Here is a 136800-nt window from a genome sequence, read left to right on the forward strand (position 1 = left end):
ATCAGATGGGCGTCAGTCTTTGATTTGATCTCCTCCTTGTTGATATCGGAAATTTGATATCGACAGTTGTCAAAGTATGCAAATCAGAAATTCAAGCGTCGCCACGACAACAGTGGGGATGAAAGAACACAAAATTGTCGGCAATGAAAGAAAATATAGAAAACAAAGGAGGAGACGGAAGAGTCAGTGCAAAGTATTTTCACACGCCTGGCTGCCACACACACACACGCACGCACGCACGCACACACACACACACACTTGTCCTCCCTCCCCCCACTCAGGGCGCGTGGACGGCAGGCAGCCGCGGCGGCCCTTTGTTTGACATAGCAGCACACAAAGGCATCTGGATTGAAATAGCTTTGGAGAGCAGAGGCAAACACACACACACACACCACACAGACACACACACACACACCACACACACACACACACACACACATTCCATCCCTCTCATCAGGACCACTTCTGATTGGCTTAAGGCAGGCAGATGCTGGAAAATGACCATTAAACACTGTGTTTGATTTAAAAAAAAGCGGATTTATGACTCGTGATGCTGTTGCACTGTCTCACCTTCATCATCGTCATCGTCTCCGGTGCAAACACCGCGCGGCACCTTCGTTTGTCTCAGACAAAAGGCGTGCAAGCCAAACCGGAGGGTTTATGACTGGCCCGACCGCCATTGTTGCAGGAGTGACAGGAATGACACGAGGTCGTAGGCGAGTGGTGATGCGTTCAGGAGCAGGAATGTTTAAAATTCCCATCTCATCTCCAGAGCAGAGCGCCAAAGCAGACAACCAGACCAGAGAAATAACCTGCAGCCAGGGCAGCTCATCCAAGTAGGTCGGAGGCTAAAATGCCACCGCGGCGCCGCTGCAGCAACGGGCGGAGCTCTACTTCCTGCCCGGGATGCTCTGAAGTCTCCCGACACCTTTCGTGGCGAGATTAACCCCACAAGCCGACGGTGCCGCCATCTTTGTTTTCTTCACAGGAAATTGAGCAAGAGACAAAGAAAGCGGCTGGTAGACAAAGGGGGGGGGCACCTACAGTCAAGGTTCCTCATATTTCAGGGGGATCTTTTCAATGAGATGACAAGCTTTCTGCAGGAATCTGTGGAAAATGGATTTCACACTACACTCCTCGCAACAGGGGATTTAGGGCGCCGGCGGGCACGAGAGCAATATGTGATCCCAGAATGTCAGCAGTTCCCAATCTGCCATTTGAACCCCAAACACACACACACACACACACACGGAGCGAGACGGTTCCCGGCATTTGCCCCGCAACTCAAAACCTGCAAAGCGAAATAAAAACAGCCGACTGGCGCTTTAACGCGGATGAAAGTGGCGCTCCGACAGACGAGTGTGAAGAATCTCTTTTCTCTGTAAGTCTTTGTGAACACGCAGAAACCCAATCTGGCACTTCTCAGTGTAGGAGTTATCGCCGCTGAGGCCACGAGTCTGCTTAGCTACTTATAAAGAAGGGGGTGGTGTGTGTGTGTGTGTGTGTGTGGGGGGGGGGGTGTTAATTCCAGCTGATGGAGGCAGGTGTGTAAAAAGCAGATAAAACCAGACGTTAATTGAGTGACAGAATAAGGCGATGAGATATTTTGTGCAGTGTGGGAGGATTTGGGCTCCTTTGCTTCCTCTCCGCCTCAGCTGAGGCTCATCTTTCAGACTGGGGGGGGCAACCCGGGTGGAGGAGAGCGTCAGCAGAAATGTGCAAATCAGACGGCTCCAAGGACCAGAGAGGCTCCGGGTTCTCGCCGTCAGTTCAGACTGTTCAGGTCAAAGGTTACGCTTACGTTTTAGTGAGCGTTTGCTAAATTATACAGTCAAAGATGTTAATTTACTTCATTTTCAACACCAGAATTTTAGTGCTTGATGACGTTTTGAGGCCTGACTGACCATGTTAGCCATGTTAGCCAACAAGGATTAGGCACATATTTTGCTATATTTTAGCAAGTCAACTTTTGCACTGAGCTAAAGTGGAATCTGTCTTGAATAAATGTAGTACAGCAACTGTACCACTGTGTATGTGTGTGTGTATGTGTGTGTGTGTGTGTGTGTGTGTGTGTGTGTGACCCAAGAGCCTCATTTTTCTATTCCAGTCCCTCTTTTTTAAACTGTCCTAATTTCATATCCTGGTTTCTTGTGAGGAGACGCCCCCCCATCCAACTGAGTCGCCGCTGCGTCTCCACGGATACTCGATATCTTCGTACACACACACACAAGGACTCAGATTATTCAGATTATGGCTGACTGTTCTGGTTTTCATGGGTGGAGTTGAAGTATGAGCCATCGTGAAAGATTCCCTCATTCAGGTGTTAATGGAATACTGAAGGTCGCATTTAAAACGTAAACGAAAAGACGACGCTAACAGATTATTGCTGTGATTCCAGCATTTAAATGTAAATAGTCTGGAGCTCATTAGGCCCTGACTCGCATTTGCTGCCGCTCTTTTACACTCTCGGCTGTTTAATTAAACTGCCATTATAAACGATGGTTCTATTATAGAACCTGTGGTTTTAGAATGTTGGAAAATGAACCCTGAGGCATGATTTAAGGACTGTGTGTGTGTGTGTGTGTGTGTGTGTGTGTGTGTGCGTGTGTGCGTGCGTGCGTGCGTGCGTGCGTGCGTGCACTTGTAAATGTTACATAGTCAGGACTAGTCATAGTCAGGTATGCAATTTACTAGCATAGTGGGGACATTTGGCAAAGTCTCTGTGAGCGTTTGGGTTCAGTATTAATGAGTGTAATAATCGTTATTAGCTGTCACATCAGTAGTGTGAGGTGTAGCAGTAGCATGTACAGGAACAACAGTGGTACTGGAAGGAACAGTATCATCTAAGTATCAGCAGAAGTATCAGTGGTACCGGTACTGCAGCAGCATCCAGGGTAGTTGTATGAGTAGCAGCAATATTATTAGTAATGGTACTAGCATTAGTAGTAGTAGTAGTAGTAGGTAGTAATAGTAGCGGTAGAAGTCGTGGTAGCAACAGTAGTAGTAGTAGTAATAGTAGCGGTAGTAGTCGTGGTAGCAACAGTAGTAGTAGGTAGTAATAGTAAGCGGTAGTAGTCGTGGTAGCAACAGTAGTAGTAGGTAGAAATAGTAGCGGTAGTAGTCTTGGTAGCAACAGTAGTAGTAGTAGAAATAGTAGCGGTAGTAGTCTTGGTAGCAACAGTAGTAGTAGTAGGTAGAAATAGTAGCGGTAGTAGTCTTGGTAGCAACAGTAGTAAGTAGGTAGAAATAGTAGCGGTAGTAGTCGTGGTAGCAACAGTAGTAGTAGTTGGTAGAATAGTAGCGGTAGTAGTCGTGGTAGCAACAGTAGTAGTAGTGATAGTATTAGTTATTTAGTATTAGTATAGTATAGATAGTATTAGTCATCTTGGTAATAGTAGCAGTAGTAGTAGAAGAGATAATAGTAGTAGTAGAGTAGTTGTAATAGTAGTGGTAGCAGTAGAATTAGTGGTAGTACTAGTAGTAGTCGTAGTAGTAGTGGTAGTAATGGTAGTAATAGTAGTTGGGGTAGCAGCAGTAGTAGTAGTGGTACTAGTAACAGTGGTAGTGGTAGTAGTAGTAGTAGTAGTAGTAGTAGTAGTAGTAGTGGTCCTAGTAACAGCGGTAGTGGTAGTGGTAGTAGTCGTAGTGGTAGTAGTAGTAGTAGTAGTGGTCCTAGTAACAGTAGTAGTGGTAGTGGTAGTAGTAGTGGTAATAGTAGTTGCGGTAGTGGTAGTAGTAGCAGTCGTGGCTGCAACAGCAAGGCTAACAGCAGCAGGAGTAGCCATAGGAAGAGGAAGAGGAGGATGAGGGGAGGAATAGAATGAAGAAAATGAGGAAGAAGAGGAGGAGGACTGAGGAGGAGAAGGAGCAAGAAGAGGAAGATGAGGAGGTAGATGAGGAGTACCTGTGCTGCATCGCTCAGCAGCCTGGTTCCGTTTGGTCTCTTCTCTGACGTCAGTCCCATCATGCTAACACCTGCAGTGATCTCATTGGTCGGGAGGTGGCGCCTGTTGCGTCCTCAGCCAATCAATGCTGATAATCACAGCCGTGGATGCAGGCGGCAGCTGTTGGCTGTGTCTGGAAGATTAATGAGCTTATTACAGACGCAGAGTGGACCTCATCACAGCACGATCGATGGAGATATGGGAGCAGCACGCACGCACGCACACACACACACCTACTTATCTGTAGCTTTTTAAACTGTGCATAAGGAATCACTTATAGTTGTCATTGAATAAATGGCGTGTGTGTGTGTATAAGCTATCCTGTCAAATGCCGTTGGCTGTCTCTCTCGTAAATTTGTTTGTTCTTCGCTTCCTCCTTAATTAAATCACACTGTGACGCACGGTTGCACGTGACGGTCCCGAGGTTCTACATCCCCCCAACACAAGTGCTGGAGGATCTTCTACATTTATTAGTCCCCAGATGTTGAAGTTCAGAAGAACCGGAGTTACGCGCCCGCCTGCTCGAGTGCCCAGATCCTTGTCAGCATAGTCTGGGCTCATCTTCCCGGGGTCCCGCCGACACCTCCAGCCAGGCCAGCGACGCGTTCTCACCCGACGGCCCCCGAAATCCAACAATGATGTCACTGTTCTCTCTCTCTCGTGCCGGAAAGTTCTTATCTCTCGTGACCAATATCGTGAGATAAAGCTCCGTGATCTGATAATCCTGCACCTCCAGTCGCTCTATTCAATTTTCCTCCATCCCGAGTGTTCAGCCAATTACGTAATTGCACAAATGGACCGATGCGACTTGAGCGCCGGATGCACGATGGCAGCTTCTTATGGGATTAGCGGTTTAATCACCGACTTCATTTTCCGTCCATCATTTTCACATTAAGGTGTGATGTCTCTCCTTCACCTGAGCCGCGGCTCGGTCTTATTTCAGATAGCATCGTTTAATGCGTCCCCACCACTTCTGTTAACATTCCATTTAAATGATTCTGCAGGGAGGATTATGGGAGCGACATCAGCTTTAGGACGCCAGGCCTCCGAGTTCGCAGCAAGTTAATTAGGAGCGGTGATGATTTAATAGTTGCCTGTGATTGGGCACCGGCGGCTCCGCAGGTGACAGCTCAATTTGCACAGCGAAATGGAACGCAGCTCTGCAGAGAACGGTTTCTCCCTGCCAGTCAGGGAAGGAGCGGGCTTCTCTCTTTCCATTTCAGGTCTTCAACGCTCCGACCTGTTCTCGTGACGTTTGATGAATTATTGAAAGTGAGTCGAATAAATTGAACTCTGGAAATAGTTTCAATCTGTGGCGGCAGTGGGACCATTTCAAGGTTCTTCCTCCTCCACCGGCGGTCTTGGTGGCCCCGCCCGCACTGCATTGTGGGACGCTCAAAGATTAGATGACCTCTAACTGGGTTTGCCTTTAACAAAGTCACAGGATTACGCGGAACATTAAATGTGGAGTTTAGTTCTTGGGAAAACATCCACCTGTGTGTGACAGAAATCTGGTTACATCGATATATCAGTGAATCAACTTTAATCAGAAATTATTTGTTCCTTTTTGTTGTCCTTTAAAACCTTTAACAAATTAGTTTAGTCTTTTTTTCTGCCACAGAACCCTTCACAAAGCCCGCTGGCCGGAGGGCTGCGCTGTGTTCCGACTGGTTGTCCTCTCCAGACGTCGGTCTGGGGACGGTCATTCTGCAGTGAATTGGACAGTATCAGCAGGTCCATCAGAACAGGAGCAGAACAAGAATCATCTCTAGAAAACAGACCAAATGGGAATGAGCCTCAGAAGCAGCCTCCATCTATCTGTAAAATTAAATAGGGGGGTGGGACAATGCCATTGCCCTCTCTCCAGAAGTTTCCTTTCAGCTCTGCATAAATCTCCACTTTCTTCTGGAGGAAGCTTTAGAGTTTAATTACTCCCTAAAAATTTTAGACAGCTCTGAAGCGGGGGGACGGGGGGTCCCCACGGTGGGCCAACAACAGTCTGCTCATTAGAAGGAGCCACTGGTCTGTGTCCTGTCGCTCTGCATGGCTGCTGGGAAACTCTCTGTGCACCTCCTGCACGAGCACAAATGTTCTGTTTCTCTGTAGGAAAAGAGCGTTTCCAAAAATACGTGTCATACTCTTTTACAGTTTACAGATTCCACTTGCAAGCCCGGGAGGTAAAGCTCCAGCTTTAGCTAAGGGGAAAAGACGGGTGGATCACACACATTAAAGGGACATCCAACCCTTCTAAGGTCTCCTAACCTGAAAGGACACCATCTGCTCATGTGTCTGATTCGTGGGCTAATGTTGGTGCTAACAATGGGATCATTAGTTTATTGGGCTTGTTCTGCGGCTATGCTAGCCAGCACGTAGCGTCTTCTGCCTGTCCAATGTCGTGCCGTCAGAGACATATCTGATAGGACGACTGGCGGTGCCACCATGTCAGGGGTGTCATTAAATTAGCTGCGTCTGCAGACCCACTGTCCGTTTCGTCTCTTCTTATTTATTAGAAATGGACCCGTCCATCCAGTCCTTGATTGGCTATTTTAGAAAGCGCTGCACCCTTGGGACACCTCATGTGTGCTGCCTGTTCTCTCTCCAAACTACAAACTGTTCCCTCACTTCGTAGTTTGATGTTATTCAGGAGCAAAAGTCCCTCCATTGATCATTTTTCTCAGATTTTACTCTGTAAAGCTGCAGAATCCGCCCGTGACTTTAGTTTGTCCGCTGCAGCCATCAGTGGACCCCCCCCCACCATATTAGACTGGCAGGCCGGGCTGCTGTCAGCGTCGTCTCTGTCACCTGTCCTGCTCGCCAGCCAGCTGCTCCTCCGGTGATAAGGCTCAGGTTTATTTTGGGGCTTAAAAAGAGCCAGGCTGGATCTGGCTGTCGGCCGATCACAGAGACTCTGCAGCACATCTGCAGCACATCTGCAGCCTCGGCCATATCAGCCAGAGACGGAGCGGCCGTCCCTCACCCACAGGCTGTGAGACACTTTCAGATATCAGTCAAGCCCCATGCAGTTAACGGACGGGAGAATTAAGTCACCAGGACAACGAAGAGACATTTCTACCATCTCCTGTCTGACAGTGAGAGAGGAGAGGCAGCTTCTGAAGCAGGCGGGGGGGCGAGTGGGGTCAGACTGCTGTTTAGCCACAAGAAGTTTGAAGGTTTCTGTTGTTTAATAATTGATTAAATCCATTTGTGTGGGCTCCCAGGAAACATCCCATCATCCTCCATCCAGTGGATCTATGTGCTCAAAGTCAAATCATTAACTTGCTTTTGGAAAGTAATGAACTGAACCCCCCAAAAACATGGAAAATACTGGTTCACCCTGACTGTGCTCCACCCGTATGCTCCGCCCTCTGCTGCTCATTTCATCACCTCTTGGGTTTAAACCTTTGAACTCAAAACCAAACCAGTTTCTGGAGCATTTATGAGCTCTTTCACACCAAATTTCCTCTATTTATCTGCCTTTTTGCTGATCGGGTTAGGAATAAATACGCTTGTGTAATATTGCAAGAGAATAAGAGAATTCTGGATTGTCGCCTGAAGAAAAGAACAAACTGCACAATAAAACAAAAGAAGATGAATATTAAAAATAAAGACAATAAGATCACAAGCCATGAAATGAGCCATTACCAAAGCTTTCAACTCCTAAGATGCTGTGAAGTACTGCTTTTAGGCAACTTATTCTATTTGCAAGCACAAACACACACACACACACACACACACACACACACACTTTGCAGTCCCTCGGACCTCTTTTAAGTCTTTGTGCTCCAATAAAAATTACTTCCAAACTTTTGTCCAAGTTTGGCTAAATGGAGCCCAGGCGGCGCTCCTCTTCCCTTAAGTGTTCCAATCGTTCTCAGCTTAAGAGGAGCTTCCTGAATCCATAAAATAACTTTCGTTTAGCACAAAGGCTCTTTCGTGGGCTTTATCACTAATGGACCTTTTACCGTTTCCTCGGTAAAAAGCAAAATCAGACTTATGGACTAGCAACAACAAAATATATATACATCTGAGAGTGTTCTTAGCATAAAATGGAGGAAAAATTTTGTAAGAGTCTAAAATAATGTGAAAGTAAACCAAGGGAAGCGTAGCGTGTCTCGGTTTTTGCTCACACAGCAGGGGGCTTCAAGGTGGATTAAAGCCTCCTGCTGTGTTCTTAGCTGAGTCACGGTTCTGAAACACTTCAAAACTGAGCAACCAAACATGGACGGTCATTTGAGGGCTGGCTGGTGTTTGGTCTCACACACTTCCTGTTAGGGGCTCAACGCAGATACAGGAGTGATGTCAGATTCTTTGCTGCTCAAATGTCGTTAAATAGTTTTAAAAACAATTTAAAGACAAATTGTTGTATTTTCTATATTTTTAGATTTAATATCCTGCCTCTGCCCATTCTTTTTGCAGATTAAGATGAAGACATGTGACCAGAGCAGCAGTATATCAGCCTGCTGGAAGAGCGTCCATGCACGACGCCCTCTAGCGGGGATAATAGTAACTACACGCCGTCAGTTTCGTGTGTGTGTGTGTGTGTGTGTGTGTGTGTGTGTGTGTGTGTGTGTGTGTGTGTGTGAAGGTGGGGAGGGTCAGCTGGTGTTGTGAATCAGGCCGCTGACACTACCAGACACGGCTTCTTCACAACACCAGGGTTCCTCCCAACCACTTCCTGCTGGGAGCCATCAGACAGACTACGATCATCAGGGGGTCACATCTGGAGGCCTCTGTCATCTTACGCATTTATTCAAAACTGCACTCAGGTTCTGTAGGAGTAAAGCCCTACTGCAGTATTGTCATTTTCTATACATTTGCTTTAAAATAGTTATTTAAAATTGTATTCTATTTTTCTATCCTAATTGTTTAAATATAATTTAGAGATTTTTTTATTTTTAATTTGTATTCTGAATTATTTGTTGAAAAACCACAACAAAATATATTATGCATTTTAACACATTATCTAATATACATTCACTTTGACATTAATTTGAATTTTATTGGTATTCAGATGTCTTTATTCTTACACCAGGCATACATTTAATGTTGTGTTTCTGAATTTACTTAAATAGGTTTGCATTGAATTGCATTGTGAGATGTCAAACAACACCCTTAACTATGTGAATTTCAGTTTTACAACCATGTTTTTTCTATTCAGAATTTGTTGTCATTGTGTTGTGATTATGAGTTTGTAGTTCCAAATGAAAAAAGACTTGTTGTTTTAGGAACGTTACCGTTCAGCATCCTGAATTGTTTCCCATTATTTCAAATGAGATAAAAGTTTAATATCTAAGGAAATGACATGTGTGTGAGTTTGTCTTCTTAAAATATGTTTTTATGGAAACAATAAATTCACAATGTTTGCTTTTTGCACTTTTACTAGATAGATAGATAGATAGATAGATAGATAGATAGATAGATAGATAGATAGATAGATAGATAGATAGATAGATAGATAGATAGATAGATAGATAGATCAAACTTGTATTGTAATCTGGGACACCTCGTTCAGGTAGGCGATGAATAACTTTGTCCCTTCGATGTAGTTGTACCTGCAAACAGGAAGTTGGAGAGACAAAAGGGTTAAAAAGATGTGTGGAACCAGAAAGATCTTTTTTTTAAAATCTTTTTCTGAGCTCCAACCTGCTGATTTTCTCATTCTGGGAGTGAAGACCGTCATCGAAGCCCCCGATGGGCATCATGATGATGCTTTTTCCCGTCACATCCTGGAAGGTTCTGGCAACAGGGATGGTTCCGCCCTCACGAATCAGGTCGGGATCCATCTGGAAAACTGATGATAGAAAGTCTTTTAGCCTCAATGTTAGTCGCTTCTAATCAACTTTATCCTTAAATATTTTGGTAAAAATAAATTAGGTTGAAGGATAATCCACTTTTCCGAATATTGGCCGTAATCTGCAGAGGAGGATTAAGGGCGCTTGCGAAGATGATTCAGTCGGTGTGATTTACAGAGATTACGCCCACATGTGGCGAGTGTTGGCTGAAGAATTTTAATACCTTACGAAGAAATTACTGACAGTTTGTACCTCGCTTCACAGCTGCCTTCCCGGCCTCATAGAGGGCGTGCTGGGTGTCAGCAAGCCATGGTTTTGCCCCGATCACCATGGTAACCTTCAGCTTGTTGGGACTCTTCCTCTTGGCGAACACCGAGTGAAGGTAGTCTGTTACCTGAAACATCAAAGCGGCACAGAAACATCAAAGTGTCTGCTAAAAGGAATTGATAGGCCGGGGTGGGCATGAACGTCCTGTTGTACCTGTTTTTTGACCGCAGCAGGATCCATGTTGGGAACTTGTCTGATGGAGAACTTAGCAGTGACCTTAGCAGGGATGACCGTCTTTGTTCCGGGGTCTGAAAAAGCCCCCTCAATGCCATGGATGGAGACGGTGGGGTATCGCCACAGGTGAGCTAACAGATCCACCTAAAGGATGTTTGGAAGGTTCCTGTCAGTGCCTGGCCTCCTCCCAAACTGTGTTTACGAGAAATAGCTCCTAAAATTGTCCAGATTACGTCCTCACCTTGTTGTTGTACATCAGCTGGCTGACTCCGACCTTGTTCCTGTAGTTGTCCATGTCAAACTGAATGTCCTGGTACATTTTCCACTCCTCGTCAGAGAGGGGCGCCACGGCCTCCCTGATCCCTGGGATCAGGATCTTCCCACTGGGACTGATGAGTGTGTCTGAGGCAAACCTCCAGCAGGTAAATGTCTGAGACCCACCCATAAATCTGCGCCGCCCCGGTGAAGCCAGAACTCACCGAGAATCCCGATCAGGTCAATCATCGGTTCAATCACGGCCCCTCCGTACACACCAGAGTGCAGATCTTGTTTTGGGCCTTCAACCTGCAAAACCCACCTGACCGTGAACCTTGATCGGCGTTTGTCAATCCAACATTAATGCTTCCGAAACTCAACCTCAGCGTAGAAGTAGCAGTTGCCTCTGGTTCCATAGGTGAGCGCGGGCCGTCTGCTGAGCCAGCCGCAGTCTGAGATGATGATGTAATCCACGTCAGAGAAGAAGGTGTCCCTCTGGGCCAGGATCATGGCGTCCAGACCGTTGGAGCCTGTCTCCTCCATCCCCTCAATGAGAAACTTCACGTTCACCGGCAGCTCCTGGTGGAAACGAATTAATTGCATTCATTTAAATGGAACAGTGATCAAACAGAGGAATAATCTGAATGTTCTCACCATACTGAGGGCCTGGTACGCCGCCACTGCATGGATCCAAGCTAAAACTGGGGCTTTGTTGTCTGATGCTCCCCTCCCATAAAGGTTACCTGCAAAAACCCAGTTTACCGGCTCTGGTTCTACTGGAGATTACACAGACTCATTCTCTCTTGTTAGCTACTGTTACCGTTGATGTCTGTCAAGTTGTAGGGCTCCGTCGCCCATCCGTCCTCCAGCTTGGCTGGCTGCACGTCCACGTGACCGTACACGCACACGGTGCGTTTGTTTGGGTCGCTGCCAAACTGAGCAGTCGCCACTTTAGGCAGTGCCAAGGTGCTTCCATCGGGAAGCTGCGGAGACCCCCAAAAGAAAATTCAGCAACGTCAACAGCGCAGCTGCACAATCGCCACAGTTTTGCTTTTGAAACATCAAAAGAATGCTATTATTGAGGATGTGCATTAATGTAAAACACAGGAGGACAGAGGTCAGAGTGCGTTGGGACGCCACGTCAGCTCTTGTTTTCCCATTCTTCATTAAATAATATCATGTGGTGACATTTGAATCTACAGCGATGCTAACCGCCGGGGCGGTCGACCCTGCGGCTGACCTCTAGGTGCTTAATGAGCCCAGGCTTTGATGTATCTCAGTTGGTAATGAGGATCCAGATGAGGCTCTGTATTTTTTGCGCCTTATTGAAGTTAGTAGTGTGTCTGTGAAGCTAACCTCTGGGTGAAGTCTGAGCGTATTGTAGTAACGAGCATGTGGAAAGACCTTGTATCTCACTACTACAGTGTTTGTGAAAGGCGGCAAGATGCGGCATTGCACTGACTTCCTGTTCCCCAACGTCCACCAGCTCCACGGTTCCACCCATCTGCCTCAGCTTCTGGGCCACCATTTCCATCATGCGGTTCAGCTCCGACCTCTTCAGCACGTTGCTGGAGTCGCTTTCCACCGCAACCCAGTCACGTAGAGCCTAAAGCCAAACCCAGGGGGAAAGTCTGTTTGGAAGAGCTCTAACACGTCACTGGTGTCTTCTCAAAGAAAGTGTCATTTTTTGAATGCCGTTAATTAGATTCACCTCCACATATTCTTCTTGGTGGCTGTCGACATACTGGGCCAGTTCTGTGTATTGGAAGGCTCGGACGGCAGAGGCGACCAACAGGATGTAGGACGCAGCGAAAGGACCCATCTGTTGAGGAAATGGACAGCTGAAACCCTAAACCCTGACCTCAAACCCAGTCCTAACCTGCAACATTGGTGGGTGTCCTCGGTGATACTCTCCTCTTCAGCTTGAATTACGCCAACAGGACTTTTCTGTGGTTCCTCATAGATGTTTCTCCTCTCATCTCAGAAGTGGTGGGAAACCCTGATGTTTATGCTGGTGTGGGTTCACTGACTGCTAATGTTGTGGGCCTTTGCATCATGACAGGGGTGTGGACCTTCCAGCTCATTATCTACTGTCGAGTCTTAACAACTGTGAAAGTCTCAGGGGTCCCAGGAGGGGTCCCAGGAGTGGTCCCAGGAGGGGTCCCAGGAGGGGTCCCAGGAGGGGTCCCAAGAGGGGTCCTGGACAGCCCTGTAAGTGGCTAACCACTGGTTCTTCAAGAACAAGGAAGTCCAGTCGACCTCTATCAAACTGAGGAGGAGAATTAAACTTAAAGCCAAGTCTCGTCCCTTAAACAGCCACTTCAGTTCACACTCGTTATGTCCCCTAGTGTTTTTCCTCTCCTCCTGCCCTTCTGTTTCTTGTCCATTTTTCTCTTGTATGTCTGTTTCCAGGTTGGGCAGGGCTGCTGTCCAGTTCACTCAACTCTAAATCTGCACACCTGAACACCCCCTACACGAGACTGTGGGGGCCTTAAGCAGCTCCTTCAGCAGCAGACTGTTACACCCACGGTGCAAAAGGGAGCGTTACCGCAGGTCATTTATCCCAACTGCCGACAGATTGTTCAACATGCACAACACTTAATGTAGCACCAATAACACAGGGTTGGCATATTTGCACTAACTAATCATCCTGCCTCTGGAAGGTCTTATTTGCACATCTTATTTGCACCTTAATTTTTCTTCACACTGTCCGACACTCCTTCTGTACATAATTTTAATTTCTGTGTATACTGTACCATGTACGTAGCAATGTACATAATAGAAGAGTCTTTTTATTTTATTTTTTCTTTTAGTACTTTTCTGTATTCTACACCACGGGCTACCGCTGTAACGTGCAATTTCCCCGATGTGGGATCAATAAAGTCTTTTATCCTTATCCTGAACCAACCCACCTGCATTCAGTCTTTAAGCCGGGCTCACTCTACCCTCCGTGGTACAGCCAGACTCAGACGCCTGTTCATGCCACCGAGCCTGCTCTGGCTATGTGTGTGTGTGTGTGTGTGTGTGTGTGCGTGCGTGTGTGTGTGTGTGTGTGTGGTGTGTGTGTGTGTGTGTGTGTGTGTGTGTGTGTGTGTGTCTGCATTTGGGGGTTCAGTTCGTGCTTGCAGCCTGTGACAAGTTATTATGCCGAATGGCATCAAGATTGTGTTATGAATGATTATTTCATGTCTTTTTCATTAGTTGTTACAAGTTGTATGATCTGTTAACTCTGTTTTCTGTTAAATCATGGCAGTTTACACAAGTCACGAGCACGTATTTACAGATCAATACTGTTAACGGATTGTAACTGTTAATTGTGAAATGTGCAAAATGTAATTGGCAAAATGAGCTTCACTCTTGAAGTGATGGGGTTAAAGAGTAGTTTATATCACACATATAACATGTGTGGTTGTATGCAATGAGGATGAAAATTTAACAGCTTGAATTACAGTATTTTGTTCGAAACCGCCAAAATAAACAAGTTCTATAGTAAATACCAACAAAAGATCAACTATTGGACATAAAGAAAAGCGTATTTTTGATCGGTACCTTATTTTCAGGTCGTTGGGCTTCTCTTGCCTCTGCTGGAGGTGTGTGTTCCTGGGCAGACAGGCTACAGATTGGCCTGGATATTTATACACACTCCTTCCCTCTCATCAACCCCCCACTGTTAAAACATTTTGAAAAACAGCTGATTAGCTCATGTTTTTGTCACCTGGAGGAACAAGAATTAAGTTCAGTCTGTTGATTCTGTTCCAGAAATACAGGCTGGAACAAAAAGCAGCACGGTAACTTCAACAAACTCCTCTTGTTAAGGTTTTGGAATCTCCACGGGAGCCGAGAGAGCGGCTTTTCTTTTTCCATATTAGACTGGCGTCCCATTGTGCTGAACCCAGCGGTGAGTTCAGCTGACATGTGGATTTACCAGTTTGCCTGAAAGCACTTACTTAATCCAATCATTTCTTCAGTGTTCATTGGATAAATTGTCCAGAATAAAGAACTTCCCGTTGTTGTCAGTCCCCAGTGTGAGATCGGACATGAGCCTGAATTGACACATGAAAATAAAGCTCGACCTTCAGTCAGCTGATGGGAGCTGCACAGTATCTGCTTCTTATTCCATTTGTGATTAGATATGAGAGACAGCAAAAGCTGCAATGGTCAAAATAACTGCATTGAAATGCAGCTGGAGATCAATAAATGGTTCAGCATGATCTGCTGACACCTGTAATCTAATCAGAGCACAGAAAGGCCACAAGAAGCTTATGTGTCCCAGGATGGAAATTCTAGCACAGCACCATTGCTGCAAATGCATTTTATTTATTTGGTTACAAGAAATCAACATCTACAGATTAAAATGGTTCTAAAGTTGTGGTTGCCTGAACCAGTGCAGTTATCACACCAAAGTCAGCTGACAGTCCTTTGAAAACCATGAGGAATAGATCTGCATGGAAGAATCATTTAGAACTGCACACAGGACGAAACCTTGCGTAGATGTCAGCTACTCACGGTGCTGTGTCTAACAACAGCTGTGATTCAGTCATTCCCGTTCTTCTCTAAGGAACGGGAATGACTGAATCACAGCCAGTTCAGTGAAACAAATATTCCTCCAGGAAAAAAAGTCAACACAGAAAAGATGCAATAACAACATTGCTGCAATGGAGTGTAGGTAAAGCAGTGATCTAATCAGATAGTTGAGCACTAGCATAGAATGAAATCTTCAATAAAGAGGATATTTTAGCTATTAAGATCTGAAGTGGGAGATATTCAAGTCCCCTTAGGCAGAACTGAAGGAAAAGCTCTCAAAGTATTGTTTAATTTAATAAAGCAGGAGCAGAAGTGAAGGAAAGTTTTTGCTTTTTCTTTCTTTTGCTTGATTTTAAAACGTATTAATCACAAAAAAAATAACCGCGGAAGCGCACATAATGGCGCATGCGCGGCAGTGATGCGGTTCCGCTCCGGTTCCGGGTTCAGATCAGACACGCGCTTCCGTTTTTGTTTTCGCGGGAGGTCAAAGGTTACAGTAAAAATGGTTGAACACGACGGTGTTGTAGGTGCTTTCAAGTAAACAGCCGCTCACGTCGGCGTTCATTCCAAACATTTTGGCTTTGCGAATTCTTTAATTGTTGCAGGAATATTGTGTTTTCTGTGCGACAGCTTCTGTTTATCGTATCTGGATTACTTGTTTTCAGTGTCATCAGTATGCAGGTAGGCGCCAAAGAAACTCAACTAAACGGCAAATAAGTCATTAATCGTAGTATACAGATGAATGTATATCTTTAACACAGTGCCGTGTCTAACAATTCTTGCCTCTTTTCCATTTTTGCAGTCTGACAGAGCTGCAGGGCTCCGTCCTTAGCAAGTAGCCGAACAGTGTTGTATGTTGAAACTTGCATCAAGTCACAATAAAACCATACAATCATGAACAAGAAGAAGGATAAAGGATTCGAGAGTCCACGCCCCTTTAAATTATAAGTATTCTTTATATAATTTTATTGCCTTTGAAGGGAAAGAGATCGCCTTATATCCAGTAAGCTAACGTTAGCTTAAGCATTAGCACGACTCGGCTGGTGCACAAACGTCACATTTAGGATAAAGATTGAAATATAGTGTCTTCCCCTGTTTGTGGAGCGACAACTGCTATTTTATGATTGGTTCAGATTTGCATCGCCTAGTGATACTGTTGTTGTGGTGTTGCCTTTACGACCCACCAGGTGGTGTGCATCAGCAACATCAACTTCCAGAGGAAATCTGTCATCGTGAGTACACGCAAGAATATTTACCACAATTCAATGTTGCTTAATGTGCTTCAAGGTCTCAAGACTTACAAAAGTAACACATAAAGTAGCAGATTTAAATCTCATGAAACATTTGCCTGTTTTCAATTTAATCTTTCGGATTATAACTATACCTACATTTAATGTTGTATTGCTACATGCTCATTCTAAACATAATCTGATGACTTTTCATATTTCAACCTGCATATATGCATTAATTAACATTTTATGTGCTGTGCAAATATATAGGGCAAGTATACTGCAGTAAAGTTCATCTCTTACATTCATCGCATGCATAAGTGAACGTCGTAACCTTTTTTCAATGTAAGCTAGGTTGCTCATTATGTATCTTTTAACGCTTCTATCAACCTCTCTTCATCTCTCAGGGTTTTGTGGAGCTGACTATTTTCCCTACAGTGGTCAACCTCAACAGGATCAAACTCAACAGTAAGCAGTGCCGCATCTACAGAGTCCGAGTGAATGAACTTGAAGCTCCGTTCCTTTATAATGACCCCACGCTGGAGGTGTGCCACAATGAGTCCAAACAGTGAGTACATCAGAGCTGGAGTTTATTACTTATTTTTCTAATTTCCTCTGTTATATTCTGAACTAAGAAAATACTCAGAATCAGCACGTGCACTAATTAAAGAGTTATAATTACAACAGCATAAATAATGCAAACACACCGAATGTTGGTACAAAGATGGAAAAACTTTAAAGACGTAGTACACTGAAAATTTCGGATTTCTCTCTTCACTCTCTATTTGTGCGTACAGGAGGAACCTCAACTACTTCTCCAGTGCCTACACGGCAGCCGTGGGTGCTGTGGACCCTGATGCAGGACACGGGGAGCTGGTCATCAAAATTCCTTCTGAAATCTGGAAACAAGGAGACGGTAACATGCTATTATGGTTTGGGATAAACATATAAGGAAAACATGTAATTAATGTTAATATATGTGTGTAGAGTTTGTTTTGTTGAAGATGAGGGTGGTGTAAATTTGTGGTATATGTTATATTATTCGCCAGCAGGGGGCGGTTTGACAGGCTGGACAAACAAACCAATCACTTCTGTCTGGTTGAAACTAAGATTATTGGAGCTCTTACATTCTTTGTATGTTTTTGTATAATAAGGAGATTAAATGCTGTTCTTCCCAATTCCCAATGTCATAGTTTAATGCTCTATTTCCTATGTTGTGACTGCAGGACTGACACAAATGACTGATATGCATTGTTTTCTTTGTTTTCTTGTCTGTAGATATGAAGGTTTTAAAGGTTTATATAGAATTTTCTCTGGACCAACCAAAAGGTGGTCTCCACTTTGTTGTCCCTGATGTTGAAGGCAGTATGGCAGAGCGAGGAGCTCACGTCTTCTCGTTTGGATTTCAGAATTCCACCAGGTGCAAATGAAGCTCTTAAGACTCTTATAGACATTTGGGTTTTTAGTTTATCCGTTTAGGGTCATTTGCTCAAAGCTGAATGTCTTGGCCAGGTTTTGGTTCCCCTGTGTGGACTCCTACTCCGAGCTCTGTACGTGGAAACTGGAGTTCACCGTGGATGCCTCCATGGTGGCGGTTTCCTGCGGCGACCTGGTGGAGACGGTTTATACCCATGACATGAGGAAAAAGGCCTTCCATTACGTCCTCACCATCCCGACCGCAGCGCCAAACATCTCACTGGCTGTGGGGCCCTTTGAGATCATGGTGGACCCGTACATGCATGAGGTGAGGTCAGGTCTATTTATACTGCAACTTTACCTCTGCTTCAGGCTAAGATATCGAGAGCTTAATAGTTGTGGTCAAACATTAAATCACTTTAAAGTGTGCTTAATAACATGGAGCAGAAAATGAAGGCTCGTGTAGACATGATTTTAAAAGCGACCTATTCATTCATTCGCCATACACAAAAGCCTTTGTTTTAATATTTTTATTTAGTCACGATTACATCGGTGGCAGTCTTTGCTGAAGTGTGAAAGTGCTGCAATTTGCACTTCTATTTTCATTTAACTGTAGAAACTCTGTGACTCAAGAAAAGCTTTTATTGGGCTATTACCATTGTTGGCTGATACCAGCGGACTACAAGAAGTTTTCTACAGGTTTCTGCATAAAAAAAACAGAACAACACTCCATAAATCTAACTTAACACCACAAATATGTGACCTAGTTGCGTACATAACCTTACTAGTATGTTTAATGTCCAGTGTCTCTGTTATAGACACACCGTGCTGAATTTTCTCCAGGTCTCTAACACAAATACGTCCTACAAATACTCGTGGTGTCTTCAACAATTAGGACTATATTCATTTATATCAGACATAGAAAGAAACTTTAAAAATAGTAAAATGAGTGAGAGGAGTTCATATAGGCGCTTTAACGGGGAGCCCATCCCTGCATGGGGCCTGTAATAATGGCTTCTTACCTGTGTGGATCCCACTCAGGTGACGCACTTCTGCCTGCCGCAGCTGCTGCCGCTGCTCAAACACTCCATGTCATACCTGCACGAGATCTTTGAGTTCTACGAGGAGATCCTGACGTGCCGTTACCCTTACTCCTGCTTCAAGACCGTGTTTGTGGATGAAGCCTACATGCAAGTGTCTGCTTATGCTTCCATGAGCATTTTCAGGTGAGGGGGAGGTCGTGCGTGACTTGGTTCAGGTAAAACCTTCCTGGATTCTGTCTGACTTTCAGCTCTTTCTGTGTCTGTCAGCACAAACCTGCTGCACAGCGCTATGATTATCGACCAGACTCCACTGACCCGCCGCTGTCTCGCTCAGGCTTTGGCTCAGCAGTTTTTTGGCTGTTTCATCTCCAGGATGTCATGGTAGGTGGGAAAAACTAATCTCACGACACGGCCTGTCCTCTTTCCTGAGTGGTGGAGGCACTAGCAGACACACCAGTGCTTTGATTATGAGCTTATTCTCGTGTAACAATTCATTTCTTACCCAGATAATTTTGTCTTTGCCGATCTTCTGAGTATCGTCCTCTCCAAGTCTGATCTTTGTCATTAATGGGTCAGAAAACTGGTGCCGCGTTTGCTGGGAACTGTCTTTATCCAGATCTGGGTCAGCTGCGGATGCTTAACCGCAGCTTCAGACGAGTCATAAATGAATAAATGCGATAAATTAACATGTCATCGCATGCGTTTGTACCCAACACTTGCGGACGCAGCCGCCCGTCATGCTGACGGCGTGGGTCAGCTTGTGGTCGTCGCTGCAGCTGCAACACTGCACGAACCCAGAAGGAACGCGACTGCGTTGCTTTTTATTGCGCAACCTCTGATCACCCCGCCGAGGTCGGATTTGCATGTAATGGAAAAGTGCGGTCATTAGAGTTTTGGAGCGGCGCTCGCATAATGCACAAACTGCTTTTGATGGAGCCCAGCAGCTTTCTCTCGTGCCTCCCGGCCTCGCTGAGATGTGTGGTAACATTTAGTCTTCAGACCTTTTTAAATAAGGCCGGCGATGAGAGATTAACAACAGAGCTGAGCTGTTTTGTCAGTGCAGGGAATCAGAAGTGGGGCCAGCAGTTGCATTTGTCGGAGTGATGGATGGCCGTGTTGCTGTTGGCAGCTCGGCCTGTGTGGTCAGAGATGGCGGGAACAGTCCAGGGGGCCTTGCTTGTGCTAAAGGGACAATCGGAACAACTCCAGCTCTGCTGAGTGCCTGAGCCTCTCCTCTGTCCGCTCTGACCTCTAAACTCTCGTCAGATGTGGGGCCTTGTGTTCCCGATGTCGTGGAGCCGGGGAAAGACTTGAGGAGAGTCAGATCCCTTTGATTTTAACAAGAGCTGGCTCTGTCTGAGGGTAATTAATCAGCGTTAACCGTGGCCTGTAATTTAAAACAGGCTCCGCTAAATAGCCTGATGTGTAAAACCTGTGGGAGCAGAAGAGAAAGAGAAACTACCCCCTGCTACTAAATCTCAATGTAGATCTTGAGCTGTCAACTGTGGATTATTGAATTAACTCGTGTATCTCCTGACATACTGTTTTAGATTTTGGAGGGTTTAGACGTGCCTTAGCTTGTGGGTGAGGACTATGATGACATTCAGCAAATATATCTGCTTCTTAATCAATTGTCGAAGATTGAGGAGTGAAACTGGACCCTTAAAACTTTTCTCAAACATCTGGATCCTCCTGGATTGAGTTGCATTTGCTGTTAGCATTGGGAGAAACATCCGACATTCTTCAATGATTTGCAGCCAACAAGTGCTCTTAATACTAAAATGTTTAAAGTTGTGTTGACGGACCAATAAATGAGCTTCACTTTGCTTGTTGCTGGGGGCTCAGGTTTGGTACAGGACAGAGTGGACGTCACCCCACATGGATTCAGGTGATCTGTGTTCTCAAAGCTCTCCGTACAGCTACAAACGTGTCATTTCCTCTTCAGGGGCGATGAATGGGTGTTGAAAGGAATCTCAGGTTACATTTATGGCCTTTACCTGAAGAAGACCTTTGGGGTCAATGAGTATCGACACTGGATCAAAGAGGTGAAGGTTTTTATTTGCATTTATTCGTCTTGTGTTTGCATGAATTTAATTAAATTTGCTTTTAGGAGTTGGACAAGATTGTGGACTATGAACTAAAGATGGGAGGAGTCCTGCTGCACCCGACCTTCAGCGGGGGCAAAGAGAAGGACAAGTAACACACTTTGATTTCCTGGCTAGAATGGTTCATCTTTGTTCTAATGTTGTGATGGCAGCACATGTCGTGTCTCCTCAGCCCCACCCCTCACCTCCACTTCTCCATCAAGCACCCCCACACGCTGTCCTGGGAGTACTACAAGATGTTCCAGTGTAAAGCTCACCTGGTGATGAGACTGATAGAAAACAGAATCAGCATGGAGTTCATGCTGCAGGTCAGTTTCTCTCCTCTTCCTCCTCTGGCCAGAATCAACAGATTTGAAATGGGCTCTTTTCTCCACTGACCAGGTTTTTAACAAGCTCCTGAGTCTGGCCAGCACCGCCTCGTCCCAGAAATACCAGAGTCAGATGTGGAGCCAGATGCTGGTGTCCACTCACGGCTTCCTCAAGTCCATCTCCAACGTCTCTGGCAAAGACATCGGTCCCCTGATCAAGCAGTGGGTGTATCCTTCACCCTCGCGCGTTTCTCATGTTCAAATCACCTGCAGAATGAAATGACAGCGGCCCGCTTGATTTCACCTCAGGGAAATCCAGGTTGGCCCCAAAACCAAGAACCTGACACCATAGAAGGTCCCCTGTGTCCCCTCACCTGTTGCCATTAGTTTCATCAGCATGTCCCTCACACTTATCAACCAGTCAGATGACACCAGTTTCCATCTTTACTGTCCTGCTCCTGGCGCCCTAACAAAAGATCTTTGTTCTTATGGAACATGGCCCAACCTGACACGGATCAATTCTCCCAGTTTATTAACTTCCCGATAGTTCTGGTTACTGAGGTGGAATCCTGACCCTCAGCCGAGGCTGTCTGCATCTGTTTTCAGTCTTTAACTCCCCGCTCAGAGACCAGAGCGCCGTGGTGAAATTCTTTGGCAGTTTTGCCTTCAACAGGAAGAGGAATGTGCTGGAGTTGGAGATCCGTCAGGACTACACGTCGCCTGGTACTCAGAAATATGTGGTGAGTATTGAGATGCAGCGTGTTGAATGAGAGTATACCAAACCAGCAGGTACCAAATACAGCCAAGACATCAAACTGAGCCGGTAAACTGACACATTAATCTGGTGTAAAAACCTGTTTCTGTTTGGCCTGTTCAAGAGCAACAACAGAGCAACTCCCCGTCAGAGGACGAGTGGTGTGAACGGATCAGCTGTCAGGACACGGCCCAGCTGTCTTTCTCCTTTCAAAGTCATTGCCTTGTTATTAAGAGGCTTCTGATGTGTGCAGGGTCCCATTAAGGTGACAGTGCAGGAGCTGGATGGATCCTTTAACCACATGCTGCAGATAGAGGAGAACAGCCTTAAACATGACATCCCCTGTCACTCCAAGAGCAGGCGGTGTGTACGAGACCAGAGGCCCTTTGATACCGTCCTCATGTCATAGTATATTTCAGTTTTAATCTGGTTCACTTTTCATCAGTGACGGTTTCTTTCCCCAGAAATAAGAAAAAGAAGATCCCCCTGATGAACGGAGAGGAGGTTGACATGGATCTATCAGCCATGGAGTGAGACCTCACGCATCAGTTCATGTGGTGTTTGGTCTGGCCAGGTTTTGCCTCCCCTCACCGTCTCCTGTCCCCTCTGCAGTGCTGACTCTCCTCTGCTGTGGATCCGGATCGACCCAGACATGTCCATCCTGAGGAAGGTGGAGTTTGAGCAGGCGGACTTCATGTGGCAGTATCAGCTGCGCTATGAGAGGGACGTGGTTGCACAGGTGGGCCGATGCCAAGACTTGTTAGCCGGCTGGGCCCGCTGCTATTTGTTGCCTTTCTCCATTTATTGCTGAACACAGTTGTTTAAAGGAGGAGTTTCATGTTTATTAGATGCATCCTGCTGGATGAGGGATGGAAACGTGCCCAGCTTGGTGCAGTTTACATGCACTTCCTGATGTTGTGTTTTACCAGGAGGAGGCCATCTCAGCTTTGGAAAAATTCCCCACTCCTGCCTCCAGACTGGCTCTGACAGACATCCTGGAACAAGATCAGTGTTTCTACAAAGTCCGCATGCAGGCCTGTTTCTGCCTGTCAAAGGTAGGAGAGAGAGAACACTGACACACCACCCACACATTCCGTGTCAGCAGCATCTTTCATGCTGGATGTTTGTGCATTTGTGCACATCTGGCTGCGTCCTTGACTGAGCTGCTGCAGAAGCTCCAACAGCATCCCGAGTGTCCAACAGAGGGCGACACCCTCTTTCACACAATGTTCATTCAAATGCGTCATGAGGGAAATAGCTAGATGTTCAAGACTGAAGTCCCTGAGGTGTTGAGATGCTTGTGCTGTTCTTCATGCTTCTCCATCTATTTATCGTCCACATGTGACGGTGAAGGAGACCACCCACGGGTCTAACCTGTGCTTTACTGCTTTATTGAATAATCCAAATCAGTGGCTTTAGGAATTCCTCCCCTCCGGAATTATAAGGTTAACCTCAGTGGATTTCCTCCATTCAGCTTCCACCTGAACCAATATTTACCCAACACCATCAACTAAGTGGAGGTTGAAACGGCCGCACGTCACCTCAGTCATGAATGTGCCGTTTTTGGTAACCAAACCCCCAGCAGGCACGATTGTAATGGTCCTTTTGTACAAACTCATCCACAGAATCTGACGCACAAACGCGCGAGCGCCAGCAGAAACGGGATGATCAGTCAGTCTGTCGGTGCGATTGTGTCAAATCTTACAGCAACCAAAGCGCTCAATGTATTTAAAATGGTGTAAAACAAGCAGAGAGCCAAAATAGTGACCTTACTGCACCAACCACGAACACACACACACACACACAGTGAAAACATTGCGGATACCTTTTTTTGTTTATCTTACCAAATGACAACATCCTGTTCCAATGACCTTTGCTCCCTCTTTTGCCGCATTAACATAAACTCCCCAATATCCTGTTGGAACCGAAAACATAACTGGCACCTCTGTGAAATCCTCGCGCTCACGATGCCTAACGGCACCTCTGAGGGGGGGTCAGCCGCAAAAACCCAGGCTGAGCAGCTCAGAGACGAGCAGAACTCAGTGAGTTCCAGTGAGTCCATGATATTGGTGAGGACCTCAGACAGAGCTTGAGCCTCAAAGAGGATGAACGGTGACTGTTGTCCAAGGACAAGACGCACAGTTCAGACCATAATGCTGCCTGCGGCTGCCTCTGGATGTGTCTCTGACCTCAGTTTTATGTAGGCACTATGTGTGTTACAGCCAGGTGAGACTGTGGAGATACAGCTTATTCTGGGGTTCTTCTGGAGGGTCCTGGTGGATGAGACTAAAATGTTTGCATGTTAACCTTGCAGATAGCCAATGCAATGGTCAGCACCTGGCAGGGCCCCCCAGCCATGAAGTCCCTGTTTACTCGGATGTTCTGCTGCAAGAGCTGCCCCAATATTGTCAAGACCAACAACTTCATCAACTTCCAGAGCTACTTCCTGCAGAAGGTGCCCCTCATTCCATATAATCCCCACTGGGGCCGACGGTGGCTCCAGCCCTCACGTGAGCGTCGGCCTCTGCTTGACTCGTCTGCGTTTCCCACCACAGACGATGCCTGTTGCCATGGCGTTGCTCAGAGACGTCCAGAACCTCTGTCCTAAAGACGTCCTCAACTTCATTCTCGACCTCATCAAGTACAACGACAACCGGAAAAACAAGGTAGAAGCTTGAAGACGGATCATTTTCAGTTGATCCTGATGGTGGGCAGAGAAGAACTGCTCCTCTCTGAGCACCTCCCCCCCCCCCCCCGTCTCCTCCTCCTCGTCCCCTCTTGTCTTCTCAGTTTTCAGATAATTACTACCGTGCCGAACTGATCCGGGCGCTGACCAACTCCCTGACTCCGGCCATCAGCATCAGCAACGAGGTGCGGACCGTGGACAACTTGAACTCCGACGTGCGTCTGATCCTGGAGGAGATCACGCGCTACCTCAACATGGAGAAGCTGCTGCCGAGCTACCGGAACACCATCACCGTCAGGTGAAGTCCTGTCGCCTCTGCCTTCTCTTTTCCTACTTTTCCACGTCCCCGAAGGCAACATCGCTGAGCCGAAGTGCCTCTTTGCCCCCAGTTGTCTCAGAGCGATCCGCGAGCTGCAGAAGAACGGGCACATTCCCAGCGACGCTTCTCTCTTCAAGTCTTACGCTGAATACGGACACTTTGTCGACGTCCGCGTCGCAGCGCTGGAGGCTTTGGTCGACTACACTCGAGGTACCGCCAGCACGCCGCGTTTATGTGCCTCAGAAGGTCACTGATTCATCTGTGGTTAAACTGAAGAAAGAACAAAGAAAACCTCAGTCTAAACTGATGTTGGCTAATGTGCTGTTTTTTTGGGTTGTGTGTTTGTTTTTGCAGTTGAAAGAAGTTCTGCAGAGATGCAGTGGCTGCTCAGCATGGTCCAAACGGACCCGTCTCATTACGTCAGGTTGGTCAACGGCTCACGTGCCTCAACATCTGTGCTACAATAAACCCCTGCTGCTAGAATTGCTATTAGCTAACCAATATCAAGGCATAAGGTCAGAAATATTAGCATGAATGCTAGCAGTGTTGAGGGCGCTTAAGGGTCACGCGGAGGGTCAACGGTGCTGCTGCTAAATTCGAGGTTTTTCTGTCCAATCAGGCACAAGGTTCTGAGCATGCTCTGTAAGAATCCACCCTTCACCAAGGCGTCGGACTCAGCGCTGTGTAATGAAGCTCTGGTGGATCAGCTCTGGAAGCTGATGAACTCTGGTGAGACACACACACACACACACAGGATTCTCCCTTTTCCTACACAAATCCTCCAATTTTTAGTGTGTTGGGACTAAGTGATCAGAATGTTCTGCTCAGCCCGGTGACCCATTTTTAATTGAATTCCCAACATTTCTGTTGCATCAAAGGCTGTAATTTTCCGAAACAATGACTTTCCTCAGGTTCAACATGTGGTCTCCAGCTCTCATATGTGGTTGTGGGGTTTTTTCAATCTTCTCTGTTTACATTTGACTCAATGTCGCCACGTCGGTGTAAAAGAGGCCTCGGAGCCAAAGAAAGAACTTTAAAATTGAGTTTTTTTGGTGAAAGAACCTGTCAAATATTCCGAATAGTTGCGACCCACACTCGGAGAGGTTCATAAAATGTCAGCTGAGACATTTTTGATGGGGCTTTGTCACCTTTTTTGCGATGTTGAAGCGTTTCACCACCAGTTTGGGGACATCTTTTAGCTGAATGCTGGATCCATAATCGGATGATCGGTGGGTTTTGGCCGGCTGCTCTTTGGTTTCTTCACTCAAGAACAAATTACAGCTCGGTTTCTCCTCTTCTCCCCCCTGAAAACTCCGACCACGGCAAACTGACCTGACCACAAGTCTCAGGGAAACGCTGCTGAGGGTTCATTTATGGCACGTTGGAGCAGCGCTGGACAGAGCGTCCATTACTAAAGAAAGCACAGCATGTTTTTCCTTCGGCTCAGGTTTGAAAGTTTATTCCTGTGGAGCAGAAACATGAATGCGACTGTAGGCAGAGCTGGAACATGGTCCCCCCCCCCACATGCCGTGTGTAGGGTTTATTGCTGTGCTAACGTGTCTCATCTGGTTTTATCTGGTCTCAATGTGACACAAACTCGAAGCCAAACGCTTCCCCGTCAGGAAGCACTCGGGGTGTTTTCCACATACAGGGAAGCTCAACACATCATTTTGTTAGCATCGTTAGCTTGTTTTAGCCTGGAACGGCCGTGCGGTTCTGCTCGGGGTTCCTCCGAGGTGAGTTTCTACCATGGCGTGGAGGCAGGACGCAGCGTTCCGCCGGTTTGTCGCCATTCCTCCGGCGTTGCTGCACATCCCTCATTGATTTGAACATGTGAGGAACTGCGGCGGCGTGCGTTCGGGCCCATTCGTCTCTGTCCTGTGATCAATCGAACAGATGTCTGCTTAAGCTCCGTCTTTAAGCAGAAATGAGTTCCTGCCCCCACATGTGTTTGCTTGGACAGACTTCTGTCAGGCCCGGGTTGTTACTGACTGGTTCTAATCCTCCGTTCGGGGCTTTTGGACTTTAAAGGAGCAACGGTCAGACTTTGTTCTGCGAGCGTGTTTTCAGATGAGTGATGCTGCGCTTGTGTGGCGCCGGCGGCTTCTTTCTCAGTCCTGGATTCTCATCTCGTGTTGGTTCTGATGGGCGGTGAAGACCCCCCCCCCTCGGTGTTTCTGTGGGTTCAGATGAAATGTTCTCTTTTTCTGCCTGGTTTTTGCACAAGGCCGGTTCTTCCTGTCACCAGTGGCCGAAGGTGAAGGTTTTTGGTCTTCTGCCTCCACTAATATTGTCTCCTACACGTTCTATAATTCTCCTCTGGGGGGGGTCTCGGATGGCTTGCAGCCGACGCGCCAACTCAAATACGTCCTGAATTCAGGCTATACTGTTTCCACACCAGTTCATATTCCAGTTTGACTTTGGGGGCCACAGATTTTATTTATTGTGTGTCTGTGTCTGTGTGTGTGTGTGTGTGTGTGTGTGTGTGGGGGGGGGGGGTCAGTTTAAGTGCTGACCGTCCAACGCAGGCTAACCCTAAACACTGCGTTGTTTCCCCCCCCTTCCCCTGTAACCCGCAGCCCTCCCACATGTTTGACACACACGGAGGTGGGATGATGTTTCCCAGGCTGAAGGTCGCTGCTCAGGGTCGTAACGACGCCGTACTCGCCGCGTTTGTTTGCTTTTCTCACCGTCTCACGTTACGTCTCCGCGGGGGGCGTCTGCTCGCCGCGGCTCAGCATTAACGGCCGGCGTTTGAAACGCAGCCTGACCACAAACTGGAGGCAAATGTGTGTATCAATATTCCAAATGGCCGTTCGACGCGAGGCCCCAGCCAGTCGAGATGATTCTAAATTAGTTACATCTGCTCTGATTATTGGTCAATTACGTCTCCTTAAGAGCAGCGTTGGTGAAATTGGGCCCATTTAAGGACCAAATTCACTGTTTTTGTTTGACAATTTGGAAACAGTAAAAATGTGTAATAGTGAGCAGTTCTGTAACGAGACGGTCCATATGTGTGTCCCGTTTCCTCGTCCTCCTCTGTCCCTTTCTTAGGTACGTCGCACGACTGGCGGCTGCGGTGCGACGCCGTGAACCTCTACTACGTGATGTTCGGCCTGACCCGGCCTTCCTGTCTGCCCCTGCCAGAACTGGGCCTGGTCCTCAACCTGAAGGAGAAGAAAGCTGTGCTAAATCCCACCATCAAGCCCGAGATGGGAGCGGGCGCCCTCGTGGACACCCCCGCCAGTATCGGCATCCACGGCGTCGGGATGAGCTACTCGGCCGTGCGTGCTCTGATGTCATTTGGCGAAGTTGGGGGGGGGGGGGGGCTTTGATTTCCCTTTGAACTTCTTCTCACGTAACTCCGCTCTGTCACATGACTTTTTAGCCAGTAAAGAGGGGGAGGGGCTAAAGCAACAACAGATTCACCTGTGACCCTGCCTGGATCTCAGAGGTCCAGACCTGGGTGTGAAGTCCACTAACTGGTCCCACTGGGAACATAACTGAGGAAACTGCTTGTATTCTCCAGGTGGACGAAGAGCCAGACCCTGTTTCCTTGGGGGTGTGCGGGGTGGGCCAGCCCCCCCAGGGGCTGAAGAGGAAGGCAGAGACCCCGCTGGGTTCACCCCCAGAGCCAGGACAAGTCCTGCAGCAGCAAGATGACGACGCAAGAACGGGGCGCTTCAAGATTCGGGTGCGGGGGAGCTTGTTGCCAGGCAACCACCGTTTGATTGAACTGATGCTTAACTAGCCACTTTGTTTTTGCGTCCGTCGTAGTTCAACGCGATGGAGGATGAAGACATCGACATGGACACTGTTCACGACAGCCAGGCCTTCATCCACCATCACCTCAACCTGCTGGAGAGGCCCTCCACGCCAGGTGAAGCTCCGCCCACCTCTATGGTAACAAAACGCACGCGCTTTGCTTTGAACACGCTCTCCCACCTCCCTCTCGGCAGGCAAAGAGCCTCCGTCTGTGGAACAGACCATGCTGTCCATGCCCGCCACGCCGGTCCCGGCCTTTTCCAAAGAGAGCGCCTCCTTGTCGTCCAAGCACGGCGGCGAGCACGGCCACCACCACCATCACCACCACCACGAGCACAAGAAGAAGAAGAAGAAACACAAACACAAGCACAAACACAAGCACAAGCACGAAAGCAAGGACAAGGAGAAGGACCGGGACAGGGACAACTCTCACGCCTTCAGCAACAGCCCAGCCAGCGGCAGGTCGCTGCGCTCGCCATCTCTGTCTGACTGATGTCAGAGACGCCAGTCTTCCAGGTGTTTCCACTGTACTCCCGGGTCAATCGCCCCCTGGCGGCCAACTGCAACCATGACCATCAATATCTTCAGACAACGTGGCGGCGAAATCAAGAAGCACAAACTCTGTTTTCTGTTGCTGTGGAAAAACTTTATACGCCATTTGTTTGTTTTTGTCTGTTGCATTTTTGTCTGTTTTTGACTAAAAACGGGGTGAATCCATGATGGTTAGCATTTGTGCTAACAACCCTCACTCTCCTCAGGCCATAAATGGGTCGTGGTCTGTGGAGCTCTGTTTTGATTGTGGTATCAGCAATAATATTGAATATTGATTTCATTATCCGATGTGGAAATTAGAAACTGGGTTGTCTGAGCTGTCCTGGGGCACAGCTAAATACGCTGTCTCTGCGAGAACCAGCAATTAGTCTGGGCCGACCTCAGACCACTGGGGATACTGAGATACTGGACGTTTAGGATTCAACCATTCCGTCTGGACTGAGACGCCGTCGTTATTGCGACGCCTCCCAGAGGAATTCCACAGTTTTATAGACGGAAACTGGAGGAAAACTTTTTTTTACTGCTTCTGCTCTTGTCAACATTGATTAAAGATGTTTTTGTATTCAGAGAGATTTTCTTTTTTATTCACACTGGATCTACACTGATCACTCAGGCTGAATTTACTCTGGAGCCTCGACTGAAATTGATGTTTTCAGTTAGAGGAAAAGAAAGAATTCGTGATATTTCATCTGAAAGTTTTAAATCAATCGAGAAAACACTGGTTACACTGGAACGGAGGGGGTAAACCGATAGTGGTGGCAGTGGTAAATGGTTTCACAGGTTTTCATTCTGTTTAGTTTGAAGAGTGAGAATTTGGTGCTTGTCTGTAGATGAATCATAGATTTTAGTTTCAGGTATTGAACCAGGAACGTTCATCACTTCACTCGCGTCAGAAAATTCTTAAATCCACCAATCAGAAAACGGTCCGCGGCTGCAGTCACCTCCCCCTCCTCTCCGGTGGTCCCTCTGTTTCGGAGTCAGCATCACGCACTTTCTCTCACCCACCGTGCACAGCGTCGCCCAGTCCGGAGAGGAACATGCTGCTGCACAAACTGGTAAGAGTCTGCGGCGTTTATTTTGCGCTTCTTTCCGCTGCGTAATTACGCACGAAATTACGCACGAACCGCCTTTTGTTTGGGTAACTTTTTTTAAGTTGTTTCATGGCGTTTCGCTCCTTCCATCCTGCTGAACATTTGCAGAACAGTATGCGTGCTCGTTTGCATTTTGCATGTGCGGGAACTTCGGAGGACCAAATGGTTTGGAAAGGTTGGAGGCGGAGAAACGATTGTCTTGCGAACGCGTGTGCTCGTCATTCAGGTTAAAGTGAACACGACATCTGGGTTGGCAGGGGAGAAAATGTAGACGTCGGGAAAATTCTGCTGGAAAAAATGCTCCCAAAAGTAGATTTAATCCCTGTGGAAATGTTAAAAACACAGCTTGTTTGTTTGTTTGAAAAACAAACAAACAGCTAAAACCGATGGGTGAGTTCATATTTGGGTCGTGTTTTGGACCTGAATCCAGATGGTAGTTCCGGAGCAGTTTGTTATCACGTTAGCCATCTCGGCTATGATTGGCAAATTTGGGTCAGAGGTCCACTGTGAATGATTTGGCGACATCTGGTGGTAATAACACTAATTGCAAGAATCAAATTGCGTCCTCACAGTGTCGGGGAACTACGATGGCTCCCATAGAAGTAATTGGCCTTTTCTAGAACTTGATCTTAAATACTAACTTTGCTATATGAAGGTGAAGATGAGCCACCAGGATTTATATATTGAACAGCTTCTCTGACATGTTCTCATCCCAGCTTGTGTGGATCCTATCTGTCCTGTGCGGCGCTGAGGTGACCTCTGGATTCGTTTACGACCGCGCCAGACGGGCAGGGGAGGACGGAACGTCGGCCAGGACAGACTGTGAGTGCACCTGTCTGATGTAGCCCGTCTGATGATGACTTTTGACCTTCTCCTGCAAGAAAAGTGTGATGACACAAGATTCCACCAAGTCAACTTAATGTATGGGTCCCCCTCACCATCAGTGATGCTAGCAACTATCAGCAAATCCTCACTTTCCTCTTTTAGCTCCTCATCCTTTGAGCCGTTTGCCATTTTTCCTCCAACCTCTTGAAACATGTGAGCAATGGGTGCTAAATGAGGGCGTAATGTTCCTATTTGGACAGTTAATTTGTTGCTTTTTGGAGTTGTAAACGGGCCGCAGGGTGACATCACCACACTGCTCAGGTTATGTGGTTCTGTGCCGTAAAAACAACGGTGTATTTTAGCCGATGCCAAGGATCCTCAGACCCGTCTGTGCTCAGCACACAAAGAACACACACATTCAAGTGCAGGACGGTGTTTGCTGGGGTCCACGTGGAGCATGTTTTGGAGCCGTGTCAACAGATCCCTGCCAAGCGTGGGTGGGCCCGGCCTACAGCTGTGCACCATGGTCCAAACTCCTCCCGGGGACACAGTTGTCCCCCCCTTCATTGTTCAGGTTTAGATCTCCAGGTCCGGGTCTTTAGTGATGGTTGGGTGGACCAAGGTGGAGGAGTGAGAGCGCGTTTCTGTCTCTGCTTTGAGGACTCTGTGGGGAACTTAGGTCAAGGTTTGTTCTAAACTCCAAAACCCTGCACTGCACTTGTTTGGTCAGGCATGGTGGGAAACCCGTCTGCTCGCTGGGAGGTGGCTCGTGGACAGCGGACATTGAGGTCTGCAGGTCACGATTCACCTGGAAGATCTGCTGCACTCTGCAATCTATTTTTTTGAGCAGCTGAATAAACTGAATTTGCACCTGAAAATGCAGGAAGTTGGACAGAAGAGATGGAAAAAAGAAACAGTTTTGTCACCAGATGGAGAACAGGCGACGCGTTGTTGGTAACGTTCCCTGTCACATGTCCAGGAGCTCTTCAGCTGGGCTGCAGCTTCTCAAACAGCCCTGCGACCCAAACCGAGCCACCGTCCTTCGGCTCCTCGCTGAACAAGAGCGTCATTGTGCTGCAGGAACTCGAGGGTCCCCACAGTGAGGTAGAATTACAGCAGGGGGGGTTTAGAGTCCTCTCCAATGGGTCTAAAAATCTGCCAACCTGAAGTATGCGGCGTGGCGTATTTGTATAGTATTAATGACAGCGGCTCAGTCCAGGTTGATACTTTTAATTTCCTTTTACAGACTCACGAATGACGAGTCAGCCTTTTGGGGGTTTTTCTGGACATTGTGTATTTACTGGATTATTCCGCCCACATGTAATCCCTGCTAATCCCAAAAGTTTTCTGTGTTGTGAGAAGCTTTAGGGCAGCAGCTATTCACATCACACACAGGATCATGTATCGCCAACGGCAACAGCGTTATCTGTGCTGGGTAAATTGGATTATCTGACACCGAATATTCTGTTGTGTTGTGTTTTTCAAGCGTGTGTAGTTCCCCTCCCATCCTGTAGGGAGCAGTGTTTTAGTCATAGTTTGTAAATAAAGATCATTTTACAGGAGTACGGTGGCAATAGCAGTGCTGCCCTCTTGGTTAGCAGCAAACAGGAAGTGAGGATGCAAAATTGACTTCCAGGTCACATGACGTGTCTCAGCTGTCAATCATCACTTGTAACTTTGCTGTTGTAGTGGAAAAACAATAATTAACTGTAAACCAGCTGACCCTGGAGAGATAATCCTAGTTTTTTTGACCAGTTTTTATTGAACCCTCAGATCGCTCTGCATCCCAGTACTCTCCGACCTCGGGGTCCTGCAGGAACCGATGTTTCGAGCTGGTGGAGCTGGAACCTCCGAACTGTCGCTGCGACAACCTGTGCAAGACCTACAACAGCTGCTGCTCCGACTTTGACCAGCTCTGCCTCCGAACAGGTACTGGCTCACTCCCGGGCAGCAGAACACAACGGCGCCGAGGGGCCAGAACCACAGCAACAGGAGTTTACCTGTTTGTCTTCTCTTTCTCCTTCGGCTTGACAACATCTTCTCCTGCTGTTTCCAGTGTTGGTGGTCCAGCTTTTATGTTCTCTCTTTTAGTCTGGTGGTTCTGGCCTACCGCCGCCTTACTGGTACCCTCCCTTCCCCCCTCCACCCCAACACACACACACACACACACACACACACACACACACACACCCACAATGAGTCTGAAACTGATGATAAAATCCAGTTTCTTGCCTCCACTGTCATGAAAAGTTGTGGATGTTTGTTACGTGAACTTTAATGAACCAGCTGCCAAAGATCCGGGTGGTTCCGCTGGAGATCCTTCTTTTCTGTTCTGAGCTGAATCTCCTTGTGTGTTCGCAGAGGGGGGGTATGAGTGCAGTAAAGATCGCTGCGGGGAGACGAGGAACGAGCACAACGCCTGCTCCTGCTCTGAAGACTGCCTGGCCCGAGGAGACTGCTGTACCAACTACAGGACTCTGTGTAAAGGTCTGTCCCCTCAAATGTTGGACAGTCAGATTATGGGACACATCGGGGCTACGCTGTGGTTGGCCAGTAACATAGCAACAACCAGAAAGGATGGAACAGTCATAAATGTTGCCCTTAGCTTAGATGCTAAATAGTAGCATCGTACAGTAATTGAATTCTAGTTGGATCATGGTTGTGTCTGCCCCCTGGTGGCTGACTGCAGAGAATAAGCCCCCCCCCGATTGTTTTTTTGTTAACCTTTCAGCTGATCTAGGCGCCATTCTTACGCGATTCTGCCATCTTCGTCTTTTCAGGAGACTCCTCGTGGCTGCAGGACGAGTGCGCAGATATCAAGATGGCCGAATGTCCTGCCGGGTCAGCCGAACATTACAAACGTAAAGTCAGTTTTTAATAGGCCGGTAAAGTAGCTCCTCCGTCCCGTGTTTTCACAGGTTCGTGCGCCCCCCACTCATCATCCTGTCAGTGGACGGATTTAGAGCCTCTTACGTGAAAAGAGGGAACACGGTCATCCCCAACATTGAGAAACTGAGTAAGGTGTCAGTGGCAGGTCCGTGTAGATGTTTGTTGACATTGTTCTGACCTTCTTGGCTTTTTCCTTCCTCTTCCAGGAACTTGTGGAACTCACTCTCCCTACATGAGACCTGTGTACCCCACAAAAACGTTCCCCAACCTTTACTCACTGGCTACGGTAAGGAGCCCTCATCTTCTCCACACCCGCAGACCTTCAGAGATCATGCTGGTGTCCACATGCTGATGTTTGTTAGCATCAAACCTGCCCTGCTAATTCAGTATAAAAGCTCAGAGAGGAGGGAAGATGTTTGTCAATATAAACGCAAGGCTTCGTTCTTGAATCTCTCATAGGGTCTCTATCCCGAGTCTCACGGAATTGTGGGAAATTCCATGTACGACCCAGTGTTTGATGCCACTTTCACCTTGAGAAGCCGCGAGAAGCTCAACCACCGCTGGTGGGGGGGGCAGCCAGTAAGTGGACTCATAAGCTTCACTGATGACGACGCGGATGAATTAACCACATCCAACCGTTTGTGTCGCAGATCTGGATCACGGCACAGAAGCAGGGAGTGAAAGCCGCCACCTTCTTCTGGCCTGTGTAAGATCAAAACCTTCACTACTTGTGTTGCACATATTAAAACTGGATTATATAAGTCATAAATCGCCACAGCAGGCGCCACTCCGACCTGTTGGAATTCACATGGTTTCTGTTCCACATCCACCGACTAATCTGTCCCAGAATCCATAAGCAGCCTCGCTGGTGATGGTCCTTAATGACCCCTGCAGACGCATTGTCCTTATCTTTTTGGGGGGGCTAAACTATTTAGCGTTGGAAGTTGCTGGACCTTGGCCGCCGCCAAGGACACAGAGACGCCCACATCTATGGGCACAGAGCGGGCTTTGACGGGCCTGCGGAGGGACTGAGTTTGGCTGTTTTTACAGCAATTTGTGCAAATGGGCTTGTTTACCCTATGTAGGATTCCTCCGTGGCCCCGGGATGCAATGGTACCACTCAGGAGAACCACAGGGGCCAGAGTTTGGGTTCCAGTGCCCTTATTGGTCTTGGCAGTCAGACAGATGTGTGAGATGGGAATGTGTGCATGATGGTTTGGCGATGATTCTGAGAGGGATTTTATTTGGGGTTAGAATCTCTCTCCGGAAGCCCCGCCCCCCCAACCAACCGCAAGCAGAGAACAAGGTAGTAGAACGTTTGCTCAGAGCGTCATGCAGAGAGGAGCCTGTTGAGCATTAGCGCAGTATAGCCACACCTCCCTCCTACCCCGAAGCCCCGTTCCAGGCTCTGTTCCTGGGCTTGATGTCTGACAGCTGTGGGCTGTCTGACAACCAGCATGGTTGGTGGCCTCATCGCTGCACACGCAGCTTTTTTTCAGCATTCATAGGCTTGAACCAGTCAAAGTGCTTTCCACTCAGTCTCCGATCAGTTCCACAGGGCTCTGTCCTCGGCCCACTATGTTTTCTTCCTCGTTCTACCACTGATTGCAAAGCTAATCACCTCCAGTTGAAGGAACCACCTTTCTTCTCACACCTGTGTGTTTTAGCGCCATCCCACTGGAGCGGCGGATCCTCACCATGCTGCAGTGGCTCCACCTCCCCGATGGAGAGAGGTCAGACAATTAATGAGTCAAATCGCAATCGTTTCCTCGATCGTGGTAATCAGCTAAAGTGCCAACGTCTTCTTCTCTCAGGCCGTATGTTTATGCCATGCACTCCGAACAGCCGGACACGTACGGACACAAAATGGGCCCCATGAGCACAGACGTGAGTGCCCGACCCTCCTGTGTGCGTGTGCACACTTGCTGTGCACGTCATTGACCTTCGTGTCGCGTGTGTTTCAGCTGAACAACCCTCTGAGGCTGATCGACCGAGTCGTCGGTCAGCTGATGGATGGACTTAAACAGATGAAGCTGCACCGTTGTGTCAACATCATCCTGGTGGGGGATCACGGTAGGGTGCGCGTGCACACACATGCATGCACACATACACGTGGCCAAATTCACCGTCTTAGTTTGATGTTCCCTTTTGAAGGAATGGAGGAGGCGCAGTGTGAGCGCACCGAGTTCCTCAGCAACTACATGAACGTCGACGACATCATCCTCGTCCCGGGGGCCATGGGGAGGATACGCTCCAGATACCCCAACAACCTGAAATGTGAGAGAGCAATAGTGTCGCCGGCCCGCTGCTGCTACAACATGCTAGCACCAACAGAGGGGGACCCACGTCAATGTTGACATAAATAATGTATCTAACAACAAGACTAAGATTAGCATGTTAGGCTCATTATAGGCTATACAATCCACGGTTATTTGATTTCATACTATAATTTCCGTCATCTCTGTACATCGTTAACAATATTTATGATCTCACCTTGGTTTTCAGATGATCCGAAGGCCGTAATTGCAAATCTGACCGTAAGTATTGAGCAACAGCTAGAGTTCTGTTAATGGTCTGTAAGATAAACCCCCCATGAGCTTTGTTCTTTGTTCCAGTGTAAGAAGTCAGACCAGCACTTTAAGCCTTACTTGAAGCAGCATCTTCCCAAAAGACTGCATTACGCTAACAATAGACGGATAGAGGATATCCACCTGCTGGTGGAGAGGAAGTGGCACATTGCAAGGTATGGACCATGTTTATTGTTGTTCCCATTATCAGTAGTATTAGTCGTATCTTAATACTCGTTACTTATAGTACATTTATATTAAACTACATGCTACAATGTTTCTACTTCCTATTTTCTTTTGGGTTGTTTGGGGGAATTTTGAATTATAATTCACCTTATTATATTTGATTTCTGACAGTGATATGACTTTTTAACGGTTGTTTTAGTGATTTTTGATGTTTTGATTGAATTTTGAGTCTGGGAGAAGAATTCTGTTTACTTTTCCTAGTTGGGAAAACATTTGGACCTTTTCTCTCTCTGAGTATATGAACATGTGATCCATATGAACTCATGCGAAGAAATTAAAGCCAAGTGCAAGAATGTGAAGAGGCTAAAATTATTTATGTGGTTTTTGTTATGGCTGCTGCCTCCAGGGTCTGCCTGGCGTCGGGGGCCACACAACAACGTGGCTCTTTTGCACATCTTGCTTTGCTTAAAACCACATTTCACGTTAACATGTGCTCCTGTCAACACATTAACACATGCAGCGCCGCTCTGAGCCACACAGGCGTGGAAGAAACGACCACGACGCGCTGGTGACCACGGCTGATGAGCCTTTTATGTGCTAGTCACTATAATTTAAACGTGTACAAATATTTTACATTTTTCAGCAGAAGTTAGTAAAAATTGTGTAGCCTATGTAACTGTAGCTCCGCCCATCTAAACCTGACCAGAATGGGAGGAGCCCTCGACAATAGAGGGAGGAGCCTCGTAGCTAACAAACACCTGCACAGAGAGGACTTTGAAGTTTCTATCGAACAGGAAGCAGGAACATTGCTAAGCTAGTCGCTAACTCTAGCTAAACACACGCTTCCCCATTTGTTTGTGGAATGGACACACGTGTAACCTCCCACTCTGTGCCAAAGGCCTTCAGAAGAGGAGATGGACACAGAGCTGCGACATGGGGTTGTGTGAGTTAGCGGAGGTGACGCCTCTTATGTCTGTCTAATGTGCAATTTTCAATTCTTTCGATTGCAGGAAAGTTCCAGAGGGGAAGAGACACTGTGGCTTCTCCGGCGACCATGGATACGACAATAAAATCACCAGCATGCAGGTAGTCATGGTTACCAGCATACCCAAGAGAACATCCTCACGTGGCTGAACAGCAGTGACGACGACGACGACGATGATTATGTTGAACTTATTCTATATTTCCAGACTATTTTTTTGGGCTACGGACCCGCATTTAAATTCAAGACCAAAGTCCCAGCTTTTGAAAACATCGAGCTGTATAACATCATGTGCGGTAAGGAATGTTTTTATTTTGAGAACTTTTAATCATCTGTCACGCTGGATTCCACCAATGTTCCCTTGTCCTCTCAGACCTTCTGGGCCTTAAACCTGCACCTAATAATGGAACCCACGGCAGCCTGAACCACCTGCTGAGAGCGCCGTCCTACAGGCCCGCCATGCCAGAAGAGGTGTCCAGACCTCTGCCCTCGGGTCTTGGTCTTTCAGGACCCGAAGACCTGGGCTGTCTCTGCGAGGACAAGGTTAGCCATGCTGACCAAACGTGGACTCTGTGTGTCTGTGTGTGGCAACAATCATCGGCATGAGCCAAATCATCGCTGATGATTTGATGCTTTGAGAGTATGTGTGTGTGCGTGTGTGTGTGTGTGTGTGTGCGTGTGTGTGTGTGTGCACGTTTGTGTCGACTGTTTTCATAATCTGATGATCTTGTTGCATCTTTTTCTGAGCAGAAGTGCCGGACTCAACACACCTCTGAGACACATGCAACTGTGTGTGTGTGTGTGTGTGTGTGTGTGTGTGTTGGCTCTCCTCTGCTGTGTCACCTCATCCATGCTGTGTTTGTCATCCTCATGTCCATCTCTGGCAAGAGATTGTTTCAATCTCCCATCTTTTTGCAGTTTGGTGTAAAAAGTAGGGGCCAGAGAAGTTTGAAAGTGACCCTTGTACGCGGCTATAACCTGGAGTCACTCTGGCTCTGTCTCTTACAGAACAAAGTGGAGGACCTAAACCAGCGACTGAGGCAAGCCATTGATGGTCAGTGTTTCGCCATGTTGCGAAATGAGACTTTCCAATTAGTTTATTTGGACTTGAGGGTGAAGAAACTTTAAAGCGTTAAACCATTACGCACGTGATTCAGGAATATAGCGTTCGTCCTAATTTGGCTTTTCCAGTTTCCAGACCTTCAGCTCAGCCAGTCGGCTGACATCTTATTGACCTTCGTTAAAGCGGCTGTGATAGCGCAAATGTCAGTGTGGCAACAAGACTGAGGGTTTACAATGGGATCAACCAAAGGCTGCTTTGAATTGGAGGGTTAAAAAGTGAAAATAATCACCTTCAAGTACAGGTGGATAAAGTGTTACACACTGAAGCCTCCACCCCAAAGACCCTGAACCTTTGTTAAGTACTCCATCCCAAGGAGGGAATTATCTACCCAGGGACTGACTGTAGCCCAGAGTTGCCCAAAGCCGGTCCTCAAGGGCCGTAACCCAGCCAGGTTTTGTGTCCCACCGGGAAAAAAATTGCTTTCACCAAGGAAAATGAGATCCCAGGTAAATCCAGTGGGACAGAAAACCCAGCTGGATTACCGAGTGTGAGGAATGGGTGTCGACACCCCTGAAAGTTTACAGGCGTCAAACGCTCTCACTTGTCTTTTATCGTCCTTCCATGCCTGGACCCCGCCTCCACTTCCTGTTACGCATCTGTCTCCTCCTCTGTCTCTTCCTTAACCAGACAGTAGAAACCTGCCCCACGGCCGCCCTGCCGTGCTCTTCCGCACCAAGTACCTCATCCTCCATCACAGCGACTTCATCAGCGGCTACAGCGAGGCTTTGACCATGCCTCTGTGGACGTCCTACACCGTCAGCAGACAGGTGCGCCGCTCACCTTCAGCATTCTCACCTTCTGGCTGTTGTGATGTGTCAATCACACACGCGGTGGCGCCCTCTGTCCTCAGGTGGAAGTGTCTCCTCTGCCCGAATCACTGTCCAACTGCGTTCGCCCCGACACCAGAGTCCCTCCATCCTACAGCCAGTCTTGCACCAACTACAGGGCCGATAAGCAGATCACCCACGCCTTCCTCTATCCTCCACGTGCGTTAAACGCCGCCGCCGAAGCTAGTTTTTCTCAGTCGCTTTGGCTAACTCGGTTGCATCTCTGACAGAATTGTCCTCTAACGGAGAGAAGAAGTACGACGCTGTTGTCATCAGCAACACTGTTCCCATGTATCCTGCATTCAAAAGTGAGTATTTGGCTGAAGTCAGTGGTGAAACCTTATTAGCATTTAGAGTGGTCTATCTTGAGCTGACGTAAAGGGCTCGTCCGGGATTTGAACCCGGGACCTCTCGCACCCGAAGCGAGAATCATACCCCTAGACCAACGAGCCACGTTATGGGGCGAAGTCGTTCCTGGAGACGTCGGTGTGGTTACAGGAAGGTCTTTGATAGTCTCCTGTTTTCTGCAGAGATCTGGAGTTACTTCCAGAGGTCACTGGTGAAGCGGTACGCCACCGAGAGGAACGGGCTCAACGTGCTCGTAGGACCCATATTTGACTATGACTACGACGGCGTCAGAGACTCAACAGAGAAGATTAAAGAGTAAGAAGTTTGCATTTTAGCTGTTTGCACCAGCACTGTGGCAGTGGAAGCGCAAGTCTTTGTTTTTTGTCGTTTTCACTGGCATCTTGTTGAAATACAGCAGGAAAATAAAAGGAAACGTGTTCAGATCCAGTCAAAGTGCTGACTCGGCTGTGACTGTGTTTGGCTTGCAGCTACAGCAGCGGGACGATTCCCGTCCCCACACACTACTTTGTGGTACTGACCAGCTGTTTGGACTTCACGCAGCCTGCGGACTCGTGCAGTGGCCCGCTGAGCAGCGCCGCCTTCGTCCTGCCACACAGACCCAGCAATGACGAGACCTGCAAAGTAACAAACGCCAACACCTCCGAGTGCATGTTCTCCAATATGGCGCACACTCAAAACTGCTTCAGACGCTAGTTTTAACTTGTTGATATTTAAAGCGTCCTCATGCCCCTGCAGAACTCAGAGGAGGAGTCACGCTGGGTGGAGAACCTGATGAAGATGCACACAGCCCGAGTCAGAGACGTGGAGATCCTGACAGGCTTGGACCTCTACCGCAGGACCAGCCGCAGCTACGCCGAAATCCTCTCGCTCAAGACCTACATGCACACCTACGAGAGTGAAATCTGATCGCTGCCGGCGGCGTGAACACTGCCGCTGTCGAACCCGTGGTGGACAAATGTGGTACCAAAGAGGAGATGTGGTCGTCTCCACCACACTGACCTACACCTGATTTAGCTCTTGCTGGATGCTCCTCAGTGTCAAAACTGTGGTCCTTTCACAGAACAATTGGTTTATTTGCACGTGTAGGAGATAAAGTTTTAACACCACTGTTGTTTTTCTGTAACTCTTCAGTCGGTTCCACTGATCCCAGTTCAGTAAAAGTAGGGGGAAAAACCCAGAAGAGATTTTAACACTACCCACCTGAAACGTTAGCCTCACTTTACCGGCACGTTCTGAAATATGTGTGAGAGTTGCTGCCGTTTAGTGGTGAGAATCCAGATTTGAGTTGACCTGTGCTAACCCGACAAAAACTTTCTTGAATTGCACTACAAAGTTGTCAACGTTTTTTAAACAACCTTTGAAGAAAAAAAACACCACTTTAGTGACCAGGCACACTGAGTTTCTCTGTTCAGTGAAGAGTTAAAATTGAGTTTGTTTTCTGTGAAAGAATAATGCAACAGTCTGTGTGTAAAGAGTGTTTGTGTATGTGTGCAGGTGTGTGTTGAACATGTTTGATTCTTTTGTGCACAATAACAACAATGTCGATGAATTAATGTTTGCTCTGAAAGCATTTACCACCCGTGAAGCTGATTTATTTATACTCTTCATCACAATAAACCATTTTTAAATACATGATTCAGGAGGCAATTATTTATAATCGCTTTATTTTCTCTTTTCCTTAACCAAGAGGTAAAAGATGAATCGACTTCTTCGTGAGATTCATGAATGTAACCTGAAGCTAAAGAGTAAAACACAATATTTGAAAGCAATTTAAAGTAGAGAAACTTGTGGATAAAGTGGTCAATCTGGTCGGATCTTCCATGTTGTAGGCATGGTAATTTTCACTTCTGTGATATCTTAGATAAATTTGTTCAGTGCCAAGTTAATAAAATGGTGTAGATCAAGCCTGGCCAACCCGCGGCTCTTTGCCTGGTTTCATGCGGCTCGAACGTTCATATCGAAGTTTGGGTTTTTTTAATGTGCGTGTTCGCTTCGCTTGAGTTCAATACGGTACTTTCGCCAAAAGCGCATGCGCGTTAGATGAAAGTACCGCAAAGTTTCTCAGTAGGGACACGATCTTTTGAGAAATCAATTAGTGTCAAGTTCGCCTGTTCACGGAAGCTTCGTGACTCGGTTCCGTGATCTACAACTGAAAAGGCCACAGATCGCATTCCTCGCTTTAATGTGGAGCCTGCATTTAATGAGGCTGCAGCTGATGATCGATCTTTGTGAGGAGCACCAACTGAAACCTGCATCGATCTGCTCTGACTGCCTGGCAACAACTGAAGACAAGCCAGATTTGAAGAGGATTGTTCAAAGCAAGGAGTGCTAGAAGTCCCACTAAGCAACATACATAGTAAGAGAAAAAAAATATTTTAATTATTATATTTTTGTTTGTGGACTTAGTTGAATTGAGAGTTTGTGTGTGTGAGACACAATGTTCATTGTTGAAAATGACTGGCCCGTGGTCTGTAGAAGGCAAATTCTGTCATTATCATGTTGGTGTTTGACATTTATAAATAAATCTGGCTAAGCAGAGGTGTGTGTGTGAGGAAGGGATGAGGAGATGTTCACGTGTGCCCACGTGTATGATGTGGCCCTTAGGCTCTGACTGGTTGGCCACCCCTGGTGTAGAGATATATTTTTAGGATTATTACCCATTTTCACAGAAGAAAATAGTGTATGAATCTAAATTCGATGAAAATAATACATTTATGACACGTAAGCCCGGGGGTGAAAAATAATTGTCCTACATTATCGATGAGGCATGAACGCGGCGGGACATCCTTGTTTACTTTCACTTCCGCCTTCAGAAAGTTTCTTCCGCGTTTCAATGAAGCGACTTGACTTTTTTCTAGGATTTTTGCTAAAATTTTCGGCTTTAATGAGTCACGAATCACAAGATGTAGCGTGGAACAACCGTCGGATTATGTTGATTTTTCGTAATTTTGCCTGAAGGTAACGGTCCGCCTCATGACAGCGACACTATGGTGAGATCTGTGCTATTATACGTAACTGCTGAGTGGTTTCTCTGATTTTACTTTGCTTACCGATTTATTTATTTTTCCCTTTGGAATTCAATTGTTTGAGATCTACTGTACAATATTTATAACAGGATCTGAATAAGAATCCAAGACCTTTTATCACAGTGTAATGTGGAAACTACAATATTTTTGCCCGTGTATCTTAAAAGTTCATTTCTGTTAACTGACCTTTTCCTCTACCTGTAGCTGCTGCTGTGTGTGATTGGTCCCAGATGTGTTTTACCTAATCTGACTTTACTTGTCAAGCCCAGAAAGTGAAAACATCTGGTAATATTTGGTTCTGTGTCGCTCACAGAGGTGATGCAGCAAATATGAGTCAGACAGGAGAAGCCAAGATGTCCTATGTGGACCTCCTCACCGTCCACAGAGAGCTGCTGGTGTCCACACTGAAGAGCGTCCAGTGTCTCCTGGACAACCTGTCAGCCTGTGGTTTCTTCTGTGAGGAAGATGTTGATATTGTGCAGCAGACCGTCACCAGGACGGAAAAGGTTGGAGAACCAAAACATCTCAGGTTTTGGATGGTTTTACAGATCGATTTGATTTTCTCAAGAAATGTTTAGCTTTTAGTTTAACTCCTGTATTCTGTACTGCCACCCCAAGATGGCGCCAGCTATCAATCAAAGGAACTTTTAAAGTTTACCATGATGAAATTAGAAAAAATGATCAGAATGTTTTTATGATAATGTAATTAGTAATACACATTTTCCAATTTACAATTAAAGGAAAAGTTCTCCTGACGGTAAGATCATAAAGGAGAACAATTTAGAACTCGTGATTATGATTTAGGTACGGAAAATCTTGGAGGTCGTCCAGTGCAAGGGGGAGCAAGCCTGTGAGTACTTCCTTAAAATCATCTTCACGGTCCGTGACGCCTACATAGACCTCCAGCCATGGCTGAAAGACATCAACTACGTCCCGAGCTGCGAGGTAACACCGATGCCAGTGGTTAACACGGATCCCAGTAAGTAGCAACCGGACTAATCCGGCTCCACGTTGACGTTCAGTTGGTTGAGAGATCGTCATGTAACTGAGCGTCTTCCTGGACAAGTCAGCAGATACTGTGAGAAGCTGAGGGACGATATGATCCGAGACACCAGCTTCATCATGTCCTACGGTCAGAGAGAGGAGGCCCATCTGGAGGAGCTCTACACCGACACACTGATGGAGCTCCTGAATGACTCTAACGAACGTCTCGGGTTCTTGGAGAGCCTGGACCATCTCCTCGGAGACCACGGAGTCTTTAATCCCCATGGTGAAACCATCTACGTTATGGGAGACGCCGGTGTGGGAAAGTCCCTCCTGCTACAGAAACTCCAGAATCTCTGGTCCAAGAAAGAGCTGCAGACGGACGCCATCTTCTTCTTCAAGTTCCGCTGCAGGATGTTCAACTGTTTCAAGGACAAAGAACAGATCTCCCTCAGAGAACTTTTGTTCAAATACAACTGCTACCCGGACCACGACCCAGACAACGAGGTGTTTGATTACATCCTACGTTTCCCTGAGAAGGTGATTTTTACATTTGATGGCTATGATGAGGTTCAGGAGGACGCAGACCAGATGAACGCACCTGAAGTGGCGTCCCCAGAAGACAAGGCCTACCCCCTCCAGCTGCTCATGGGTTTGCTTTGTGGGAAACTGCTGAAGGGCTCTCAGAAGGTGGTGACGGCCCGCACCGGCATCGACTTCCGTCAGCGTGTGGTCAGAAAGAAGGTGGCTCTGCGGGGGTTCTCCCCTGCTCATCTGAAGACCTACATCAGCTTACACTTCAAGGAGCAGGAACACAGGGAGCTGGTGTCGGTCCAGCTGGACGCGAGCCCTCACCTGTGGAGCCTCTGCTCCACCCCGCTCTTCTGCTGGATCACATTCAAGAGCTTCCGTCACCTGCACAACGTGCACGACAGTTTTCACCTCCCTGACACCTGCGTCACGCTCACTGGCATGTTCCTCATGCTCTCCGAGGTGTTCCTCAGCCACGCGGCCTCGTCCACACCATCCCTGCTGAAAAATAACGCCCGCTGCACTTCGGAGACGTTTCGATGTGGCCTCAGGACGCTAACGGCTTTTGCTAAACTGGCCATTCAAGGAGTCGAGAGAGACGGCTTCATTTTTAGCCAGGAGGAGGTCAGTGGGTGTGGCCTGACGGAGGAGGAACTTTCCCTGGGGTTTCTCAGAGCTGCCGGCAGCTGCGACGGCAGTCCTATGTTTGAATTTCTGCACGCCACTCTCCAGTCCTTTCTGGCGGCGTTTGCGCTGGTGTTGAATGAAGAGGCTCCTCCCAGTTCCATCCTGAGGTTCTTTACAGAGAGCAGGAGGAGAGCCTCCTCCTGTCAGCCTTTTCGCTGCTGCATTCAGGACTCCTCAAAGGTCATAACGAAGGCGTCCTCATCAGCCAACGAGCACCTTCAGTTCACTAACCTGTTCCTGTGTGGGCTCCTGGCCAAAGCTAACATGGGTCTCATAGACCTTCTCGCATCTCCCAATATACTGAAAAAGAAACGTAGCATGCTGAAGTCCTACCTGTCGGCCAGCGTGAGGTCCCACCTCCAGGATGTGCCTCAGTACAAGAGCAGCGAGGGCAGTAAAATCCACGGCCTGTCCCGCCTCCTGTGGCTGCTCAGGTGCATCTTTGAGACGGGGAGCAAAGAGATCGCTCAGAGGACGGCGAGGGGCATCCCCGCTGGATTACTCAAGCTGGCCTACCTGAACATGTTCTCCAGCGACTGCACGGCCGTCAGCTTTGTGCTGCAGCACCAACCGAAGCTCTACGGGCTGGACATGGACAACAACAACATCGGCGACTATGGCGTGAAGCAGCTGAGGCCGATGTTCTCCAAACTAACCATCCTGAGGTAAAAGACTTTGTTGATTCTGAAGCATGTTTTTTAATGTTCCACCACTGAAGAACGTTTGCTCCTCAACAGGTTGTCTGTCAATAATCTGTACGACGGCAGCGTCGAGGTTCTTGCTGAGGAGATATGTAAATACAAAGTTATCCAGACTTTGGGGTGAGTGAACACGTCATAGACCCCCCCCAAAATTACAAGATGATACATTGTTTCACAGTGGTGTTGTCACGGTAACGGGATTTCTGCTCTCCACATACGTGTGACAACACGGCTGCGGAGCGTCTGAGTGTCTGTCCCAGTTCAGGAGAATTAGATGTTGCTTGGTGTTTCCACCTGCAGGCTTTACAGCAATCACCTCACAGACGTCGGAGCCGAACTGGTCGCTCGGGTCATCGAAGAGTGCCCCAAACTGCAGGTTGTCAAGTGAGTCCGAACAATCCAAACTTAGAATAAGTGCAGCGCCGAAGGAGGACTCACTGGTGTGGAACTTGTCCTCAGGATCGGCAAAAATAATATCACTCATGTTGGCGGGAGACGTTTGGCCGCCGCCATTCAGAAGAGCACGTCCATATTTGATGTGGGGTGAGATTTCTTTTCTTTAAAACTGTGAATGCCGCTAGTTTAAAAATGAACCCTGCACCCTACCTCAGTGGCCCAGGCCTGTCAGACACACCCCTTCAATCATTAGGAAAGCATGAAGGCACTCTACCTTCGAATTTTGAGGACAAAATTGCCACATCCTGACACTCTTGTGGTGGGTTTTCCTGCAGGATGTGGGGGAACTGCATCGGCGACGAGGGAGCTGAAGCCTTTTCAGAAGCTTTGAAGAACCACCCGAGTCTAACGAACCTCAGGTATCTGAGAGCCTTTCGTCTTCTTCACCCTTGTTATATTTTGGGATGAGATGTTCTTCGGCAGCTCTGACCAACAGTCGTCTCTCTCTGCTGCAGCCTCTCGGTCAATGGGATCACGTCTCGAGGTGGCAGATGTCTGGCTGAAGCTCTGCAACACAACAGTGTGCTCAGGATATTCTGGTTGGTCATCTCGGGTCAGACAGGGTCCGATAATGATGATCCCATCAGAGTAATAGACAATAAACTTCTGTGTGCGTGTGTGTGTGTGTGTGGGGGGGGGCAGGTTAGTCCAGAATGAGTTTACTGATGAAGTCGCTCCACACTTGGCGGAACTGATCCGAGCTAACACGGGTTTAAGCCACCTCTGGTAAGTAAACCCCGCACACACCCCTTCTTCTAATCTTCCTCTGGATGTGCAACACTCGGTTCCTCTGGTTTTGTCTGCAGGTTGATCAGCAACCGTTTAACTGTTGAGGGCATCGGGCAGCTCGCCGAAGCACTGGGACACAACACGACGCTTAAAGAGATTTGGTGAGAGCCCCGAACGTGTTCAACGCTTCCCTTCATTTGGTTTCACGTCTGTCAGATCAAAGCTGCAGCAGAATTGTTCTGTTTTATGGTCCCTCACTGCTTCATTCACATATCTGTTCGTCTTCCCACAGTGTGAAGGGAAACCAAGTCTCTGGAGAGGAGGAGAAACTGTTCGCTACAGAGAAAAGGTTGTTTTTCCACTAACCCTTGAAGACAGAGAGTGTGTGTGTGTGTGTGTGTGTGTGTGTGTGTGTGTGTGTGTGTGTTACCTTTCTCAAACCAGCATCTTCTGTATCACTTTGTGTTGTATTTATTGCCAAGGCTGCTGTGCTGCTTGTGTATTACTGAGTCGGATATTTCACACACACAGAACCTGTCTACAGTCCTGATGCACGCAAAGTAAATTAAACTCAAATACCTGAACAAAGTGTGACTAAAAAGTATTTTTCTACTCACTTTCGCAGCACTGCAGAAACGACAAAAAACATTTGGTTGCAAAATCTTTAATTTGCACTGAAACGTACCAGAACCAACCACCGGGAGGCGGTGCAGATAAATGCTCATGTCCATCTATATTTCACACTATGACAGTATGTTATAGTGATTTTAATAACCACTTTTGGCCCAAAACACATAAATACAACAGAAGGATCAGTGTCTCGAAGACCTGAACGTTTGTGCTGAAAACAAAACCACCACCAGTTTTTACTGGTTTATTTAGTCAGTTGTGTGTTCACATTCCTGTGAATGTTCTCGGAACTAATGGGTCGAGCTTAAATCTAAATTACTGTATTATCGTATCAGTATTTTCTATATTGTACTACTTTTACTGTGTAAATCTGGTGAGGCTGGATCCTGAAACAAGTGGCTACACGGTGGATACAGCTGACCTTGGAGATGGTCTGTGTAAATGTTGTCCGTTCTGAGGGGAGAAAATGGTTTCCAGTCAAAGGTGGGTCTGCACCCCCCCCCCCCACACACACACACACACACACACACACACAGCAGACTGCACTGATCATACTTACATTAGTTCCACAGTGTCTTCAATGGCCACTTCCTCCACCACCTCCAGTCCAATCAGCAGGTTCCTCCTCACTGTAAGCGCCAGTGTTGGTGTTAGAAGGTTACACAATGTCGACACACGACTGTCAGCTTCCTGATTAATCACCTCCGCTGTAGGCGTACGTGCATCCAGGCCAGGAGGGGCCCAGACGCTCTGGCTCCCTCTGCTGGCAGACGCACTCCTGGGTCTCCGGTTCTTCTGGACCCTCCCACCAGCACCCACTAACAGAATGTTGGGAAACTGCTTTGTCTTCGGCATCACCCTCGAGCACCACTTTTGACTGATGAGGAGCTTCAGGCCTCTGCTGAGCCAGGCCGGAGCCCCAGGGGGCCTGGTAGGGGATCCACTGACAGATGATGTCATGACCTGCAAGGAAGGAGTTGTTATATATAATGAATAAAATCAGGGTTAACTCACAAGATCACAAACATGAGTCAGTAATTGTGAGCGAGCCTTACTGCACCCAACCATCAGGGGTCAACCTAGTAGATGGAGCCGACCTTTTATTTCTGAATCAGCAGTCATATTAATTCATTAATGTCTACAAATTGTGGGAATGCAAGAACTGTAGTGAAGATATTCTTGCCGATTAGTTCCAGTTAGTCGTTCTGCGTGACAATTACAAACATACACATCACCAAACACATAGGCGAGGTGGTTTAATGCTCTTGACCAGCAGGGGGCAGCAGGGTTTACTAACCCAGACCTCCTGCATCCTGTCTGGCTCCACATCAGAACCACGTGTCTGATCCATCTGCTCACCTCTGCTGCTGATCCCACCTGCTGAGTTTGGGACAAGGAAATTTGCTGCAGCGTGTTGGAGGATTGTGGTGAGCAACGGCCAGAAGAGAGGAACAAAAATAAGCAAATGCGGGATTGTTGTCATACTCCAGACACTAAAGAGTTTAGTTAGCAGCAACAGGCTAACGATGCAGGCAGTCGTCACACCTTTATGACTTCATCTCACACAGCAGCTTCCATGTCCCAAATAACACAGCATTTCCACACCTACCAGAATGGTAAATATTGTATTTTACACATTAAACTGCATTTTTGACATTTTTTGATAGAAGACTGTTCAGATTACAAGAAGCACAATGAAGTTTTTCAGTTACACATTTACAAACGATCCAAACTTGCCTGAAGTGTAACAGCAAACATCAGGACCCCCACCGGCCTCCTCCTCCGGTTCCTCCTCCTCTTCCTCACAGTGCATCAACACTGATGAAGAAACCCTCCCTGAATGCTGTGGGGATGCAGGAGACCAGACCCACTTGCCCACCTTGTTTCTGTCCATCCCGGTCCAAAGCTGATCCTGGATGTGTGTGAGGAGCCTCTCCTGCACGATCTGGTCCCAGCAGGACTGTTGGAGTCTCTGTCTGATTGGACGGCTTGTTTTTGCGCATGATGTCATCCTTTCAGATGAACAATCCTGCTTGGTTTGCAATTTATGAAATATTTTATATCCATTTGTTTGAATTTTCATTAATTTAACTAGTGTTTTTGATTACTGTAGTTCATACTGAACCCTTTTTCATGTTTGTGGAGGTGTATAAAACGAGGAAGGCTCTTTTGCAACACTGCATGATCTGAAAAGGCTGCTCTCAGTCAACAATGAAATTAATCTTAATATTGGTGTGTGTCTCAAATGAGTTTATGGCACCACTACGGTTAAAAAAAGGTCAAATTTTATACGTTATTTAATACGTTACGCGAAAAATGATCGTAGACTCTAAAATGCTTCTTCAGTTGTAACTAATAATGACTCCAGAAAGAATAAACGAGGACCATTTCTCATGAGAAATAAACATACCTTAACTAGGAAGGGCGTGGTCTCCGCGAACCCACGTGACCCACATCCCGGAAGTAGCTCAGGTCTGCGGTGGGTTCGTTGCGGGACGTTTAACATTAATCCAGAAAAACTGCATTATTGGCCGTCAAACTGTGGCCGGTTCACCTATAGATCCACCTTTGTGCTTCGCGCGAATCTGGAACCTTTTTAATCCACTTCTAAACTCACCGTCCGGAGTATAAACCGAACCGTGAAATTCGAGCAGAAGTCCTCATTTTTATTAATCTATCGGATTAAAATGGCTAACATGGGCGCGGTAAGGGAATATACCATTACAGGAATATATATATGTATATGTATAGCATTACAGATACCGGTACTTAGTCGTTTAAACTCATTTCACATCAGCTAAAGTTGATTGTCTACAGCACATAATACGAGTACGGATGAGTTAAAGTTATGCATTTAATGTCTAAACATCTGATCCGACGGGTTGGACGCTTATTGTTCAACATTTGTGATGGTATTCTGAGTTTAATGTTAATATAACGTACATGAAAATCACTGATCGAGTGTAATATAAGGTACTTGTGCTGCGTTATTTAGATATATGCAGTTTCAAAGTCCAACTAAAATATTCAGGTTATAAAGGCCAAAGGTTAAACTCTAAACGAGTAGTAATAAACGAATAAAATATTGGTAAAATAATTATTCATAAATTACGGGATGTATTATGAAAAAAGCACCTGCTTCTATTTTCTTGACAAAATTAACTTAAATTGAATTTGGCTGAGCTTAAACATATTGAGTTTAATCTCATATTTATCTGGGAAATAGCAAATGAATAAAGCAGGAAGGCTCAAGTTTCATGGTCTCACATTAATCTGAGGGGAACCTGAAGCAGCTGAACTCTCTCCTACAGGAACTTGTGTTGGTTTCAGGTTGATCTGGTTGTTTAAGTAACTGAGTGCTTGTTAGTCCTGGGCCAACATCTGCAGCGTCCTTTCAACATCTCTCTCTCTCTCTCTCTGCAGCAGGATCCTCTGTATGGGTATTTTTCGGCTGTAGCTGGACAGGTAACGTAAATCCACCCTACACCTCACGTCAGATTTGACATCATGAACTCATGAGACTTACAGATTGTTGTGGAAGTCTTTAAACATTTCATTACAGTGTTTTGCTTTATATCATGAGAACCAGAGCCAATCCTCATCCCTTTTGTTTATCCATGATCTGAACGGAATGTTCCTCCTGGGAGTCTGTAGGACTCACGAGCCGTTGCTGTTGTGTTTATCTCTGTCTTCCCTCTGACAGGATGGACAGATCTCTGCGGATGAGCTGCAGCGTTCCCTCACGCAGTCGGGCATCTCTGGCGGATACAAACGTTAGAAGCTCTCTTCTCTCATCTGTTCGTGTTGAAGGAATCATTTGATGTTCTAGTTGGTTGGCAGAGAAGCTTCTGTGTTTACTTGCTCCTAATTAATGCCAGCTCTTCTTTCTTAAAGTACTGTAATTTTTGTACAGTAGATTAAAACACCACACCTGTTATATTTCAAGAGAAATAGGCACCTGAATGTGGATTTGATGAGGTTCTTCATGTCGTACTCTGACTTTCTTCTATTTTTCTCCTATTCCAGCCTTCAGCATGGAGGCCTGCAGACTGATGATCTGCATGCTGGATGTATCCTTCCCATCAGCCAATCACACAGTTCTAACTGACCCACAGGTGAAACACATCCACGGCTGACGTCAACACTCCTGACTGAACCACAGCCGTGAAAACTGCTGACTTTTCTGAAAAGGTTTTAGGGAGATTTAGGCTCTGATAATACAGCTCAAGCATAAAGGCATCCACGGTGGTTCCTCTCTTCCACTCTTTCTTCACTCTTATAGCACGAACAATTTGTCTCTTCAGGTTTTGGTTCTTGTAAGAATGATAAATGTCATTAAAGTAACTTTAACTTCAAAAAACCTGCATCGTACAAGAAAAGCCTGAGATGCTGTTAGCTTCTTACCATACAAATTCTAGTGGCTATTTCTATTATTATTATTTTAAACGAAGGTGGACCTTAACTGAGGGTGATTTCAGAAGGACATGTCAGGCACGATGGGCTTTCATGAGTTCAGAGAACTTTGCCAGGTTCTGAATGCCTGGAAGTCAACGTTCGCCACATACGACCAGGACCGCAGCGGGACGGTGGAGGGCCACGAGCTCCAGAAAGCCATCAGCTCTCTGGGTACAGCAACCAAACCCTGTTCCTAATCACCTGATATGAAACTGCCCTTATCCAAAGATGTTTATGTGCAGGTTATAATCTGAGCCCTCAGGCCATGAATGTCATCATGAAACGCTTCAGCACAGGCGGAAGGATCACCTTTGATGACTTCATCACTTGTTGTGTGAAACTCCGAGCCCTGACCGGTGAGCCAGCTGGAGGAAAGTGTTGACCTTTCAAATGCCGTCTGTCCAGCACGGTTACCAGCACTTTTGTCCTCCCTAGATCACTTCAGAAGGAGAGACGCTGCTCAAAACGGCAACGCCTCCTTTCACTACGATGACGTAAGTTTTGAATCAACATAATATTTAGAACTTTTCCTCCTGTTAAAGCACCTTGAAACTCACCAATTGCTTCAACACAGGGAGGCTCATTTAGCAACATGCTAGCACTAATCACTGGGTGCTGCTTTTGGCTTTTATCACATCCTTCACACCCCCACCACAGAGTTGTCATCAGCCAGGACAGTCCTTTGAATTATTAGATCAGACGGGGGGCCTCCAGCATGTGAGGCTTATCAAAGATCCAGCAGATAGTAGATCTGGAGCAGCTTCTCATTCAGCAGGAGTGGTTGAGATTGTTTTTTATGGCCCCCACAGAGCTTCACTTCCTTGTAGTCCCTCTGGAATTAGCCTCCCCTGGTTGAAACTCCCCTTGAATAAACTACAGCTGGAGTTTTTCCTAACAACCAGGGTGTTTAAAGTTCAACAATCATAATAGTAATGAATCTTGGTAAATGACTAATTAAAACAGATCCCATAAAACATTTAAAACACACCAGCCTGATAATACTTGTTAATGCCGTTGGGTCATTTTAAAGTTTAACGCTGCCCTTCTGTCTGTCTCCAGTTTGTCCAGGTGAACATGAGCTTGTGAAGAGGATACCAGGGGGCACACACCAGCTCTGTTAACTCACATCTAATCTCAATGTTTATGTTAATCACCGTTGTACAAGATACACTCACATTCCATTTCACTGTAACTTTTTTTTTTTTTACAATAACGCATAAGAATGTAACTAAAAAAGAACTATATTTAGACTTTTTTAACTTCTGGGTGGACCCACTATATTCAATATACACTGTAAAAACATGCATGGCGCAATAAACGCACGTTTAAAACAAAAACAAAACCCGTAGAGCAGGGTTTAAAATGTGCAGAAATGGGGTTTTTTTTATCTTCAGAAAACAGTTCTCTTTTTGTATTTATCTATTTGAAAACGGTTCTCTTTCCTCGATCTGGGGAATAATAATGATAATAATAATAATGTCGTCGTGACTAAAAAGGGGCCTGTACGCAGACTTCCGGTTTTCTCTTAAAGGCGCAGAGCCGCAGGTGGCTGCATATAAGCCTGCCTCCAGCCCTCCGCCCCAGCTCACTTTCCTGCCGTTATCACCATGCTCCGTACCGTGCTCCTCCGGGCCCTTCCCAGGTTCGGCTGCCCAGCGGTCTGCCGCTACTCTGCGGCGGCCATCCCGGTGCCGAACACCCAGCCGGAGGTCCACTTCAACAAGGTGAGCGGAGCCGCAGTTAGCTTACGGCGCCATCAGCAAGTGCGTGATTTCAGCCTCGTCCTTCATTTATAACTCCTAAAAATAGTGCAGAAGTTTTTCATTTGCAGTAGCTTTCTGGCTTTTTTAAACCTCTGGACGCCGTCCAGGAAGTTCTACGTTTTTAGCCTTTAAGGAAGTGCTTGACCTCCGAGCGCCCGCAGAAAGTTCTGATTTTATCTGCAGCAGAAGTGAAAAACATGTTGTGAACCGAGTGTATTCGGCTGGAAATCTGCATTCGGTGTTTTTTACCCTTTCGCCTGAATAAAGATCCGATTCTGCGTTATGTAACCAAAGGTTTGCTCCGCTCAGCGATGTTATGGTGACGAGTCAATATTTAACAAAAGTGTTGGATAATATAACGAAAGTCATGTAAACGGTGTCATTTTAAGGTTAATAATCGACCATAATGACACTTCATGAGGGGGGAAAGACCTTTAGTATTACGAATTAACTAAAAATTACAGTTACAATTAATTGGGAATAACTATCGTAGAATTTAGTAATATTTAATAGTATAAAATATTAATATAGTATCATTTTGAGCCCATCACAATAATTCTTTTTTTTTTTTTAAATGTTTTCATCAGCAAAGTAAAACCTTGTAATGCGTTTCCAAGCTGCAACAGCAGCAGATCAGTCAGTTCAGTGCCGACGTCTCCAGGAGAACTGATATTAAAACAGATCCAGAGTCCAAACGCGGACTGTTTGTCACTAATGATCATCATAATTAGGTCTGAGCCGGTCTTTAAATCCTGATGTTTCTTTTCTTTTCAAACTCGAGTTTCGACTTGTGGTTTTGAAGTTGCTTCATAGGTTTTGCTTGCAAAAAATGTAGCGAACAAACCTGCCAAATTGCAAATGAAGCCCTGATAAGGTGGTTGTTTTGATGTTTTTATCGAAGTGACTTGGATGGTCTTTGGTTATGAAGAGATTTTCTGTTTTTTGCATTTGTTTCTGTTTATTTTAGAGTTAGTTTAGATGTTAGGGATAATATAATGATTAGGAAGTGTAATAAAGTTAAGCAGTCAATTGACCCTTCCATGACATGACTGTTGTTTGGATAACTGGTCAGTGGAGACGGTCAGGCTGGAAGTGTTAAACACCCATCGGAAAACTGGACAGCATAGTTTAGTGGTGTTGATAGTTCGTCTGTAAGAAGAATGTGAACTTTGACCTGGCTATCTGGGAAACATTTGGCTCTCGTCTTCTAAAATACTTTCTTCCTGGGTTGGAGTTAAAAAAAACAAAACAACGGAGAACTGTCATCCAATGGGACTGGAGGGAGAAGACGAGGTCATCCAACCAGAGGACATCGGACTGGATTAGCAGCAATAATTTGCCTATATGTTTCTATAAAAGACTGGGTCAAGGCATAGTTAGACTGTCAGACCTCATGCCCTGACAACTCTCTTTGTTATTGTAGGGTTATGAAACTGGCCTGGAGCTCCTTAATATTTGTATCTTGAATTGGTTCTATTTACTAAATACATTTTGAAATTGGCATTTTTCTCCTTAGAGTCTTTATTCAGAGAACACACGGATCAGCAGTGACTCCAGAATATTGGGATCCAACAGTTACCTGGGTGACCTTTTTCCATGTTTCTCTAGCCTTTAACAAACTCGGATGTTTCTGGGTGGCTCATGACCTGAAGAGATAACAAAATGGAAATTTTAAAATAATACCTGTAGCATTAGGTAGATGCATTTCAAAGCTCACTGTACAAGTACTAACATTTGATTTTTAAAAAGGTAACAGCTTATAAACAACCATTAAATAAAGGTAACTAACCTGGACACCAGGGGTCAATTCCTCCAGGTGTGGGGCGAGGAATCCAGTGAGCTTTTGGAAGGGGTGCTTCCTCCGAACCCACACGTGCACATCTGAGGCTCTGTAATAACGCGCGTGATTCTTCCTTTGTTCAGCTCTTCATCAATAATGAATGGCATGACGCCGTCAACGGGAAAACGTTCCCCACCATCAACCCGTCCACCGGGGAGGTCATCTGTCAGGTCGCCGAGGCGGATGAGGTAAACCCGACCAGTAAACACTGACCTGTATCATAGAAAATGCACAGAAAGTTATTTTTACACATAGTGTAACCTACAGAAGTCAATAAAGTTGTTTTGTCCTTTAATAACCTCTCAGCTGTGGGAACGTTTCTTTCTCGGGAAGGTGATGAATTGCGATTAAAACGGTTGAAGAAAAATTTAGAAAACACAGAATCAACCAGCTCTTGGGGCAAGATTTAGTTTGTTAAGGACTCAGATGTGTGCACATGTCTCTTGTATTGGAAAAAGGCAGTGAGTGGAACACAGAGCTGTGGGGAACGCCGCAGACTTGATGAGGAAAACAAGTTAACTGGAGCAAAGACGGAACAAACCGATGTTTGTTTTGGACTGAAGCCGTATAGAAAAAATGTCTCAGACACATCTAACCTGTTTAGTGTGGATGAATCATCTTATATTTAATTTGCTTTTGTGTCCCTCTGATTTGGCATTATATTAAGGTTATTACTCATTTATTAAATCAGTAATTAATTAATTATATATATATATATATATATATATATATATACCCCTTCCAAAAGCTGTATATAGCTGTGCTATTTCTGGTGTATGGTATCGTTTCCAGGCAGATGTAAACAAGGCTGTGAAAGCCGCACGTGATGCCTTCAGGTTGGGGTCACCATGGCGACGGACGGATGCCTCACACCGCGGCCTGCTGCTGAACCGTCTGGCGGACGCCATCGAGAGGGATTCTGCTTATCTGGCTGTGAGTCCGGCCTAAACAACGCTCGTATAATTACAATAATTACTCGTTAGGCACATTTCAACACCCAAAACAAGTTAGTCTCCTTATTTGTTCATTAAACATTATCACACATGTGGTCACATTAACCTTTTCATTTAGTGGATCAATTTTTATAGCTGTAATGCCATCTTTCACACACTCACACACACATGCTCACATGCTCACACATGCTGTTTGAAAACACTTGTGGCAGGTTGTTACACTCAGATTATGCTGTTGCCATAGGAACTGGAGACTCTAGATAATGGAAAGCCATATGCAGTTGCGTACTCTGTGGACTTGCCCAATGTGGTGAAGTGTTTGAGGTACCACCGCATGTTATCTGCTGAGCCCAGCGTCTTGCGGAGCCCCCTGGCCTGACCATGTCACTGAACCTCTGGTGGTGTGTTCAGGTACTACGCAGGCTGGGCCGACAAATGGGAGGGAAAGACCATTCCCATTGACGGAGACTTCTTCTGCTACACCCGACATGAGCCCATCGGGGTCTGTGGACAGATAATTCCGGTGAGGGTGGGGGGGGCTTTTTATTTATGAGTGCATGTAAATGAATGGGATAAAAGCAGTTGGTGAGAATAAAGCCAGGAAGTAAACAAAGATAAAAGCCCCCATGAATGGGTGAAAATGGCTTTATTGACCACTGGAAATAGAAAAGATTAAAATGGTAATAAATCGTACAAAAAATCTTCTCCTCAAGTTGCAGTATATATTTTGTAACTGTCCATCTTTTATCTTCACCAGCAAACAAGGTTGAATGTGACCAAACTCTTCATATTTTTATCTAAACATGAAATTGTTGCTGGAGTAAAGGGAAACAGGAAATACTGAAGGATGTTGTCTTCATGGTGAGCTGATGGTAGTGTCTGTGTCGCCCCCTCTGTCTCTGCAGTGGAACTTCCCTCTGTTGATGCAGGCCTGGAAACTTGGCCCTGCCTTGGCAACCGGCAACACCGTGGTGATGAAAGTCGCAGAGCAGACGCCGTTAACTGCTCTGTATGTGGCCAGCCTGGTCAAAGAGGTACCGTCTCTCCTGCAGCACCAACACTTTTAGCTTGAATGCTTTCCACTCCCACCAAAGTAGTCGTGTCTAAAGAAGCCAAACTTCTTCTGGTTTCTTTCCTCAGGCTGTTGACCTTCTTTAGACCTTAATGGCAATAATTGAACACTTGTAAAATGCTGTTGGCTCAGTCAAGCAGCTTTCACCTATTATTTGTACTGCTTTAGATTCTTAAGTGTGCTGAGAGCTGTAAAGAGGTCAATATTGACTTTTACGACCAATAAACACAAATTGGAAAGAGGCTCCATTTAAAAAAAAAAAAAAAAAGAAAAAAAAAAGAAGAATAAAGTTTTTAGAAATCATTGAATTTGCGACAACGTATCAAATGCCACCAACAGGTTGAAGTACACACGCCGAGCCTGTAGATGGCGGTAATTTTCAAAGTTTTCCAGCAGACCAATGACAAGGTGGTGGTGTTCTACGAGCAGCCCTGAACTATAAAATTAAAATAAACAAACTTGTGGAGACCGTGGATTAGCAGTTGTACCGGTCTTCTACTCTCAATATTCTTCTACGTCTACGTATGGTCCCGTCTGCGCAGCTGGAAATGTTAACTCAGATATGTTGTATCTCCCTGAAGATCTCCCCGCTTTCTCTTTCAGGTGGGTTTCCCAGAAGGGGTTGTGAATATCTTGGCTGGAATGGGACCCACGGCTGGGGCTGCAATCGTCAGGCACATGGATGTCGATAAAGTGGCGTTCACCGGATCCACAGAGGTGGGACACTTGTGTTCTTTGTTCTGGAGGTTGTGTGTTTGTGCCCACTAAGCTGGAACATTTGTTTTTAAATCTGAACTATCTGCAGAAAGTCCTGTTTTCAAGTGCTGGCTGAGAGATATCAGCATTGTGACTGATGCTTCTTCATCTACTGCCATGTCTCCAGGTGGGTCACCTGATTCAGCAGGCATCAGGTAGCAGTAACCTGAAGAAAGTCACCCTGGAGCTGGGAGGAAAGAGCCCTAACATCATCCTGTCTGACGCCAACAGTATGTGGTTCTGTTGTTGTTGTTGTTGGACTGAGCAAACGTGCATCACAGCCTCACCCTCATGTCCGGTTTTGTCTGGTTTCCTGCTCCCAGTGGAGGACGCGGTGGAGCAGTCCCACTTTGCCCTGTTCTTCAACCAAGGCCAGTGCTGCTGCGCTGGCTCACGCACCTACGTGCAAGAAGACGTCTATGAGGAGTTTTTGGAGCGGAGCGCGGAGCGAGCCAAGCGGCGACTGGTTGGGGACCCCTTCGACTTGAAGACGGAGCAGGGGCCTCAAGTAACGCTCGCCCTGGGTTCTAATAGCATGCTCGTAGAGCTGTTCCTCATTTCCTCTGTCTTGACCTCCAGGTGGACCTGGAGCAGTTCAACAAGATCCTGGGCTACATCAGCACGGGGAAGAGGGAGGGAGCCAAGCTGATGTGTGGAGGAGGAGTAGCTGCAAACAAGGGATACTTCATCCAGCCCACTGTGTTTGGAGATGTACAGGACAACATGACCATTGCCAGGGAGGAGGTAGGAAAGAGTGGACGCTGTCACTCACAGGGGGGGCGGGTGGACATTACCCACTGCCACTGTGTTTTGAGACTTTGTGGTGCAGAATGTTCAGTAAACTCTTTTCCAGCCATAACGTACGGAGGTCAACACTCCTGGTGGAGGGTCACATGACTTGAGTCCACTCCTTCCGAAACACCAGTTCAGTTCATTACAGAAATATCGATTATTTGGTTGCTGTTGAATTTCAACAATCTCTGAACCCATTAAAACACAGGAGCACACTTGGATTTTGCCACTTCTATTAACTGATCTTTGTTTTCCCTCCATTTTCTGCTGCAGATTTTTGGCCCAGTGATGCAGATCTTGAAGTTCAAGTCGCTGGAGGAGGTGGTGGAACGGGCCAATGACACCAAATACGGTCTGGCAGCAGCTGTGTTCACGAAGGACATCGATAAGGCGCACTATATATCCAACGGTCTGCGCGCAGGCACTGTGTGGTATGCATTACATCACATGATTCTATCAGGAACAGATTTAAAATGATAAAGCTGTCTCTGCTACTTCTGAGCCATTTTGGTTATGTGTTCGCTAGAGGGCGCTGTCACCCCAGCAGAGGCTCTCGAATACGAGAACTAAAGTTTCTAATCAAAGTTTTAAGACGTTCTTGACCATAGAAACAGATGTGTAAATGCTTTTGTATCTGAAATGTGCGTTATTACAGATTTAGAGTTCATGTTCTGCTCCGCAGGATTAACTGCTATGACGTGTTTGGGGCCCAGGCTCCATTTGGGGGCTACAAGGCATCAGGAATCGGACGAGAGCTGGGAGAATACGGTCTGACCAACTATACGGAGGTCAAGACGGTAAGTGGGGGGTGCATTAGTGCAGCTTAAACATCAGATCAAGCTCTCAAAATCAGCCAGTAAAATACTAACTAAAATAAAAATGTTGCTAAAATGTTGTTAAATCTGTTTACCTAATCCATGATGTTTGTTGTAGCTGCTTAACTAGCTCCATACATTTGAAACAAATACACTAAAGTTGTGAAATGTTGTGCTTTGTGCCGGTAGGTGACAATAAGAGTTCCACAGAAGAACTCGTAGAGGTCAGTGACCGACCTCCGAGAAACCCTGAACTTTTTTTACGCCATGGTTTCCAACATGTGAGGAGGATTTCATTGGACTCATCTGGCTTCAAACTGTGAAAATATATCTTTGGTTTAAAAAATAAAGTTGAAAACTGAGACTGTGTGTTTTTTATCACTGGAACACACTAAGACACATTTTACATTTTGTTAAATGTAGTTATATTTTAAGAACCACAGCTGTGCAGTTAATGTCATATATGCTACATTTCCAAACAGAACAACAGAATAAGATCTTCTGTGGAAAAACTGCAACAGCAACAATGTCACAAAACTACAACAGCCATAAAGCACGAGGATGCAGGTCCAGAATTCTTCAGGGGTTTTACACTTTTTGGTGGATTTGAAGTTTACTGACTACTGATTTAAATTCAAAATGAACTTTGAATGTTTGTACTATTGTCTGAACAAGAGTTTAATTAAATGTTGGTATAAAGTGACCATATGTGATAAATTACAGAAATAACTTTAATTAAGGAAAAAGAATAAATCTGTAGGGTAATGTGTTGCAAAAGCATCTAATTATTCCTGATATTTCAATTATTTTGTTTTTCAATGAAAATCCTTATTTAAAATTTGAAACGGGTTAGGAGTAAAGGAAAAAAAATATACATCTAATTTGAAATATGAATAAAATAAGTAAGGAATCCCCTTATTAGGCTAATTGGAAACTCTAAAAATTGCCCGTGCGTGTGAGAGAGAATGGTTGTTTGTCTATATGTGTTAGCCCTGCGATTGACTGGCGTCCAGTCCAGGGTGTACCCTGCCTCCGCCCATTGTGCTGGGATAGGCTCCAGTCCCCCCGCGACCCTCAGTGGAGGAACAAGCGGTAGAAAGTGAGTGAGTGAGTTAGTGAGTGAGGAATCCCCTTTTTGTGTTTGACACCAACGCAAAAGTGGTCATGCAACAACTTTTTTTCGCGAAGAGGTTAAAGTCGGTTCGAGACTTCCTCTTGTTTTGAAATTCAAACACAAACAGAATTATCTCCTAATGTTATCGCTTACTACCAACTGTACCGACGGAACGCATCCATTGGCCCAAACGTACCAAGGGTCGGTAATTCCCTTTCCGGTAGAAAATCTTATTTGTAAAATTGTTTCTGCCGCTTGTTATAGTGTTTCGTCACTTGTAAATTGTTTCAGCCGCTTGTAAAAGTGTTTCGTTACTTGTAAATTTGTTTCAGCCGCTTGTAAAAGTGTTTTGTCATTTGTAAATTTGTTTCATCCGTAAATTTGTTTCATCCGATTGTTAAAGTGTTTTGCACCTCTCGGCCACCGTAGGAATGACGTCACTTCCGCCTCAGCTCAACGGACATTGGTTGGATTTTTAGTTTAGTTTGAATCTCATGGCGGTCAAGACGTGTGAGTGTCAGGTAATGTACATAATCTGTTGACATTAATGTTTTTGTAGTTAATGTTACCGTTGAGCGTTATTGATTTTCAGCAGTTTTCAGCAGACTTTGCGCCTCACGATGGAAGCCAAATGGCGCCATTATTAGAATGAAAATGTATTAACAGAAAGTGTTATTGATTTTTCGGAATAGAGCTGCATTACTTGACTAATAAAGTAAAAATAAGAAAATCATCCAAACTGCATTTACAGCTCCAAACTGCTCATTGTGTGACTTAATTGAATGGAAAATAAAACAGCATTCAAGATTCAATTAAAAGAAAACAAACCAAACCAAACAAATCCACAGCAAATTCTCCATCTTGTGTTGACCAGCGTATAAACTGGGGTTATAGTATAGTGTATTATTATAGCAGTCAGGCTAGAAAATATTATAAAACAGTATAAAGCACAAGTGGAGCTGGCAGTCAGAAAAGTTTCATTCTTACAGGCGTCACATGAAGCCCAACTCATTTATGACTATACCAATACATTACTTTTGCATTGACCTGCACTATTTCTTACAATTTATATATATATACTGCATATATGTCTTATTTTATTTATCTTATTCTAATGTTGTCTTTTATGTTGAATGTCGCAGCGTCTCACCAAGACAAATTCCTAGCTTGTGTAATACTGTGTATTACATGAACAATGGCAATAAACCTGATTCTGATTCTGATTCTGACTAAAGTTCAGATAATCTGGAACCACCAGAACGTGGTGAGACTCATGTATTTAAAATGTTACCTGTTTACAAGGTGGACGACTCCAGCCGAACAGTCTTGAGCCCAGCTGGAATCATCGCTGGCATCATGAAGAGGTGAGAGCATCCACCTCCTCGATGAAGATGAAGACGAGGATGAACCACTCTGGTAGAATGAAAATGGAGATGTTTCATTTCACCTTTGCTCCTCTCAGGTCAGTGACGGAACCGGCAGGTTTTCCTGGACGGAGTCACGTCTTCAACATTAGTAACAGGTCGATGGATTCTCCCGTGACCTTTGGAGCTTCATCAGACTTAAATTCTACATTTTTGGTTCGTATTGTACGAGATCACCTGAGAAACATCAAATGAAACTCACATGATTTTTTTTATCCTGTTGCAGCGTCTCAAGAAGGACGTTGCTGAATTTATGAAGAAAAAACTGATCAGACTCAAGAAGACTCTGGATCGACTCAGCTCTGGGGGGTCACACATCAAACTGGAGATGAGTCTGGAAACGAGCTGAGGCGGAAGGAAAACTTTCCAAATCTGATGCCAAAAAAAAACAAAATCGTGAAAACTTAAATTTATCAACATCTAAATCAGTGGTCTCATGCTCACGGGCCAACTGCGGCCCCCAGGGTCGATAGTTTGTGGCCCCCACCTATATATGAAAGTTTAATGTTAGTGCGGCCCGCGAGTTTGATATGATTGGCACTTTACAGTGTTGTGTGCGGAGCTGAACGAACCCACCAATCACGTGGGGTATATGGCTCTCGGGGGCGGGACATCGGCCGGAGGTGTGGCGAACTGTGGCGTTACGCCTCCTCTCTTCGAGGACCAATCACAGCCCTCATGGCGTCCGAGACACGGGTTGGTTCTCGAGGAGGCGATCCAAGGTGGAGAGGACCTTTGCATGTAGAGAGGAGGCGCTTTGCAGAGTTCTGCCGCTTTTTCTAAACACGGAACTTTGTCTTGTATAAAAGTCCCTTCTCAGCAAATTTTTCAAATCAGTCGCTTGTGCAACTGTGATTTTCGCTATATTAAAATAAAATGGTAAATATTGGTAGGGACTAATTTGTATTCCCCAAACATTGATTGTGATATATCCCTACCGAGGCCAATAATCTAAATACATGTTTAAATATTCCGTGGGGTGGGTTGCCCATGTTTACATATTGTAAAATAGAATATTGTACAGGTTTTGTATTATTTTTTTACACAATGTGAAAAATTAATTTGCTTTAAATCCCAAACTCGTTACTTCCTGTCCAATAGTGGACGCTGCTACTCCAGACAGCTGCAACAGCCCTGAAAGTCAACAATTACAGTTTCTTTGGCCTCTTGACTTAAACTAAATCAGAGACTGATGTGTGGAGAAACTACCGTTTTCCGTACAAAGCAGCTTGTTTCAACGTTTGTGCCCCCACCAGTCTGACATTTCCCATGTTTGTGAGCTGGTGTAGCCCATCAGCAGACCTGCAGGGGTGCAGCTTCATCTTGGAGAGGCTCCAGATGGCACCAAGCAAGGAGAAATGGATAAAGTGTGACATCAATAGCACAAATCCCAAACTATAAGATTCCACTATGAACTCGCTGTTATGTTCCAGTTTAAAAATAGCCTTCCTCTCTTCCTTTCTATGCACTACTTTTTTACATTCTCGAATAAAGAAGTCCAAATAAATAAAGACAACAAACATTACAGTTATCTAACTTTTGTAATCCTGCTGTGCCAGCGGCACGACTAAATTCCCCGCACTGTAGCAGCCAACGCGTCATCAAGCGTTTAAGTTAAGGCGGGACGTCGAAAGATTGAATCGTATATGATTGGCTGTTGAAAGATAGAATCGCGCAGATGATTGGCTGTTGAAAGATTGAAAAGCGCGTATGATTGGCTGGGCTGCGCCACAGTTGCCCAAGGTGCCCCCTTTTTGCTTTCTACCTCTATTTCTGCTGCTTCTTCACGCGTCAGGCGTGTCTGGGAGCTGTATTCCTGTATCATCACCAGAACTCCGCTTTTGTCGTATTTGACAGGTCTTCACACCGATAACCGTCTGCGGTGCAGCAGGTAGAGGAGTTTTTACAGACTTTGACGTCGATGTTTGCATTGTTTAATGTTCCTGTCGCGGCTCATAGAGAGAACTTATCAGTTATTCGTTAAAGTTCTGACGACTCTTCCACATTGGACTTTATGCTACTCCATCTATTAACTGTGAGTCTCTGAGATGATTAATATCAAACTAGACGGTGTAATTTACCACTTATGAACCGTGGTTATGTTAAATCTGTATTAATTAGTTGCTTTGATGGTTTGGATTCCATCTCAAAGGAGGGATGTCCGTCATTTTTTACTCAGAATTTTGAAAACATAAAAGATGTGTTTTATTTTGATTCACTTCGTGGTTGTGTATTTAGTATCTATCTTTGATACCATTACAACATGACTATTTGGTGAGTCAATATCACTATAAAGTGTCTTTGGGGTCGGTTTTCTTGTCACAAGTTAATTGATAAAACAAGTCATTTTGTTCATTTAAATTCCATTTTCATAATAATATTGAACTTGCAGAGTATTTGCACCTATGTTTCGTAATTGTCATCATATTAGGTGTGTAGTTAGATGTTGCCAAACTTAACTTGTCCATTCTGTCACAGTGAAATATCAGTTGGTATAAAAACCTCTCAGAAATTACAGGGACATTTGATGACACAGGACTGTGATGATGGTGATGAATCTAGACCTCTTGGGCTACAAAAGCCGGGGCTCTCTGGAGTTTCTCTGGTCTTCCTGAGCTGCACATGTCTTCATAACAAGTATAGTTGTAGCTCCATTCTGGCACCAGCTACACCAGCTACCCCTATTTCTACTTTCATATTGGAACGGTCCTAGTCGGCCCGCCCATATGAGCGGTCACGTGGTGCACACAGTAAATAAAAGTCCGCCCCTGAATCCAGACCTCTCATTTTTAACTTTGGTGTTTCTAGTTAGATGGGGCTACGAAAACAAAACACATCTCCACCACATCCTCACTTCCTCTACATCCGTTTAGTTGATCACGGACGCAATAGGCAGACTGGGGGGGGGGGGGGGCTTATGGTGATATTGACTCTGGTATCTTTGCCCATCCCTGGTGGTAAATAACAAAGAAATGATGTGCAGGTATTTCTAAAAAAAACAAGGTCAACTGACTCCAGTGATGCCTGTGGAGCCCAACTGGAACCACCAACATGAGGTGAGACCAACCAGAGTCAGATTAAAGTGTGTTTTTACTCTCTGATCTGTATGTTATATTGAAGAAACAGGTCTGTTTGTTGTGTTGGGAATTTACTGCACATTACATAATCTTGTTTCGACCAACCTCAGTTTTCTCTCCCATCCATCCATCCATCACCATCCATCCATCCATCCATCACCATCCATCCATCCATCCATCCATCCATTATATACACTGATCTATTGAATAGAGAGGGTGGAAAGTTCTGTTTATTTGTTTTGCACATGGTCCTTATTTGGAAAATGTTCTCTTCAAGTCTGAGCAGAAACCAGCAGGTTCCTCTGTGTCCATCATGAGGAGCAGCTCCATGAGCATATACGCTGACTTCAACCAACCAGAGTCCAGGTAGGTAAACCATGTTTGACTACTTCGTGTGTTTTACTAACTGGCTCAATCAACAGGGACCTGGAAATGATATCACACTGTCACACCACCAAATATAATCAACTCTAAATCACCAGTTGGAAGCTGATCCAGAATTGGATTAGACGATGCATTTTTGCTTTGTAATTCTACACTTTTGGTTTGTATTGTACGAGAGCACCTGAGAAACAACAGTGAATACAAACACGTTTGAATTCCACAGAGAGGTTAGAACAATCAGTTGTGTTAGACTGATTCAACCTGACTGAGCTAAGAAAAGAAAAGGGAAGTCTTAATGGAAGAAAGTGTTGAAGCCTGAGACATTCATGTCAACATTAAATCACGTCCAAACTGGACCAGTGGGAACTCTCAAATGGCAAATGAAACTCACAAGATTTTTTTATCCTGTTGCAGCTTCTCAGTGACATTCGCGACTTCAAAAAGAAAGAAATGATTCGACTCAAGATCTGCTCGGTTCTTGGAGGTCACACAGCAAATTCTGGAGATGAGCCTGGAAACCTCAAGATGTAGATGCTAAAGCCTGAAATGTTTATTGGGCTGAATGGCCCATTTATACCATAGAGGCTTTCCCATGTTTGCTGTTTTAAATTTAAAGAATGGCAAAAAATAAAACTGGCATTGTAACTTTAACACTTCAGTCTCAAGTGACGTCTTTTATTGGGCTCTTATGCTTGTTGAATCTTTACGGCTGTGAAGTGACACCAGTGTCTCCGGTACTCCAGAGGAACATGGGTGAGCTGTTTTTAACCTAACGTCCACCAGAGGGCGCTGATAGCTGATACAGCAGCCTTCACAGTTGGGCTCTGGAGTTTCTCCGGTCTTCCTGAGCTGCACATGTCTTCATAACATTATAGCTGTATGTTGACCCGCTGACCTCCGACCCTGCTGACCCACTCAACTCCTACACCAGCAGTTTGTTATAACCGGTTTGTCCACGTTGGCCCCGAGGATGAAGTCTGATCCTGATACAGGAAGTCGCTGCTTTAAACAATGTGAAATATCAACTTTGGAATTTTTACTTTCGATTTGACTCTCCAGCCCAACCGCCAGCGTCACAGAAGGTAAAAAGCTCCTTCAGATTTTAACATCGGTGTCCATGTAATTGATATTACTGTTGCGTCTTTTAAAGAGAATTTATCAGTTATTCTTAAAGTCAAAGTGCTGAAGACCTTTATAAATTCAGGAAATAGAAACTGCTAGTTGTAAAGTAAACACGCCTGTAATGTCTACCTGTTCTAGACTCTATGTTGAATCTTGTAAAAACAACTCAGGTTGTTACAGTTTACTTTTGATTCCACACCAGAATCAAACGTCCGAGTTACAGCGGGTAAAGAAGCTTTTACAGACTTTTACGTTGGTGTTTCTGTGGTTTAATAATCCTGTTGTGGCTAATAAAGAGAACTTATCTGATACTGGCCAAAGTTGTTAAGACTCTTCAACAGTTGGGCCCTTTTCTACTTTGTTTAACTGTGAGTCTCTGAGATGATTAACATTAAACTAGAGGGTGAAATTTACCACTTATTATACTGTATGTTAAATCTGTCTAGTTGTGGTGCCAGTGGGAAAGGTTGCCACCTTTCTGAAATGAGATGGGGGGTTATTAGGAGAAAAATCACCCAAAATGAAATTTCAAAAATGTGCCTGTCAGTTTTTTTTTCAGTCAATACTTTGAAAACACAAGAGGTCAGTGATTCATTTTGTGGCTCTGTATTGAGTATCTTATTTTGATACTTTCATAAAGTGGTGGAATTACTAAAGTGTTTTAATTATTACTACCAGTACGGGAAAGGTGAATTGTCTAATTTAAGCTGTTCAGACCTGATCGGTTTGTCCACTTTGGCCCCGAGGATGAAGTCTGATCCAGGAAGTCGCTGCTTTAAACAATGTGAAATATTAACTTTGGAATCTTTACTTTCGATTTCACCAGTCCAGCCCAACCGCCAGCGTCACAGCAGGTAAAAAGCTCCTTCAGATTTTAACATCGGTGTTCATGTAATTAATATTACTGTTGCGTCTTTTAAAGAGAATTTGTCGGTTATTCTTAAAGTCAAAGTGCTGAAGACCTTTATAAATTCAGGAAATAGAAACTGCTAGTTGTAAAGTAAATACGACTGTAATGTCTTCCGGGAATGGTCCAGAACAAAGACTTGGGAATCTTCTGCGCCTTCTACAGTTGTTGCGATCACTAATGTTGCAGCCCAACTTTATTTTGCTACATTTATTTAATGTACCCAGATTACGAGGGAATCTCGACCCCAACCCCCGACGGCTCTGGAGGAGCCCGCACCAAAACCGAAAGGATGAGGTGAGACCATCCAGACGTCAGATTAAAGTGTTTTTCACTCTCTAAAATTTAGGTTTTAATGTAGGAACAGGTCTGTGTTAATAGTGTTCATGTAGTAGTCTGTGACGCACATAAAATTGAGTATAGGAAGTAGCATTATCAAGACACAATCAGGTGCTCAAACACGAATCATCCGGCTCGAGCCCACAGCCTCTTAGTGGGGGCCGTGGAGACCAGTACAGACGGTATTTGAGATGTAGTGGGCCGAATCTCCTGTTTGAACTGTCAAAATAGTGCTGGGATGGCTGCTTACGCGACAACTTTCAGGACAAACACTCAAGCATCTGCACAGGGGCAGACTTTTATTGACTGTGTGCACCACGTGACCGCTCATATGGGCGGGCCGACTAGGACCGTTCCAATATGAAAGTAGAAATAGGGGTAGCTGGAGTAGTGGTACAGGCCAGAATGGAGCTACATTAAATACGCTTTGACTGCGTCCTTGTTCAGCAACATCTTCTGTGTTTCTTTATTCTGTGGAAAATGCATCAAAAGTTAATTTTGTAGTTTTAGATTCTGATTCTAAATCTTATCTGTCATATCTGATTGTAAGAGCCATAGAGCAGAATTGATGTGTGTAAAAATGATGTGCAATTTATGTTTGCAATTTGTATTTGTTTGATGCATGGTACATGTTATTGTGTAATTCATAATATAAAAATGATTGACGTAAGGTTTTGGATGACGCTCCCTGAGATTGACTTAAGAGAGCATGCACAGCACCAGTTCAGGTAGAGCTGCATTAGGCACGGGAGCACAAAGTTTTCTTCCCGTCACGTCATGTGAGTTTGTAACCCTTTTGGAATTCATATAAAGACTCTTAAGAATGAAATTACATCTCATGTCAGGTGAGTTAAGAATTACTGTGTCTGCTGCTTAAAAATGGTACGTTAAGTGAAGACGGAGTGCCATTACATTGATGGTGGAGATGATGCTGTTCTCTGAAGTCTACTGGCTTTTCATGTACTATTACTGCAGTTTCTCAACCTGTTGAGTAAGCCATGTTTTCAGTGTTTTCTGGACACAGACAAGAATAACATAAAAATAAACCAAAATCAATAAATAAGTGAACTGCCATGATTACCATATACACTGATCTATAGAGAGGCCTAATAAAAGGTGTATTATCTATTCATTTATCTTGCACACGGTCATTTAAAAAATGTTCCTCTCAGTTCTGATCAGAAACCGCAGGTTTCTCCTGCACCGAGTCATGTGTCCTGCAGAAGTAACAAGTCGATGGACTCTCCTCTTTACTTCAAAGGGCCAGATTCACCATCCAGGTTGGTCAAAAAAGTCTGAATCCTCTATGACAGGATGAAGGAATAATAAACCTAGTAGTAATAATCGTGTTACACTAAGGTTGAGTTCCTATTACATGTGTCAAATAAAGGCCACGTTGAGAAGCAAATTTTTACATTACTGTCTTGGACAAATAAGATGTAAATACTCATGAAGTAGTTCCCCAGCAGCTACCAGAGGTTCTCAGATGTTTTTGAAATAAGAATAGTTTGAGGACATTTTTATCTGCAAATGGTCATTTACCGTATTTATTTTTTTAAATGTTCCTCTCAGTTCTGATCAGAAACCAGCAGGTTCTCCTGCACCGAGTCATGTGTCCTGCAGAAGTAACAAGTCGATGGACCATCCTATTACCTTTAAAGGGCCAGATTCACCATCCAGGTTGGTCAAACATGTCTGAATCCTCTATGACAGGATGAAGGAATACCAGTAGTTAACCATAGTCCTGCTACCAGGGCTGAGCTCTCAAGTGTTGGGGTGTTTGAGCTGGTGTGACTGTGGTGATCGTCTGTTGCTCCACTGTGTTTCTACAGTACCTCAGAATGGACAAATATCAATATAGCCTTTCATATTGACCTTTCACCCATAATACAGTATATACAGTATATAGTAATTATTTCTGCCCAAACAAACACCGATAGTGTAAATACTCATGAATGTGGCCCCACGACAACCAACAATTCCTCAAGCAGAAACCAGCAGGTTCTCCTGAGTCATGTTTCCTTCAGGACAGTAGGAAGAATGAAGATTTTCAGGTGTTCAGTAGTTTTATATTTGTGTTAATGTTGAGTTGTAGCTGTAGTTTCTCTAGTTTTTATTGTATTTTGAGCTGCGTTGCACATCTAATGGATGTTTCTCTGTCCTCAGAGTTCCCCTGGACAGGTCCCACTCTTTCCCTGGAAGTGGATCAGACTTATCTTCCATATTTTCGGTTGGTACTGTATGAGAGCACCTGAGAAACATCACAGCAAGATCAGAATGTGGACAAACCAGTTATCTTAGACTTACTGGAAGTCAAAAATTAAACTTAAAGTGAATTAATACCAACTTTAAACATTCATGTCAACATTAAAACACGTCCAAACTGAACCAGTGGGAACTCTCAGGTTCCTACAAACCACCAGCTGCCACCAGTCAGTCTGATCCTGCTGGCAAATGAAACTCACAAGATTTTTTTCTTGTTGCAGCTTCTCAAGACGGACGTTGTTGAATTTGTGGACAAAGAATTGATTCGAATCAAGAAGACTCTGGATCCTTCAGAATGTCTGCTTGACCAGCGTGAAGATGAAGACGAAGATGAGGAGGATGAGAGCATGAGAATCTGCAGGAAAGCCTTCCAGGACATCATGCTGCAGTTCCTGAGGAGAAGACAACAGGATCATCTGGCCGACATTCTGCTGAACAGTGAGAGACCTTTAACCGTTGTGTGTAGTCAAAAGTTAACACTGAGATACAGTCATGCTCTCTTACTGCTGCTTTACCAGTGATTAAACACTGATAAAGGGGTTTAATCCATATCTGGATTTTTTTCTAGTACCAGGTTCTGTCAAAACCTTTGACAAAACTTCTTTATTGTACAAACAAAATCCAGACATTCCTACGAGCAGATGCTTAATATCTGCCACTGCTCTTTGCAGGAACTCTTCCCACAGAGCGTCAAAATAAACTCAAGTCTTTGCTGAAGAGGAGGTTTGAACGTGTGGTTGAAGGAGATGCCAGAGGAAAGAACTCCTCCCTGGATCAGATCTATACAGACCTCTTCCACACTGAAGGAGGGACCGGAGATGTTATCTCTGAGCATGAGGTCAGACAGATAGAGTCGGCCTCCAGGAAACAAAACAAACATGAAACAAAAATTGGATGTGAAAACCTCTTTAAACCCAATCCTGGAAGACAGGAACCGATCAGGAGCGTGATGACAAAGGGAATAGCGGGTATCGGGAAAACTGTCTTCACCCAGAAGTTAGCTCTGGATTGGGCCAAAGGCAAAGTCAACCAGGACATACAGTTCATGTTTCCAATCGCCTTTAGGGAGCTCAATTTACTAAAAGACAAAAAGTACAGCTTGATGGAACTACTGAAGCTCTTGTTTCCTGGAACCATCGAAAAAATGATCAGCGGGCTGGAAGAGTTCCGGGTCTTGTTCATATTTGATGGCCTGGACGAATTTTAACTTTCTCTGGACTTCCAAGCCCATGAGATGATCACTGATGTTACACAGTCTGCCTCTGTGGACATGTTGGTGACAAATCTCATCAGGGGGAACCTGATTCCCTCAGCTCAGATCTGGATTACCAGCCGACCTGCCACAGCCAATCAGATCCCTCCTCATTGTATTGACAGGATGACAGAGGTCAGAGGGTTCAATGATGAACAGAAGGACCAGTACTTCAGGAACAGGTTTAGAGATGAGGAACAAGCCAGCAGAGTCCTCTCCCACATCAAGACATCCCGAAGCATTTACATCATGTGTCACATCCCAATCTTCTGCTGGATCACTGCTAAAGTATTGGAAAATACCAGAGAGGGGAGAGAGCTGCCCAAGACCCTGACAGAGATGTACATTTACTTCTTAGAGGTTCATTTTAAATTGAAGAACCTCAAACACAATGGACAAAGTGCGGCAGCTCCAACCTGGAGTCCAGAGAGCACAAGCATGATCATGTCTCTGGGAAAACTGGCTTTTGAGCATCTGCAGAAAGACAACCTGATCTTCTACCAGTCAGACCTGATGGAGTGTGGCATCGATATCAAAGAAGCATCGGTGTCCTCAGGAGTGCTCACGGAGATCTTCAAAGAGGAGCCACTGTCGTTCCAGGGCACAGTGTTCTGCTTCATCCACCTGAGTGTCCAAGAGTTTCTGGCTGCTCTTTATGTCCACCTGATGTTCTTTAACAGCAATGTCAATCTGCTGGCAGGAGCAAAAACTGTTTCCCTTTGGAGAAATCGCTTCCATAGCACATCCGTTTTTTATGAGAGTGCTGTGGAGATGGCCTTAAAGAATCCAAAAGGACATCTGGATCTGTTCCTTCGCTTCCTCTTGGGTCTCTCAATACCAGATAATCAGAACATCTTACAAGGCCTGGTACCACAGGGGGGAACATTGCAGACCCAGGAAATAGTTGCGTACATCAAGACAAAGATAGACGAGGGTCTATCTCAAGAGAGAAGCATCAACCTGTTTCATTGTCTAAATGAACTAAAGGATCATTCCACACTTGAGGAGATTCAGAAGTTCATCAAGTCGGGGTCTCTGGACGCCGACCTGTCTACGACTCAGTGGTCGGCTCTTTTGTTCATTTTACTCACTTCAGGAGCAGATCTGGCTGAGTTCCACTTGGATAAATACCATAACTCAGAAGACACACTTCTGAGGTTGTTACCTGTGGTCAAGGTCTCTACTGAAGCAAAGTAAGTTGAAATCATAACCACATGACTGAATTCCATTAGAATAATCCTTTAAGTTGCCTTCTGTGTTTCCTTGTTTCCTCCTCCTTCAGGATGAGTTGCTGTAATCTGTCAGAGAAAAGCTGTGAAGTTCTGGGGCCAGTTCTCAGCTCTCACTGCTACAGTCTGACAAAGTTGGACCTGAGTAACAATAACCTGCAGGATTCAGGAGTGAAACTGCTCTGTGCAGGACTGGAGAGTCCACATTGTACACTGGAGGTCCTCAGGTGAGCATCAGGGACTCTGTGTAGCTCACGCAGCAAGTACGTATTGAAACAACCAAGATACAGGCGTTTGGTGCTGCAGTGTGTATCCTAGTGTTGTTGCATTCATGGGTAGGTGTGCTTTGCATGGCTACATTTCTGCAGCCCAGGGTCCTTTCTCACACCACATTTTAACATCTAAACTTCCTAAATTTGTCTATGAGGCAGACAGTAGGAATGTCACAGGCCTAGGGGTGACCTAACTAAGCCAGCTGTGTGTGTCTTTAGGGTCTCAGGTTGCTTGATCACAAAGAAAGGCTGCAGTAGCCTGGCCTCTGCTCTGAGATCCAACCCCGAGCATCTGCTGGAGCTGGACATCAGGTACAATCACCTCGGAGATTCAGGAGTGCGGCTGCTGACGGCCTGTTTGGAGGATCCCACCTGTGCACTGAACACACTCAAGTATGCCGAAACAAGTGCTTGACTTTTTGATGTGTAGCATTTTATTTCAGAATCCTTTAAATGTTTTTGTGAACCCCACTGTCTTCACAGGGCGGACTGTAGTGCATCAAAGTATCTAAAACCTGGCCTTCGGAAATGTAAGAGTCTTTTTCTTTTAGTTACTCAAGTACTGCCCCGGTTTCTGGCTGCCACTGTCTGGATATGAAATGCTGCGATGTAGGGCCAGATGAAGTTGAACACCAGCCTTCTGACTGGCTTTGAATATTGGCCCATGTATTGCTAAGAACCTAAACAAAGGGAGTCAGCATGAGAATCCTCAAAATTGAAAGAACAGTTTCTCATTTCTGTCTGATTTTCTCCATCAGATGCCGTTCACATTGGGCTTGACCCAGACACAGCACACAAAAAGCTCATGCTGTCCAACTACAACCAAACAGTGTCAGTGGGGAAAGAGAAGCAAACATGTCCTGATTCTCCAGTGAGATTTGACTACTGGAAGCAAGTGCTGTCCACTGATGGTTTAACTGGTCGCAGTTATTGGGAGGTGGAGTGGAAAGGGCAGGTTTATATTGCTGTGGCATACAAAGCAATCAAACGGCGGGGAGGTGGTGAAGACTGCTGTCTTGGACAGAACGATAAGTCCTGGAGTTTGAGTTGTTCTGATAAGGAATACTCTTTTCTGCATGCTAACAACAAAACGTCCATCTCTAAAGCCCCTTCAGACAGAGTTGGTGTGTATCTGGACTGGCCTGCTGGTATTTTGTCTTTCTACAGGGTGAGCCATAATAAGCTGGACCACCTCCACACGCTCCGCACCACTTTCACAGAACCTCTCTACCCAGCATTCAGGGTCAGGCTAGATCCGCCAAACTCCTCTGTGGCTTTGTGTTAGATCCAGAATATATTCATTTGAACTGAACTGACTGTTCACCACATTAGCTCACCAATAATCTAACGTTTGTTCAGTAGATAAAGCCACTCACCCTGATGTATATATCACCATTCACGTCAGTGGAACATCCATTCTGACCTAAACCATCAGGTACCAGCGTGAGACCATGGTGGACATCTAAAAAATTCAGTCGTTTATCAAGAATGATCGAAAACCTTCTGAAAGATGTAAATAGAGGGATGCAGACAAGTCCCCCATCAGAAGTGTCAACATCAATGCCCAATGGCTGGTAGATCTGACGGCAATCATCCTGAGCAAATATGAAGATCAGGCCAGGCCCAGGTCCAGGCCCAGGCCCAGGCCCTGGCCCAGGCCCAGGCCCAGGCACAGGTCCAGGCCCAGGCCCAGGTCCAGGTCCAGGCCCAGGCCCAGGCCCAGTCACAGGTCCAGGCCCAGTCACAGGCCCAGGTCCAGGTCCAGGTCCAGGTCCAGGTCCAGGTCCAGGTCCAGGTCCAGGCCCAATCACAGGTCCAGGCCCAGTCACAGGCCCAGGCCCAGGCCCAGGCCCAGGTCCAGGTCCAGGCCCAGTCACAGGCCCAGGCCAGGTCCAGGTCCAGGCCCAGGTCCAGGTCCAGGCCCAGGCCCAGGTCCAGGTCCAGGTCCAGGTCCAGGTCCAGGCCCAGGCCCAGGCCCAGGCCAGGCCCAGGCCCAGGCCCAGCCCAGGCCCAGGCCCAGGCCCAGGCCCAGGTCCAGGTCCAGGTCCAGGTCCACACCTACTGAGCAAAGGGGTTGACTGCCTTCCACAAAGGTCTGGCAGCATAAATGAAGCAGCTGTGAAGGAATAGGGTGATCCCTCCCTAGGGTGATCCCTCCTGATCCCAAAGGTTCCGGAGAAGCCATAACCCCATCCAGCAACAGGCCGACGCCCTGCCTCAGTACAGTCCTTCGTTAGAGCCAACGTGGCTCATTAGTGAAGGGAGCAAAGGAAGGACCAAAGCAGCAGCTGCTGCCGGAGCAGAGAGCAGTTGCTTGAGACTGTTGGAAGTGGGAACTTTTATTTTTTTACACTTTAATGCACGTCTGATGTTGCAACTCTATGTTGATTAAACTTCCAGGTTAAAAAAAACATTTATTTGGCTTGTAAATCTAATAACTTCCAATATCTGGACTGGGGAGCGTCTGACCAGTTTTGGTTGGTTAAAAAAACGATTAATCAAAGAAATTGAACTATTGACTAACACAGCTAAGTAATACTATTTTTTCTCTTTTATAGGCAGTGGTGTATAGCGTCAGCCACTTTATCGCATTTATAAAGGAAATACACATATTATTGTTTTTACTCAGCACTTCAGTATCTTAATCTGAACCACTGCATTTAACAACATATAAAATTCGTAATGTTTTGAGTTGAATGACTTTCTTCATTGAATCACCATTCAAAAAACTCCCAAACAAATTACACAAAATTAAATGTAATTTTTTTTTAACACAAATCACATTTTCATATAATGTTCATATTTGACCATTCACACGTCTAATAAAAGTATAGTTCCAACAAAAGTATGTGTTTGTTTTTATTACAGCTGGTCTTTCTCATCCTTTCCCTTACACAACATGCTTTAGCTCAAATAACCAACAGCACTTGGAGGAAATGTCTCCCAGCAGTTTGTTTTCAGTGTATACATTTGTTATGCCGAGTATGAAAATGAAGGCTGAAGCTGTTTGAGCGACGTCTGGACAGTCGGTGGGTCCTCAGAATATGGCCGACTTCATGAACTGAAAAGAAAAAACAACAATGAACCGTTTATTTTCAGTAAAATTGATGCAGATCCCTGAATTGATTTGCTTTTTTAAAGGTACCTGCTTAAATGAGAAGGTGGCCACTTGGCAGTCACAGGGCAAATTCTGGAGATGTGCCTGGAAACGAGCTGAGACGGGAGGAGAATATTCAGTCGCTGAAGTATAAATGCTCTCAAATGAAGCCAAAGCTTGTAACACCACAACAATTACAATTATAAAAGACAACCAGCCAGCTAGCAGCGAGTGTCTGGCACGACTTAACCGAGGGCCCTGCTTGATTGGGAGCTAGCGTTCTGCATATTAGCTGACCTTTGAGGACCTGAAGTTTTGCAAGAACCGCCATGTACTCGTCGTATCCGATCCCGTCTCCGGTTTGAAACTCGTTCCACAAAGCTCTGAAGGTTTCATCGTCCAAATCAAATTCTATAAGACAAAGAAAGAAATGAGCTCTTATATATAAAACAGCTCTGCCCTGAGTGGCAGTCTTGTTGTTACCGCGAGAAGAAATGGCCTTTTTCAGCTGGGTCTGCGTGACCGAGGGGGGAGTTCTGCTCTGGTAACTTTCCACATACTCCCTCCTGACCACAGACACAAAGTGCTCCAATTTGAAGACCTCCATCAAATCCAGATCTCCAGATTTGTCTGCCTGAAAAGGTCCGGTTACCAGAAATAACCCAAACCAAACCTTTAATCATAGAGCTGCTAGTTGACCAGCAAACCATCACATTATCATGCAAAGCCATTTGCAAAGGATACATCCATAAGAGTCAGCAGGAGGCGCCCCGTCTTCAGGCTCAGGGCTAAATTGGGGAGAATAATTCAAACCTTAACAAACCTCTCCTAATTTTTTTTTTTTTAAATAGTGCCGTTCAATTCAGTGAAAAATATAACAAACATTTGCCACGAACGCTATAGCCCCCAGCATTCAGCCTAGCCAGAAGACCTTCAGCGTTTAGCATCTAATTGGAAACAAAGACAAATATATTAGACCAATATCTATAGAAAGATAAAAACCCACAGCTTTCAGCTACTTTAAATCACAACAAAAAGGGGGCAATATATATAGATAGTTAGCTTAGATCTTCTGCCATTATGTGTAGCATCTTTAGCAACATCCACTACCACAGTTCTATTTATGTCAGCTCATTGTTAATACTGGTTGTGTATTAGTAAAACTAACAAAATAACAAAAAGGAAATGGTTTCAATTGTTCACCCTCTTGCATGAATGTTTGGCCACACTAATCATGAAAAAACCCCAACAACTTCTTTGTGATTGTGCACTAACCCTGAGTATGTGTCACATTTTGAGCCATTTAACAGCATACAGTTAAACTTGATTTACCTCAGGCTTGCTGTCTTCCTGTGAAAGCAAAGAAAACAGATGCAAACAATGAGGCTGAATTATCCAACTCATCCCCTATTTCCTCTGTTCATTAACAATGAATTACTGACTGTTGCGCATGTGTCCTCAGGAAAAGCGTCACAGTGCAGCTCATCTGGCCAGGAAACCCCGAAGTTGGCCATCAAGCCCTCGCAGCCCTGCTTGGCCCCCTCACAGAGTGCCCTGCAGGGCCGCTGAATGCCCCCCTCCACGCACCGGGGAACGTAGACCATGCACAAGAAGAGGCGGATGTCCTCGGAGCACACAGTCTGCACGATCCCGTTGAAGAAGGACATCTTCATCATCGCCTCTCTTTGACTTGTGTGCCCGAGCAGATTTGGGGTGATAGTCTGGTTGTAGGGCAGACCCTGGCACAGCGGCACGGTGATGGGCTCGCAGATCTGCCCGCTGAGGCCCACGCCGTACTGGAGCCAGACAAAAGTACAGGTCAGTCAAGGTCAAAGCAGGTGAATTTTTGAACTGGCCATCCAACAGACTCACGTCTTTGCAGGTCTCTGTGCTAAAGGCTTCACAGCGGAGGGAGTCCGGCCACTGGAAGCCAAACCTCTTCATCAGCGGTTCACAGCTCGACCTGACCTGCTCGCAGAGCAGTCTGCAGGGAGGTTTAGGTTTTCCTGACACGCACTTCGGAGTGTAGGCAGAACAAAGGAAAGTTCTCAGATGAGCAGAGCAGTCCACCTTGATCAGTGGGACAAACTGGTGCATTTGAAGGCCAGCCTCCTCTTGAGTCCTGTGGCCCAGGATGTTGGGCAGGATGGTCTCGGTGTACGGCAGGTCATTGCAGAGGGAGAGAGTGATCGGCTGACAGGTCGCAGGGGTCGCTGCATTCTTCCACTGGAAGGAAACAAACAATCCTGACTGTTTTATTCAAAAGGGGATTCATCTGCAGGAGAGGTCGGCATGTGTGCTCATCTAGGAGCCTGTGAGATATTTTACAATAGAAACGCTTCTACTGCGTCAGCAGATCACAAATATATCTGGAATAGCTTGAGGATTAGGACAAAGACCACCCGGCCCTGAATTCCACTGATCAAGTCTGATCTACAAGTGTCCATCTGATGGAACAAAGGTCCAAAGTCCAGCATTTTACCTGCTGGAAGCTTTAGAGGCTCCCCAGGGAGCCTGCATTGACTCAGGTTCTTGCCTCAGACTTACGTAATCGCAGGATTCTGTGGTGAACGCTTCACAGCGGAGACCTTGTGGCCACTGGAAACCAAACTGTTTCAGGAGCGGCTCGCAGCCAGACCGGGCTCTTTCACAAAGTGTTCTGCAGGGAGGTCGAGGTTTCCCCAACACGCACTCCGGCGTGTAGACCGAGCAGAGAAAAGGCTTCATGTCAGGGGAGCACCCCGCGTGTATGAGCGGCGCAAACGTGTGCACCTCCAGGGAAGCATCGTCTTGATTTTTGTGGCCCAGGATGTTGGGCAGGATGGTGTGGGTGTAGGGCAGGTCTTTGCAGAAAGGAATGGTGATCGCCTGGCACAATACTACGGGTTCTGGCGTGACAGGAACCTCGTGACCCTGGATTTCCAGAAACATTAAACAGCTTTATCAGGTTTTACATCAGCACATCAATTTAAAAAAAACTCAATTTCCTGCCATTGCCAAACACTTGAAACGAGGCTAGAACCGTTTGTCGTGTCATTCCCACCTGGGCACAGTTGGACTCTGGTAAAGCTTCACAGCGGAGCCTCGTGGGCCAGTACAGGCGCTTCGCCCTGAAGGCAGCTGTGCAGTCAGTCTTGACCCTTTCACAGAGAGCCCGGCAAGGTTTCTTCCGGCTGTCGCTGTCCGAGCCACACTCGGGGACGGCGGTTCGGCACATGAGGGTGGCGATGCCTGGCGAGCAGTTACTCTCACCATCTGCCCGATCTGCTGTAGACTGTAGCCCAGAGCCCCACTGGGATAGGGGGAGGTGGTGTATCCCATACCTTGACAAAAGCTGGCTGTGAAGGGCTTGCAGTTGTCCCTCTTAGCGGTATTGCTGTGTACCCGCTGGGACAGCAGCGAGCCCAGAAGCACCAGAACCAAACTCTTCATGGCTGTGGGTGAGCTCTGACACTACCTGAGCTGTTTACCAAAAGTTTGAGATGTTGGAGGAGGAGGAGGCGGAGGAGAAGGAGGAGGAGTTTACACAAAAGAAAGCACTGATTTAGGATCAATGGAAAGGTCGCGCATCTACAAGAAGCTGAACAGCAAGCAGGAGCCAAACTGGTCTCAGAGCAGCCGTCGTATTCTGAGAAATCTAAGTTGTTATTATCAAGACATCTGGTTGTTATTAGGCCTGCTTTGTGGGAGCGCGTTACATAAACAGACACTTATGGTGGAAAGTTTCTCCTTGGAAACGGAGTTAAGAAAACCCAAGTGTTGCCTCCAAAACTGAGTCCCTGTCTGCACAAAGTTGAGGCAAAATTGGTTTAATGTTTAACTTTTATTCACTCCAACAGTAACAGCAGAGGGGCGAGCAGTTGGAACTGTATATCTGTAGAAGTCAAAGTTCAGTCACCACTCAGCTTTAATATCTCTGCGAAACAGAGGTACTTTTTAGTATTCATAATATTTAAAGTGTGTACAAATCATCAAAAGACATGAAATCACTGTTCAAATTGTTCAGTATTTTAAGATCCCTTTATTATACTGTTTTTAAATTGGTAAAAATTAGGTTAGGAAAATCTAAATGGTAAAAGAAAGTGAGATTAAAAGGTTTGTACATCAAACCTCTTTGAGATATTGGTCATAAATCAACCATCAAATAATATTTCTCATTTTACAAAAAAATGCTTTTCATTATCACACTTTTATTTAAAAGGAAAAATTCTAAAAAACTCATTTTAAAGTGTGTGCCTCAAGTAGTCAATAGCAGTCAATTCAATACCATTAATAGTAACCTTTGTATCATTTAACATTTAATTATTTAAAATGAGTTCATTTGATCATTAAAAAGGCATCACTTTTATTTCGAGCACCTTCGATTCTGTAGGAGTTGATTATAAATTAAATGACAGTGAAGCAGCTGAGCTTCCAGAGACAATGAGGTCTATTTAATAAATATATGAATGTCAGGCACCAAAGTGCAACAACCCATATAAAATAACACTTGTCCAAAACATTTACTGAAGAAAGTCCCTCCTCCTCATCGTCACGCTGTGCTCGTTACTCTTTTTTTTTTTTTACTCTTTTTCTTCTTCATGTTGGTGGCACAGTCCTGCACCAGCTCTGAGTGGGTGGACTCCCTTTCTTTCGTCTCTAACTCACTGGGTTCTTTGGAGGATTTCTTTTTCTTTGTTTTCCTCTCGGGGGCCAGAGGCTTTTCTCCTTCGAACTGCTCTGCATCAGCGTTCTTCTTTTTACGTTTCTTTGTTGTTTCAACACAAGCCTCACCCTCCTCAGCAGAAACACGCATCTTATCTTCACGTTTCCGTTTCTTCTTTTTTGAGCTAATATCTGCATCGGTACTTCTAGTCACCTCACTCTTCTCACAGACACCTTTCTCTTTGACCACTTTGCTCATGGAGTCTTCATCGGTCTCCTCCTCCCTGACAGCCGACTGAAGATCTGGGGTGGCACAAGAAGGCGAAGGCGACTCTTTCTTCTTGCCATATTTAGCCATAAACTCTGCCTCCTGCTGCTCAAGCCTGGCTAATTTGGCACTCATGGTCAATCCATACCGTGCCCCCTTGTGTGCTGTACGTCCTCCACAGGCCGATATTAAATCAGCATCAGAGAGGTTGGTGGTAGTGGACAGATCCAGTTTGTGTTCCTGCTCTTCTTCTGAGCTACTGCTGCCATCTGGAGGAGACTTTGGCTCTGGGTGCTCTTGACCAGACAACAGCGTGGCTGACTTTACAAAACATCCGTAAAGTTTATCTTTTGTAAACGAAGCTTTCAGTGGCTTTTTATTGGAGACCATCCCACCCTCTTCATCGGAGTCCAGATTCTTCTTTAGCTGAACACCGTTCTGATCAGTCTCCACCTGCAGACTGGACGACGCCTTATTGAAGACATGATCCCACCAATGGAAGGTAAACTTGTCCCCTTCGTTGTGACCAACGCCGGCTTTATCGGATTTCACTTTCACTTTGATCGCTTCAGATATGCCATTCTCAGCTCGTCCCAGTCCTTTTCCATGTTTCCATCCATGACATAGCAGTTGCTTCTCTGCAAACGTCAACCCCCGATTTTTGCCTTCTGCCATCGTTACTTTTAGAGACCTTTAGTTGTAAAATTCCTGATTGGCAAAAACGCAAGTTAAAAAAATGAGTCGCCACTGACCATGTGGCTTTAACAGATGGCTCTCACACCGGAAGAACTTCTTCTTCGTTAACGTTTAATGGTAGTTGGCAAACCGTGTTACTGGAGCATTACCGCCGCCAAATGGACTGGAGTGACGAACTAGCGAAAGGGCTAACAAACAAAATACGAATGAAAACCTTTATGTGTTTTAATCTAAACAAGTCTCCAATAAGACCATAATAACAACCATATTACGCTCCAATGCTAGCAAGAATAACTGAGGCCTCACAATACAGCGTTTCCGCTCTGCTGTGCTTTTGTGACGAGTTAGTGACGTATTTCCGATCCCACTTCCTATAACAACAAAACATTCGAATCTAATTGGGACGCAAAAAAGACAATACATCACAGTAAAAAGGTAATTAAAACGTTGGTCTCAACATCAGTATTACATCGTCTTACGCCGGTCGACGGTATAAGTGCGCTGTTACCCCGAAAACTGTTTGTTAAACGACGTTGATCGCTAGCTTTAGCAGAGCTAGCGATCCGTGCTAACCTTTGGGACGGGTCAAAATACCATCAACAAAGCTGCTCTTGTGACCTACAGCAAAAAATAAATCTGCTAGATTACTGGAAATATAGATATAAATAGAACTATAAATCTGTTTGTATTGCTGGAGTTGAGTTGTCAGGTTTGGTGGGCGTTCGGGATTTTGACGTTGTGGTTACTGTTTTTAATAGTTCAGGTAGCGGATGGTGTTGACATCTTTGTCTGTTACCTTAATTTCCGCCAACGACGCTGTTCTTGTAGTTAATGTACTGTAGTTTTGATGTTTGTCTTTGACTGCTAGGTTTACACCTAAGTCAGATATTAAATAAATGCTATGATAAATAATTTAAATACACCGAATGGGTGCGGTCGTCTTTTCATTTTATTTTGCCATTTTCAGGTCTGTCGCCACAGATGAGCCAGGTAGTCCTGTAGAGGGGGAACCACATACCCCGGACACTCAACCAAGAATGGAAAAGATCTGAGAAAAGGTCAAAGCTCCCCCTCTTGTAGGCTCACCAGTTAATGGGAACCATGGACCCCGGGGCACTCGATAGTCCCGTGATCGTGGTCATTAAAGCCCCCAACCAGAACTATGAAGACCAGACCATCAACTGCTTCCTCGACTGGACGGTGGAGAGGCTGAAGAATCACATCTCTATCGTCTACCCGAGCAAGCCGGCAAGTCGTTAAACTCTGGATTATCTCTGTTCTGACTCCTGAAGTTTAAGTTCAGTTTCTTATTTTGTGGGGAATTTTGACATGAACAACCTTGGTGTAATTCTCTCGCATGCTGCTCTGTGCTGCAGCGGTCCAAAGATCAGCGGCTGGTCTACTCAGGGAGGCTTCTGCAGGACCACCTGCAGCTCAGAGATGTGCTGAGGAAGGTGAGAAAGTCAAATGATCAATCAGGTTTTGGCCTAATGAATTCACATGTAAGTTCTGATTCCTGACTGAAAAATATCAGTGTAATACCTATGTTTGAATACAGTAAGCATGATGTCATTAAGTTGGTAAACATTTTATTCCTGCATAGGGACGTAAGTTGTGACAAACTAGGGAAACACTGTCCGCAAAGAACACACTGACATCCATTTCTCATGTGAGGTTATGAGAGAAATGACAAACTATCCCTGGAAACATTAAACATCAGCCGGAATTCCTGTTTATCCTCTTAGGTGTGTGTGTGTTAGTGTTTTTGGGGGACACAAAAGCTGACTTAACCCGGTTCACCAACAAAGGTCTAGCTCTGTGTCGCTGTTCTGGTGTTTTCCGTGCTAATCCTCTGCTCTGGCGTGTTACTGCATCTCCTCCTCATCCTCATCTTCCTTCTGCAGCAGGATGAGTACCACATGATGCACCTGGTGTGTAAACCTCAAAGCCCCCCAGCCTCACCTTTGCCTGGAAGCTCGTCTACGGCAAACTCTCCTGGAGCCAGTGTGAGTAATCAAGCGTGTGTGTGTGTGTGTGTGTGAGTATGTTTGTGTGTGTGTGTGTGTGTGTGAGAGAGAGAGAGAGAGATCTTTGTTGTTTGGGATTACAAAGGCTTGAATGAGTGAAGAGCGTTCATGCTGACTCAGATGTTTAGAGAGGCGCTGCACCCTGATGCCAGTTAATGTACACAGACGCTGTAGTTGAGCTACTGTTGACGTCTGTTATTGTCATTAGAACCATGAACATTTGTTGAAAAGGTCCAATTATGATGCTGAAGGACATCCGGTGCTGAACGGTGAAGGTAAAGTTTGACAAACTTGGACTTTTACTTGAATGTTTTTGGGAACAGACTGAGATGATTGTTTGAACAGGCAGAACAGGGGCAATGCTGGTGGGGGGGCACCTCAAACACCCCCTGTTGTTTTTGTTTGAGTTACCTGCCGACCGTCGCAGATCGTCAGGTTGCTTCTGTAATGACGTCATATCTCCAACCATCAGAGTTCAGACGCTGACGGACCCCACTCACATACCAGTACGCTGAACCAGCCCGGCCAGCCAGCCTCCTCCTCCTCCTCCTCCTCCTCCTCCTCCTCCTCTCCCGTCACAGAAGGCGAAGACGGACCGAGGTATCGAGGCAACACCCCCCTTTTCAACCCTCAGGCACCCCCTGGAGTCCCCCAGTGGTAATACTGATGTTTTATGAAGCTGCCCATGACGTCACTGCAGCGTTTCTGTGTATTCTCTTGTGTGTTGGGGTGGTGAGGTTGAGCTCTATGAGTCCCACTGCTGAGTATTTGCTGTTCCGCCGGACACGCATCACAAACAGGAAGTACTTCCTCCCACAGGCCAGGCGGAGCCCAGGTCCCTCTACAAGGCGGCGTCCCGGCCCCCCTGTACGTGCCCCTGCAGATGTTGTGGTGGCAGCAAATGTACGCCCGTCACTATTACATGCAATAGTAAGTTCCAGGAGTCCGTTTCTGGGGTTCTCCCGTCTGCTGATTTTCACATCATCCACTAAAATCCATCATCGTCTTTCTTCTTCATCTTCTCTGTCCAGTCAAGCAGCTGTCGCCGCGTCACAGCCTCTCAGCGCCGCCCCTCCCGCCTCCGCCTCCTCGCCCCCCCATCAACCAGACCCTCCCAACGAAGGTGTGCAGCCCAATCCGGACCCTCTGCCACAGAACCAGCCGGCCGACCGCGTCCAGATGAACGCTCAGGGCGGCGCCGCGCTAAACGATGACGAGCTGAACCGCGACTGGCTGGACTGGCTTTATACCGTGTCCCGCGCCGGTGTCCTGCTCAGCATCGTCTACTTCTACTCGTCCTTCAGTCGCTTCGTCATGGTGGTCGGAGCCATGCTGTTGGTTTACCTGTGAGTGTTGCCATAGCAACGCCTCTGACAGGCGCCTGCCAGTGTAAGATGGAGACGACGTGTGTGTTCTTCTTGCAGCCACCAGGCCGGTTGGTTTCCCTTCAGAGCGGATCTGCAGAACCTCAGAGGAGAACCAGGCAGAGCTCCACAGGAAGAGGCGGGAGGACACCAGGACATGCATGAAATGGTGCGTGTGGATGTCAGGCGCTGATTCGGCCTTTGTCCAACTTCTGATGAAATTGTAAATTCTCCTTAACTGCCACCATCTCCTCACGCCAGGAACGTCTGATGGACGAAGGCATGGAGGAAGATGAGGGGGGGGAGGAAGGTGGAGCTGAGGAGCAGCCCCAGGTAGCTGCTGATGATGCTGCCGTCCCTGAGCTCAGCTTTGTCACCATGGTGTGGTCCTTCATCAGCACCTTCTTCACCTCCCTCATCCCAGAAGGACGCCCCCACCAGGCGAACTAGGCAAGCCGACCCTGCTCCCGGGAATCCCTGCTCCTCCGGCAGTAGCGTCACAAAACAGAAGCGTCACAAATCACCTTAATCTTTACGTGTCAACCCTCCTGTGGTGCGCGCGGACCTGTGTTGGGAACAGATCTGCAGGGGGGTGAACTTAAATATAACGCCACGGTAACGGGTGTCGAGGGAGCTGTCTTCCATGTGATGAGGTCACACCTTTGAGGAAGGAAGAATCTGAGCGGGGAGCGTTTGCAAAGAGAATCACCTGAGTCTGCACCTGAGGAACGTGAGACTTTGCAGCTGGATCATATTTTTTTTCCCACCTTATTTACATGTGTAAATATGTGGATCTTTAATTTCTTAATATCTGCCTTCTTTTTTTTTTTAAATAAAAAATCTTGCTGCTGTGGTTGTCATTGTCTCAGTCGTAATTCTCCGGATGGCCAACAGGTGGCAGCAGTCCCACTTGTTAACGCTGTTGTAGTCTTCTTTGGACAGAGGTGATCAAAGTTTTATATTAGGATGGTTTTTTTAATTAAACAAATTAAAGCTGCAGACTAGAAATGTTATATGGTGGAGCATTTAACAACAGGTGTTTGGAATCTCTTATCTCTTCTGGTGCTTTATAGGAGACATTTTTAAAGGTGAGCCAATCCTGATAAATTCATGGTGAAGATGCCAGTCGGGCCTGAGTCCTGAGTTTGCATTGAAAATGTTCATGTCTTTGTTAAAAGCGACCCTAAATGCGTTAATATCCTCCGGGCTCCCATCTCCTGACATGCATGAATGATGTTAGCATCACTGCATTCAACCATTTTAACGATGCTACCATTCAATTTGACCCAAGTCCGCATTTAATTTTCTCCACTGGCATCTCCATGCTAACATTATCAGTCCGGTATCGTGATTCCTGCCCTGCTATTTTGATTCCCATTAACGTCTCCATGCCCGCGCTATCTGGGATGTTTCCTTGACCTCAGCTGACCTTGAGCAGAATTAAGTAATGAAGCAGTAACGCGAGCGCCCTTGAGTTTTAAACAAAGTTTGAGATGTTGGATGTGAAACGGGCAGGCTGGGGCCACCCTGACACGATCCTCACCGATAGAGAGGTTAGCGGCTCAGACAGCGATGCACTTCAGAGTCCTCCAAAAACCCCTAATCGAATGACCATGGATTTTTGTGTAGTTGGTTGTAGGAGGCACAATTAATTATGCATGACAGCGGCTTGACGGCCATTTGATTTCGTTACGCTTGCCCCCTCTGAGCCACTGATCCAATCAGGTTAGGATCCGGCCCCCCTCCCCTCCTTAGCCGAGGTTAGACTCCCTTATCGGGGGAAGAGATTTCTCTAAGAGGGTGTTTGGGGTCTTGTAGGACATTTCATCATCATAATAAGTCCTTGTTATGCAGTCGGCTCTCTCTCGGCTCTGCTGCCATCAGGCCTCGTTGATGTTGGGGAGCAGCACTTGGGCTGGACACATGCCACCCAAATGGGCCCAGTTTATTAGGTAAACGGAGGAAAGATGGGGGCTGAGCGATGGAGTCTGTGACACCTGTTAGGACGAGACACCGACGCTCCAAGCCCAAGTGGTGTTTCTGTATTCGTGGCGCAAACGTGGAACAAATTTGTTAGCTAGGCTAACAATTTGCTCTACATTATTCCTTAATTGTTATTTTATTTCCTGAGGTGGTTCCTAAAGTTAATTTCTACTGTATTTATGCTGAGCTCAGATCTCCATTTGTGGTGTTTCCACAGCAGCTAGCAGGTTTTAATGGCGTTAAACATTGTGGCGACCCACACGTTAGCATGTTTGTAACTGGGCTGCTGCTTTACTGAGCAACCATTTTTATGCCAGGCTGGGACAGATGTTGTGTGGAGAAAGGGAAAACAGCAGCAGCATGTTGGGCTCTTGCGTTTAAGTTTCTGAAACGATTTCTGTCGTGTAGTTGAGAGAAACCAAGGAGCGTTTTAGCATTAACTGTGTGGGAGGTAATGTGGAGTCGCAGGCAAAGGAGATTTGTCTGTTTTGCATCTTTTGGCCCGCGGAAGCGTCACTGCTGTCTGAAACACTTCCAGTCCATCCTCAGATTAACATGATTATTCTCTGATTCAACTGATTTGCATCTGCATCAAACCGACAACAGGAGACGTTGGGAGTTTTTAGCTGGGATGGCGGCAGCTGCCCCTCTTTAATGGTCTGAACGGGCAGGAAAAGAGTTTGATGTGGTTACGTTCAAACCAGGGTCGCTAGGAAACGGGCTCCTTGTGATGGAGGTGTTTAGAAAATGTACAGAAATGTCGACTAAATAGCTAAATGAGATTAAAGTCAGAACTCTGAAAAGGGATTCACACACACACACACACACACACACACACACACACACACACACACACAGATCGTTAGCAGGGCCGTGTCGCTGAGCATACACCTCCCGGACCTCCGCAGATGTCATCCCGACATTGTGATGCTGCCCGCTGGGCCCCTGCCAGACGGCCGCGGGGCCGCTAAAAGCCGGGGAATGAAGCGAAGGGCCAAAATGCAAAATTGATGGAAATGACATTAGATTCCGCTCGTGCTCCTCAGTGTGTAAATTATGCCCCAAAATGGACTCTCTGGCCCGAATGTTGGCTCCAATTTGTGAGCCCATAGCTCATGGAGGCTGGCCGCGCCCGGCCCCTCCCCCTTTAATCCAATCACAGCCACACTGGAGGTTATTTATTTGTTTATTTATTTATTTTCGAAGGATGTTGGCGATTCTTATCAGGGCAGAAGTGGAGCTCTCTTCCTGGTGAAACGGTGACTAACGTCCAGCCATCGATCCGTCAGTTCGTCTGCGGTGGTGGCTGATGGCTCTGCTGATAGTGTGTGTGTGTGTGTGTGTGTGTGGTGTGTGTGTGTGTGTGTGTGTGTGTGTGTGTGTGTGTGTGTGTTCAGATTCTGATAGAACATGTTCACTAGCTGTGAGCTGACGTCATTTGCGACATTCTTCTAATCATCCTCGTCTCATTTTGGCGCTCCCTCCCACCAATCAGGCGCTCCTGGGATGAATTGGTTGTTGCCACGGTAACACATCACTTCTTGTCAGCTAACAACTCACTATGACCTCAGAGTTTGTCTTGGACTATAAAGAACTTCTCAACGTCACTGAGATGTTTCTCCAGCTCGACTGTAAAGAGGTACAGAGTCACTAGAAGGTCTCATAGTATCAGACGGTGAGGGCCCTCATCGGGCTGGGGAACGTTCTCCAGAGTCTGGAACAGGGACACCTCAGACTGGGTCCTGGAGGATCAGCCAGAACCCTGATAGGAACCCAATCAAACATCTCTGCTGCGACCTGAAAGCCTCTGTCCAGCCTGACGGAGCCTGAGAGGTCCTGCAGAGAACATCAGAACATCCTCACCTGCAGGGATGTAAAGTTCGTGTCTGGAGGCCTCAGAGGAGCTGGAGAACCTGGTGTTTCCTTCTTCCTCCTGAAACATTTGTAGACTTCTATGATTCTCTTTTTCTGGAGTCTTGAGCGGTTCTGAAGACCTTCAGCCAGACTTGTGGTTGAACCTTAGACGAGCATCTTCTGTCTCTACTGATGATACTGAAGCTTAAATAGGATTTCATTTATTACAGAATGATGAGATGACAGAAAAGTCAGAGACACGTTGGTTGGTGACGTATTTATATGTTTTTAGATGTTTACAAAGGCTTTAAATGTGACGTCATACACAACAGGTTCTCTCCAGGCAGCAAAATAAATATATTGCACTTAAAACGTAAATGGAAAAATAATCGTTCAGTGTCAGATAGCAAAGAAAAGTTTCTATTTACAAATGTTCCGATTGTTCAAAGTGGAAACAAAGTTTCCGTCTAATAAAGTGAAGCATCATTAACCAATAAAATGACTTTAAATGTTCCCAATTTCACGTTACTGATCCGTCAAATATAATAAATTTTATGATACGGGAAAGAGTTTTGACTTTGTTTTGATTTCAGGCGGCAAAAGCGATAAAAACCGGATCTGGAATGTTCTTAATTTGAAAAAGATTCGTTTTCCATTTTGAGAAATCTGATCAGTAATCAAACCTGGACCCTTTTTAAAAGACATGTAAATAAATCCCTTAAATTTGCTGCTGAAATCATCAACGTATTGGACCAGCGTTCCTCTTCAGGATTCCTGAGTCCAGGACGGAATTATTGGAAGGAAGGAAAACTTCCTCTCAGGTCGTGTGGCTGATTTCACGTTAGTAACGTTTTAGATGCTCAGAGAAAAACGCTGCTTTCTTTCAGCTCGGCGCCACCAGCCGAACATCTGCTGACAGATGTTGGTGCGCGTTAGCAGGCTGGAAATACCCAAAAATGTTGTTTTTGATCACACCAGGATGTAAAATTCTTCCTCGCTCTTAAAAAAAACCTGCAGGGTCCTGGCTCATTAACGCTCCGGGTTTATTTACACGTCTGTACACATCTGGACTGCAGTTCTACCCGTCGGCAAAGCTTGGGGACACAACCCGTTGTTGAAACCCACAAAGATGTTGGGGCCAAATCACAGGACTGAGAGTTTGTGCAGGTCGGTGAGAAGGTTGGAACACGTTTATGAAGGGCTGACGTGTCGGTGGTGATGTCACAGCTGTTGGTTTGGGTTCTACTCACATGCTAACACTAACAGCAACATTAAGTCTCCTGATTTGACCGTTTCTTTGATGATTCTTTGATGTTTTGTCCCAGTTTTCCCTCCTAGATTTTAAACGCTGGTGTGACTGTTTAAACTAGAGCTTCACTGTTCCTATATGTTCCGTGTAAACTGGTTTTCTACTGCAGTCAGCATGCGTCCTATATGAATACGTATAGATAGATTTTACTCTTGGCAGAGGTTCCGGGGTAAATGCTGCATTTAAAGTCTTTCTACGCTTCATTTTTACACAGATTTCAGCCGGGTGGAGTAACTGTACAAACATCCGACCTTCTTTAAAACCAGAAGGTCAGCTCAGCCGGGGGGCCCCGCCATGGTTCGCGGAGGAGTCGGCCATCTTTAAAGCCTCGGCAGGAGCCTGCAGACGTTTAAACAGTGTTGGGAGGAGTTCCTGTGGAGGAGTTGGGGCTCCGCTGGTCCCAGGTCAGTAACAAACATGCTCCTTGCACCATCTGGCCCCCATGGTGACCATGCGCCTCCTGTCCTGGATTCCGTCGATGCGTACCTCATGTCTTTTCCTCGCTCGGCGGGGCAACTATCTACAAGCTACGAGTCGTCTGCTCCTGCGGCGGAATCATACGAAGGGAGTCATAACGGTGGAGGAGTGGCGAAGTCCCTGGATGGCCGCGTACGGCCCCTGCTGGAAGTAGTGGTGGTAGCGGGGCATGTGGAAGGAGGGGAAGGACGGCCCGCTGCCTTGCATGGTTCCGGCCAGCGCGGTCGGAGTTAAGGGCATGCCCAGCCTGCTGTAGGGGGGCAGCGAGCCCTGGATGGGGTGGGGCAGTGAGGCCCCGGTGCCCATCGCCGCTGAAAGAGACTGTGGATGCTGGAACCCGGAGAAGCCCGAAGTGGTGGTGACCCAGGAGCTGAGCGACAGGTTGTCGGAGGCGGTGAAGGCGGAGGCTGTGGGAAGGTGACGCACAGGTAAGTGTTACCAGGATGTTGATGGACAACGTCAAGATGAAACAAAACCGAGCTGGGAGAATCTGTTGCTGACTACGGGAGAGCACGAGGGCCAAAATGATCAGAACTTTACACAGTTTCTAACATCGGGTTCAGGCAGAACCTGTGACATCACCACAGGCGTGACCTCCGGCTCACCTCTACTGTGTGCAGCGTGCGCATCCTCGCTCAGGCCCTCCTCGTCCCCGGCGTAGGTCCGGATGGGCGACCGGGCGTACGAGTGCTTGTGGATCAGATTCTCCACACTTTCCCTGCAGCAGAAGCCGAAAAGAGAGCCGCCAACGTGAATCTCTTCTACTCCCCAAAACAGGAGAGAGACACTAAAGGGGACGCGCGCACGCTGTGCACGGTCTGTGTTTTATTCATCTTTCACATGCATTGTTTTTATTCATGTCTGCGTGTGCGTGTGTGTGTGTGTGTGTGTGTGTGTGTGTGTGTGTGTCTACCACAAAGTGCATTAGCTCTTTTGAGTCTTGTCAGATAGCACTTCTCAAACACAGCAGTGCAAATAGTGTGTGTGTGTGTGTGTGTGTGTGTGTGTGTGTGTGTGTGTGTGTGCGGGTGTGTGGACAGGCAAGTGGTCTGCATCATGAGGGCCATGCGTCCACATTAGCCCCCCCCTCCCACCCCTGCCCACCCCCCCATCCCTCCAATTAGGTTAGGGAAGTGCAATATCTGTCAGCAGAGGAGTACAAATGTGTGTGTTTTTATCAGCATTGGGGCCTCCAGCACAGCAGACTCCCACAATGCACGGCGATGGCAGCAGGGAGGGGGTGGGTGGGTGGGTGGGTGGGGGGGGGGGGGGGGTGGAGGGGGTCTGCCTGCTGGTTTCAATCAGTCACTGCAGCCAATTGAATTAGCGTGTGTTTTAGTGCAGTGGCCGACTCCAGACTAATGTGATTTCTGCAGCTCCCCAAAGATCAATTGATCAGGACTAATTCACAGCCCTCAAAAAGAGAGAGATGGAGGGGGGGGTGAGGGAGGGGGGGCAGTCTGGCTGGTTTGCTACCGTCTCTTATTCCAGATGTTGGAATAAGGAAAATGGAAAAATGTTATGATTTCTTCAGCTGATAGTGCTGGAATCAATAATTACAAGTAGTGTGTTGGATTCAGGAGTGTGCATAAAAATCCTGTAAGCGTGCGCTTGTGTGTGTGTGTGTGTGTGTGTGTGTGTGTGTGTGTGTGTGTGTGTGTGTGTGTGTGTGTTATACTCGGAAGTATCTAATTCCCTCCTGGAATTCACAGAGAATCAAATTCTTTTCTGCATCACCACTTGTTGCAGCCTGTCATCCACATCATCAATACTAATTTAAAAAGGTCCCGATAAGGAAATAAAACAAGGAAATAGAGCGAAAAGAAGGAATGTGAGACTAAAACCAAAGAGCACGTAAACAGAAAATTAAAAGGCAGAAACAATGAAAATAAGAGAACCGGGACCTGATGTAATAACTAAGGATAAGCAGGAAACAGGACCCAGAATCCCCTGTACCTCTCCATGTCCGTCAGCCGTGATGAGTCCCGGAACCCTTTGGCAAACGGATTACTGTCGATCTTCAGCTTGGTGATCTACGGAACAGCAGACAGGTTCAGTAGTTCCTCGCAATATTGCTGGTATCTGAGCTGCACTTGATGTCGAACCAGTGAAGGTTCGTCTCTCGTAGATGATCTTTGGTTCAACAGTGAGGATCAGTTCCATCATAGAGCTGAAATTATTTCTGCTTCCTGTTTAGCTTCACCCCCCCAGGCCGATATGGTGAAAGGACATCGTGACACCAGTCCACATGGGCTTGTTTTAGCCTGTTGGAAATGCTAATGCTGTGGCAGGCACCTGCCCAAATCTGAGCTGGGTACGAGTCGATGTGTTCTGGTGCCCTCTATCGTCCACAGTGAGCGCACTAATATTCCTGGGCATCACTTCAGTGTATTCTCTATGCTCTTCTATCCACACCTGTGATGCTTCTCTCTGCTTCTCTTTACCATGTGGGACGTTTCAGCAGTTTAAGAACAACAGAGACCTCTTTGTCTTATCGGGATGATGCAGAATACTGTTGTGGAGGCTTCGGTCTGGGTCTTGTCATCGAATTTGATGCTAATTTTATCGCATCTGTTTTTGTTTTGCTCAATATTAAATGTGATTTTATAGTTCAAGCTCCACTCTTAAAGTGCTCTGGAGGTCTGAACATCTACCCACGCTCGCTCATCTCACAATAATCCATGATGGCGTATCGGTTAATCCACAAATGAGACAAAGGTCCATCACGTACCAGCTGGTTCTGATAGGCCGTGACAGCGGTGAAGACTGTCTCCACGAACACGAAGGTACGGAACTCCTCCGACTTGAGGTTGAGCAGCGAGGCCGTGTGGTCCTTCTTCTTAATGATGTGGACCCGTGGCTGGTACTTGTGCATGGAGTTCAGGATTATCTGAAGAACCACGACAGATAAACCGAAAACGGGAGTTCAGATCAGTCTGACAGTTTTTGTAGTTTCACACACACCTGAAAAATGTCAATTTACAATTTTAATGTTAAGTCGTTTCCACATAAGGGCGGAAAATATGAATATGAAATTAACTATTGAAAACTTTGGATTTACATTTAAATTAATTTTCTGATTATGTATATAATTCCAAATTAATATAATAAATAAGAATGATTATCATAGAAAGTGAAAATAGCTGTCAATAGAAATAATATGAATTAAAATCGATAAATTACGGGAAAGCATTTTAATCTTTTATAAACATTTCTAGATTTATTTTATATACTGGCCAGTTTCACCTTCTATTAGAAATACTTCCGTAATTGATTCGTTTTCTGTTTGCATCGAGCTGTTTAAATATCAGCATCTTAGTTTTTCTACCTGACTTTAATTAATCATTTAAAAGAGGTTTGATTGTTAAAAGTTTGGGACTGCGGGAGATGAAGAAATGAAGCTGTTGATTATCTTAATTTAATTTTTTTGTAATTTTTCATTTTCTCTTATAAGGACTTCTAACGTCACGTTTATTATTTCCTATTATTGTTAATTTGAAGCTAGGCAAATGTAACTAGTCTTTTCCGTTTTACAAATATTTAAATAGTAATAAAAACGACTTCGGAACACTTCTCTTTAACGCTTCAGGTTCTGCTATTTGCGTATTTTTAAAACTAAATCTGGAGCATAATTATTGATCATCATAAATTTGTTGTTCGTCGCACTACATTTAAGATATTTTCGACAGTTTATTAAGTCTTTCTTTAACTGTAACATTGGGCTTATTGGGTGATAATTATGAAAAAAACAAGCTCTTGGTTAACACCTCGTTATTTTAAAACTCCTGTTCATAAATGCTCCATAGTTTTTATACAGAATATATAATGCAGAATTAAAACTCACGTGACCATGTTGGTCCAGCTCGTTGTTCGTCAGTTTGACCTTCTCGAAGGAAACCATCTGCTTCATGAGCTGCTCCCCGGTGAACGGTGAGTCCGGATGGACGTACAACCTGCGGGCCCAGACGGAACCGGTCAACATCTGCTCTGATTGGCCGAGGCGGTTTTTGGGTGAGTGTTTTCCACCAATCAGCGAAGAGAAAAAAACCTGCTCTGCTCTCCGAGTGGAAGAATTTAGACGTTTTTAAATGATTATTTTACCTATGTTTCAAGATCTTATGTTAAATCAAAACACGTAAATAAAAGAAAGCCGTTCGTAATAAGTGTAAGTTGCTATTTTTAGAACGTTAAGCTTTTTCATGTTACTTAAAAAAACAAAAAAAAACCCAACAATATCCCAGTTGTTAAAAATAAAATAACCTCGTTCGGAGCTCGCCGCACCCTGCTGCTTAAATTTAAATATTCTGAGCCACGACAGTGAGTGACGCCCGTTTTAACAGATGTTTTACGGTAAAATGAATAAATAAATAAAAGACTCGAATTATCTTATTCCTCAGTTTTAGTGGTGACGTCATCCTTTGGTGCGAAAAAGAGGTGCTGATGCTGCTACGCCACAAAATGTAGTCCGACTTAAATTGAAATAGAACCGGAATAACTATTAACTAAATAAATATCTGAACAGTTTTTATTTTTTTCAACTCTGACTTTATTGTTAAATATCAGACTTTGGCGTTTTAATCTAAATTTTAACAGACGCGACCCAAAGTTTTCTACAATATCGAATTTAGGTTATTTTCCCGCCGCACTTTCCCGCCGTTTTCTCCTCATTTAAAATCACACGTCAGTTCTCTGAAGACCTCCTCGCTGCCTCGCGCTGCCAACGCGTCGCGTGCGCTCAGGTGCGCCGGCCTCGCGTGCTCAGATGAGCTGCGGACCGCCGCAGGCCTACCTGGCGGGCAGAGGAGGGTCGGCCTTGCCGGCCACCAGCCAGGAGGAGCGGTGGTAGGCGTACCGGTACCGCTTGTTGTCCACCGGGACGATGTCCATCAACACAATGTACTTGGAGTCCTGGTCCACTCCGGAGAAAGAGACCCGGATGGTGGGAAACATCCTCCTGAGGACAGGTGACAGGCGAGTCGGTAAATTACAAAGGTGTGCGTTAATTTAGGTCAAATAAAGGCGATAACCGAGGCTAATTATCATCAGGGTCATGCCGAAGATTTTAGCCTGGTTTTCAGCACACGGTGTTAAAATGCGTGTTTAAAGAGCATTTCTAAGCAATATTGACTTTAAATTTGAAAATTCTCTCTTGCTGATGTGTTACTTATACATTTAGACAAAATAATTCCGTGATTTTAATTAAAACATTTTTTTAAAAAAATGCTATTTCCAATTTTTAGCCATTTTTTACTTTCAACAGGACCAGTTGCGTTCGAGGTTAAACGTAATTGTGATGTTTTTGTTGTTGGAGGATATTTATAATACACGACTAACCCTGACACAACAGAACAATGGATCATCTAATAAACTATAGTTATTACTGTTGTTAGTAGTCGTGTTTTGTGGTTAATTCTTTATCATGCCGGCCAGGGAAGATTTTCCAGAATTCAACATTCTGGGTTTCTACCTCCCGGATTTGGTGATGATCATCTCGGTTCCGAGCTCATGGAACTTGTCCCACAGCTCTTTGGTCTCCAGGCTGCAGGAGATCTTCGCCATCTCCTCGCTGGGGACGCCGGGGTTGGTGGGGATCAGAGGCTCCGTGCACACGCCCGGCGCGCTCCCGCTGCTGAAGTCGCCGTGTGCGTCCATGGAGGAGAGCTCGGAGAGAGCCTGCTGGCTGCAGGAGGACTTCTCCACGAATTGTTCTGAAAGTAAAATAAACACAAGTCAGAAACGATGATGGAGGTGAAACATTTGAACCTTTTGAGTTTATTCTTCGCTCCGAATCCGCCTTGAATTTAAAAAAAAAAGGTCTCTGTTTTTCTGTTGTTATTCACAAAAATACAGTTTGTATTGAAATAAAGGAAATTGAGAAATAAACAAGGGAAAATTAGTGAATTTCCTAAAAAACTTTTATATTTTAATTTTATATTAATTTCTTCCTAAAAGCGGGATCACAGCAGGTGTATTTGGTGCATAACTATTGGTCGTAAAATGTGATTTTTATTTATAGCGCCATTAAAATTGATCCATAAAATGGACGGAAGCTGTTTTAAAACAAATCAAGCTCGGTTTGGAAAACTAATAAAAGCAAAAGTCAAAACATCCCTCTCACCTCAGGTAAAAATAAATCTATCGTTTTGTGTAACACTTATTTGTCTTTTCTGTCATATTCCATATAAATTTAAAAGAGCCTTTTAAAAATGTCATTTTCGGCTGATCCGGTTGATATTTACTTTCTTCAGTTTCTTGTGCGTAAACTTTGGTCAGAATCTCCAAAACATTTCTGAGACGGTTTTCCAGGCCGAACCTTACCCAGAGGTTTGATGGTGCTCTCCTCCGTGTCCTTGTCCTTACTGGACTTTCCGCTGGACATCAGGGCGGCGATGGAGAACGCGTTGGCCCGGGACGAGAGCTGCGGTTTCGGGGACGACGTGTACTCCATGTCGGGGAGGGGGAACACCAAGCAGAGGGAACCAGACCAAAATATTCCACTGACGAACCTGGAGAAATCCTCTAGAAGCTCCTACCGGTGGTCCACCAGCAGAGGGAACCCAGCAGATCTGTCCTGCGCGCACAGTCTCAGATGAACCCTTGTGGAGGTCTGCTCGGACGCATGTCGGGCCGGAGGGAGTCCAGAGGCTGCAGCGCGTCCTGCGGTTTGTGGTCTGAGGATCTGCTGCTCTTTGGGGAGCTCCAGCCCTCCTCTTATAATTCCTGGAGCCCTCCAATCAGGGCCTTCGCCCCCACGTCACCGTCCCAGTGTCCCGGCGCGGCTCTGGTACCGAGCAACCAATGAGAGGAAAGCTGAACTGTCACACAAGAGCGTGTGCGCGCGTGTGTGCGCCTGTGTGAATTCAAACATCCTCTACCAGAGCCACATTAGACAGATTTATTTAACTTTGGGTCATGTTGACAAAAAGAAGCTTCAAATTTTGTTTTTTTCTGACGTTAAACTTGAAATTCCGAATACTGTTAATATGAAAGTGGAATCTTCAAAGAAAAGATCGGAGCAGATTTAAGGTTTAAAGTTGCATCCTGAGATCAGCGGCAGTTTGGTGGGAAAATATTTGTTGCAATTTCTAGGTTGAAATACAAAATCAGAAGGAATTTAGCCTAAATAAGGGAAATCTCACAATGTCGAATTAAAACTGACTAAAAATCGGAGGTGAAATAAAATCAGATTTTTTTCCCCCCTGAAATAAAAGAAATCTTAGAGGTTTATTTATTGATTTATATTTATTTTACCCTCTGCTAGAATTCACAGATCAGAGTGAAAATCCGGATAAAGAAAACCTCAGGGTTTGAGAGAAAACAGAATAACCATAAAAAAGGATAGAAATTAAGTATTAAAATGAATAAACCTGTGTAATTAAATTTGCTGAAATAAAGATTTATTTCTATTAAATATAATAATTGCGGTATTAAAAATGGATTTCCAGGATTATCATGTGAAAATAAATCTGAGATTATAGTTAGAATTCAGAAATAAATCAGAAACACAAATTTTCCCAAATAAATTAATAATGCATAGCGATAAAGAAAGTCTTTTTTTTAATTATGATGAAGATTATTTTTTGGTACTTTATATACTCATTCAGGAGGGGCTGCGGGGAACAGCTAAACTGAAATGAATGAAGTCCTGAAGCTTGATGTGTCTCAGCTAATTGGACAGATAATAACTGGACTGAATTATATGGCAAAACCTGCTTGTTGTTTGTGTATTAACATTTTAGCGTAGCTGGATCCTCGTGTGGCCACCAAATGTTGCTGTTAATGCCCATCGGTTTTGTAGTTTAGCTAGCAACACACAAAAATGTGGTCAGACCGTGTCCAACCGCTATGCATCCATTGCGTGCTAGGAGCTAGCTTGGTCATCACGTGAAAAACGGCCCCCTGGTGGTTGGGTGGGATACAGCATATACCGCCCCCCCCCCACATGACGAGCTCACATCAGAGTTCCCCACAGAATGTTTGTCGTGTTGTAACAGTGTTTGTTTTCTACTGATGGTTTCAATCTGAATTCATAGAAGAAGAAACTCCGACAGTGGAACGTTTCATCGATACTCTGGCGCAGCGACCATCTCTAGTGGGACTGGTGAGTGTGCTTTTAGCCCTCGTTATGTGACGTCAGGTAAGACGGTCCTTCAGCAACTGTGAGGAATGCCTTCACCCCCCCCCCCCCACACACACACACACACACACACACATAGAATAGTTATTGAGTGCAGCAGCAGCAGTCTTGGGTTAATCCGTTCTGTGACACACATCAGTGAGTTTCTAATCTCTCTCTTCTCTCTTGTACACACACACACACACACACCACACACACACACACACACACATCCACACACAGCCTTTTCAGCACAATGTGGTAACAGGAAATGTACTTTTTCAGAGCCCATACGGTAACAGAGTTACGTTTATATACCACTGATATGCATACCCTCTGGGTACAAGGAGATTCCCATTCAGTGGGCAGAACAGATCCAGATTTTGCCCCCAAAACAGCTCCAATGAACCTTTAGTAGAGAAATACAATGTGGCCTCCTTAAGATCCCATCTTTGGTCTAGAAAAAACCTTAAAATGTCCTCTAAGGTGCCCATGCGTAGATGAGACGTGTAATTTGTTTTTTAGACAGTCCCATACGTTAGAAAAAGAGCACACACACACACACACCACACACACACACACAGTTACCATCAGGGATCCTGGAAAAGCATTGAAAAGTGCCCTGACTGCCCAACCAGTGGACAATGTGTGACAGCGCCCTTCTACGATGCCCTCTTAGTTGATAAAAACGATAAAGTGCCCTCCTGAGCATCCTTCCAGCAGCCTACATTAACGGCCGTGTGTGTGTGTGTGTGTGTGTGTGTGTGTGCGCCACCAGACCACCTCTCCTCCTCAATGTCACTCTCTCTCTGGAGGCTCACACATAAACACTGAGCCTGCAGAGCAGCTAAACCCATTAAGAGGCTCCTGGATGCAGATATTTAATAAGAGACCTGTGCTGGGAAATTAGATTACCGCACAATTGCCAGTGGATAATGTGCTAAAAGCTTTCCCACTTAAGGCTCACTGCTTTCTGAATAGTATTCACACTTTGGGATGGGGGGGGGGGGCAGAGCAGCCTGCAAACAACAGCTCCACCAGGTGAGTCGCACATCAGGTAGAAGTGAGTCAGAATAAGTAGAAACAACGATCATGTGATCACCTGCCACCAGAACTGATAAAGCAAAGAGAAAAGAGTCGTTAGAACGTCCAGGCGGAGGGTTATTCATGTCAAAAATGAAAGAATCCACATTCCTACTTCAAAAAGAGGAAGACGACGTGCGTAAAAGCTGTAAATACTGAATATAAATGGAATATAATCAGCTTAGAGAGTGAGTACAGCAGCATCAGATTCTCCTGATATGAATCCCTACATCAGTGTTTTCCCCACTCTTCCATCGTGATTCCCTCTCAGGTGTCTCATAAATCCATTCAGACTCTCCCTGAAGCACGCCGGCGTTCCTCGGCAGCAGCAGCAGAAGATAACAGGATATGTGGCGCTCGCCATGCGGGGCGCGTACACGCCGCAGCACTCAGGAATATGACCGTGAAACCATCCGGACAATTATTCCCCGGGATAAATGAGTGACGCGTGAAAAGGTCAGCGCTAAACGACAGCCAATTCCCTTCAGAGTGGAATCCCAGGAAAAATAATCGCCCTTTGATTGAATTGCTTCCTGGGACATTTGAGCCGCAGTAATGAAATGGCGGGTTGTCGTGACCCGACCTTTTCACCTCCGTGACCATTTTTTACCAGATTACAGAGCAGCCAGCAGGGGCGACTATTTGCCTACAGGGATATATTTAATATATGTGCATAGCTTTTGTTTTTGTCGCTGCTCCTCTCCATTATCACCAACACTTCTACATATAAGGTGGCGGCGGCAGCGGCGGCGGTGGCAACGGCGTCCCCCCGCAGGGCTGATGGGGACCAGCATCGGTGGATCGGTCGGTGTGTCAACCAGCTTCTGAAGGCTGTCCTGTAATTCCTGATGGGTCTGAGACGACCTTTATTGTCACCTTTGACCTCTCTGCTCTCACTTCCTGTCCCCGTCTTCTGGGATTGCCGTCTAACTCTTGGACAGTCCTGGTTTCCGCTTGTCCAGCTGGAGGATTCTTCCTCCTCTCAGCTGAAGGTTGAAGTCAGACGCCATTTATGGGGTCACCAACAATGCTGATATTCTTTCCTCAAGGTCGAGTTCACCGTCCTGCAGGAGAGGAGCGCGACGTCCGTGCGTGCCGCTAACGCCCCAACAACCTTCTGGGTTCTTAATGGGATCAGCCGCGAGGCTCGAGCAACATAACGTAACAGAAAAATAAGACTTGCAGAGAAGCAGTGGGGATGTTTTCCCTTTATTTCAGAAACAGATCATATCAGATCACACATGAGCTGATTTAACAGAGCTTTGATCCGAGGCATGTCTTCGCCTAACATGGACTCTCATTCACCTGCTGGTGATTGCAGGGAAAAAAGGTTTTCAACACACACACACACACACACACACACACACACACACACACACACACACAGAACTCAAGGCATGCAGTGGTCGGTCTGTTGCCTCCGTTCATATGACTAATTAGACCAGCTTCACACTGTGCTGTTCCTTTTGATGCTGATCCCTGGTGCTAATTGCTGCGTCAGTCCTGGGCCACAATCAGGTTAAGTTCAAATGCAGGGCCAATGTCTCGGCTCAACCCCCCCAACCATACCAGACACCCCTCCACCTCCACCGCAGCTGCTGAGGGAAAAGGGATTAAAAGTGAGCAAAAAAAAACAAGAAGTGGATGGACATCAATAGACTGTAGTGGTGGAAGGATTCGTGGATCTGGGTCGATCCGTGGGTGAGTCAAGAACAGCTAAAATGAGACGTGGTCTCACGTGGTCACTCTCAACTGCAGCTTCACCTCCAGAGCTCTATGTTAAATTCTGTGTTTGGAGCCTGACGGTGGTGTGTTGGTTCGGATCCTTTAAAAAAGGGGGTAAACTACAAGCCCCGCCCATTTTATCATAGTGGGTGGAGCTCTGAGGTTTCCTGAGGTTTTTATGGTGAGGGAATTTAGGGCGCAAATGACCTCAAATTAACAGGATGGCAGCACCCACCATCGATGTCCAGTGGCTTTACTGGGAGAAACTGGCAGATCATCGACTCTTTATAAATTGTGAATACATAAAAAGTAGCTAACCTCATGTATTTCCCATGTTTAAGCTACAAGAGCAACTCTTTGGCTTCTGGATCATGGAGCAGGTTTTCCTCAACCACCCCCTCATCGCCACATCACCTCCACCTCTCCTTCCCCCTTAAACCCTGTTTTGCCCAAACTCAATGGGATTACACTGGGCCTTGGTGAAGGATAGGTCAAATGAAAAGAAAGTGGAAGGGTGGGGGAGGAGGATGTGACGGATCAGGGGACCGAGGAGCCGCAGACGCTGTGATGTCGTGAGACCTGGGAGAGACGTTACAGGAAACAGCTCATCCTTTCCAAGACCTTCATCCCCATGCAAACTGCCATCAGAGCACAGCTGGAAGTGACCTTGAAATTCGCTTCTACTTTGTTATTGTTGTAGATTTTGCATTGCTAATTAGCTTTCAGACGTTGGCTCCTCTTCGTTCGTCTGCCTCTACGAGACTATCACATACTCGACTGTTCAAACAAGTGTTGGATCTTTAAATGGGAATGTTTGACTCCACAGCGCTGCTGAATAATTTAGGAGCTCTGTGGTTAACAGAAAGGCAGATTAATGCACATCTACAGGCTGCCGTGTGTCCTAAGACGGCGCGACAGACGCTGACAGTTACTGTGACAACCAAACCCTTTTTGCAGCATGGCACCGACAACTAAGATTTTAGCAGGAAGCGGGTGGTGGTGCTAAAAGCTAACTGCACCCTAGCCTCCTTGTACATCTCTTTAAAGAGTAATTGTGTTGTGACTGTGAGCAGCGGATCGACCCTGCTGACCCCCCCGGGAAGGTTTTTCTGAGTCACATCACTAAATATGGCCAGAGCGGCCGGGGAGTCATGTTAGACTGTGGACTTCACCTCTGTGTCCTTCTATCCGCCTGACCTGAACTTCAGAAGTCCACACGTCAGCTCCACAGATTTTCACTTTGGCAAGGGGAAGCGAAGGAGATCTGCCCACAGGAAGCTTCACGCTGACACCAAACTGTCAAAATCCAAGTCAAGGTCAGCGTTAAAGTTAAAGCCCTTTCTTTGCAATGTAAAAGGAGCCATCCGCACTTAAACACAGATATTATGTGTTACGTTACGGCAGATATAAGCTAACAAGACTGCATATAATGATGGTAGTGGTGGTAAATCCTCACAGTAATTGATAATCATTAGCTGTGGCAGATGAGGAAACTGTAATTAGCTGCAATGGTTGTGAGGCTGACATTAGGTCACTGGTTTGGCTTAGTTTAGCTAGCTTTCTGTTAGCTGGCTCTGGCAGAAAAGTCTTTTTTGATATCCAAAAGCAGTACACTACTTCTATCTGATGTCAGTGTGTGTGTGTGTGTGTGTGTGTGTGTGTGTGTGTGTGTGTGTGTGTGTGTGTGTGTGTGTGTGTGATGGAGGGGGTAGGTCAGGCTGGACCTGAAGGTGGGAGTGCAGGTTGCTAACACCAGTGTAGCAACGGACGGGACTCAGGGGCACCGGGAAGTGCGAAGAGCCCCGCGAGAACCGGCCTAAACCCCTGTTTACTTAAAGACCCCGACGACTGTCCATCACACCTCGTGCACAGAAACAGCTCTGAGACTGAAAAGGTTGGAGAATAACGCCGAGAAGGATCAGACTTGGAGTTATGAAGCGACAGAGGCTCAGTTGAAGGCGTTTGAAGAGATCAGCAGAAATGTAAACACCAAAATCCTCAGACCGCCCTGCACAATCTATAAACCGCAGTCTGGCATTCTCACGGCCTGAGTTCCTCTTGGCTGCTGGACGGACTGTACGCACACTGTCCAGAGTGGGATTAGCATGACCGCTAAAATAATACAGAGGAAGCTGGAGGAGAGCCAGAGGGTCCCAAGAAAAGGTCTATTGTTGTCCAAGTGTTGTTATTGCCTGGAATTATCTGTGCTTAGTTAGTCCATAACACACAGGCACATGCACAGAAACACGTAGACGCTCGTGTACCCACAGCCTTGACCTCCTGAACCGCTTTGAATGCAGGGTGAGGATGCCGCCAGATAACAACGATCATCTCTGGCCCCAATCAATGGTATCGATCGGCTTCCATGTAGTCCTATCTGCATCCACTCCAACGTTGGCAAGTTTTCCAGAAGGCACGAAGAGCGTAAAAGTGTTGTCTTAACACCCAGCCGCTGAAACGTCGGGGTTTAAAATCGCTGCTCAGGATGCGACGTGATCCGCTTTCAGTGTTTGACCCTGTTGAAATGGCCGTCGCAGGTCAGAGTTCAAGAAGGGGATTATGGCGTCTGGCGGTGACCCGCGTGAACCCAGTGTGTCGCCACAGCGATGACTGGGACATATTATCGACATGACGCACCAGGGACGGAATTTCTTCATTCTGTTTCCACGTGACCAGTTAGTACGAGTTCCACCGGAAATAAACACCCGACTTGCAGTGAGATTTGGTAAATATCCTGAAAATTAGCTTTTTTTTGCTCCACATCCACCACAAAGTGGATAACATCCCTAATTTACCCATAATTGTATTATTCAGAGTCTATACCTTAGTGGTTACTTGCACTAGAGCACCTCAAAGCTTAGTTATGGTTAAAACACACCAGAACACTGCGACAAGCGTTGCTCTCGTGTGTTTGTCGATACACTGGCAGACGTGGTTTGACCGACCAGCAGGGGGCAGCGGTCTTTTTGCATTAGTCAAACCAGAAGACGTCCAAAGACTTATTTGTGGTGGGTCAATACAACCAATCTACTCAAATCAGCGCTAATTTCAAGGCTAACATTTTCCCTCTGCGTGATCTGAAGTGGATGTTTGTTCAGTTTGTGAGTCCTCTTGCTTTCAGGATTGTTGAGGCAGTTAAGCGAGGAAAAGTTGTGCTGAGGGCAGATTCAGGGTAGAGACCAGTGGACGTGAGGGTAACAGGGGTCTGGGCGGGGCAGGGCGCCTCTTCCTCGTGCCTCAAGTCAGGCAGAAAATCTCAGCAAATTAGTTACCGCGATGACTGCTGGTCAGGGAGCTTTCATCCAGCGCTGCAGGGAAGCCGCCATGGGGACTTGGGTAAGAAACGCTCACACCCTCTCATAACAATATCTTACCTCACCCCTCCTTCGCTGTTGCCGCTCGCCCGCCTCTTCTCCCTCCCCCCAGAGTCACTGTCCAACCATCCATGACTGATGCCTGGCAGTGGGAAATGCTGGACGGCCTGTTTGGAGGCCCTGCAGCATTAGCGCCCCGGAAAAGGTGTCGCATAAACACCGAGCAGCTGCTAAGAACCGCAGTCCCGAGGGACCGGACGGCAATCTGCACATCGGTGTTCAAAGAAAAGCAATCCACATGCTCACAGGTTAGGCCCCGCCCTCGATCTACTTAAACAATGTTAGTAACAGACCAACAACAGACCAGCAACACTGGATGCTGAGGTTTGAAATCTGTAAATCGGAATAAAAATCCTCTGTTGGGCAAATTTCACTCGGTTTGTGTCAAAATCATTTGGAGGGATCTGATCAAACGCCTACTGGCATCGCTAGGATACCTGGAACATCGGGATAATGTCTTGTTTATCAAAGTGAAAAAAATATTGGACACACTCTCCGTCTGCTCACCCTCAGATCAGCCACTGCGGACGACACCCGGAGGGACACCCTGCTGTTAAGATCTATGGACTGCTGAGCGTCACCTTTAATGGTCACTGCACACACACACACACACACACACACACACACACACACACACACACACAGAGCGATCAATCATGTACACATGAATCGTGTTTCACCACGATCGATTTCTCCAGCTTCACCTCCAAAGACGTAATAAAGAGGGAATATTTTGGTACATTTACTCCCGGGATTACAGGTCTGGACATGATGCACGTATAAACTATAATCTGGGTTCTTGTTGTGTTGCAAACTGTGTCTGTACATATTTTTGTTGATGGTTTTACTCTCCATTTCATCGCTCATGAGTTTTGGGACATATTTGGTCCCGGTTGTTGGACCTTTTCTGCCGGGTGTTTCAGGAGGTTATGGAGGAGCGTCCACTTGGATGTAAACAACTGTTTGTTTTCCACAGGCAGCATCGATAGTCATGTCAGGACTTTTAGCTGCTGAGGGGGGAAAAAGCTGTAGAATGATGGAGTGATGAAAGATAGATGCTGTAGAGGAGAGGACTTCTGTTTCTCCGTGACCTTTGACCCCACACTCCTTCCCTGTCTGCAGCCGCTGCAGCAGTAAACATGGCAATGGTCACCACACACACACACACACACACACACACACACACACACACACACACACACACACACACACACACAGAAATTATGTTTGTATTGCCATAAATCTGAGCATGTTTGTCATATCTGAGCTCTCACACACATTCAATCATGTGTGTGTGTGTGTGCGTGCATGGGCACACTCCTGAGGATTAGCTAACAGACAGACGGCCTGTCCCGGTACCTTCGGGCCCTCCACTGTGACCCGCTGACCCACCAGACTCTTAACTCCACAGAGACTCTTGGGTCTCCAGTGGTGATGATGACAAAACTCCGGCCGATTCCACATGGCTGCACCATGTGTTGCAACCTGGGATGGCGCAGTTTAACCTGTCCAGGTAATTATCAGCATGAAAAACACTATAGTTTTGTACTTAGCTTTGGGGAATCATTCCATTGTAATGACACATTACTCATTTAGTCATGTGATAATTCATTAGAATTGTTGCTCTTGCAGGTTTTCATTGCTGCAGTCTGTACGTTTCTCCCCCAACTTGAAATCCTCAATAAGGTTATTTAATAGTGCAACAGCAGAAAGGAAAAGGTAAAATAAAACAAAACCACAAAAAAATATCCAAATCGTTGCGTGTGTATATTTTGAGTGAAGGGAGACATCTGTCCATCAGTGCAGGTGGCTCTCTTCATCGATGATTTGAACACTTTTATTTGAATTTTAAGAGCCCTTTTGGTTGTTTAGTTCTGCCTCCATGGTAATATCTTATTGACTACTATACTATTTATACAATTGTCTGATTAACAACAATACATTTAAAGAGCAGTTAACTGAAATGAGCATAGTGGCTAATTAGCAAGGGCCTCCTAACTACTTAGTAGACATTGACTTTATTGATTAACTTTAAATTATTATTATTAAATGATTTTGTTTACATTCATAGGGAAGGCTTGACTATTGCGTCTGCATGAGTAAATTAGCCTTTGCTGATTCGGGCTGACTTAAGCTGACTGGTTGCTAATGAGTTACTCCAGGATCTGCTCATAAACGACAGAGATGGATTCTGGTTCAACTTAATTACCCATCAGGCTGTGCTTCACACAGCTCTACTGGGTTTTTCCTTCTTTTTAAAAGCTTTTCACAGCGATAAGACTCCAGTTCTCCATCTCTTGGGATGGATGATGCTGTTGTTACGGCAACCACAGGCCAGCCCTGCAGGCACGCTTCCCCTTTTTGGCCAGCTGATGTCATGGAGGGCGTGGAGACGAAGAGGGGCCTCGCTCTTAAAAATACACAGCGAATACACACTTATCAGGAAACACGGTGGACGTCAGTGGTTTTTGGAAGGAGGGTGCGGTGGTGGAGGGGGTTGTTGTTGGAGTGGCGTTGTGGTGGAGGCTGATAAGGTGCCCCCCGCTGAGAGCTGATTGACAAAGACGATGCGGCAGATAGAAACCGATCATCTGATGAAGAGCTTTTCCTCTCGGACTCACCTCTGAAATCTTCTTCATCGTGCTCCCGCCGCCTTTTCACAGGTGAGAAATCCAAACCAGAACCGCTGCCGGGCCGTGGATACCTGGTGCCGCTCGCTGGGGATGTTGACCTAAACAGGTGTTTGTGTTTTCAGCCCTTTCCTGGTGCAGCTTCAAACGCTGGTTATCGTTCGCGGTCCGTCGGGGTCGTTTATCGGCCTTCCTGCGAGGGATAAAAGTGTGTGATGCCTGCGAACAGCAGTTCCTGCTGCAGATCTGCTGTTTATCAGGCTGATAAAGCCGACTCCAGGAGGAAAGTGTTGAGAACAACAGCGTCTTGTTCTGCTGGTAGGTACACACACACACACACACACGCACACACACACACACGCACGCGCTCTATGATGCAACAGGTGACGAGAGAGGAGGAAACGGCCGATTGACGTCATCTCCAGCGTAAATTCATCAGCTAAGATGCCATAAAACTCCATCCAAGCACGTCAACGACGTTGTCTCGCCTCCTCGGTGCCCCAGAACGGCCAAACGAGAGGCCTTTTGTGTTCGTGGCGGTGACAAGAGAAGGCCTGCTGAGCTTTTTAGAGCAGTGAAATTTCACCTCCATCAGCTGAAGTAGGTGTGTGAAAGGAGGTCAAAGATGGTGGCGGTGGGGGTGAGGGGGTGGGCGGAGCCTGTGAGAGGAAAAGCACAGACAGTAGGAACTCTGTCTGTGCTCTGTAGGTGGAAACAGGCATGTATGTTTTTCCCACACTGTTGATAGAGCTATCAGCGGCGGTCCCAGTCGTACTGGCAGTGCCCCCCCCCCCCAACGCCACAGCGTTAGAGGCTGTTCTCGGGAGGAGCCAGCCAATAAAGATAAGCTTTGATGGAGGAGCCAGCCAATAAAAGATAAGCCTCGCGGCATGTCTGTGACTTCCTCACTCATCTTCCTCCGGTAGATTCGAGGCTCCGCGCTGATATGGCCGGCGTCTCTGAGCGCGGAGCCTCGCCGCGGCCAGTCGCACAGCTCCAGCTTTCATGTTGGCACGTTTACATCAAAGCAAAGACGGACAACAAGGAAAGTTATTTGAAGTCCTTATACTATCCTGTAAAACTCCAGTTAATTGGTCAGCTGGACGGTTCCTTAATCTGAGGGTATCTTAAATAAGTGAACGTTTTGACCGGTCACACTGGAGGACGGGCCTGTCATGTGATCACAGTCTGTTCACTACAGCACAGACATGGTCCAACAGTCAGTACTGGTGACCGGTCTATCCAGGGATGACACAGCAGGCTTCAGGAACCTCCACATGTGTCTGTGTCGGATTTTAACGATGGATAAAATAGCTTTTGTGAGGAAGGGGCGGCACTGACGTGTAAATTACTGATCTAAAAGATCCCATTTTCCAAATTTCACACTGTTGTTTGTGCTCCCTGCAGAAATAAAGCTGATGTGAGACTGTCAGGATGCTAAAGGCTGCCACGTTTCTTGTATTTGACCCTTACGCCTTTCGTCTCGGGGGGGGGCTGTTTATCTGCTGTGGGAATCTGCAGGAATGTGATGAGGCCACAGATGTTTTATAAGCACCTTTTTCTGTCTGACGGCCCCCAGCAGGGAGACGCGTGCGGGACACGGACGTCCGGAGACGGAGGAGACGTCTGCAGGCGGGAGAGATGAAGTGAAAGTCCTGCTTTTTCTCTCTGCCTCTCTCTCGCACGCACACACACACACACACACACACACACACCACACACACACACACACACCCCTTCTGTTCCCCAGTCGCTAATGACGGACAGCTGAAGGCACACTCCTGGGGCGCCAATCAAATTTGCAGACCTGTAATTGGATTACGGCGGGCGAGGGGTGGGCTTTTATCTCCCCCCCACCCCACCCCCACCCACCCTCCCTTGTTTGTGCTCTTGTCTGCAGGTGAATGATGGACAAAAGAGCGGCCTGTCAGCGTCAACTCAGGCTGACGGACTGCCTGTGTGTGTGTGTGTGTGGTGTGTGTGTGTGTGGTGTGTGTGTGTGTGGTGTGTGTGTGTGTGTGTGTGTGTGTGTGTGTGTGTGTGTGTGTGTGTGTGTGTGTGTGAGCCTGCGCTGCTGCTGAGCGTATTGTTTGTTTTGTTGGTTTTATCCACATTGAGTCCATGGCGGCGTTGTGCCGCCGGACTTCCTGACAGTTTCCGCGTGTCGTCCTGGAGCAGGCAAAGAGCGAAGCATCACTTAGCTCATTGCCTCGTCTCTGTTGCCTTTTCACCAGAGCTCAACACCAGACTGACACAAAGGCAAATGTCCCCCCCCCCCTCCCACCCACCCGCGGCCAAGTCTGTCCCCAAATGACAAATCACAGCCACAATAAGGCTAACAGCCGCCGCCGAGGAAGAGGAGGGGGTGAAGATGCTGCTGGAGGAGCTGGTGGGCATCGCTCCAGAGGTTTTATTCCCTTTTGGAGAGAAAAGAGAGAATAAAAACAGACGGATAAAAGCAGTTTATTACTGACTTCAGCCTCAATAAAGGGATGAAATAAAGAGCAACTTTAAAATATATTTAGAAAATTGCGCATAAATACATGGAGGAGAAAATAGAAAATTAACTTCTCATTAGTTTTAGTGCTTAAAAATAATTTCTGTCCAGAAATGTTTCACCTACTGAAATATGAGCTGAATATTACTGATAAATCACCAAATCAAGAACAATATAAATCCCTAGTAAATTTCCAGTTAAACTACTTTTTACTTTTACATTATATTTGAGGCACTAAAATCTTTAACAAGTGGAACCTAAATAAAACAGGAGCAGAGGAATAAAACAAATATATCTGAGGAAAATAAGAGTGAATTATTGTAATTTATTATAATTATGAGTTGCCTCTTCCATATGTTCATATCAATTAAAATTAAGACATTTTATAGCTTTAATAATTGTTTAAATTTTATTTAACATTTTAATATATTTTTAATTTCAGCAATTAGAGATTTGTCCACTCATAAGGGGATAAAATGGGGACATTTTGATTAATATATATAGTTTTGAGGAGTGTATATTTACAGCATTTCTACACAGGAAGCTGCAACCATTTGGAGACTTAATTATCATTAAAATTTAGAGATTTCAGCAGATTTTTCCAGCTAATTTGTTACTTAATTAATCCGTTTCTAATCTGTCACGTTGTGGATGACAGATGACAGACGTGCATCGCTCTGTCAGCGTGAGTGGTTCTGGGGAAGCTCCACGCAGGAACATTCTGGAAAAGATTTTCTTTATCAGCACTTTCACACGGGGGTCCTGTCACCTTCCTCAGCCACACCAGCGGAGCGGCCCGGCAGAAGCGTCACAGTGTGAAACAGGCCCACTAACTCCTGTTGATGCCTGATTAAAGGCAGCGCTGGTCTCTGGACCGTCCGGGAGGGTCCAGGGACGAGCTGTAATTATGTCCCCTGCTCATTGTTTCCCTCTTGAGCTCTCAGCGTGGCTGAGTGATGAGCCAACTGTTGCGTTAGCTGCTGATGCTAAAGAGCTCCAGCTAGATGGTTTTCTCCTTGATCTGGGAAGACTTTTAGTTCCTTTGAGATGACTTGGACTCATTCAATAAGGCGGGCACTGCAGACTAGACTGTACCTGGTTCCAACACAAACCCAGATTTAGATCATTTCTATCCCATAATAAAAAGCTGAATGGCTGATGGACCTCAAAGGGAGGTTGAGCCAAGAATGAGGTCAGAAATCCACCAAACAACTGTGTGTACATGTAGGCATATTTAGGAGTTATTGTGATGTTTGTGTGTGTGTGCGTCTGTGTGTGTGTGTGTGTGTGTGCGCGTGTGTGTGTGTGAGGATTGCAGACAGGGCGTCTGGATGTTGCTGAGAACTTCCAGAGCCCTGGAGCAGAGTGCCTGTCCCTCAACCACGCCGGCTCTGAAACACACTCGAGACAAGTTAATCCTCCAGAGCTCGACTTTATCTGCACCCACCCACCCACCAGCCCTCTGACTCCTTCGCTCTCCTCCGTCTCCTATTCTCGCTCACACGGTCCCTCCATCTCCCCTCCCTCTCCTTGATCGATCACGTACTTTGCTAGCACTCGTCTGGCCCTCCATTTGTTTCCCGCGGAGATTATAAACACCTTCATTCCTCAAACTGTCCACATCCACTTTATTCAGCAAACCTCTCCACGGCCTTTTTCTCCCCGTCCTCGTTCTCGCTGGACCCAAATGTCCAGTTGTGTGAAACAAATGTGAGATTATTGTTAAGGTGCTAAACAAAGGCTCGTTAGCATCTTTGCTAATATTGGCGGCAGCCCTGGAGGTCACGCCTTGAATTTGATTTGTCCTGATACTTTGAGTGTCATCAGAACTAATGAATCTGGTTTGACTGGATTCCCTCCTGGGACCAGCATCACCGCTTCATGGATCTGTTTCAGCTCTCATATGTGCAAATGTTTTGGGGTTAAACCATCAGAGGGGGGGGGGCTGACCTCTGGGACTTCTGTGGTCTTTCAGTGTGCACGTCAGTGTGCACGTCGAGGCATCGTCGACATTTTGGAAACATCTGGAACCACCGTTTCTTCAGAAAATAAACTTGCACATCCATTTCTGATGGGTTGTAATGTTCTGTGAAAGTGTGTCCACACACAGGAGAACCCTGACCTGGGCCGGGTCGTGATTGTGGTTCTGATGGATCCCTGACGTCTGACCCAAACTGGGTGAGTTCCCTGGCCCTCACATCTGTTCCAGGCCTGTCCAGAGAAGGGTCACATGACCCGCTGACCTCCTGCTTCTGCAGTAAGAGGCGTACGTCAGCGCCGAATGGACCAGAACTCTGCATGAGTCACACAGACACACACACACACACCACACACACACACACACACACACACACACACACACACACACACACACCATTCTGGAGCTGGATACCTCAGGATTAAAGCTGGCGCTGAGAGCTCGATCTGTTCTGCTTCTCTAATGCGTCAGGCACTTGTGAAGGGAGGAAACAAAAAAATGCGCAAAATGTGGTTTTCTTGATATCAATAAGTGTGCGTGTGGGCGTGAGTGTGTGAGAGGCTGCTGGTCGGGACGTGTGCAGATTTGTGTGCGCTGCAGCAGGGGGTTGGCAGCGTGAGTGAGGACGCTCTGTCAGTCATAAATACAGTCGGGCTTAAGTGTGTGTAAACACGTGTGCTGTACCAGACTGTGAAACACTCTCCTGCAGAACATCCTGCACCTTTAGTGCCACATATATCTGCCTCCCGTCTTCTTAATGCACAAGAACACCAGGAATGAAAGTGGCTCTCTAAGTGGCTTCTGTTCACGAGGATTTCAGTCTCCTTATTGTCCCATTCAGTGGCATCACAGTGGAATAAATCAATCGGATTCAGGAGAAATTAGGGAATCACGTGAATTGATGTTTGTTTACATTTGAATAAATTAGAAACTTTTTTTTGGGAGCCGTTGACAGGCCTAAACGTCTGTCACATAAGCTTGCCCAAAATGACAAGTTGCCAGTTAAATTCAGCCTTACTGTTAACTGCAGGGCGAAGAACATCAGGCTGCAGCTTTTAGACACTTTTTAAGGCATAAATATTGTGGGTTTGAACTCAGTTGTTCAAGGATATGTGACCTGGCTTCTCAAGATTTCATGAACCTTTGCAGGTTCAGACATTAGCACAGGACAGAAATTTGGATTTCATTAAGGTTTTAGAAAATAAAGTTAATTATTTTAACGAATAAAAGTGGGCAGGACCGAAGAATCAACCTGTAACTTTGAGTTTTCCCCTTAATTTATGTCTTTTTGTGTGTGGAAAATCCCACTTTAACCTTAAACGTGAAAGAAAATGAGGCCTTCTGAACTGGTTGACTGTGCTGCTCAGAGGCCAATAACGATGTCTGACGTGACCAAATCCGTGTGACATTCTGCAGCTAATCTCGTGTGTATCTGAGCTCCAGGATCATCCAGCTACTGTCTGCACATCTGTGCAGCTGCGGCTTCATCTCCCTCCGCTGCCCCCGGGGCCGATACTGAAGGTGCTGTCAAACCATTCAGCGTATTTACAGTGTTGAGGTGCAAAGTGAGTTTCCATTCTCACCCAAATCCCTCCGAAGCTCCTCTCTTTTCCCCGCTGACTGTGGAGGCGCAGGCCAGTCGGCACAGGTGCAGCCTGGCACAAGATGACAACCTCTCTTCATCGGGGCTTAGCTGCTCTTGTGTGGCTTTTGAAGCCCTCAGCCTGTGGATTCCCCCCCCAGCCACGGCTGCAGTTACACCCTCAACAGAGGCACCGCTGTTTTGATCCGTGTTGACGAACGCTAAAATGGACCGTGCAGCGATTTGTGCCACGGACACAACTGACGCGCTTAAGCAAGACGCTGCCGGCGGCACTGGGATCATCTGTTCACACCTTGTTGATGTGCGTCTTGTCACCACGGAGATGAGAAGAACAGTCGCAGTAGAACCTGAGAGACGAGGGATGAAAGAAGAGCGCTAACTATCGGCCTTGGATACGTCCTGGAACATTAGCACGCTCCAGGGAGGAAGACGGAATGCCTTCTGCACCTCTGTGGCGGAGAGCTACTTTCACCAGCCCTGGGTGGTCCTGTCCTGCAGGAACAGGAAGTTAACATCTCCTCATTTACCCGTAAAAGCTGACACAAGCAAAACAACCGCCTGAGACGGACAGCATCCTTCTTCCCCTGGCGTGGCAGCGACCCGTTGTTGTGCTTGACGGCCGGTGTTTTACGAAGGAAGAGAAAGCTGGCCGTGTCAACACTGGGTGACGCTGATGCCATCGCCCCCACCCCACTCTGGTGCTTTTGTCACAGACCTCTCAAAAGCGTGGAGCTGTTTGAGCCGCGCACATTTTGTCACGGCTGGGCCAGACAGGAAGGCCCGACGATCGACATCCTGTTAAAACCACCGAACGCAGCCTGAATAAACACCCTGTACCAAGGCAAAGTCTGATGAAATTTGAGTGAGAAAGAGCCGTCGTGTCACCGATTTACCCCCCTACTATGATTCAACCGTGATGTCACTGAAGCTTTTTCTCTTCCTACCTAAAGATAATAAATAATTGACCACATTTGGTCTTGAGCCTCTCAGAAAGCAAAAAAATGTATTAACATTTTCCTCATTCCACAATGCCGAGCGTGCCGCTCTTCATCCTCTCGTGCCGCGTCCCTTATCTGTGTGACATTCACTCTGTGTACATATTTGTGATACCGTTGTGTGCCAAATCACTTCCTCTTTCTGCTGCAGAAGAAGAAGAATTCCTTTGTGTGGCAGCGGGATAACAGACAGCATCAGGAATGCTAACAGATCGCTGGTCTGTATTTGGTCTGAGTCCTGTCCTCCTCTCTGGCCTCAGCACCAACCAATCACAGCTTGGTCTGAGACGCAGGCCAGCGCGGCCACATGGGCGGCAATCTTCTGTGTAAGTCTAGACCATAATAAATACGTCCAGAAGAATGTCGCGTGTGATAAGATGACAACATCACTGTCAGTGTTGTTAAACATGAGAGGAGCAGATGTTAGAGGATGGATGAGAGAGTGAACCCCAAATACCTCAGAGGTTTAATCATTTTACACTGTTTGCTTTGAAGTCTTGTTTCAACAGTCAGTCAATCAATCAATCAATCAATCAATCAATCAATCTATCTATCTATCTATCTATCTATCTATCTATCTATCTATCTATCTATCTATCTATCTATCTATCTATCTATCTATCTATCTATCTATCTATCTATCTATCTATCTATCTATCTATCTATCTATCTATCTAATTGATCCTGTATCCTGTTTAACGTCGGCGGCTGATGACATCATCAGATATGACCTAATGCGACCTGGTACGAGCCGATCTGGCCCCGTTGGCCCCTGGTGGTGGTGGTAGTGGTGGCTGTGGCACGCAGCATGATGCGATGTGTCAGACTTGGAGCCGTGGAGCGACTTTGGCTCTGGCTCTGCAGAGGCCGCAGCCGTGTTTATGGAGCCGGGTTCAAGATAAGTGACTACACACACACAAACACACACACACACTCACGCTCACACACACTGAGTTTGAGTGCCATGGAAGCCTAACACACCCCTCCTTTTTATTCTGGGGGTCCCCTTATCGTTAACATGGAGACTGAAGCAGTGCCACTATCTGCTTTAGTGTGTGTGTTTGTGTATTTTTTGTGTGAGGGAGATGGAAGTGCATGCGGCCGACTTGAAAAGGGTCAGAACGTCAGATATGGCTGTCGCCAGAGCGGTCAGGCTGCGGAAACTCCGACACGGCCCAACAAGGCATCATGGGAGCTTTATCGCAGACGCACAGCCAATATTTGCTAATGCTGCTGAAATGTTGTGTCGGAGGATGACCTCATAGCTGAGACACACACATCTGAAACACACTGATACACTAAAATCACCATGTCTGAACAGGACACAGTCAAAGTGGAGCCAAACAGGGCGTTTTTAGGGCATCACGCAGGGTTCGCTACATACAGTACATGACCACCCATGTTTGTGTGTGTGTGTGTGTGTGTGTGTGTGTGTGAGTGTGAGTGTGTGTGTGTGTGTGTGTGTGTGTGTGTGTGATAAGGAGCAGGGTGATGGCGCCATGATGATCCTCCTCTCAACAGTGCTGCAGTAGTTCCCATGCTTTAATGAGTGTGTGTGTGTGTGTGTGTGTGTGTGTGTGTGTGTGTGTGTGTGTGTGTGTGTGTGTGTGTGTGTGTATACAAAGTGAAAGCTATCTTCGAAAGGACCTTTGAATTAATTTAGTAATTTCATTATTTCATCATAATTAACCTAAAAGTTAAGATAATACTTTATAGACATCAGCTGCATTTTTCCTTGAACAGTTTGAATGGTTTCGTATTGAAATGTGATGATGTTATGAGTTCAAATCTTTTTAGAGTAGCATTTATAATTTTATAGTAGGAGAACCTGCATCTTCAGCCAGGAAATGTTTTTGTGCTGAAAAGGCCCTGCGTGTGTGTGTGTGTGTGTGTGTGTGTGTGTGTGTGTGTGTGTGTGTGTGTGTGTGTGTGTCTGGTTTAAAGATGCCAAGCCTATCTTCAGAGGGGCATTCTGATACTATTGTTAGTGGAATCTAATCTGTGTGTTGTATTGGGCTGGAGTGGAGGGGTCGGGGTAACCTGTGTGTTGTGTTGTGTGTGTGTGTGTGTGTGTGTTGTGTGTGGTGTGTGTGGTGTGTGTGTGTGTGTGTGTGTGTGTTTGACGTTGGCTTGGAGGACATTGTGCTGAGCTTGGGTCTTCAGCAGCCTCTTTCTCCATTAATGCTCCATTAGCCAAATTAGAGACCTAATTGGGGAGGCGAGGAGAGCTGAGCACTCTTAAGACTGTGTGCGTGTGTGTGTGTGTGTGGGGGGGGGGCATTTCATTTCAGACTGCAGACTTGTTATCAGTGGGCTCTGTGAATGTTAAAGGTGCAGCTTTGGATGGAAAACGTCGGGATGTTTGCCTCAATATCAGATCAGGACGGCCGCAGATGCTAATTGACCGGCTGGAGTTTCAAAGAGCTCATGGCTCCAGATTTGATTAGCAGGTTATTAGCTAATTAGCTAGCTACTTACTATGCTTGTAGCTCTCCAGGCCTTGTGGCTAAAGAAAGAATGATGAGAGTGTGTGTGTGTGTGTGTGGGGGGGGGGGGGGGGGGGGGGGGGTCATTGAGTCAAGCGTGAACAAGACTAAAGATAAAATTCTGAAAACCAGAAAAAGTTAGAGAAACAAAATGTTTTATGACTGTTTCTGTGTGTGGCTCCTCAGTTTCAGGTCCTGGCTAATTAGATTTTTTTTAGCTACATAACTGTTCTACTGATACTTGACCTAATTGGCCTAGTTGAAAATGTACGTATCATATTTGGGCGCATGCCTCGGTGCGTGTCGATAAGACATGTAAGTGGATTTGCGTAAAATTTCGGCTGCTGAGAGAGTCCGGGGTGGCTGGCAGAAACAGTCACGCTGTGATAAACTGTAAATGACAGAAAGTTAGCTTAGCCTAATCCCCCAGCAGCCTAACAGGCCAGCGTGTCCTGAGAGCTCCACACCTCTGCACTTATCAAGGGCTCGTACATCACACAGGCCCCGCTGGCCTGCATCCATAAATACATGCTGACACGGAGGCTGGAGCCACCTTCAACACTTCCACTGGCTCACACAGCGACGAGAGGATGCATCTTCACACCACACGCAAACATGTCGGAACTATAAGATGAGTCTTCGCAATTTAGTCAGTATGGAAAGCAATCAGGGCAAGAATTATTGAATCACGGGAACAAAAACCAAGACTCTGAGGGACCAATTTCAATCAATCAATTGATAAATCAATCCATCTTTATTTATATAGCGTCTTTTACAATCAAAATTGTCTCTAGGCGCTTTCCAGAATCCCAGGGCCTGACCTCCAACAAGCAACAGTGGCAAGGAAAAACTCCCCTTTAACAGGAAGAAACCTTGAGCAGGACCAGGCTCATGTAGGGGGACCCTCCTGCTGATGGGGGGGCTGGGTAGAGAGAGAGGAGAAGAGAAAATAGGCAGAGATCATGGGACTACATTAATTTCAGAGAGTGAAAAATACATATTCCTGGAGAATTTTGAACATTCTTCCAAAACCCCACAGTCTCAAAGCACGTTGAAATTTATCTGCACATTTTATTACACTAAATCCCACCTTCAATACATCTTCATTTTACCTCATTATCTCAAATATCTTTGACTCAGAAAGACCGTCTCTGTCCTCGCTGCTGAATCAGGGCTTTATTTACTCAGAAAACAGGGCAGCATCCAGCTATTGTTCTGCAGGATGAATGGGTGGACCCCCCATTCTTGTTTTATGACATAGTAATCACAGAATAGGGGTTTTCTGCCGCTAAGTCACGTAGCTGCTAATTTAGGAACGTATAGGTGAAAAGGCTGGAAGTAAAGTTTCCCACACTTTCCTGTTTCAGCTCTCTGATGCCTCACGACAACTTCTGCTTAATCAGCAATACCTGAAATACCTGAAAGTCACCATCAACAGTCAACATCAACAGTCAACATCACAGTCACCATCAACAGTCACCATCAACAGTCACCATCAACAGTCAACATCACAGTCACCATCACAGTCACATCAACAGTCACCATCAACAGTCACCATCAACAGTCACCATCACAGTCACCATCAACTGTCACCATCACAGTCATCACCAAACACCCCATCACAGTCACCATCAACAGTCACCATCAACAGTCACCATCAACAGGCAACATCACAGTCACCATCAACAGTCACCATCAACAGTCCCATCAACTGTCCCATCACAGTCACCATCAACAGTCAACATCAACAGTCACCATCAACAGTCACCATGAACAGGCAACATCATCACAGTCACCATCAACAGTCACCATCACAGTCACCATGAACAGGCAACATCACAGTCACCATCAACAGTCACCATCACAGTCACCATCACAGTCACCATCAACAGTCACCATCAACAGTCACCATCAACTGTCACCATCACAGTCACCATCAACTGTCACCATCACAGTCACCATCAACAGTCACCATCAACAGTCACCATCAACAGTCACCATCACAGTCACCATCAACAGTCACATCACAGTCACCATCACAGTCACCATCACAGTCACCATCACAGTCACCATCAACAGTCAACATCAACAGTCACCATCAACTGTCACCATGAACAGGCAACATCACAGTCACCATCACAGTCACCATCAACTGTCACCATCAACTGTGTCACCATCACAGTCACCATCAACAGTCACCATCAACAGTCACCATCACAGTCACCACCATCAACAGTCACCATCACAGTCACCATCAACTGTCACCATCACACAGTCACCATCAACTGTCACCATCAACAGTCACCATCAACAGTCACCATCAACTGTCACCATCAACAGTCACCATCAACAGTCACCATCAACTGTCACCATCACAGTCACCATCAACAGTCACCATCAACTGTCACCATCAACAGTCACCATCAACAGTCACCATCAACAGTCACCATCACAGTCACCATCAACTGTCACCATCAACTGTCACCATCACAGTCACCATCACAGTCACCATCAACAGTCACCATCAACTGTCACCATGAACAGGCAACATCACAGTCACCATCAAAAGTCACCATCAGCAGTCTTTAACAGTGTTTAAGGTTGTTCGCTCAACCTCAACAAATGTCCCGATCACCATTTTATGTAGAAAGATCCTGTATCAGGTCACGATTGTTTCTGTGAAGACAGTCAGTCCACCTGTGGTTTGACCTTGGCCAGGAACCACTTCCACCAGAACCGTTACCGTGTAACCCAGTTAGCAAGCCTGTTGTTTTGGTTCCAGGAACTGTTCCTGAAGATGGCTGTGGTGGGGGACTGGAGTGTTTTTATCCTCAGAAATGGAAACAACAGTTTTCGACTCTGTGCTAATATGACTTTTAGCTGCTCTTTATGGCGCCGCTCTCCCGTCCTCATCCTGCCGCGCTGCAGTTATGGCATCCTTTCGCTCCAGGGGCTTGTAATTGAATAACTCCCTCCCTATAAAAGCAATTGTACGGTTATTATCTTCTTAGGGCCCCATTTGTGTGGAGTGGCACTTAGGGGCCGGATAGTCAGAAGGACTAATCTCATATTTGGATTTTCTTAGTCATCAGATTTAGCAATGTCATTGGCGTGCTGCTGCCACGGCCCATCGTGGTCGCCGTGATGATGATGGGGTTCACCGTGACCTCCTGGCTGATGAGCCGGTGTGGCCGCGTGCATCCATGTGCGCCGGTATTGGCAGGGCTCGGCCCATCAATGAGGTCACTAACGGGTGTGTGTGTGTGGCCATGCTGTCAGTGTGTGAGGTCGTTTAGCACATTCTCGAGGTCCGTCTGGGCGGAGTTGGGAGGGGGGTCTGTGGAGATGTTTTAGGGGGAGTGAATATGGATGAGATTGATGGACTGCCAGGAGGAATCTTTTCCCTCAGCTGATCAATGTCGCTCAGTTAAAACCTTGTGATCTGATTAGCCGGACCACTTAGCCAATCTTCCGATTCAACGATCAACGTAAAAAGGAAAAACACACTTTTCTGAAGCAACGCTAGTGTGAAAATGGAAGGCTGCTGGTTTAAGTACCAGCTAGTATACCGTATCTGGCTGTATGTGAAGACAGAGCAGCACCAACCAACCCTGAACAATTTGAAGTTCTCAAAGAACCCATTACTGATTAATTTACACGACAAAACCGAACTCTCTGGACAAACCATCACATCCCAGAGATGCTAACAATCACCTCCCAACTGGAGACTTAAACAGGTTGTTTTTTTTAGGTCCCCACTCTCCTGTTTTAGTGACCGGTTGCTCGCTGCTACGAGCTAACGGGCGGGCTAAAAGGGCGGAGCAAACACTCTGCACGATGGTGATTGGGCAAGAGAATTGTCAACTGGCGTGGCATCAACAAGCTAAAGTTATAAAGTCTGGTCCTGCTCAAGGTTTCCACATGTTAAAAGGCCAATTTTCTTTGTCACTGCTGGTTTCTCTGAGTCACCTCTTGACCATCCTGAGTGTAACAGATACTGTATGAAAAAAGTTTAAATTTGTGTCATGAAACGTAAAACCTTCCTTTGATGCTGTCCGAACATTTCAAATATATCAGCGATTTCACAGGTTAGCTACGGTATTAGCCAACCATATCGGTATTTGTTGTCTGATTGTAATTATTTACAATGAGCAGAGTAAATAAACGGCAGGCAGCTGGGTTTATTTGTGCGCCGTCAAAGGTCAGATTGCACAACCTTCGGTACCTTCGAAAACACGCGCGCCACCTTTACGAGGAGCCGAGGTGAGCGGCCGCAGGCTGCTGAGGGCTACCAGGCGGAGGCGCACGATGGCGTGATTCGACTGGAGCCGACACACAACACTGAAAGCCTGTGGGTTCCAGCCAGTATCGATCTTTTAACATAGGATTATACAGTCTGGCTCTATAGGCTTAGCGGCCTTTAATTCCCTCACAGAATAGATAGACTGACTTTGGCTCTATACATATTTGGATCAATGCAAATCTGCTTTTGCCCCCCCAGCAGTTCAATTTTAAGCGAATTCCATTAGCCATAAGTAAAAGTTTTCTCGGGTAATGTGATTAGAAGGTGGGGGGGGTGGGGGCAGGGCAGATGGGGAATCTCTGAAAGCGGCGAAATGCTTCTTTTTCCACTCTGTCCCTTTTTCTCATCTGTCTTCCAGGTTTGTCCGACGTCACCTGCAGCTGCAGACAGGTGAGGCGAGGAACCGCCTGGGCGAGGAACCGCCTGGGCGCGGCAACAAGCGCTGTCGCCGATGACGGCCGCTCCATTTCTGTCAGGAATATTTGTTAAATTGGAAAAGTAGCAACAGGTGAATGCTCAGCATCGCCTCATCAGCCTGGGAGACAGGATTCAGGTCCACAGTCGTCCTAAAATAAAGATTTGTGCGACAAACGTAATTCCTTTTAAAAACGGGGGGGGGTCCTACCGAAACAAGCTCTCGTTGTGTTGTGATTTTGGTGTTATCTGTTTGCGTCTTGCATGACAATTATTTAAAGTGCAGCAACATTTGCGATAAAACGTGTCTTTCTGCCTGATTGATGATGGGATCAATGGGACGACTGTAATCCTGTTATTACCTCCGATAACAAGTCCACTGACATCATCTGACTGAGCCTTGTACACGTGGGCGAATACACACGTCACCCAAACACGCAGATTATTACACACATCACCTTCAGAGCAAAACGTAATCACAGTGACCCCCCGTGACCATTCAGCAAACTCCCAGAAGGCCGAGCGTCTGTTAGAACCGAAGTGAATCCTCTTCGTATCCGCCCTGATGTAATTTACTTTTCTTTACAGTAATTTGTTTGGGGTTTTTCTGTGGGGGGGGGGGGTGCGCAGCTGCTTGTCAACTCTTTGTTGTGTTGACGTGTAGGACGAGGAGGTCGCTGTCAGTCAGTCAGCAGCTTTGTCCTGAGCGTGATGCCGCGCCGAGCTCGTTCCTCCGTGTTCGTCTCCATATGGTCTGGATTGACGCCTGCCGCGGCAACGCTAATTAGCATTGTTGTGCGTTTTTGTCACGATGGCCTGAAACACGTGGACGCCAGCCTGCAGCTCTGTTGTCTTTGTTCTTCTGTAATGAAATCAGGATGTGTCAGATCCCAGGAGGTCACCTGAACAAATGCAGCTCCTACTTTACTGTCCTATGAAGAGATGTTTCTGACTATAAATCTTATGGGTTATGTTACTTATGTATTTTACAAATTATAGACAAAAACTCCTTAATTGTGATTGAACTTTAATGGGAATGAATTAGCCAGGCCTGACCACATTCTATTAGAAAAACCGATCAGATTAGAGAGGTTTTTAGCTGTGGGATCCTTCCTTTGATCCAAAATAAGCAGAATTTTAATTCCCTTTAATGTCAACAGCTTTTCCAGTTTATCCGACGTCTCTCAGAGATGACATTGGGCTCCGTGTTGGCCCGTTCGCCAGCGCAGAAATATCTGTTTCACTCTTTAAAATGCCCTCCGGATCCTGAGCTGATTAGATGTGATTGCACATCGAGTATGTTTCGATTACGCACAAATAATCACGTACGGCCACTCTCATCTTCACGCACATTATTGTGCTTCGCTGAAACTCGCCACCGCAGCGAAAAGCTTTGTTTTCCGATTAGCTTTGTTTTCCGGATGACGGGACTGGAACCTTTCTCCGTGCTTGCCTTTCTTCTTATTGCCTCTCTGTCGTTTGTCTCTCAGCGTTCATCTGCCAGTTGAAAGCGTGGCAGCGAGGAGCCGTCTAACAAGCTGCTGACAGGACGCTGAATCAGGGGCAGAAGCAAAGAAAAACCCTGGAGATGGATCTAAGAATGCCCCCCGTCATTAGCCTCAACATAATCAAATCATTTTACTCATTCAGAAGTTCTCAAGGGGCCTCGGCCCGGGATGACGAACACTGTCGAGAAGGCTTCACTCAGTCTCGCTCTGCCAAGAGAGCTGCCTGCCTCCGCCATCGCTGCCGGCGCCGCCGCCATGCTGCCGCTGCCATGCTGCCGCTGCCAAACAAGGTCACTTAACAGCTCTTATTTGTCTTGAAATGCTTCGAAAAATGTGTTGGCACCTCTGACAGACTGGACAATTGAATTTTGCTCAGTTTAATGCCAAGAGCAGGTGAGAATGATGCATTTAATCTGAAATGTAGCTAAAAATAGGTGTTATTTAATTCCTATTTTGAGATGTTCAGCCTAGTTTAAACAAAATGAAAAATATCTTTTCACACAAAAGAGTGCATAAACACATATTTGATGCTTCTGTCTTCTCTTCTTCAGAGCTGTCAGATTTATGCGCGTTTGTCCTGAACATCTCAAAGGTCACGATGGTTTTCGCGCTCTTATTGCCCCCTAGAGGTCAGAAACGGAAAAACACCGTTAAATCACTGACAATAATAATAATAATAATAATAATAATAATAATAATAATAATAATAATAATAATAATAATAATAATAATAGGTTACTTTATCTTTAGTTTATGGGGTGGATAGAAATAATAATTTGCTCTTTTCGTATGCTTTTCTGCTGGCCATAAGTATACAAGATTATATTTATGCATTGTGCATGAGGGCTTCTTTAATTAAAATGGCTTGCTTTATTTAAGTTATTGCACTAGTGAACATGTGAAAGCTTCATGGAATATCAATTTTCCACACTCATATATTTAATCTATTTGTGGACAGCTTTTACCACCTTCTAGAAGACTAACGGCTGTTTCCGCTCTCGGTGCTGTTGTTCACTGAAAACACACTTTCGTCTTCATAAACAAGCTCAGGATGTTCAGACTTTTCCAGGGTTAACGTGGCCGTTTGTGCATCACATGGTGGTTCTGCCTGTTTGTGTTTGGTCTGAGGTCGCTGGGCCTGACGGACACTGACAGACATGCGTGGCTCCGCCCACTCTCAGACGAGGAGAGATGCGTTTATTTTCCTGGAATTTTAGCTTCCATGAATCTGACCTGTGTGTCCTGAGCTGGAGGGAGAAGAACTGCCCTCATTAATGTGTCAGCGACATCAGTTCTACAGTCGTGTGTGGCCTCGGACACACGGCCCTTCTTTCTGTAACCAGTTACGTCTCCTAAATTCTGCTCGTTGTGTTGGTAACGGCCGGAACATGAGGATGTCTGAACTTTAGTTCAACAGAACTGTCCACAGCGATATTTACAGCTCCCACCATGACCAAGACGGAGCTAAATGTAAGGGAACACTGAGCTCGTTTTACTTAAATGGAGTCTAAGATCTGGATTTAAATTAGCAAAGTAAGTTTAGTGATCATCTGGAAAAAGTTCCCTCAGTTCGGGACGGAATTTCAACAAATGCCAGGATGAAGGTGGTTCAGAAGGAACCAAGACAATCAGGAAGACAATTAACCATCTCATTCCCCCTGAGCGTGGAGATGTGAGTGGGGCCTACAGCTTCATCCATCCATCCAATCATCCATCCATCCATCCATCCTCCTATCCATCCATCCATCCATCATCCACCCATCCATCCATCATCCATCATCCATCCATCCATCCATCCATCCATCCACCCATCCATCCATCCATCCATCCATCCATTCACCCATCCATCCATCCATCCATCCATCCATCCATCCATCATCCATCCATCCATCCATCCATCCATCCCATCATCCATCCATCCATCCATCATCCATCCATCCATCCATCCATCCTCCATCATCCATCCATCATCCATCCATCATCCATCATCCATCCATCCATCATCCACCCATCCATCCATCCATCCATCCATCACCATCCATCCATCATCCACCCATCATCCATCCATCCATCCATCCATCAATCCATCCATCCATCCATCCACCCATCCATCCATCCATCCACCCATCCATCCATCCATCCATCCATCCATCCATCCATCCATTCACCCATCCATCCATCCACCCATCCATCCATCCATCATCCATCATCCATCCATCCATCCATCCATCCATCATCCACCCATCCATCCATCCACCCATCCATCATCCATCCATCCATCCATCATCCACCCATCCATCCACCCATCCATCATCCATCCATCCCCATCCATCCATCCCCCATAATCATCCATCCACCCATCCATCCATCCATCCATCCACCCTTCATCCATCCATCCACCCTTCATCCATCCATCCATCCCCCATTATCATCCATCCATCCATCCATCCATCCCCCATCATCATCCATCCATCATCCATCCATCCATCCATCCATCCATCCATCCCCCATCATCATCCATCCATCCATCCATCCATCCATCCATCCATCCATCCCCCATCATCATCCATCCATCATCCATCCATCATCCATCCACCCACCCACCCACCCAGGTGGATGCAGGAGCCTCCTGCTCCTCCTATGAAACTGCAGCTTCAGCCTGGTGAACTCACAGCTTTTTCCTTCCATGTCCTGAAGGTGTGACTCCCTCCACTCTGTGGAAACCCGTTCCCTGAACCCCAGCATCAGTCTGGATGCACCGTGACCACATGGTTATGGCAAAGGAACCAAGATGACTGACATTCTTCAGGGCAGAGAAGCTCAGCAGAAATGTCCTGTGTCCTCAGTTATCTCACTCCACCCTGTCAGCCGTCTCTGCGCATCTGATGCGTCTTTTCCTGTAAATCAGACCCTCTGAAAACCAGACGTTACCGTAAAAGCAGCAAATATGTGATAAGATAAATGAATATGACTTTTTTAAAAGCTTTTGCGTCAGTTGCTGCCATTTGTTAAAGGAAAAACTCGATTAAGACCCCCCCAAAAAACCCAAACAAACAGTGATTCCGATAAGACATCTGCTTTTTTTTTTTTTGCGGAGCCGCTGATAAACTGATGAAGCCGCACATCATTCGTCTCTCTGGGCCACAAGTCAGCAAATTCTTCACCACAATGAGGCCGAAGTCGCCCGCATCGTTTATGTGGAACCAACTAAAAGCCACCGATGGCAGCGTTTGATTTTTAGGCCATTTACCAGATTAGAATCCAGAGCGATAAAACACGCTGCCTTTTCTTTTTTAATCGGAATTAAATCCCGAAACTTTTTGCTCATCTGCTCAATTTGTCGTAGTTTCCCCCCAGATTAATCGTCCCTGCCGTTTGCAACCATATTAGTCCGTATTTGTGTCGGGGCGCCGCGTCCGACGCTGCTGATTTTCACAATACTGCCTAATTTATTCATTAAATTGTCTAAATGTGCTACAAATGTCCAGGAATTTATAAATTATGCATCCCAGTTTGGGCCGATGTGAAAACACGTTTTTCTTGTTTGCGGTTTGATTGTTTTATTGTTGCCTGGGAGCTGAGAGAGTAAATAACTAATAAAGCCTTCAAAGTGACGTAGACGTCTTTATTTATTTGAATGTAAAAATCAAACCTACATGATGGTTTCTTTTTTTTTTTTTTCGTTTTGTCATTCATTCAAATCTCAATGCATCACGAGACAATTAAAACAATCTGTTCATTTTTAAAAACCAACCAAACTCATTAAAGTTTAAAGTCACAGTGAATAAACGAAGCTGAAGCATTAACGACGTTTTCAAGATGGCGACAAAACCAGACAAACGTGAATTAATATAAATCTGCCACTAATGAGGGTGTTGATGAGTCAGCGCTAACGCTGAAACCACGTTCGGGCGTTTCCCTTAATTAGGCGACGTGTTTATCAGTTACAACGCTGCTTTGCTGAAAAGGTTCATATTTATGAATATGTTAATCCGCCCGCCTGCGGTGATGATTTGCTTTTTAACTAAAGAGGGAGTGGACGAGGTTGATCGTCTCTCCTCCGAACCATCCGTCTTCGTTAGCCGTCCGTGGCGGCTACACCGGCCCAGACAGGTTCTGGGCTCTGCCCTCTCTCGTACCCACACAGATCACTGTGGAAGACAAATATGCAGGGTGAGTGACCCCCCCCCCCCCCCCTTCCCAAAAAAACCCGGTTCCAGGAACTAATTCGCCCTGTCATCTGCCCTGTTGTCGTGGAAACACAGCAGCCAGGTCCAAACGTCCTCAGGTGTTCTTCGCTGCTCAGAAGTCAGCGAGCTGCCCGACACGTTCAGTATCGGCAGCCAAAAACCAAATAAAGATGTTTACTGACAGGCTAATGAACGGATGGGCCTCGGTGAGTGAACCTTGATGAATGGCCGCTCAGGTGTTTTCAATAACGACAATAAGCACCGAGGCCGCCGGCCCGCCGATGCCGCTATAATGCATTATTAGGCCATTAGAGGCCGGCCAACAGAGACCACTTATGCACTGGCCTATCAATAACGCCGTGTCCCAGTCCACATTTGGGCCTGGGGAATTAGTCATACTGATATTCTATTGAATAAAAAAATCACAAGACGACGCATAAAGAATCTCATTACATTTTAACAGGGTTACAGTAACCCGGCAGGACGGAGAGTTTAATTTTCATAAGAGCATCCATTCCTCAATTATGTCAAGCAGAGAAAATGTAAATGGCAAATGGAAGCCTAACAATATCTAACCAGCTGCCCATCGGCAGGAGGGGAGAGGCGCACACACACACACGCACGCACACACACACGCCGGAAGGTGAGAGATATCTGCGGATACAACGACCTGTTCAGAGTCACTTGGTTTTTTTGTCTGTTTATCCTGGGAACAAGAGTAACAATCCTGTATAGGTCAAAGGTTGGGGGGCGTTCCTGGCAGGAACTCTGATCGTTTTAATGACATCTTCAGTCTTTGTCCCGGCGCGCTCGTCCCGGCGTGACCTTTGACCTGATGGGACAGGAACGGACCCCATTGGTCACATTGGTGAAAAGCAGGCTAACAAAGACAACTTTTAATGTTTTTATTTAATTGATTTAGGCTTGAGAGGCTCGAGCTGCAGCTTTTTACCTCGTTACTAGAGGTCTGAATGTCCAATGACCTCACCGACCGATCGGCAGACACGTATTTAGCTAGCAGGGATGGGTGACGTGTCTAAAATTCTGATCCGTAACTTTGGTTTGCTAATCGGAACAGAGGAGCGTATTCAGGATGCATGTGAATACGCTACACACGCAACACCTGGAATCTCAGAAAAGTGTCCGCCTGCCGTTGAAAGGTGTCACTCTGCACTCGCCGACCATCTCTCCAGAAACACAACCGCTCGGACTGTTGGGAGCCGTTGGCATGCAGCTGGGTGGGGGGGGGGGGGGCAGAGCCGAGGGCCCCTGCAATAATAAACTGCTAATTGAAGGGCTGCAGAGAGGTGTTAGCGGGGTGCCGGCACGCTGAAAGATCACCGCTGCACAGCAGCCAGGCGAGGCGCCGAAAGAGCCGATTACACCTCGGCTGAGGACGTGGAGCCCAGTTTAATGGAAGCTCCGATAAACTGGATCCTGGAGTCTGTAGTTCTGAACTGGATTTATAGGATCTATTGCTGCTGTACTTCTGCACACTCCTTGCTGTGTCCAGCGTACAAATATGTCTTGATTCTACCTCTTTGATTTGCCTCGTTTAGTTCTGCGTTGTCATGGAAACCACGGCTAATCGCCAACGTCTGGCGCAAGAAACGTTCTCGCGCGTTTGATTGTTAACGATGTGGACCGATGTTTTCATGCTCGGCCACTAGAGGGCAGCACATGTAAAGACTACGTTTCCTGTTTCTGATCTGCTTAATAAACAGCGGCAAATGTAGAAACTTACATTTATAAAATGTAGAATTGTCGTGATGATCGTCTTCTGTTCAGATACTGCAGGGGAAACTCAGAATGCTCTAACTCCTCCTCTTCTTCCTCCTCCTCCTCCTCCTCCTGTTGGCCTCAGTCTCACCTCTTCTGTGAATGAAGTGAAACGGCTCCTTATGCGGCGCGTGAAGCCATGCAGAACGTTCATAATCTGTTAATACCTGCAGGCAGGAAAGATTAAAACATCAGGGTGTTGACAAATGTCAGAAAAACCTACCCCCACACACACACACACACACATACACATGCACACACACACACACATCAGGGGTTTCCCCAACTTTAAATGTTCAAGAGATTCTTCTTTTACTTACATCCCTTTCACCTGTAGAAAGTGATTTACACTCAAAAAATGTTGCTGCAGGATAAAGACAGAGGCAACATGAATAAATGCATTTATTGTAACATTTATGTTATTTTCAGTATATTTATTTTAAAGTCACTATTCAGTGATTGTCCAGAAACACCAACAAGAACAACTCTAAATAACAGAAGACGCAGATGGTTTATTTTATGTTTGGACTTTTTCTTTTATTCTATCTAACCAGTTTAGCGTTTCAACAGATGGTCCCAGCATTACAAATCATCTATATCAGCCAAAAGGAGTCAGCTGTGCGTGTGTGAGTGTGTGTGTGCGTGTGAGTGTAGGCCCCCTCTGGTATTGTGTAGGGTCTGAAAAAGAGGTCACTAATTTGGGCTAATTTTATTACATGGACCCTCGGGCTGCCTCGGCCTACGTGTGTGTATGTTTAATTATGTCATACATGTTCGTTTGTCAGCCTTGTGTGTGTGTGTGTGTGTGTGTGTGTGTGTGTGTGTGTCTGCAGTGGTTTGGAATATTTAGGGGGAATTAATTTAGGTTTTTCCTGAAATGCTGCTGTGTTTTGATCTTTTGGGTCCTCCATACATAAGCGAGGGCTAATGCTAACCCCGCTAACATGAAAGCTGCCCCCACACCCCGCTGTGGTTAATCCTCGGTGTGACTCGTTTGCGTGCACGGACGAACGGCCGCGGAGCCAAGCCGTCATGTGACTGCCTGCTCTACACATCAGTCTAATCATACGGAAGAGACGATCACAGGGCAGGAAATCACTGCCCGGCCCAACAGGAAACAGTCTTTCTGCACCGGCTTAAGACAGTCACGGCCCCTCTTTCAACTATGTCCTCTGTTACTCTAGTCCTCTGTTTCTCTAGTCCTCTGTTACTCTAGTCCTCTGTTACTCTAGTCCTCTGTTATTCTCGTCCTCTGTACTCTAGTCCTCTGTTACTCTCATCCTCTGTTACTCTCATCCTCTGTTACTCTAGTCCTCTGTTACTCTCTCGTCCTCTGTTACTCTCGTCCTCTGTTATTCTCATCCTCTATTACTCTCGTCCTCTGTTCTCTAGTCCTCTGTTTCATTAGTCCTCTGTTACTCTCGTCCTGTGTTACTCTCGTCCTCTGTTTCTCTCGTCCTCTGTTACTCTAGTCCTCTGTTTCTCTAGTCCTCTGTTACTCTCGTCCTCTGTTTCTCTCGTCCTCTGTTCTCTAGTCCTCTGTTACTCTAGTCCTCTGTTACTCTCGTCCTCTGTTACTCTCGTCCTCTGTTACTCTAGTCCTCTGTTACTCTCGTCCTCTGTACTCTCGTCCTCTATTATTCTCATCCTGTTTCTCTAGTCCTCTGTTTCTCTAGTCTGCCCGTCTTTTTGCTTTGAGTTCACAGACAGTGAATATTTTCCTGTATTTCTGAACCTGACAAACTGCCATTAACATCATCAGAGGCACCGACAGCTTTTATTGAAATGAAACGAGTCGCGCATGTGCGACGTGTATCAGGCGGCGTGCACAACCCTGTTTCCTCTCTTTATCTCCCATCAGCCCAGCGGCAGGTGAACCAGCTGACAGCTTTGTGCCGGGAAGCCGGGGATTCAAACCCTCAAGGTCAAGGTGCGCTGGTAATCCAGGCAGCTGTGTTACCAGGATTAAGAGGAGGCCAAAGCCGTCGTTCCTTCTGTCCAAAACTCGGGTAACCACAGTGATGACCTGGGGCGAAAGAGTCCCGCAGCTGCAGCAGATCTGATCAGGTGTAAAACGGGCACTGATACGCCATCCAGCCACGCCGCTCACAGTTCCTCCAGTTCTTCCAGTCTGATTAGAGGGATTATACCAGTCTGGATGTTTCCAGCTCACCTTCTCTGACTTTCTCACTCTAATCCAAACAGAACACTATTTGCCATACATCACCAATGAGGGCAAATGGAAAAAAATAGAGAAATTATGCTTATTTCTAAGCTTACATTGTCCCTCTGACACACACACACACACACACACATTCACTCACACACTCACAGAGCCACTGTGTCCTGTGAGTTGACTGATGTGGCCCCGGGGCCCCTGGAGAGCGCTAATTGAATTAGTTTCCAGAGAATACTAATGGGCCTTAATGTTGAGATAACTGATGCTCAAACAAGTAGTTGATCATTGACAGCATGTGTTTCTGCTCTGTGATAAACATGTCACGGCTGCACGGGGAGACAGTTGTCTCCTAAATTAATTCCTCCTCCCTCCTCACACACACGCACGCACACTCAGACATGTATAGGTCAGCCTGTTACCATTCCATTTCTTATGCAGAAAGCAGAAATTGGATAAAGCTAATAAGAACAAATGATGAAAATAGTCAAATGAGCCAGTTTGGAGCTGCCCTTTGCAGGTTAGTTTAAAAGACGCCCTCACATGAAGTTAAAATAATTTTTGGGACAAAATGCATAAATCACGTTTCAGATCTAATTCTGATGGAGTAAATTCAGAAATGCAAATATTAAATTTCTGATGAAGATGGAAAGGCTGCTGTTTCTGCTCAGAGGCGCCGTCGGACATTTGCATTCATTGTGTTTCCACCAGGTGGAGCCACAGAATCCCGAATGGACTCTTCCATCTAAAACAGACGCAAACATTGTTCTTCTGCAGGTGTTTTGTATTTGTTATTTGATTACATTAAAAAAAAATCACATCACATCATGATTGACAGTTGAACCTGGAAATGGTCTCAGAGGACAGTCCAGGGTTTTAGTTAACATGAGCCTAAATTGCCTCTTTTTTGTCCCATCCTTCCTTTGTTGCCACATTTCACGCCATACTCCAAGCAGCATTTGAGCTTCTGGGGGACAGCGTGACATCAGAGGAGGATTTCTGCAGATCCCTCTTCCTAAAGAAAGAACAAATGTAATTCATTAGTCTCATTTGTTCAGGTGCTGTTTAGCTGGGCACCCCTGAAGCGTGTCGACAACGAGCCTATCTAAACACCGATCCCAGCCGCCCCCGACACTGTACCTTCAGTTCCTCTGTGTTTGAAGAGAAAACAAACTCTCCAGCACTAAATATCGTCATCTGAATACCTCCATGTTCCCCCGACTCAGAAGATGATGACAGAGGTGCTGCACAGGGAAAGATTGCTTATTTCACACCACCGTCCACATGCACCTTTCGTTTTAGACAAATTGCGCAACACTTTAGAGCCAACTGGACTCTAAAATTATCCACTAGCTGCAAGAAAGTCCATTTGTATGATGCAGTTAATATGACTAAATCACTTAATTTGATGTTAGACAAAGTAAAACTCAGTTTCTGCGATTTAAATCACTGTAGTCCTTTCACGTAACTCGTTTTCACGTAACCGAAACTCATAAAATTGCGAGGAAACAGAGGTTCAGCTTCAGTTGTGTTTTAGTGACGCCTGCTGGTGTAGATGGGAAACGCACTGACGTGCGAGTAAAATTCTACAGACGGGTTTTATAAGCGTTCTAAAATCTAATTATGTTCTTAATGAACTCTAGGTGTGTGAAACGTTCAAATAAATTCACATTTTTCATGCTTTGTCCAACTAGTTTTGTAGTATTGCGGTCGTTCAACCCGCTCCCTGCCGATGGTCCTCGCGATTTTCGTTGTCATGGTTACCAGAGGAAGCTCGCTGCAGTAACGCCGAGGCGCCAGTGGGGGGCGAAGCGCCCCCAGAGTTGCGGAGCCGTCAGCAGTGTGAAAGCATCACTCAGGTGATAAAAAAGGGGCAGATCAGAGGAGCAGATAGGAGCGACGGCAGGAGCGAGCCGCCGCGAAACCGTCGGCTTTGTCCAACAGCCGTCCGTTGTCAAAACCTCGGCTCTTCCTGGAAACCATGGTGGCCAAAAACAGAAAACAGACCGGGAAGAGTCCGGCGACCCAGTCAGACCGCGACAAGAGTCCGCTCGTTTCTCCCCACGGCAAAAGTAACGTGCGGCGGGCGGGCAGGAGGGCAGAGCCTTCAACAGCGCTCTTCCAAACGGGCTGCTGGGTATCAGCCACAAGCTCGGGCTAACTCCCTCCGGAGCCGCCAAGCTGGGATTCACTCTTCTGCTGGGTAAGTTGAGAGCTTTAGCATGTTAGCTGCCCCGCGGCTAACGCCTGCTAACATTGTGTGTGCACTAGTAGCATTAGCCGAGACGCTAAATTAAGTTATCTCCGCCCTTCATCAGTCGGCTAACAGGTTAGCTCATCTAAATGCTAGCTCTGCCATGTCCCCCAGTTTCTGTGCGCGTCTTCCGACCTTTTCTGAGAAAGTTCCAGCTAGTGTTTGTGTGATTGATCCTCCGGGAACCCAGAAACAGACAAGCGCCCCGACACTTGCACCCGCCCGTGTGTAGCTGTGGTGGTGGAGCAGGTATTTCAGCTAAACTTTGTCCCGTTGTGTCCACAGCTGCTCTCAGCGGGATCCTCCACTGGTGAGTCGCTCTTATCCGTCCAAGCTGAGCTCGGCTGCTGTTTGCCTGCTTTAACCTGCCTGTCTGCTCCTGCCAGGTACCATCTCACACAGCTGTTTGAGAATGACAGACACTTTTCACATCTGTCCACTCTCGAGAAGGAAATGGCTTTTAGGACCGAAATGGTAATTCCTTCTTTACAAGACGCCATCCTGGTGAAAAGGGGGTGAAATATGCTCACTATACACCATCATCACTTGATCTAAAAGATGGTTTACTGATATCAGATGCTGCATCTTTAAATATTTGGGTTTATGTGACTTGTTATCATGTTTGGGTAAAGACTTGCATCAGCCCCTGCAAAGATTAAATCCATCTAAGAGGATGCAACTCAGCCTTTGTTGGCTGTAAAGTCTAATTTCCTCCATCTGCACGTTCAGTCAAAAAAACTCTTCATTTCCTCTCTTTGGCTGGGCTTGTCCCATCACATTCAATCAATATCCATAATGGTTTCTCATGCCTTTGTCTGTTTTTAGTCACTTCAGCCAACCAGCTTAAGTCAGCAAATGTTCCGTTTAATCAATCACCTGTTTCTGCCTCATTGTCTTTCTTGTTGTGGAGACATGTGTGACGTGAATGTGGTATTTAGAAATGCTTGATTTCCCTGCCAGAGAGGACCTTAGAGGTGATGTGTAGTCGTATGCAGACAGATTTCTCTCCCTCCGTCACCCCTGCAGAGTGCACACAGATGAGTTCAGCACTGCTCCATCTGCTGAGCCAGACTCACAAATTCTGGTCTGGCTGCTGTGTTTGTTTCTCTCTTTTCTATGTAATTTATTTTTGCCTTCCTGTTGTAACGGAGTGCATTTGTTCTCCTCTCTGGGTTCCAGGGTCTCTATTATTCCTACTACAAGACCATTATCGAGGCTCCCTCCTTCCTGGACGGTCTTCACACGGTCATGAATGACCGTCTGACAGAGTTCCCTCTGGTCATCAACACTCTGCAGAGATTTAACCTCTACCCAGAGGTATGGGTCACCTAGAAAAAAAAACACATATTCTTTACTTAATAGCCTGAATTATGCTTTAAAATGTCAATTTTATATCACATATCTGTCAGAGGGCAGAATTTCATGTCCACACTCCTCTGTAAACTCCACAAACTTCATTATTTGATATTTGAACCCCCAGTCCTTCACTTTTCATTGGTATCATCGGGTTGGGGCCTTTTCACATCAGTGCTGATGAGGCAAGAGTCAAGTTGGTTTAAGCTTGAGGATGGATTAGAGACAACCAGAATTCTCACAAGCGGAAGACAAACCTCAGATCAATTGGTGTAATTAGACGGTTAACTGTGGAATCTTTAACTTTCACTTGCAAGGCTCTGATTAAACAATTCAGGCGGAATATAAAGACTCTTTATTACTGTTTAAATGATCTTCATTTAAAAAGGAAACCTTTAAAGCCACAATGAGAACCCTTCACCCCCCCACAGATAACAGGACAAAAGGAGCCATGACGACTGTTTGTATAAGCTTTGCACATTTGTCTCGGACCCCTCAGGTGGTCCTGGCCAGCTGGTACCGGATGTACACAGGTGTGATGGGATACTTTGGGATTCCCACCAAGACCTGCTGGTCTGTGAACAGAGGGGAGGGTCTCACCCCTGTGGACAGCTGTGAAGGTACAGCCCATCACCATGGAGCTGCTGTGTTGTCTGAAAATATGTTTTCTCTCTCTCTCTCTCACACACACACACACACACACACACTCTTTGCAAAGGAGCCCCTTCTCTGCTTGGATGATGACCGAGGAAACAGAAGTCTGTTTACAGCGACACACGCAGAGACTTTGTGTTTTCAGACCCTCGTGTGTCGCTGATACAACCCTCATTTACCACTTTATGAAATGACATCTGGCCGTAACTGCTGCCAACTGGTGGTTTAACACGGCGGAGGCGTCTAGATGCAGAGAAAAGCAGTTCTGTAAGGGATCGATGTGCTGAGGGGAACCCGTCAGTGTTGATGTGAGTTGTTAGGACCGGGGGGGTCAAC

At 46.1% G+C, this 136800-nt stretch overlaps 11 protein-coding genes, 5 long non-coding RNA genes, 1 other non-coding gene and 1 pseudogene across 26 annotated transcripts in view; 11 read left to right on the forward strand and 7 right to left on the reverse strand.

The window, feature by feature from the left end:
- Positions 1 to 9242, forward strand: part of LOC130532474 (uncharacterized) — a 15570-nt gene extending 6328 nt beyond the window's left edge. Inside the window, exon 2 of the long non-coding RNA XR_008952342.1 lies at positions 8361 to 9242. This is a non-coding gene — a long non-coding RNA (uncharacterized LOC130532474). The remainder of the gene's footprint in view (positions 1 to 8360) is intronic.
- A 62-nt stretch (positions 9243 to 9304) lies between these two features.
- On the reverse strand, positions 9305 to 14200 carry cndp1 (carnosine dipeptidase 1). Its single transcript, XM_057045140.1, has 12 exons — positions 14042 to 14200; positions 12204 to 12314; positions 11955 to 12098; positions 11313 to 11475; positions 11147 to 11235; positions 10874 to 11071; positions 10717 to 10801; positions 10479 to 10639; positions 10217 to 10381; positions 9989 to 10130; positions 9588 to 9735; positions 9305 to 9496 (listed from the first exon to the last, which is right to left on the reverse strand). Exons 2-12 carry the CDS (start codon positions 12312 to 12314, stop codon positions 9421 to 9423), a joined length of 1482 nt encoding a protein of 493 aa, XP_056901120.1. The 5' UTR covers positions 14042 to 14200; the 3' UTR covers positions 9305 to 9420.
- A 1272-nt stretch (positions 14201 to 15472) lies between these two features.
- Positions 15473 to 29761, forward strand: taf2 (TAF2 RNA polymerase II, TATA box binding protein (TBP)-associated factor). 2 transcript variants are annotated; one of them, XM_057045139.1, is made up of 28 exons: positions 15473 to 15697; positions 15819 to 15960; positions 16194 to 16248; positions 16653 to 16813; positions 17043 to 17161; positions 17524 to 17665; positions 17758 to 17989; positions 18703 to 18887; positions 18972 to 19085; positions 20650 to 20749; positions 20815 to 20900; positions 20982 to 21117; positions 21191 to 21345; positions 21743 to 21857; positions 22125 to 22234; positions 22336 to 22401; positions 22484 to 22610; positions 22801 to 22926; positions 24186 to 24326; positions 24427 to 24537; positions 24662 to 24855; positions 24947 to 25086; positions 25231 to 25300; positions 25496 to 25605; positions 27931 to 28160; positions 28406 to 28570; positions 28654 to 28756; positions 28836 to 29761. In XM_057045139.1, the coding sequence occupies exons 2-28, from the start codon at positions 15911 to 15913 to the stop codon at positions 29132 to 29134; spliced, it is 3642 nt and encodes a 1213-aa protein (XP_056901119.1). In that variant the 5' UTR covers positions 15473 to 15697; positions 15819 to 15910; the 3' UTR covers positions 29135 to 29761. The 2 variants fall into 2 exon arrangements, 1 of the variants encoding a protein (XP_056901119.1); XR_008952341.1 differs by lacking the exon at positions 27931 to 28160 and having other exon boundaries at positions 28836 to 29023.
- Positions 29762 to 30129: 368 nt separating this feature from the next.
- enpp2 (ectonucleotide pyrophosphatase/phosphodiesterase 2) lies at positions 30130 to 41687 on the forward strand. 2 transcript variants are annotated; one of them, XM_057046231.1, is made up of 25 exons: positions 30130 to 30248; positions 31001 to 31106; positions 32883 to 33038; positions 33471 to 33596; positions 33890 to 33950; positions 34028 to 34125; positions 34205 to 34284; positions 34458 to 34577; positions 34649 to 34704; positions 35666 to 35731; positions 35813 to 35885; positions 35963 to 36071; positions 36153 to 36275; positions 36504 to 36535; positions 36614 to 36741; positions 37762 to 37837; positions 37942 to 38029; positions 38107 to 38276; positions 38652 to 38787; positions 39484 to 39623; positions 39707 to 39842; positions 39914 to 39991; positions 40214 to 40346; positions 40520 to 40673; positions 40788 to 41687. In XM_057046231.1, the coding sequence occupies exons 1-25, from the start codon at positions 30231 to 30233 to the stop codon at positions 40956 to 40958; spliced, it is 2634 nt and encodes an 877-aa protein (XP_056902211.1). In that variant the 5' UTR covers positions 30130 to 30230; the 3' UTR covers positions 40959 to 41687. The 2 variants fall into 2 exon arrangements, with proteins under 2 accessions (XP_056902211.1, XP_056902212.1); XM_057046232.1 differs by having other exon boundaries at positions 38742 to 38787.
- Positions 40064 to 40135, reverse strand: trnap-cgg (transfer RNA proline (anticodon CGG)). The gene has a single exon. It is a non-coding gene; the product is annotated as a tRNA-Pro (tRNA).
- A 406-nt stretch (positions 41688 to 42093) lies between the features above and the next one.
- On the forward strand, positions 42094 to 47754 carry nod1 (nucleotide-binding oligomerization domain containing 1). Of its 2 annotated transcripts, none has more exons than XM_057046230.1 (12): positions 42094 to 42408; positions 43392 to 43584; positions 43883 to 44057; positions 44145 to 45945; positions 46018 to 46101; positions 46282 to 46365; positions 46441 to 46524; positions 46713 to 46796; positions 46893 to 46976; positions 47080 to 47163; positions 47244 to 47327; positions 47459 to 47754. In XM_057046230.1, the coding sequence occupies exons 2-12, from the start codon at positions 43408 to 43410 to the stop codon at positions 47529 to 47531; spliced, it is 2814 nt and encodes a 937-aa protein (XP_056902210.1). In that variant the 5' UTR covers positions 42094 to 42408; positions 43392 to 43407; the 3' UTR covers positions 47532 to 47754. The 2 variants fall into 2 exon arrangements, with proteins under 2 accessions (XP_056902210.1, XP_056902209.1); XM_057046229.1 differs by lacking the exon at positions 42094 to 42408 and adding an exon at positions 42847 to 43042.
- A 2476-nt stretch (positions 47755 to 50230) lies between these two features.
- Positions 50231 to 53593, forward strand: sri (sorcin). Of its 2 annotated transcripts, none has more exons than XM_057046243.1 (8): positions 50231 to 50501; positions 51223 to 51261; positions 51500 to 51569; positions 51823 to 51866; positions 52275 to 52422; positions 52494 to 52607; positions 52687 to 52745; positions 53311 to 53593. In XM_057046243.1, exons 1-8 carry the CDS (start codon positions 50484 to 50486, stop codon positions 53335 to 53337), a joined length of 519 nt encoding a protein of 172 aa, XP_056902223.1. In that variant the 5' UTR covers positions 50231 to 50483; the 3' UTR covers positions 53338 to 53593. The 2 variants fall into 2 exon arrangements, with proteins under 2 accessions (XP_056902223.1, XP_056902222.1); XM_057046242.1 differs by having other exon boundaries at positions 50232 to 50501; positions 51220 to 51261.
- Positions 53594 to 53771: 178 nt separating this feature from the next.
- On the forward strand, positions 53772 to 60604 carry LOC130533094 (aldehyde dehydrogenase, mitochondrial-like). 2 transcript variants are annotated; one of them, XM_057046234.1, is made up of 13 exons: positions 53773 to 53975; positions 55938 to 56042; positions 56647 to 56787; positions 57052 to 57131; positions 57219 to 57330; positions 57713 to 57841; positions 58483 to 58596; positions 58763 to 58865; positions 58959 to 59143; positions 59215 to 59379; positions 59701 to 59858; positions 60110 to 60224; positions 60432 to 60604. In XM_057046234.1, exons 1-13 carry the CDS (start codon positions 53859 to 53861, stop codon positions 60462 to 60464), a joined length of 1557 nt encoding a protein of 518 aa, XP_056902214.1. In that variant the 5' UTR covers positions 53773 to 53858; the 3' UTR covers positions 60465 to 60604. The 2 variants fall into 2 exon arrangements, with proteins under 2 accessions (XP_056902215.1, XP_056902214.1); XM_057046235.1 differs by lacking the exons at positions 57052 to 57131; positions 57219 to 57330 and having other exon boundaries at positions 53772 to 53975.
- A 5465-nt stretch (positions 60605 to 66069) lies between these two features.
- On the reverse strand, positions 66070 to 71096 carry LOC130533098 (uncharacterized). The gene is made up of 2 exons (XR_008952479.1): positions 70957 to 71096; positions 66070 to 66556 (listed from the first exon to the last, which is right to left on the reverse strand). It is a non-coding gene; the product is annotated as an uncharacterized LOC130533098 (long non-coding RNA).
- LOC130533089 (NLR family CARD domain-containing protein 3-like) lies at positions 67448 to 76472 on the forward strand (annotated as a pseudogene).
- Position 76473: 1 nt separating this feature from the next.
- LOC130533092 (uncharacterized) lies at positions 76474 to 80317 on the reverse strand. Its single transcript, XM_057046233.1, has 11 exons — positions 79768 to 80317; positions 79272 to 79637; positions 78597 to 78950; positions 78167 to 78520; positions 78057 to 78074; positions 77608 to 77671; positions 77469 to 77512; positions 77208 to 77358; positions 77022 to 77135; positions 76773 to 76840; positions 76474 to 76688 (listed from the first exon to the last, which is right to left on the reverse strand). The coding sequence occupies exons 1-11, from the start codon at positions 79939 to 79941 to the stop codon at positions 76665 to 76667; spliced, it is 1731 nt and encodes a 576-aa protein (XP_056902213.1). The 5' UTR covers positions 79942 to 80317; the 3' UTR covers positions 76474 to 76664.
- A 211-nt stretch (positions 80318 to 80528) lies between these two features.
- gpatch4 (G patch domain containing 4) lies at positions 80529 to 82450 on the reverse strand. Its single transcript, XM_057046241.1, has 2 exons — positions 81372 to 82450; positions 80529 to 80640 (listed from the first exon to the last, which is right to left on the reverse strand). Exons 1-2 carry the CDS (start codon positions 82309 to 82311, stop codon positions 80615 to 80617), a joined length of 966 nt encoding a protein of 321 aa, XP_056902221.1. The 5' UTR covers positions 82312 to 82450; the 3' UTR covers positions 80529 to 80614.
- Positions 82118 to 86579, forward strand: herpud2 (HERPUD family member 2). 4 transcript variants are annotated; one of them, XM_057046237.1, is made up of 9 exons: positions 82118 to 82138; positions 83300 to 83580; positions 83709 to 83786; positions 84237 to 84338; positions 84832 to 85016; positions 85179 to 85289; positions 85391 to 85705; positions 85784 to 85892; positions 85985 to 86579. In XM_057046237.1, exons 2-9 carry the CDS (start codon positions 83425 to 83427, stop codon positions 86171 to 86173), a joined length of 1245 nt encoding a protein of 414 aa, XP_056902217.1. In that variant the 5' UTR covers positions 82118 to 82138; positions 83300 to 83424; the 3' UTR covers positions 86174 to 86579. The 4 variants fall into 4 exon arrangements, with proteins under 4 accessions (XP_056902217.1, XP_056902219.1, XP_056902216.1 ...); XM_057046239.1 differs by lacking the exon at positions 82118 to 82138 and adding an exon at positions 82488 to 82767 and having other exon boundaries at positions 84240 to 84338; XM_057046236.1 differs by lacking the exon at positions 82118 to 82138 and adding an exon at positions 82489 to 82767.
- Positions 86580 to 89822: 3243 nt separating this feature from the next.
- Positions 89823 to 98046, reverse strand: tbx20 (T-box transcription factor 20). Of its 2 annotated transcripts, none has more exons than XM_057045749.1 (8): positions 97665 to 98046; positions 96814 to 97054; positions 96136 to 96300; positions 95191 to 95299; positions 94078 to 94236; positions 93303 to 93379; positions 91952 to 92064; positions 89823 to 91753 (listed from the first exon to the last, which is right to left on the reverse strand). In XM_057045749.1, exons 1-8 carry the CDS (start codon positions 97792 to 97794, stop codon positions 91425 to 91427), a joined length of 1323 nt encoding a protein of 440 aa, XP_056901729.1. In that variant the 5' UTR covers positions 97795 to 98046; the 3' UTR covers positions 89823 to 91424. The 2 variants fall into 2 exon arrangements, with proteins under 2 accessions (XP_056901729.1, XP_056901728.1); XM_057045748.1 differs by having other exon boundaries at positions 91952 to 92067.
- A 10128-nt stretch (positions 98047 to 108174) lies between these two features.
- On the forward strand, positions 108175 to 110242 carry LOC130532707 (uncharacterized). Its single transcript, XR_008952413.1, has 3 exons — positions 108175 to 108307; positions 108400 to 108592; positions 109854 to 110242. It is a non-coding gene; the product is annotated as an uncharacterized LOC130532707 (long non-coding RNA).
- A 13361-nt stretch (positions 110243 to 123603) lies between these two features.
- Positions 123604 to 127672, forward strand: LOC130532505 (uncharacterized). Its single transcript, XR_008952348.1, has 2 exons — positions 123604 to 124348; positions 126756 to 127672. It is a non-coding gene; the product is annotated as an uncharacterized LOC130532505 (long non-coding RNA).
- A 5294-nt stretch (positions 127673 to 132966) lies between these two features.
- LOC130532498 (uncharacterized) lies at positions 132967 to 133664 on the reverse strand. Its single transcript, XR_008952346.1, has 2 exons — positions 133344 to 133664; positions 132967 to 133218 (listed from the first exon to the last, which is right to left on the reverse strand). It is a non-coding gene; the product is annotated as an uncharacterized LOC130532498 (long non-coding RNA).
- A 338-nt stretch (positions 133665 to 134002) lies between these two features.
- The window catches only part of dpy19l1l (dpy-19-like 1, like (H. sapiens)), an 11923-nt gene continuing 9125 nt past the window's right edge, over positions 134003 to 136800 (forward strand). The window contains 6 exon segments of the mRNA XM_057045178.1: positions 134003 to 134293; positions 134296 to 134406; positions 134743 to 134767; positions 134844 to 134931; positions 135637 to 135774; positions 136310 to 136430. Of these exon segments, the coding sequence (XP_056901158.1) occupies positions 134185 to 134293; positions 134296 to 134406; positions 134743 to 134767; positions 134844 to 134931; positions 135637 to 135774; positions 136310 to 136430 (592 nt within the window). The 5' untranslated portion in view covers positions 134003 to 134184.

This window comes from Takifugu flavidus, chromosome 10, assembly GCF_003711565.1.
Source record: "Takifugu flavidus isolate HTHZ2018 chromosome 10, ASM371156v2, whole genome shotgun sequence".
NCBI classification, from domain to species: Eukaryota; Metazoa; Chordata; class Actinopteri; order Tetraodontiformes; family Tetraodontidae; genus Takifugu; species Takifugu flavidus.

What these genes read in the sequence shown, in the direction of transcription:
- cndp1 (XM_057045140.1), bottom strand. Translation starts at nt 12,314, where the DNA reads ATGGGTCCTTTCGCTGCGTCCTACATCCTGTTGGTCGCCTCTGCCGTC. An exon ending in ACTGCTACTTCTACGCTGAG is followed by an intron (nt 10,802 to 10,873) that starts GTTGAGTTTCGG and finishes TGGGTTTTGCAG; the next exon opens with GTTGAAGGCCCAAAACAAGA. An exon ending in CTGCTGCGGTCAAAAAACAG is followed by an intron (nt 10,131 to 10,216) that starts GTACAACAGGAC and finishes TTGATGTTTCAG; the next exon opens with GTAACAGACTACCTTCACTC.
- taf2 (XM_057045139.1), top strand. Translation starts at nt 15,911, where the DNA reads ATGAACAAGAAGAAGGATAAAGGATTCGAGAGTCCACGCCCCTTTAAA. An exon ending in GGGGGCAAAGAGAAGGACAA is followed by an intron (nt 20,901 to 20,981) that starts GTAACACACTTT and finishes GTGTCTCCTCAG; the next exon opens with CCCCACCCCTCACCTCCACT. An exon ending in CTGGTACTCAGAAATATGTG is followed by an intron (nt 21,858 to 22,124) that starts GTGAGTATTGAG and finishes TGATGTGTGCAG; the next exon opens with GGTCCCATTAAGGTGACAGT.
- enpp2 (XM_057046231.1), top strand. An exon ending in CCCCAACATTGAGAAACTGA is followed by an intron (nt 34,126 to 34,204) that starts GTAAGGTGTCAG and finishes TTCCTCTTCCAG; the next exon opens with GAACTTGTGGAACTCACTCT. An exon ending in GCAATGACGAGACCTGCAAA is followed by an intron (nt 40,674 to 40,787) that starts GTAACAAACGCC and finishes ATGCCCCTGCAG; the next exon opens with AACTCAGAGGAGGAGTCACG.
- nod1 (XM_057046230.1), top strand. Translation starts at nt 43,408, where the DNA reads ATGAGTCAGACAGGAGAAGCCAAGATGTCCTATGTGGACCTCCTCACC. An exon ending in CCCAAACTGCAGGTTGTCAA is followed by an intron (nt 46,366 to 46,440) that starts GTGAGTCCGAAC and finishes ACTTGTCCTCAG; the next exon opens with GATCGGCAAAAATAATATCA. An exon ending in ACGTCCATATTTGATGTGGG is followed by an intron (nt 46,525 to 46,712) that starts GTGAGATTTCTT and finishes GTTTTCCTGCAG; the next exon opens with GATGTGGGGGAACTGCATCG.
- sri (XM_057046242.1), top strand. An exon ending in TTTCGGCTGTAGCTGGACAG is followed by an intron (nt 51,262 to 51,499) that starts GTAACGTAAATC and finishes TCCCTCTGACAG; the next exon opens with GATGGACAGATCTCTGCGGA. An exon ending in CCTCCTTTCACTACGATGAC is followed by an intron (nt 52,746 to 53,310) that starts GTAAGTTTTGAA and finishes GTCTGTCTCCAG; the next exon opens with TTTGTCCAGGTGAACATGAG.
- LOC130533094 (XM_057046234.1), top strand. Translation starts at nt 53,859, where the DNA reads ATGCTCCGTACCGTGCTCCTCCGGGCCCTTCCCAGGTTCGGCTGCCCA. An exon ending in CGTTCACCGGATCCACAGAG is followed by an intron (nt 58,597 to 58,762) that starts GTGGGACACTTG and finishes CCATGTCTCCAG; the next exon opens with GTGGGTCACCTGATTCAGCA. An exon ending in TGACCATTGCCAGGGAGGAG is followed by an intron (nt 59,380 to 59,700) that starts GTAGGAAAGAGT and finishes TTTCTGCTGCAG; the next exon opens with ATTTTTGGCCCAGTGATGCA.
- LOC130533092 (XM_057046233.1), bottom strand. Translation starts at nt 79,941, where the DNA reads ATGTGCCGAACCGCCGTCCCCGAGTGTGGCTCGGACAGCGACAGCCGG. An exon ending in TCCTGCTGACTCTTATGGAT is followed by an intron (nt 77,359 to 77,468) that starts GTATCCTTTGCA and finishes GGACCTTTTCAG; the next exon opens with GCAGACAAATCTGGAGATCT. An exon ending in CCACCTTCTCATTTAAGCAG is followed by an intron (nt 76,689 to 76,772) that starts GTACCTTTAAAA and finishes TTTTCTTTTCAG; the next exon opens with TTCATGAAGTCGGCCATATT.
- gpatch4 (XM_057046241.1), bottom strand. Translation starts at nt 82,311, where the DNA reads ATGGCAGAAGGCAAAAATCGGGGGTTGACGTTTGCAGAGAAGCAACTG. An exon ending in GAAATCCTCCAAAGAACCCA is followed by an intron (nt 80,641 to 81,371) that starts GTGAGTTAGAGA and finishes TCTGTTTCGCAG; the next exon opens with AGATATTAAAGCTGAGTGGT.
- herpud2 (XM_057046237.1), top strand. Translation starts at nt 83,425, where the DNA reads ATGGGAACCATGGACCCCGGGGCACTCGATAGTCCCGTGATCGTGGTC. An exon ending in TCGTCTACCCGAGCAAGCCG is followed by an intron (nt 83,581 to 83,708) that starts GCAAGTCGTTAA and finishes TCTGTGCTGCAG; the next exon opens with CGGTCCAAAGATCAGCGGCT. An exon ending in TCAGAGATGTGCTGAGGAAG is followed by an intron (nt 83,787 to 84,236) that starts GTGAGAAAGTCA and finishes TTCCTTCTGCAG; the next exon opens with CAGGATGAGTACCACATGAT.
- tbx20 (XM_057045748.1), bottom strand. Translation starts at nt 97,794, where the DNA reads ATGGAGTACACGTCGTCCCCGAAACCGCAGCTCTCGTCCCGGGCCAAC. An exon ending in ATCATCACCAAATCCGGGAG is followed by an intron (nt 96,301 to 96,813) that starts GTAGAAACCCAG and finishes ACCTGTCCTCAG; the next exon opens with GAGGATGTTTCCCACCATCC. An exon ending in GCACGCTGCACACAGTAGAG is followed by an intron (nt 91,754 to 91,951) that starts GTGAGCCGGAGG and finishes ACCTTCCCACAG; the next exon opens with CCTCCGCCTTCACCGCCTCC.